Below are 144,179 nucleotides of genomic sequence, written 5' to 3' on the forward strand. Positions count from 1 at the left end.
GGGCACAGTCAAGTCACAGCTGATCTTCATGAACCCAATCAAATCACCACAGATCTACCAGAGTCTCGTCACATCTCAGCCGAACTCCCAGAGCCTCGTCACATCTCAGAGCTCTCGTCCTATCCTGTCACGGCCAGGGAGGCCGTCAATGAGCTCTCATTCATTCCGGTCTGGGCTATGGAGACCATCCACCAACTCTCTGTCTGTCCTGTCATGGCCACGGAGGTCCTCCATGAACTAACCGCCTGCCCTGTAATGGCCCCGGAGGCCAGCTACCATCTCATCACGGCCACTGAGGCCGCTATTAACCTGTCAATGTTCTCTGTTTCAGTCCCACCTGAGCAGACTTGCGGTCCGGTGCCATCGACTCCACTGTGGTGCTCCTCTGCTTCGCCCTGGTGGGCTTCTGTCCCATCTGCTTGGCTGTGGTGGTCCTCTGCTCCGCCCTGGTGGGCTCCTGTCCTGTCTGCTCGGCTGTGGTGGTCCTCTGCACCGCCCTGGTGGGCTTCTGTTCCGTCTGCTCGGCTGTGGTGGTCCTCTGCACCGCCCTGGTGGGCTTCTGTCCCGTCTTCTCAGCTGTGGTGGTCCTATGCTCCGCCCTGGTGGGCTTCTGTCCCATCTTCTCAGCTGTGGTGGTCCTCTACTCCTCCCTGGTGGGCTCCAGCTCCACCTGCTCCACTCTGGTGGGCTGCCACACCACCTGCTCTGCCTTGGTGGACCCTTGTTCCTGAGTTAGGCCCATGGCGGGCTCCCGTTCCCGAGTTAAGCCCATGGCGGGCCCCTGTTTCCTATGCCAGGCCCAGGAAGGGCTCCTGTTTTCCTGAGTTAGGCCCAGGAAGGGCTCCAGTTCCGCCTGCTCTGCCCCAGTCCACTGCACTTCCTCATGGACCTGGCCCTCCATCCCTCCCCCTGTTCCGCCTCCGCTCCACCGCCCTCCTAGATTGTTTTGAGCGTCTGGAAGCCACTCCTTTGGGGGTGGGCTATGTCACGATTATTAGATGGAGTGCCCATGAACTTCAGTAGAGGGCACTCCACTCAGGACCACTCCACCCATCAACCACCAGATGTCACTTGGATACTAGCACCTCTCATACTGTTGCACCACACCCGAACTACATTACCCATGAGTCACTGCATCACAATCACCCTGCCACACCTGCACCTCATTCATCAGCCAATTTCCTTGCCACACCTGCACCTCATTTACACACACACATAAAAGCAGCACACTCACTCTCACTCACTGCGAAGTCTTGTTTAGCCTGTCTAACATTTCCGAGCGTTTCTCCCTGTGTTTTGTCATTCACGTGTTTGATCTTTGGACTGATTACTCCGACTCTGATTCTCTGCTGCCTGCCCCGATCTCTGCTTGTTTCTGGTTTCGACTCTGGTTATCCCTGACACACCTGACGCCATTCCTGATTTCTGCCTGTTTGACCATTCTTTAATAAAGCGCTGCATTTGGATCCGAACGTCTCTGGCTCAGCATTACAACTACACTGGTCTAAGCAAAAGCTTAGTAAGATATTCCCAAATGTAGACCGTTCATGTGACCATGGTGGACTTGCACCGGCATCCCTTGCCCATATGTTTTGGAGCTGCCCAAAATTATCATCCTACTGGAAAAGTATTTTTCTGACATTATCAAGAATATTACAAAGGCCAATTGATTTATATCCCCTGATAGCGGTTTTAGGTATTGTTGAGATAGCTAAAAACAGGGCTGAAAAAAAATATGATTTTATTTGTTTGTCTACTAGCACAAAGATTAATATTGTTAAACTGGAAACTGAAAGCTGCCCCTACATATATACATTTGATGAGGGATATAATGAAACATTTGGATCTAGAGAAAATAAGATTTTCTCTAGAAAAATAAAGAGGAAAAGTTTTCTGAGATATGGCAACCTTTTATAAATTACTTTGGTGATATTGATCCTACAGAAATTGGTTGAATTGATCCACTGAGATACATGGTTAACTGAGCTAAGAAGAGGATTGAATTCATACCTGAGCTGGTTATTGGTCTAATACCTCCACTTTTGTTTGATACATATTGTATACTGTTGTTTTCTCTGCATGTTTTATTTTATTTTATTTTTTTCTCCTCTTATTTTGTTCTGTAATTATATGTCGGATAGTTATATGTGAGATGTTAGTGAATATGTGTTGTTTTATGTGCTGTATATGTATATTTGATATGTTTAAGAAAAAATCTAATAAATAAAGTATTTAAAAAAATTAAAGCAGCACTATATAACTTTCAGTGATCTTATGGTTAATAAACAGAACTGCACGCATCCCGTGGAAGAATATTCGAACTGGAGCTACTTCTCTAAGTTTATGTCTATTGCGATTCATGCAGGTATGTGTTACTCCGCAGCAGGTACGACCCGACCAGGCCATAATAGCCCAAATATAAGCACTTATTGTAAGTGTACCATAGTGATTCAGGATAAGACAAAAACACAGTTTTCCAAAAATTCCACAAAGATTCCCAAAAATCCTGTAAAGTTTCCAAAATTTCTGGAATGTTTCTGAACGTTCCACCTTTTTACTACCCTGTTTAATGACCATATCTTAAACCAGTTTTTCCATTTGACATGAAAATATTTGTTATTTGAACTGATTGTTTCCTTGTGTGTGACTACATTTAAATATACATCATTGTACTCTGTGCTCGAACAGATAAAAAATGTAGATGGAAGGATGACAAGTTTGATTTGTTCAGCAAAAAAAGTATAAAAGGATTTTTAGGCTGCATTAATTAGGTAAACCGGCACTGGGAACACTTTCCATAACACCTAATGTACTAAATACATCATTAGAAGAATGGCATCTACGCTAATATTAGTCTGTTTCTCTCTTATTCCGAGGTCACCGTAGCCACCAGATCCAGTCTGTATCCAGATCAGAGTGTCACTGCAGTCACCCGGATCCAGTACGTATCCAGACCAGATGGTGGATCAGCACCTAGAAAGGACCTCTACATCCCTGAAAGACAGCGGAGACCAGGACAACGAGAGCCCCAGATACAGATCCACTGTAAAGACCTTGTCTCAGACGACCACCAGGACAAGACCACAGGAAACAGATGATTCTTCTGCACAATCTGACTTTGCTGCAGCCTGGAATTGAACTACTGGTTTCGTCTGGTCAGAGGAGAACTGGCCCCCAACTGAGCCTGGTTTCTCCCAAGGTTTTTTCTCCATTCCACTGTCGCCTCTGGCTTCCTTAGTTGGGGTCACTTCATCTACAGCGATATCATTGACTTTGATTGCAGATGATTGCACAGACACTATTTAAACTGAACTGAGATGACATCACTGAATTCAATGATTAACTGCCTTTAACTGTCATTTTGCTAATTAATGTTGTTCAGTTGCTTTGACGCAATGTATTTTCTTTAAAGCACTATATAAATAAAGGTGACTATAATAAAAACCCCAATGAGTGAGCTAAAGGTGACAGAAAAGAATAATTCTAATTCATTTAATAATGTCCTAATTAATTCTGTTTGTAAATAATGTTAATCATGTTAATGATTCTCAATATTGTTTACATTTAATTAATTAAAGACCACTGTGGGGATGAAAGCAATGATTCAGATTTTTAGATGTGGAAAATATAACACAAAAATATTGGTACTCTACATTCCTAAGGTGGGAATGTTCCAAACAATCAAACAAAACAGATTGATCATTATATAATTTATTTTCAAGTAAAGAATCAAGTCTGTTCTTGGAGAATTCAAGGTAGTGAATATTATACTCACAGACTTATTGAAGATGCGGAATTACACTCTGGTGCAATGCATACCAGCTTTTTGCTTCAGAGCCGAACGTTAGTATCCGATGACCCTGTTTTGCGGGTAGAAAAAGGATGCGATAGAGCCAGTCCTTCCAGCCAATATGAGCACAGGGTATTACAGCACTTACTTCATTGTACCCAAGAAAAGCGGTGTGTTAGGACCAATCTTGGATCCGCAAGTTTTGAACCGGCCCTTCATCGGCTAACGTTCAAGAGGTTGATGCAAAAACGCATCTTTGGGTGCATCCGTCCCTGAGATTGGTTTGCAGCGATCGACCTGAAGGACGTGTACTTTCATGTATCGATCCTTCCGCGCCACAGACTTTTTCTGTGGTTTGCATTCAAAGGACAGGCATATCAGTACAAGGTCCTGCCCTTCTGGCTGTCCCTGCCTCCTCGTGTCTTAACGCAGCTCTTGTTCCCCTCGGAGAATAGGGTGTTCGCAACTATCTACACAATTGACTGATACTAGCATCTCTCGGGATCAGTTGTGCGAGCACAGGACCTGGTGCTCTGGCATCTCAGCCTGTTGGGCCTACGGGTCAACTGGGAAAAGAGCAAACTCTCAACGATGCAGAGGATCTCTTTTCTAGGTATGAAGTTGGAATATATATAAATATTACAAACGCTTTTGCAGCATTCTAATGAAACTTTCTGGGATGGATTTACAGGGGCTTTAGTAAGATGTAGGAATATTCAAGAAGAGTATCAGAGGACTGTTCAGACATGAACTTTTCTGAATATTTGTTTCACACTAAATGCACTTTGCCCTACCATCTCCTCATTTTCAGTTTCTCTTCACTTTCTTTTAGAACAAGAACAATACTTATGTTTGTTAATCTAACCTGTGACTGAAACTCACCCTATCTTATCTTCAAAGAAAACACAATTTAACCAGTGTGGAAAAATTCTTAAAAACCTTTAGAATGTTAAATAGAATTGCAAGACTCTTCTCATGCATTTTATCAAATAGCATCACTATGAACAATGAGCAAAATGACTGCAGAGAAAGAAAATGCTATTATCATTAATCTTTTTCTTAGTTTTACTGAAAGGAAATTAGTATAAAATGAAACAAGAAAACTCACTTTGCTTAACAATAATTATTACTAATTATTGATATTTATTTTATTTAACTTTTTTATTTACCTTGTGGGGCATTCACACTGAATTTTAATAATCCAATAATAAATGCCAGAATAAAACAAAATGCAAGAATATGAATATTATTAAACTTATAATTCTTAAAGAAAGAAATCATAATATTCTACTAACACAACATCACATATTTCAGTTCAGCTAGTTTGACAATCAGCCTTTTATAGAATAATTTCCATCGACTACTAAAAGTTTACATTTTGAAAAGGAATCGCAAAACAGAAGTTACCCTATTAATAATTTTTCATGATTTAAATGAATGCAAATCTGATTCTGTTTGCTACTGCAGAACATCCTTTCAAGTAAAACCGAATTAATGTAGTGTATAATAACTAATGTAAAGGGTTAAATCATCATTTATGACACCACATAAATAAAATTAAAAAATATTTAGAAACCCACCACAAATGTAACATCAGTTCCATATTAATAGACAATATACATTTTTTGTTGAAGTAAACTAAAAGAGGGTCAGGACACTCATCAGAAGAACGAGTAACAGCATCAGAGAAGCACACAGAGAAGAAGCCTCAGACACCTTCACTTGATCTGGGACCCACTTATCTGTGAACAAGGAATATAATGCAATGAAGTGAAATGTATTAAAGGAGGAAATCATTAAAAACCTTTATTTACAAATGAATAAAATTAATGAAATGTTCACCTGTGTTCCCTTCAGACAACGTCAGGGGACCCATGGATATAGAAGCACTGTCATGGAAGTCCAGAGACCTGCGCTCTCTCCACTGGTGTCCAGAGTTACAATCCTAAAAGAGAAAATCAGAAGAGAGGGGAAAAAAATTAAACAGGAGTAATAAGTAGTTTAGCAACTTTGGTCACTAAACCTCACCACCATAGACATCAAGGGGTGATATTTTCCTGCTGATATTTAATGTTTGATTAAAAATAATGTATCAATGGCACATTTGTAAACCATTATAACTTCTAAACTCACCAGTGAACAGCGATTGCTCGACATAAGGCACAGGTGAACAGCACAGTGCAGGTAAAGCTTAGTGGAGTTTGCAGTGAAGATGAACATCCTGAAGGAGAAATGGCTGGATGTCGAGACGCCGTTCTGCAGCAGCTCCACTGTGTCGTCATTTGGATTGGGACACCTGAGAATAGCAATCATGACAATCAACGAATCAAATTCTTTCATTTAGTTCAAAAGTGATTCTGTAAATCTTTACACACATATTTCAGGTATAAAACATGGGATATTGTACTTTAGTTTTAAAATACTGAAAGATACAATTCTGAGGCAATGCTAAAAGTTACAGGTACAGTTAAGCCTGAGCTTTAAGGATTAGAAACAGCTTTACTCTCTAACGATGAGATCCCAGCGGAGACTGTAATCAGGATCATTCACAGGTGTAGCCCAACACGTGTCCATCACCAGAGCAAACTGACGGCTGTCAACCCCCTCGACACGAACTTCCACATTCATCTTCTGGTCCAGCTCTGCATCCACTCTACCAGTGAAGGGCCGAGTAAACTCATCATCCTCATATGGAATCATCCGCACCTGATATCTGCCTTCACCAGCCGGGAGGGTCTTGTGCACAACACTGTTGAAATAATGAACAGATTGTTTTTAAAATTACTGTTTTACAATTTTAGCAGCATCTAGCGCTCAGGTTGCAAATTGCAACCAAAGTTTCAGTCCCCCTCTCACCCCTCCCTTTAGAGAAGCTACAGTGGCTGACACAGGACAAAAATGTCATCGTCTGAGACAGCAGAGAGTAGCCAGCATTGAGGTTTTTACACTGGTAAATCAAGGAATAATATTTACTTAATTGCTCAATATAACGATTTGTTATTGCAAATATTATTGTTACTTGTTCATCATTGTGTCAGTGTTTTATTCGCAAGAACATCATAGTGATGCAACATGCTCAGTTTGTCCTTCAAGGACTACTGTAAAAACATGGTGGCGACTTTCGTCTAAGGGGACCCACGGTGTATGTAGATATAAATGGCTCATTTTAAGTTAATAAAAACATAATGGTTCATTGTGCTAAGGTCTTTATGCATCTCTGAAAACATAGCTTAAACAACATGATGGGAAAAATGCAATTTAGGTGAAATTCTCCTTTAATAAATCAGTACAGTTGAAATCAGAATTTGTATATGACTCGCACCTCTCCAGTGGGTTGATTTCCACATTCATGGAAAGTGATTGTGTTTGAGGATAAACGCAGCTGAAAGAAAGCTTGAGGATTTTCTCTCTGCTGATGAGACCCTCTGACCTCGGTGTCCCCAGAATAAAGTTACTGTAGATGAAGTGGGTGCCGTTGGCCTGTGGACGACATATGTATCAAATATACTTTTTTTATTTAACACACACAAAAAACAGTAAAGTGAAATAATGGTAAATTAAATTATTGGTGGAGAATGTGGGCACAAGTTCACCAGTCTTTTTGTGGTGTGGTCTTGTGAACCCTTCCACTGAATATTTTTGAGATTTTGAGTTGTCTTAAGGGTGGTCTGTTTGGGCCCTCCAAAGAATCAATCTGTAACAAAAGTAAGGGCCCCAAAAATCCTCCCTAGATATCCTCAAAATCTCAGAAAGATCCTTCAATTGTTTAAATCCAACTCCAACCGCTGGTTTAATCAGGCACTACAAATATGTGGATGGTGTATTTGAATAGATTGTATATAGTTAATCATACCACAAGATTTGTGCCACAGATGTGTTCATCGTTATCAAAATGGAATTCCACTCTGCCATTCCGGACCGTTCCTCTGCAGCTGGGATCATTGAGGTGCAAGACATCAGCTGGAAAACCAGCCTCAAAGAGCTGACAGCGAGACACAGACATGGAGCCAGAGCTGCTTTCACAGCTTTCTGAGAAATCTGAGAGAAAAATTAAAAATATATGTTATTATTTTTATTTTTTATTTTATTTTTTTATTTCGATGTGGATTGTTACCAACCAAAAGAGTCATGATGCTCTTGTCTGTGATGATCATTTTCACATAAACAGCCGTATACGCCATTTTTCATTCCGCACCTTTCATCCTCAGAGCAGCTGAGTTCAGAACACGGGTTCCTATTAACTAGAAGGAGAAGTTGTTTTGTAAGACAGTGTCTGCTAAATTTAAAAATGTAAACATAATTGATTAGTAACCCACAGTCATAATTAACCAATTCTCAGTTTACTTGTTACCCCATCAACAGAAATAAATTGTATTATAACTGTGCAGATAAGTGTTGCCGATACAAGCTGTTACATTATATTATATCCTTATACTAAACATTCTGGACCCTTGACTGATTATTGGTCATGATCTCAAGTTAATGCATTTATTTTAAGTTTTTTTTTTCTAGTGAATTAAAATAATCTTTTAAGCATTTATAATCAATTCCCCCTTAATGTCCACTGATAATATTAGTCAAGGTGTTTGGCATGGTGATCTGTGTTCAATTCTTTACATATGTAATAAAACATAACATGGATCTGATTTGCTCACATAAAACAATAATCCTCAAGAATGTCATACAAACACATATTACCAATCATTGTGGTTTCAGATGTAGTTTCTGTGGTTGTCTCTGGTATTACAGTAGTAGAGGTAGTGTTCATGTTCCTTGCATCTGAAAAAAACAATATTACATGAAAACACTGATCTATTACAAAAACAGAGAGCACATGTAAATATATTTACCTGCACAGTATGCCAAACTGCAGCCAACTGGACTCACAAACTCATAGACATAATAATATCCTGGACAGGCTTTGACTTTAATGGGATTGGATTGGAAAGCACAGCAGTCATTGTTCCAGTGACCGCAGACATCTCGAGTGACCACTCCATCCTCAACTGTTGGATGTCCTCCGTTCAGCCAGAGTGGAGCATGAGTGCCACAACTATATTCCTCAACACATGTGTCTGGCATCTGAACGCTCTGACCCTGGATGTAGAGACGGTACCAGCCGTTCCAGCTGACCCCAGTGTCACACATTATTTGAGAGGAATGTTGATTGTTGGTGGCTCTCCATGGATCGTCCAGGACATAGTAGTTGTAGCAGGGGTCAACAGGGAGAGCTGTTATGATGGACATGTTTTTAAAAAATCATTATGTCGATTCATGCTACATACTGTACTTCTGTGTAGTTGTAGTAGGTATGGTATGGAATTGTTACCGCTAGAGCACTCTTTGCTTAAAATCCCAGTTACATTTGTGTTTTAAGTGCAACAATTTTTTTTTTTTTTTAGACAAATGATCAATGAAAGTACACTATAAAAGTTAGAAAACATTTGAAAGTTAATCAGATCTTCTCCAACTCTTTTACGTTTTTACCTTTGACCTTTCCTTCACATTTGGTATTACATACTCTGTGAGCTGTATTATCTTTGTCTAACTCAAATTTTACTTTTACTGGGAAATTAATTATAATATTATGAATTGTTCTACACTTATGTAATCAGTCAAACGGAAAAAAAAGTTTAGATGTTTTTAAGGGTGAAAGTCAAGACAATACTTTACCAGTGGTTGTGATTGGTGGAGTAATGTACTCTATGGATGGGATTGTCTCTGATGGCGTAGACACTGATGGGATGGACTGATTTGAGGCTTCTGGCATTAGCAACATATAAAATCAATTTCAGTATTTTTTTTTTATAACCTAGAAACATAAAAGGCTAAATTACGTAAGAGTATATACTCACCTACGCAGTAAGCTGAGCAAAACATTGGCTTGACAAACTCATAAACATAGTAATTTCCAGGACAGGCTTTGACTCGTATCGGGTGGGATGTGTAAGTACAGCAGCCACTCCATGAAGAAATACAGACATGACGAGTGACCACTCCATCTTCCAGCTGTGGATGAGATCCGTTGAGCCACATTGGTTCAGAAGTGCCACACATGCCTTGATTAACACATGAATCTGGCATCTCGGCATTTTCACCATTGTAGAACATTCTGTACCAGCCATTCCACTCCACATTATAATCACACATGCCATAGTAGTAATAGTTATTATAGTAATAGTTGTCAGTGGCTCTCCAAGTCTCATCCAGACTGGTGTAGTTGTAGCAGGGATCAACGCTTGGGGTGGGGGAAGGAACTATTATGAAATAATAAAGATTATTTATTGTACACTGAAGTTTAAATATGACCAAGTCCAAAGTAATATTTTAATAGGCTTGAATATGCAGTTGTCATTTGAAAATCTACATTCAATTCAAGGTAAGCATGTCAAGTATAAAGAATAGATTAATATACCTCCACAATACACAGGAGCTGGGATTGAGACTGTTGGTCTGGTAAATTTGTAGACATAATAATCTCCAGGACAAGCTTTGACTTGGATTGGTTCAGATCTGTAGCGACTGCACTGATCATCACGAGAACCAAAAACTTCACGAGTAACAACTCCATCTTCTAGCTGAGGATGAGAGCCACCAAGCCACAGAGAACTATAACCTCCACATGACATGTAAGTCGCACACCACTCAGGCATCTGAGCATTGGACTCATTGACGAAGAGTCGATACCAGCCATCCCATTCTACAAGAGTGTCATCGTGTCCATTTATATAGCCGTACCAATACCAGTAATTGCGTGTGCTTCTCCAGTAGTTGTCAAGTGTGTTGTAGTTATTGCACGGGTCATAATCTGTGTTAGTGTGAGATGATGAGATCAAACAAGGAACATAATAATAATTATGAGATACCACAAACATTTGTACGGTGCATGACAGGACATAGTGATGTTACAAGTGATTTTAAAGCATAGAATCACTAGGAGAAAAAATAACTAATTAATATTATTATTATTACTACTACTACTGCTATATTTATATACTGTATACAACTTACTAAATGTGATGCTGGATCCACTGATTATATTTGGACTCAAAGTGGAAACCACCTGTGAAATAGTGCTGACATCTTATATATAAAAAATATATATAAAATAAAAAATAAAACAAATTAGTCCATACTGAAATATGTTTTTAATGTTTAAAATAATTGTGAAGAAAAAAAAGAAAAGAAAAAAAAGCATGGTACCTGTACAGTATCCTGAACACCAGAATTGTGGATTCACAAGTTCATAGACATAGTAATTGCCTGGACATGCTTTCACTCTGATGGGTTTTGATTTGTATTCACAACAGCTGCCCCAATAAGACCCTCCACAGACCTCTCTGATCACCACTCCATCCTCTATCTGAGGATGAGGACCATTGAGCCACAGGTTATAGTATGTGTTACAGCTGAATGAACTAATACAGGTCTCTGACATCTGGATGTCCATTCCATAGTAGAAAAGCCGGTACCAGCCATTCCAGGAGAAACGTTCATCACAAATGTAATCTCCACTTTCATTGGTGGCTCTCCAGGGACGATCCAGAGACTCATAGTTGTAGCAGGGATCACTGCTGATGCTGCTGAAAGCAACTGACAAAGAGTTATAAAAGTACAGTTAAGATATTGTATGTACATGGAAGACAGTTTAGAGTATTACAACGTGAACACAATGATATGTAGTTTCAGGATTTTGAGCAATTATATTTGAACTAGTGGAGCACAGTCAGAGCCAAAATGGGGCATGCACATTCACAGGACTTGAAAATAAGGGGAAGGAATGAATGTATGAATTAAAACATATATGCATACATACACACATCAGTCAAAAAACAAGAATTATTTCAATAAAAAAAAATTGTAGCCCTGTTTGGCAATATTACAATGTGTTCACATGTGGAATGCATATTAAATATTAAACAGTTAGTTTAAAGTTGTGAAAACATAATTGTCTTAAAAATAAAAAGAGCATTTTGTGAGTGCTATATGGGTGTGTGGAGATTTACTGAATAGTTAATAGACTGCACATCTTTAAATCCAACTGATTAAAGCATAATTTAATTAATCAATTAATTTAGATCTAATCTATATTGTCTATTAAACAGAGCATTTACTCTGAAAACTGATGAAAAAGGGGGGGAAATCATCACAAAAAAATCCCAGAGAAAAGAAGTAAAAATTGCACCTGCACAGTATGAAGGCATGTAGATGGACACATCTGGCTTGACAAGTTTATAGACGTAATAAGCTCCTGGACAGGCTTTGACTTGGATGGATGTAGATCTGTAGTCTTCACACTGGCTAGACCAAATATAACTTCCCAAGACTTCACGGGTCACCACTCCATCCTCAACTCTTGGATGAGAGCCGTTGAGATACAGTGCAGTGTAACCACCACATCTCATATTACTCACACACCACTCAGACATCTGGGCATTTTCTCCATTCAGATACAGACGATACCAGCCACTCCATTCAACATGGCTGTCATCATGGTCATAGTTCTGATATGAGCTTTGCCGTATGTCTCTCCAGTATTCATCAAGAATGTTATAATCATAGCATGGATCAGAGCTGGACGTTGTAGTTTCTAAGAGAATAAAGACAAAAACATAATTGTTATATATGATACTATGGTGAGAACAATATATGATATACTCTGTACTGACTGATAACACTTTAGTAAAGGAACCAGTTCTCACTATGAACTATAGTAGTTGCTTATTTGGATGCATACAGTATATTTATCATAGTGGCTGTTTATTAGTACTTATAAAGCACATATTCGGCATGACCATATTCAACATCCTTAAACTCATCCAATACCTAAATTATTGTATTGTATAGTATTTGTTTTAGAAAAACAACAACAAAACATTACAGTATGTGATCTAACAACTGTCTGAAAGAGAAGAAAGTTGGACAGTTAACTGTAGATGGATGAGACTGACTTACAATGCATGCTTTGTACAGCTTTCTCAACAATAAAGAAAGAGTTACAACAGTGTTTTATAGAGACTGTATATATATCTGTTCCTAATCAGATTTGAATGATATGGGCATAGGTTAGGTCTCAGTTATTTCTATGAATATTGTTTGCATGATATAAACTTCTGAGTAAACCTATAAAACATGTAAGGAATGTAATTTCACACTTGGACAAAGAAGGTATGCATTTCCTTAAACATTTTTTGCTCTTTTTGGTTAATGCTACATGAGATTAAAACTCTAGAACTGAACACTGATTACTGTCAGACTTCTGAAATAGCTCATCACTTGAATTAAGATTATAATAATTTAAGTTTGAACCACAGCCACCTCAAAATCAGACCTTAGCACTTCTTTTTACTTTGAGATCTTTCTGAGGTTAAATACAGATTTAAAACCATAACAAGAAATAGTTTAGTAGCTATGATACTGTTTTTTGAAATCACATATTTCATAGTAATGGCAGGAAACACTGGCATCTAACAATGCCTCAGTGAAAAAAACAGTTAATCTTAAAAAAAATAAACCATATAAAAAACCCAAATAGTTATGGAACAAGTATGTCATAAACTCCTGAAACATTGGTGTCTCATATTTCAGAGAAGTCACTGCAATTCATGAAAGAAATCAATTAAATCTATATGTGGGTGTGTGAAAAAAATAATAAAATAAAATCAGACGTATCACCCTTTGTAATCGTTAACATTTTCATAATTAACTTTAATTTATTTATACATTTTTATCTCAGTAACTGTAACTGATTATAACTTTTTTTTTATTATTAAATTACGTAATTAAGTTACATGTCATTAGTTACTAACCAACACAGGTAAAGACAAGGAATCATTTCAACTCTCTTTTGAAACCACCTTCAGGACCCGCTGTTCCTGCTCTGTCCAGCAGGGGAAATCTGGTGTCACTGTTCTGCTGTCAATCATAGATCATCCCACCTGTTACTCCACCCACTTCACCTGTTCATCATTACCAGTTCATTATCTACCTTACATGCATATAACCAGTTTTCTTCAGTCTCTCTTGGCCAGATCCTTCTAGCCTTCTTAGGTTGTATGTTCCCGACATTAACATCAATGCATTTCTGTTATAGTTCTCAGTTCCACTTGAGATCTGCCTGATTTTTAACAGCATCTGTATTGACATTTAAGCCTGTTCAGCCTGTTTCGGCCTCTATTTTGAACCATTTTGAGATCTAATGTAAATTAAAAGAAATAAGATCACAGCTGTGAGAATTATTGAATTTTATTTTTATTTATTTATTACGGAAAAAGGCAGTTTGACGTTATTAAGTGGTTTATTTTTATACATTGACTGACTGACACTTACTGCTGTTATTGATGAGTCTTACATCAGGTCATTCTAATTGTTCCTCATTTATGTGGAAACTAATTAAATACTATACTTTATGCTCTGCACAGACCCAACACCGTGTAAACACTGGGAATTCTGAATAAATTGAGAATTACAGAATTTCAACCCAGTTTCTTTTGGAGTCTGCTGTCAATATAAGAATTATTTCTACACATCCTTCATTTCGACATTTGTAATGGAAAGCAAAGGATGGAAAGAGGAAGAAGTAAAGAAGTGAAAGAATGATCGTACTGTACCTGATGTTTGTCCACTGGTTATTTCACCTGTTGAATAAACAAAATAAACATTAAGATTTGATAATGGCAAAGGATTTTGTCATTTTAAATACAGATTGTAAATCACTCACCATTAATCAGCAGAAGAAGTGACACACACAGTAAGATCAGAAACCTCATTGTGATAAACGGCAACTCCTGCACCTGCACACACATATACAAATATACACTGTTTCCTATATTCACTATTTTAGTTTTTTTTCATGTTTTGTTCAAATCTGATGTATGTATGAAAGTATATATAAACCACTACAGATAAGCATATTAAATAAACCTTATATAGAATAAATAATTTATATCCATAAAAAGGCAATGATATAAACAGTATTTTGAGCTCAACAATGCAAAATGAAGAGAAATGAACTTTACCTGAAGTCAAATGCTGCTGCAGAGCAAACTCAGGGAGATTCTCTCTTCAGCAGCTGAACACAGTGATGATGAACTTTAGGTTTCAAACTCGTATTAATACCTTGGTTAATAGCTGTGGCTGTGGGTGTACCATTACTGGAACCAGAAAAAAAAAACATTCCAAGGATTCCAAACCAGTTTTTAATTTTTGAATATGTCTGTACTTTCTGTTTCTTTGTATGCACCTTTCATTCAGAAAGACATTCTTTTTACTCCATGCACAAATAGATGTGAATGTAAGCTGGAATGATGGTGAGTCAGTTTTCAAAAATACCTCCCTAAAAACTCCTGGGTAAGCCAAAGGTGACTTTAAATACATATGCTTATTAACTGAACAACATAACAATTTAAAACTTTCATAAAGTTTAAAAACTTTCACCCTTTTCACTCCATCATAAGAATACATCAATTGCATCTATTTTAGATGCAAACAATGGTCAGTAATATGGAGTTTATAATATGTCAAACCAACAAGATCATAACAGCAATGCAGAAATCTGAATCAATTGATATTTATTGCTCCTAAAAGGTCAAACCTTCACCCTTAAATAAATTGTTATGCCCTTTGAAGCAGCGGGGACAGTACAATACTCAGCGAGTTAACACTAAATGAATTGGTTTCTAATAATTTGCAACAATAAAGGGAAACAACAGAGAAACATCAGCAAATAATATTCATTAAACTTGATTTACAGCGATTGTATAGAATAAGGCTAATGTTTCATTGTTTGATAATTTAAACTAAAGTAAATAAATAATTTTAGCCTGAACACTTTGTATTTACCAGATGATTAGAGATTAGCAGGATCTCATTATTTATCAAAAACCCATGTGGTGCATATTTATGTGTCCTAGAAGAAAAGTCTCATATGGAACTGTACAGAATGATATAAATGTAAGAGGAGCCATTATAAGACATTTGTTGTAAATAGAGAAAGAAACTCTAAAATGTGCACGTTGCTCTATCTTTGATCTGGATGTGTCATTGTTGATGCAGCTTTCTAATTATTTTGTATTTACTAATACTGATCTTTTTTCAATGTGCTTTTCACATATGCAGAAAATACAACAACAACACATCCATTCTCTAAACTACAGCATAGTGTGACTTCATCACATGAGAAGTACTGTGTGTGTTTTGTTTTTTGTTTAGTCAAACTCGATAGTCAGGTTTTTTTATAAATTGCACAACAACATTCAAAATGATCAGATCAAATTTTATCAAAAGATTCTGCAGAATGGCACAAAAGCTGTTGTGTCTTCGGCAAATAGAAAAAAATATATATAATAAGGCCAAATCATCTTTCTTGCACTCGTCAGTAGTTTAACCCATTAAGTACCACTTGTAACAATCACTATATTTAGTGAAAAACTGGTTTACATTCTTAAATTGATCATATAGCAACAAATTTGGAAGGAACATATTCACAATCTACATTTAAATCTTTCAGCAACCCAGCAACACACAACATGTTCACTTTCTAATGACATCAACTGATGTTTTAGCCTCTGTCTCACTGGAAAAGTCAATGCAGCATCACTGCAGGTCTCTGAACATGCATTTTCAGGAACTTTACTTTGAATAAGGTGAGAAGTAGGAATACTTTATCATATCGGTATCAGATGACTTTTTCATGTCATCTGTATCAGAAGACATGATCTTATGCAAACATTTGTGTCACTCTGTTCTACTCAGCTCGTTCATTTCAGTTTCGCTTTATCTTCTTGAACTAAGAACAATACAAGATAAATTTTGTTTATTTGAGCACTGTCTGAACCTCGCCTCGTCTTACAAAAGAACAATTCAACCAGTGCTGCAACATTCTTCAAAACCTTTAGAAATTAAATTTGAAACACACTTCTCAAACTTTATTATATGGTACCAACATCATTGAAAAGAAATGACTAAAGATATTAAAAAGATATACTACCAATAATGGATGTATGTATTTAATAGATTACACTAGCTTACACTTGGTCCACATGTGTCTCCCCTGCTTTCTTTATCTTTCAGAATTGTCTGTCAGACTTTAAAACTCTTCAGATATCCCCAACAGCAAAAGTCACTCATGTCCAGATAGTTTTATTCATTTTGATGACATTTATGAACATATATGAGGGAGTTTTGCATGTAGAGTATTGATGCCGCTCAGGTCAAGGGCGGTGTGGGAGCAGCATTACTATAAAGCAAAGATCATATAGATTTAGAATAACTAATGGAGTGATAAATTGCTACTATGATAATTCAATAATCCAATAATTCCAAATGAATGCCCAAAAGATCAAATTAAATCTTTGTTGTCGCCCTGATTGAACTGCCGCTGTCCTGACATTTTTCATTTTAATTTTTTTTTTATATACAGCACAATAAAACAACAATGATTGACAATTGTGCTGAACTATATAGTTTAAAAACATAGAAATACATAAAACGGTAAGACAAGACAAACAAAGATATAATAAACTACTGTTTGTTCATACACTAAAAGCCATCTCAAAAAGACATTTTATCCTATCTGTCAGATTTACCTACCAGGGTTTACTGTGCATTCGCATACAATTTTGCATCCTTTTTCTCATACTGAACAACAATATTTAATGTATCTGCATTACTGTAAGGGTAGGTTTAGGGTTGGGGTAAGTATAGACTTTAATAGAACTCAATCTAATAGATAGAAAAAAATATTTATTGTTGGTTTCCTGTAGCTGTAACTCTTATAGGTACAACTGTGAATATATCACATGATTAATCATGTGATACAGTAATTACTGTATTTGCATTACTGTGAGGGTAGGTTTAGGATTGTGGTAGGTGTAGATGTTAACAAACCATAATTTTACAGTTTGCATTTTTAGCTACAGAGAAGAGGTGTAACAACTTGTTTTAAGAAAAACTTTGATAACATTCACTTTGTGCTACCCAGCCTCCCTGTCCTGTCCTGTCTGTCCCGATTGTCGACCCACAGCCTGGGATTTCCCAACATCTCTGCTGTTTCTCTGACATCTCACAGCAAGCGGTTGAGAACATTATTACCAAGATGAAACCATCCACTTGTGCCCTGGACCCCTTTCCCACATCCTTGGTAAAATTTAACCTCTGTGTTATAAGTCCCCTGATCACCAAGGTCATCAATAACTTCCTCCAGGCTGGTCATGTTCCATCTCCACTGAAAACTGCTGTCATCAGACAACTTCTCAAAAAACCCACCTTAGATCCAGAAGTCCTTGACAACTACAGGCCTATCTCCAACCTTCCATTCCTTTCCAAAGTGTTGGGAAAAGTAGTAGTTGTGCAGCTTCTGGTCCATTTAAAACAAAAGAAATTGTTTGAGAAATTCCAGTCTGGTTTTCGCTCTACCCCAGGGTACCAAATTACCTACTGATGACAGCAGACGCTGGCACCCCATCTCTCCTTATCCTACTGGATTTGAGCTCAGCATTTGACACTGTGAACCACAACATTCTCCTTCATCATCTGCACTTGACCATTGGTCTCTCTGATTCTGTGTACAACTGTTTCTCATCTTACCTCACTAGGAAAACTGGGCATCTTGCCTTTGGAGAGGCTAAATCCTTGGCACACAATGTCACCTGTGGTGTCCCTCAAGGCTCAGTGCTCGACCTCTTCCTGTTTATCTTTTACATGCTCCCCCTCGGTCATGTTATCAGCCGGCATTATAAATTAAATGTATTATTATTATTTGTGAAATGGGTATGAACCCTAGCTCTAATACAACAATTTATGGTTGCCATAATTTTGCCAAGACATGTTCCTGGATCAACATCTTTTTATGTTGCTGGCTCAACAATATTGTCCAAAAATATAGATTTAACCCGATCCCAACCCTAAACTAACCCTTCCCATGCTTTATTCCTAAAATCAGTGGGAAAATGATTAACAAGAGCATAGAAGCACCTAACCCTGATTGTAAGTTTGGATGGAACAAATCTTTCAGCATGCCAATATCACACAACAAGGTCACTGTCCATTAACATCACATACTGACTGTCCACTGACTGTTGATTAAATGTAGCCAAAGAAGTTAATTTCCATAATTATAAAATACATCAAGATGTATAAACTTGCAAAAGTCTGTATGTTAATAAAGGACTGTTAGGACATTATCTAATTCAAACATTTGTGTCACTCTGTCCTACCTGGCTCTTAAGTTTCAGTTTCTCTTCACCTTCTTGAACTGAGAACTAGAATAATACAAGAACAATTTGTCAATTTGAGCACTGTCTAAACCTCGCCTCGTCTTACAAAGAACAATTCAACCAGTGCTGCAACATTCTTCAAAACCTTTAGAAATTAAATTTGAAACACACTTCTCACACTGAAGTAACACTGAAGTGCCAACATCATGGAAAACAATCAAAACAATTGCAAATATAATATTAAAAAAGACACCAATCAATGATCTTTTATTCATACTATCACTGAAAGTGTTTGATTTCAAATACAGAATGAGAAGCCACCTTGCTTCAATTTACATCACACTTATTTCTCCTTTGTGTAACACTTTGCTATTAATATACTAGAAATATATATATATATATATATATATATATATATATATATATATATATATATATATATATATATATATATAATTGTTAGAAAGTCTGCTATAGAAGTACCTTCCAGAGTTGTAACATATGCATTGCATATGTGTATGCATTTCTTAAAAGTTACAAAACTGAAAGAAAGAATACAACAAGAATGGCATTTTAATGTTTTCTTCACATGATTTGAATAAACATGAATCTGATTGTCTTTCTTACTGTAACCAAGCATCAACCTCCTGCTCTCTCTGGTGAAGCCAACAAAGAAGTGACTTAAACTATAATTCGTCAACTGGCCGCTAGAGGCTGGCGGCAAAAGTGAGTCAATCCCATAGACATCCAATGTTAAAATGCACAACTTTACAGCAGAAAAAAACGTTTATAGCCTGGTTCAAAAAATCATTTTGGTAACCATATAGCTTATTTTGCCCTTCATGACAACTGTGAGGGGGGTAAATATTTGTATTACTCTTCCATTTCAATTATATTTAGCCTTAAAGTTCTGCATAATTAAGGGGGTGGCCACTTGAGTGACAGATGGATGTGACTTCAGCTACCAGCTCCAGCCTTTTTTCCCATTTTCGATTATCTGGGAGTGGTGTGCGGTGAAGCTCTGCCAATATGGCGAAGCCTTCTCCACCCACTTTGCGCTTCAAAAACACTCTTCAGGAATCCACGGGTGATGTCATGGACACTACGTCCATGTTTTTATACAGTCTATGACTGGAACACATCTGCTTTAGTAAAATAAGATAAATGTAGTAAATAATTCATGTAAATTGTTTGTTTTTATGCTTGTAGGAAAATAGACAAAGTCCATATGAAATAAGGAAATAAAACCCCAAAACCAGTGTGGCATCAGTGTCACATTCATTAAAATGCCACTAAAAGTGTGTGTGTGTGTGTGTGTGTGTGTGTGTGTGTGTGTGTGTGTGTGTGTGTGTGTGTGTGTGTGTGTGTTTTAATAAAAGAGGCTCAAGACACTCATAAGAGGAACGAGTAACAGCATCAGAGAAGCACACAGAGAAGAAGCCTCAGACACCTTCACTTGATCTGGAAGCCACTTATCTGTGAACAGAGAATATAATGCAATGAAGTTGACTGTAATGTTTTGACAGTGGAAATCTTCAGACACCATTATTTACAAATGATTAAAATAAATTAAATGTTCACCTGTAATCTCTTCAGACATCGTCAGAGGACCCATGGATATGGAAGCACTGTCATGGAAGTCCAGAGACCGGCCCTCTCTCCGCTGTTGCCCAGAGTAACAGCCCTAAAAGAGAAAAAGGCTAAATATATCTGTGTAAAAATCATTGAAAAAAATGAATGATAAAGGAGTGCACAAAATCTCCAGCAGAGGACAGCAAACCTAACCACTAGGGACACATTAAGGGCTTATATTATGTGTTTGATCTAAGATCAAAGAATTTATAAATGGCAGATTCGTAAACCTTCACATATTCAAAACTCACTGAGGAGCAGCGATTGCTCGACATAAGGCACAGGTGAACAGCACAGTGCAGGTAAAGCTTAGTGGAGTTTGCAGTGAAGATGAACATCCTGAAGGAGAAACGGCTGGATGTCGAGACGCCGTTCTGCAGCAGCTCCACTGTGTCATCATTTGGATTGGGACACCTGAGAATATCAGACAAAACGAAAATGAAAATCAACAAATCAAAATTTGATTTCAATAGACATTTAACCCGAAAGTGATTTCAAGTAATGAAATGAACTGTGAAAAATGAATCTGTGCTGTAAGGATTAGTAACAGCTTTACTCTCTAACGATGAGATCCCAGCGGAGACTGTAATCAGGATCATTCACAGGTGTAGCCCAACACGTGTCCATCACCAGAGCAAACTGACGGCTGTCAACCCCCTCGACACAAACTTCCACATTCATCTTCTGGTCCAGCTCTGCATCCACTCTACCAGTGAAGGGCCGAGTAAACTCATCATCCTCATATGGAATCATCCGCACCTGATATCTGCCTTCACCAGCCGGGAGGGTCTGTGCACAACACTGTTGAAATAATGAACATATCCATTTTACAATTACTTAGTTTTAAAAGTAAAATATATATTTTTGATTTAGAGAATATTCCCATAATTACTTTTTAAGACATTTAATTTTCTGCTTAAGAGATTAGTTCATTGAAAAACCTGTTCTTCATTATTCATAGAAAAGGTTGTCCTAGCTGTTTCTGGTGGTGTGTTCATGAGTGCTCATTGCAGAAGTAGTGATGTCTGAATTGTAAGCCATTTGTTTGTTTGAGTCTCATCTTATTGAATAATTATTTGGGTCATATATGCCATTTTTATAATACACTTGTGGAATTTTATTTTATTTTATTTATTTTTTTTGGAGCTTGGGAATCCTCAAGAGAATTAATAGAAAACAACCAGTAAAACTCCACAGAACAAATAAAGGCATGAGAATTTTAACAATATGATGGTGATGAAATGTTTTTTCCATTTCGTGAACTAATCAGAAATCATATATGACTCGCACCTCTCCAGTGGGTTGATTTACACATTCATGGAAAGTGATTGTGTTTGTGGATAAACACAGCTGAAAGAAAGCTTGAGGATTTTCTCTCTGCTGATGAGACCTTCTGACCTCGGTGCCCCCAGAATAAAGTTATCATAGATAAAGTGGGTGCCGTTGGCCTGTGAACAAAATGTATACATATTTTTGCAATTTAGCTAAAATTGAATAAGAAATGTCAAGTGAAAAACTAATGGGTTAAATATTTATGGTGGAGAATGCGGGCACAAGTCCCAGTCTTTTTTGTTGATAGTGTACCCTCCCATCTGTATCAAAACGATGGGCCCAAACAATCCTCCCTAGAGACTTCTCAAAGTCTCAAAGAGATTCCCCATGTGGGCAAATCAACATCTGCTGGTTCTATCAGGTAAAACACATGTTTGGATGTTGTATTTCAATAGATTTAATAGTTAGTCCTACCACAAGATTTGTGCCACAGATGTGTTCATCGTTATCAAAATGGAATTCCACTCTGCCATTCCGGACCGTTCCTCTGCAGCTGGGATCATTGAGGTGCAAGACATCAGCAGGAAAACCAGCCTCAAAGAGCTGACAGTGAGACACAGACATGGAGCCAGAACCGCTTTCACAGCTTTCTGAGAAATCTGAGAGAGAGAAAAAAGCCAATATAATTAATAACTGAAAAACAGTGTATTTTTTCAAATTTGGTTGTGGAATGATACCAACTGAAAGAGTCATGATGCTGTCGTTGTCTGTGATTTTTACATAAACAGCCATAAAAACCATTATTCATCCCGCACCTTTCATCCTCAGAGCAGCTGAGCTCAGAACAGCGATTTCTATTAACTAGGAGGAGAAGTTGTTTTGTAAAACAGTGTCTGCTAATACCAAAATCTAAACTTAATTCAATTCTATTCAATTCAAATTCATTTGTATAGCGCTTTTTACGATACAAATCATTGCAAAGCAACTTTACAGAAAATTACATTTCTACAATATTTAGTAGTAGCTTAGTAGTGGTGACTGTCAGTTTATGTGCATATGATTTAACAAACCACTAAATAAATGCATTTCCTATATTTCTCTTCTGTTCTTCCAGACACAAATCTACAGCACTGCTTAGCTACCCACAGTCATAATTATACAATTCTCAGCTTTATATGTTACCCTACAAAAATAAAGAAAATGTCCATGTTTTTTTCATATACAGTATAATCATTTCCTTCTTGAGGACTCCTGAGAAGTCTTCCATGCACCTGACCATTAGAAATTATTATTATTATTCTTTTTTTAACGGTACCTTTGCTACATTTATATAAAAGCATTCTAAGCTCCTTGGATATGAAATGATTAGCAAAAACAGTATTTTATATGTCCCGCTTGCTGTCAAACCCAACTCAATCTTGCAGACTCTACTAATGAGCTGATGAGTTGAATCAGTTGTGTTAAATGTTGTGTTAAATGAGGGAGACGTATCTGTTGGGTGTTTTAACAATTTTGGCCACCACTGTATGTTAAAGGGTTTTATTAAACACACACGCAGTGCTGCCTTGTTTTCAAATTAGTAACATAATCTTCAACACATCATTTGAATTAGCAAAAATTGAGTACACACAGTTATCTGCGAAGGAACTAGTTCTGCTAAAATTAAAATAATTAAAATATTATTTAATATGTTCTATTTCCCACATGTGTCAATGCATAAAATTGATCTGATTTATTCATATAAACCAATAATTCTGCAGACTGTACATTATATTACCAGTCATTGTGGTTTCGGCTACAGTTTCCGCGGTTGTGTTTTTCTCTGTCATAATGTACGTATTGTTTATGTTCCATGCATCTGAAAAAAAAAATGTTTCATAAAAAACAATGATCTCTTACATAAACAAAAGAGACATGTAAATATATTTACCTGCACAGTATGCCAAACTGCACGTAGTTGGACTCACAAACTCATAGACATAATAATCTCCTGGACAGGCTTTGACTTTAATGGGATTGGATTGGAAATGGCAGCAGTCATTGTTCCAGTGACCGCAGACATCTCGAGTGACCACTCCATCCTCAACTGTTGGATGTCCTCCATTCAGCCAGAGTGGAGCATTAGTGCCACAACTATACTCCTCAACACATGTGTCTGGCATCTGAACGCTCTGACCATGAATGAAGAGACGGTACCAGCCGTTCCAGCTGACCCAAAAGTCACACATTATTAGAGAGGAATGTTGATTGTTGGTGGCTCTCCATGGATTGTCCAGGACAGTATAGTTGTAGCAGGGGTCAACAGGAGCTGTTGTGGTGGACACATTAGAAAAATCACTCACTGAATGAATGTAACATTAATAATTAGTGAGTATTCTCTAGAACACTATAACTTAGGCTACCTATTACATTTGTGCTTTAAGTTATTCAAAGCTGAAAAGAGTTTGAACATCTCATTCACTGAACATCATTTACTCATTTCTTAAGTTCATTTACCTATGTATTTACTGCACGTGCATTGGGTGGGGGGGGCTCACATACACAAAGATATTCATGAGGGTTTAAAAGGGAACAAGATAATACTTTACCAGTGGTTGTAATTGGTGGAGCAATGGATTCTGTGCATAGAATTGTCTCTGTTGCTGTTGACACTGGTGTTATGGCCTGCCTTGAGGCTTCTGGTATTACGAACGTTTTTTTTTTTTATATCAACCAGTTATTATTAAGCAAAGCCCAGAAAAGACTAAATGACTTAATAACATATGAGCAAATACTCACCTACACAGTGATCTCCACAAATCATTGGTTTGACAAATTCATAAACATAGTAATTTCCAGGACAGGCTTTGACTCTTATAGGGTGGGATGTGTAAGCACAGCAGCCACTCCATGTGGAAGCACAGACCTGACGAGTGACCACTCCATCTTCCAGCTGTGGATGAGGGCCGTTGAGCCACAGTGGCTCATAAGTGCCACACATGTACTGATTAACACATGATTCTGGCATCTGAGCATTTTCACCATTGTAGAACAATCTGTACCAGCCATTCCACTCCACATTATAATCACACATGCCATAGGAGTAATAGTTGTCAGTGGCTCTCCAAGGCTCGGCCAGACTGGTGTAACTGTAGCAGGGATCAACGCTTGACAAATAATTTAACCTACTGTGCAGACACAATGATATTTACATTGTACTTCTATTTAACAATACATGCGGTCGCCGTGATTTTGCCAAGTAAGACATGTTCCTGAATCAACATCTTTTGATGATCCTAGATCAACATTATTGTCCAAAAAATTAGACTTAACACAGTCTCTACCCCTAAACTTAACCCTACCCATAATTTATTCCTAAAATCAGTGGGAAATGATAGCTGATTAACAAGGGTGAAGAAGCACCTAACACTGATTTTAAGCCTCCATCCATCCATCCTTATTGGTTGATTGGAATGTTGTTCCAGGATCGACAAGGATATTGATCCAGGAACATGTTGTACTTGTTGAAATCACGCTCACCACATGCAATCAGTTACATCTATAATTAATTTCTGCAAGTCCAGTACATATGATTTCTGGAAGAACACTGTTGACTCGTCCCTACTCCTTTACGCACCCGTAAACATAACCATACTGTACCGTAAAACCTGTCCCAACCCCAGGTTTGGGATAAATGGGGATGCAGAATATGCTGGGCATATGGGGCCAAGACTCTAGGGGGCCCCAAATCACCACTTTGGTTGATAATTTTTTATTAATAATTAAAAAATATTTTTTATATATACAATATACAAGAAGACGTCAATTAATAATATTGTAGTAAAATACAAGTAAAATCATAGAAAGTGAGAAGTGAACGTGACTTCAAAATAAAGAGCATGACATTAACCGCACAAAAAAAACCCACAAAGAAAGAAACATGGAAAGAAACACCTGTCAGGGGCACAAAAGTGAAAACATAAAAAAAAGAGATGAAGGACCCTATTTTAACAATCTAAACGCAAAGTGTAAAGCGCACGACGTAGGTGCACTCAGGGCGTGTTCAAATCCACTTTTGCTATTTTAACGACGGAAAAATGGTCCGTGCGCCAGGGCGCATTTTTGGAATGGGTTGTCCCTATTCTCTTCATAAGTAATGGGCGTAACATTCAATAAACCAATCAGAGTGTCATCTCCCCTTCCTTTTAAGAGCGAGATGCGCTCGCGCCATGGCGGATAGCTATTTACACGGCGGAATTTGTTGGCGGAAAAGCTGAACGCTTCTTCGCTTGAGAAACCGATCTTATCATCTACAGGCAGGGGCGTCGGACTGGGGGTAAAACCAGTACTGATTACCAGGGCCCCAAAGGAAGAGAGGGCCCTTGAAAAGTCTGGAATATATATTTTCAAGGGTGGGGGCCCATTAGGGCTGCCTATGCATAGGGCTCGGGATCTTGTGCAGCGCCACTGTCTACAGGACAGGCAGGAATCAACCAAAGCTCAGCATGATGAGTCAGTTAATATATATGTGTGTGTATTTGCAGGATTGTTCAATTAATTAGCCAATTTCATTCATCATTATAAATAGTAGCCTAATAGGCTGAATTGCAAATAGGTAGCCTCATTCTAATACACACAATGTCTATACATCATTAAATTTTTATATTTATGTAGCCTACACAATAATATTCTTTTACAACGTAATCCTTTGGTTTTTAATATTTGGCATGTTTGTGTGACGCGCATCCCTGTGTGTAATAAGCAAGTTAAAGTTGAGTTGGTCTATGGCGCAGTCTATTTTCAGCTCCTTAAAATAGCAATGCACCAGCAATGCGCCTGAACACACCTCTTTTTTTAGACCAGCACACACATGGGCACACAAATGAGCGCAAATGCATTTGCTAATTAAACAGCGTGCAGCTGGATGGGAAAATGCGAACGGCGCCGGACTTAAACTAGCAAACACACTTGCGCTGTGCCTTGCGTTGCATTGTGCTGGGTGTATGATAGGACCCGAAGACGTTAAAAGAATGAAAGCTTCCCTTACGAACTGAGTACTTACAAATCAGAATAAACAAAATATTGGGAATGATTGTAGTGACAGACTGAACAAGCTAACTGTTATGGCCTAATTGCAGACACTTGCAGCCAAAAGTAGAGCAGATGAGCAATAAACAAGCAACAATCTGCAGAGATGAAACAGTACGAAAGGACAAAATTCAAGTAAGCGGCAGCACCAAAGATGACGACCTCAGAGAGACAGGACTACAGGTTAGCCAAAGTAAATACCATTGAACACGGAGTCCGAAATTTTTGCATGTTTTGCTTTTTTTTTTTTAAGTGCAAAAATGTTAAGGCCAAAATATTTTACAGTGATGGCGCTAATAATCAAGCAACTGTCAGTGAGAGTGAAGTAGGATAGTCCGCCAGCATGCCCAGTGTCAGTGATGAAAGCGTGGACCAACTGAGTAAAACAGACCAATCAAACTGACATTGCCTAGATAAAGTCACTGATTAATTTCGTATGATGCTGACCGAGAATGGTCCTCCAAATTGTCCAGTCAGGATTCAGACTTCTGATTCCCTTTTTTGAATCAGACTAATTTTCTAAAACGTCTAAAGATGGCAAAATTTCTTCAGAGGCACATGCCCTGTCTAATGAAATTCAGACTATTGAATTTATGTATTGTTATTTGAAATGACATTGTTGACCGAAATCACACGTGCCAATAAAACCATACAATCTGCTGACATTTCGCTGGATACAGCAGTTTTGTTAATTGACAACCTGAGAAAGTAATTTTCCCAGTACAGAGAGGATGGGTTTGAAAAGGCTGTGACAGATGCTCGTCTTTTAGCGAATTATTGTAATGCCTCTACAGAGTTTGCACAGAAGTGCAACAGAAAGTGCAAAACATTTTAGGATGAAGTGAGCGCTGGTAAACCAGGGCACCAGGACGCACAACTTCATTTCAAACAAACTGTGTTTTATGTAATCATTGATAACATAAGCAGTTGGGGCAGATTTCAAAGAAATTTCATTTCATTTTTGCAAATGAGTAAAATGTCAAAGGAGGATTACGAAGAATCCTCAAGGTTCCATGCAGCAATGTAAGGCACCTTGAGTATGTGTCGAAAGACCTTATTTAAGAAGTCTGTCATATATGCAGCTTTTTGTGCATGCAAAACCACAATTAAAAAACGTACTCATTCTTCAGAGAAACCTTGAATCATTATTCCCGAATTTAGTGATTGCATTAAGAGTGTTCCTTACCATTCCTGTCACAGTGGCCTCTGCAGAGAGATCATTCAGTAAACTGTAAATTAAAATTATCTGCGATCTACAATGGACCAAGATCGATGAGTGCATCTGGCAGTCATATCAATACAGCACGCAGTTGCACGATCTATACCCTTTGATGAAATGTTAGAAAACTGGGCAAAACAAGACGTTCAAATTTAATTGTGTGTTACCTTTATGTCTGAAAAGTTTAGGACAAGAAACTCTTAATTTTTGCTGGCTACTGTGAAACTGTTTTGCTGACAATGAAAGCATGACAATTTATCAATGTGTAACCAGAATGAGTATGCTATGCCTTTAAGTGGGCAGGTGAGGTGATTGGGTCGGCCGCATTTAAAGTCTCGCGGGTGTCAATGAAAGAGCGTTGTTCTCATTCTCCGCTTAATGCACGAGTGTGTGTGGTCTCTCCTTTTACTGGCGCGTTGGAAGAACTGCTTGCGTGTTAATGCTGTACTTGAATTCAATGTGAGTAAACAAGTTTTTTTATGAGTTGATCTTAATAGGAGATATGTTAGTAGCTATAATGTGCCCGCAAATGTGTCTTAGGATTATTCCTGCGCTGAAGACCTGTTGTTCGGAGAATGCAGTGTGAGTGCCACTCTGTGTCTGGGCTTGGCTACCTGTGAATGTATTTTAGGATCATTCCTGTGCTGATGATTTGTTGATCTGAGAACACTCGACGTGAGTGCATGGTTAAGTTTATTAATGATTTATGTAAAGGGTGGTGCTACTGCTAAAGACCTAGAAGGTGTATTTTTAGGATCATTGGTGTCTATACTCGGCTGAGTTACGAATGCCAGCATTGACGGACGTTTGTAAGGAATAGACTGCGTTACAACTCACTTTTGCCTCTCATTGAGACTCTTACGTCTCAGCCAACCAAGTGCACTATAGTGTATTGAGTACGTGAGTATTTTACACGTTTGTTTTAAGGTAGAATATGTTGATTCTTATGGATAATAAAATGTGAATTGGTTTTAATTACAGGTTTCAAAACCTTCTTTGGGCGGTGGTCATCGTTTCTTTTCCCACTGAAATTGTTTTGATTTGATTTTATTTTGTTTCATTTCGTTAATTGGATGATCATGTCATCGTTGTAGCGTTTTTATGGTATTAATTTTTTGAAATATTTGTCTTATTTACTGGTGTACCACTGTATGGGAGGTCTTATTGGTTTGTGTGTTTGATATATGGTTTGATTGGTTTTGGTTTTTATTGGGTTTTGATTGGTTTCCTCCCATGTGGTGTGTTTTCCAGTTTATGATTTTAGTTTGATTTGTTTATTTTGAGTGCCATATCTCTCGTTGTCTTCTATTATATAATTTGATTTGCATTACCATTTTTCAGCTTAATTCAAAGGTTAGGTTCATCATTTGTTTTCTTAAATTTATCAATTTTCTTAATTTAATTCTGATTGTTTGGTGCATTGTTTTCATTCATTTTGCTTTTTGTTTAAGGTTTTCTTAAATTGAGTGGGGTTGTTGTGTTATCTGTTTTTGGTTCTTTTGAGGTTTTGGTTTGTTTTATTCTCGTAAGTTTGTGAAATATTTTCTGAACAACAGTGCCACCAATCAGGTTATTTCAACCACCATATCTGTGAAGGATTGTATCTGTCATTTTAATAAAGTATCAACTTTTTGCACTCTGACTTCTGGTACATTTATTTGAACTGCCTGTGTTAAAGTCATCAATGTTAGGGTCCCCCATCCCAGATAGTGGGGGTGGTGTAGTAAATTTGGTCGACATTTCTTACCAGCTATCTGGCTAAGGCCACACTTGGCGTAGTCGGCAGGGTCATATATTAAAGAAGGCTGAGTGCAAATGGTTGTGGTGTTTTAAAGTGTATTTTGTGGGGTGGGGAAAGAAACGGTGGTTGCAAAAGACCGAAAATTTTATTGTTACGAGCAGTGATCCTCATCCATCGTCAGTTGTTTTCTGGGTTGCTTTTGTGTGTATGTTACAGATCATTATGGAGGAACAACTTAAAGTCTTGACTGAATTGGTACAACAATTGCAGACAGATAACCAGCAACTTCGACAAGAACTCGTAAGGAGGCCCGTGGGGGTTGTTGATGAGGCTCAACCTGCTAGTCCTAGACGTGATGTTGGTGCCCGTCCATCTGCTAACATTCCGGTATCTGAACGTTATGTTTATGTTCCACGTGAAAGAAAGTGTCCCAGGTTTTCTGGGAGGAGGTCTATTGATCTATTGACGGTGGAAGATTAGGTTGAAGAAGTACGTCGGTCTTTGATAGTTCGTCCAGTCCCTGTGGCCGAGAAAGCTTTGTTCGTCTATGATCTTTTAGATGGAGAAGCTAAGGCTGAAGTAAAGTTTTACCCTTCTAGTGATAGGGATGATCCTGAAAAAATCTTTACAATCTTGCTTGATATGTATGGTTGTTCTCAGTCTTTGGTTGGTTTGCAGAAGCAGTTTTTTCAACGCCGCCAGCAGGAGGTAGAGTCGCTCCGTGAATACTCGCATGCCCTCATGGCTCTAATGAAGGCAATGAAACGTAAGAACTTGACAGGTATTTGTAACCCAGACCACACATTACGTGATCAGTTTATTGAACATATGGTTGAGGTTTTGGTTCGTTTTATTCTCGTAAGTTTGTGAAATATTTTCTGAACAACAGTGCCACCAATCAGGTTATTTCAACCATCCTATCTGTGAAGGAATGTATCTGTCATTTTAATAAAATATCAACTTTTTGCACTCTGACTTCTGGTTCATTTATTTGATTCTGTATTATCACCATTCACTTAAAAAAAAATCTGTAAAAAAAATAGGGCACAGTGTACTGTATTGATCTGAAGGTTAAAGAATGGCACACCATTGATTCTAACGGATTAAACCATATTAATTTCATTAAACAATCCATTAAAATAAGTTAACTAATTAACCTTGATCATTTACTCTTGATTGACTTTTAAACAAATTTTGGCAACATTTTACAGAGGGAAAAAAAAAACATTAAAAATGCACCTGCACAATATGACTGCCCGGGGGCTGATATGTTGGGTTTGACAAATTCATAGATGTAATAATCTCCTGGACAAGCTTTGACTTGGATAGACGTGGATGTGTGTTCGCCACACTGAGAGGAAGGCGCCCAAAAACTCCCACCACCACAACGAATTACTTCCCAAGACTTCACGGGTCACCACTCCATCCTCAACTCTTGGATGAGAGCCGTTGAGATACAGTCCAGTGTAACCACCACATCTCATATTACTCACACACCACTCAGACATCTGGGCACTTTCTCCATTCAGATACAGACGATACCAGCCACTCCGTTCAACAAGGGTGTCATCATTTTCAATATATTCATGTGGGCTTTTTTGCATGTCTCTCCAATATTCATCAAGAGTGGTGTAATCATAGCATGGATCAGAGCTGGAAGTTGTAGATTCTGTCAGAACAAAAAAAAAAACAGTCCTGTGATGATACATAGCCACTGATTAATGTCAAAAATTGGTACATTATAGATACAGTTGCATCTTTATAACAAAGAAAAAATATTTGGATAATAAGATGGATAATATGGTTCTCACTATTTAAAAAAGACATGCCACCTAGATCCCATTTTTTAGCAACTCTATCACTATTTGATTTCAAGTTTGAATCACAATGGCAATGTAAGACTGGCTTGATTTCCTGAAAAACCTGGACTCCGGAACTTTCACAGAAACCAAACACTATGCAATGATTCTTTTACACATTTGCAATTTTCTCAGAAGCTGGAATCTTTATAATTAGATAAACTTCTATAGTGGTATATAGGAGACTACATCAATATACTTTCTGCGTCCCATTTGCTCAGATAGCTAAATAAATACCCCGCTATGTGTTTTCAGGAGGTGTTTTTCATAACTTCCAAAAAGAGGGGGGGGGGAAGAGAACGGTAATGTCAGTCAGAAAAGTAAATTTTCCAGATTTTCCATATTTGCCCAGAACAGTTGTTTTAAAAACATCCTCGCGGCATCCTTTTTTTTTTTTTTTTTACCTGATGCAAAGGTAATATAATACAAAGTACAGTGTTATAATTGTACATTAAAAAAAACAAAAAACTGCTGAATTTACGATGCTAATGAACATTGAAAAGCATCACCGACTGAGAAAAGGGTCCATATGCTATGGCAAGCTGGTTTAACATGTAATCCTTAAATGCACTAGTATCTATTTTAACACAACTAGTATTTTTTAGCTACTAGTATCTATGCCACTGAGAACTAGTACTTATTAGTTGAAAGCACTAATGGATTAAGACAGTGATATTTAAAGTTCACAAGTTTTTCTGCACATATTACGCTTTAAGATGTGTACAGAATGTGGTATTTTAATATTATTAGTCTCGATGCATTAAGCATGTGCTTTATATAACAGGAAAATTGTGACTTTTTTCACAATCATCACAAAAAAAATTATATACTGCCTTAAACTCAATCAGTAGACAACCAAAACAGATGCCTTTTGCCTTCAGATAAAACAACACTTATTATGGAGAACAGGGAGGTAAACATTAACATACAGCAACTCCCACACAGAAACTGCTTTTTTCTTTCTTATTCCTATCAAATGGATCATTGTTAATTCCTTTGGACTCAAATGAAAAAAAGTTTTGCCGAGTGGTTGAATCTTCACATTACACAAAATGGAACAATTTCTCTCCATATCTTTTTACAGATCAGTATGGCGTATGCTTATTTAGCTGTTTGTGACACAACAGGGTATACATACTTAAATATTAAGGTATACAGGATAGCATTGGGGAATGTCAACTCTCACAGAAAACAAATGGGTGGCATCTGGACCGATTACATTTTTCAACTTTGAATCAGTTAACTTTTTTGAGGGGAAAAAAACATATCATTTCATAAGTCATATTTATCTAAAACACTTTTTAGTTGTTGAAAGACATTTACAGGTTTGTCTTTTTTCAGTAAGATAATGAAAAAAATGTGAAAAAAATTTTTTCCTCAAAATGTAGATAAATAGAAAATATTATTATTATTATCATTGAAAAAAAATTTATCTGAAGTTTGCCCATTTAATTTTTTCACTTGTTAAATACACAATAATAACATAATGAATTAACATGGAAGAAACTAAATATCATTCTAATGCACACGACAGACTGTAAATCACTCACCATTAATCAGCAGCAGAGACACACACAGAGAGATCAGAAACCTCATTGTGACCAAATGGCTCCTCCTGCATATACAATATATTATATATATGCACACATGAAATGTTTCTCATATGTTACACTTTATTTTGAGCATATTTGCACATAAATAACTTTACCTGAGGTCAAATGCTGCTGTAGATCAAACTCTTCAGCAGCTGAACACAGCGATGATGAACTGTGTCTCATCAGTGCCTTTAAAAACTGTGGGTGGGCCTGTACTGGATTTGTCTACAATAATTTAAATCATTTTCTCATGTGACATTAAGATATTTGGATTGCTTCCTTGTGTGCACCTGACTTGAGAAATTCTTTCACTCTACTCAAATAAATGTAGATTGGAATGAAGACGAACAAGTGCTTTTTCTAAAACAGCGTTACAAAAACAGTATAACAAACCATCCAGTGAGTGAGCTAAAGGAGACTGGAAGGATTTATTAGATTTGAGATTTAATGGTGAATAAATAATGTTTAACCAATAACATAATTCATACTAAGACCACTGAGGCACGCAGGTGATCAAGTAATATGAGGTTTTTGATATGAGCAAAATAACAAGATCATAACATAATGCAAATAACAACTAAATCTTAAACCAAAAAGTACATTGTAATGTCTTTAAAGCAGATGGGAAACAGCATGCTAGTTCCCAGGCTAACATTATAACATTAGGCAAATTCATGAGTATCTAATATTCAGTTACACAAAATGAAAGGGAGACAAAAGAAAGTAATAACATTAATGGAACTTAAATTTATAAAGAAAGCATAGAATAAAATAAGATTAAGCAAGCAAGTATTGCATATTTCCTTGAAGCAAGAATGTGTCACACACACAACTCATTTTCTCTTTAAATGTTGTGTAGAGCATAGGCTATGTCCCGAGGGCTGATCATTTTGTTGAAGCAAGAAAGCAACTCTGTCCTCGGAGAATTTAAGGAAGTGAACACTTTATTTAAGGTGCATTTTACACTCTTTAGAAATGTCCTATTCCTCGCTGCACATTTCTGTGTTCACAATGTCTCCTTTGGAAGTGTGCAGACTAATACAAACAGAGGGGGAAACTGTAAAGGGTTATTTAGCGGTGGAATTTGATGTGGATCTTGTCACTTTTACGAGTTTTGGAGATCACTTTACCAATAAGCTTTATAATTCTTCATCATTCAAAAAAATAATAATAATATTACTTTAACAGTAATATTTAATTTATAAATTTTTTTCTTTAATTTATAAATTTTGGTTATTAGTACTTTTTATATTGCATTTTAACAAGTTGAATACATTAACAGTAATATATCAAATAGCGTAACAAAAAATTAATTAGTTAATACATAAGGTATCATGAATTGAATGATAGCAAGACATTTACTGATAAATAGTGAATGTGATATTTCAAAGTGGACAGCCAGGTTTAATGACATTTTTATACATCATAGGACTTTCAGAAAACCACAAGATTGGATTCCAGACAAATGCTGCTAAGTTTCTAAATGAAGTTATCATTCTACAGCTGTCAATCACCTAAAGTGGATTTTTCCAGTTGATTGAGATTCACAAAGAACTACAGAGTGCATGACTGTCACCACTGCATTACATGTTTTTATTTCATTCTCCAAGAAATTGCTCAACAATAGTTAAGAAATAAATAAGAAATTGCTCAACAATAGTTTATGCAGTTTTTAATTTTCATGGATTATTTCCCTTGCATACATCAGCATTCAAAAAGAAATAAATAAAGAGTGAAGCATGAGTTGAAGCATTTAGTATATGAACAAACAAGCAACAATATTAAAACAGGTTTACAGGTTACAATTAGTTTTAGCATATACTTATACATTTGTCAATCAGTGTCTTATGAACAACCATGAAATAAAAATAAACAATAGACTATGAACCTAAATTATGTAAACTGAATTTAATTTATTATCGGCGTGTGCAGTAAACAGAGCTAAGTTTTTCCTCATCATCAAGCAGCATATAAAGAAAACCAATAAAGCACCTCTGTATTCAGAAGCATCTCATGAGAAGTAATGTTTAGTCAAACTCGATAGACAGGTTTACTTTTAGGTTTTTAAAAACTGCAGAGCAACAGTGGAAAAATTATAAATATGTTCTTTGGAGGACCATAAGATCATATTTAAGACAAAGATGTTGCAAAACAGCTTAAAAAAAAGTGCAGTTGTCAATCACTGAAAGCAGTTTATAGTCAACAGTTTGGAACAAGCTGATCAAGATTCCCCAAGACCATGATCATCACTGCATGAACAGTGTTAGTAATATCATTCTCCATGATCATGCAATGAAATGTTTGTTGTTTGCAGATTAAGCATATTTGCATTCAATGTATACATTACCCAGCAAACATCATCATAACATTTAAACAATTTGGTTATTTGAGGAAAGACTTAACCTCAACCCCATGAGAAAGAAAGATGCAGGCACTGTGGCGACATTCTTTAGATCCTTTATAGTTAAAAATAGAAATCACATTTCTCGTGCATATTACACAACCTTTGGAAAATGAGCAAAACAATCACTTTACTATTTACTATTCCTGAAGGTAACTGATTACAAAATGTAGACTATGAAACCTTGCTTAATCATTAAAATGAGTCTTTTATCATGTGCATTGTTATACTGGATAAAATATTAAGATGCACTTTTAAATTGAAAAATGCACAACCTATTCAGAAATATTCTTTTAAGTCTCCAACTAAAATGTTTAAAGCCTAACACTTTTTCTTAGGAATATTGTTTAAACTGAACATTAATTTCAATGAGTTCCTGTCTAAATGTAGCAAGATGGAACGTTTAGAGTGACACAAATCAGTTTCGCAAATCAACTAGATATCATCATCACTGATTCAAAAGATTAAAGATGGTCGGATGAAATACTTCCTTGATTTATTTTTTTAAACAAGTTACAGAACTGAAAGGAATTGTAGAACAGGAATGACACATTTAATCATTTTGCATGATTGAAATAAACCGAATTGTCTTTACTAATGCAAATCATCAATTTGTTGAATCATTTATTTTTGGTGATTGTAAATAAACAAATACAACATAACAGCTATAACTTTAGGAAATATTAAGAAACCCACAACCAGTGTGGCATCAGAACCACATTCATTAAAATGGAAGAAGACAATATGCATGTAAAATGCTACATGTTTTAATGAAAATATACTAAAAGAGGGTCAGGACACTCATCAGAGGAATAAATAAAAGCATCAGAGAAGCGCACAGAGAAGAAGCCTCAGACACCTTCACTTGATTTGGGACCCACTTATCTGTGAACAAGGAATATAATGCAATGGAATGTAATGTATTCAAAGCAGAAATCATTATAAACCTTTAATTAGTGACTAAAATAAATGAAATATTCACCTGTGTTCCCTTCAGACAACGTCAGAGGACCCATGGATATAGAAGCGCTGTCATGGAAGTCCAGAGACCTGCGCTCTCTCCGCTGGTACCCAGAGTTACAGTCCTAAAAGAGAAAAGTAAAAATCCTACTGTGTGAATCCCTGATATATATCACTGAAAAAAATAATGATAGAAAGGAGTACACAAATTCTTCAGAACAGCTTAGCCAAAACAAGTCTTTGAGCAGCCTTGAACATTAAACATCCACGCAAACCATTTTAACAAGGGGTTTATAAACTGCAGATTCGCAAAACTACACATTTACCTAAAGCTACTTTCTAAAATGTAACATTACTGTTGTATAAAAGAGATATTATAAACTCACCGTTGAACAGCGATTGCTCGACATAAGGCACAGGTGAACAGCACAGTGCAGGTAAAGCTTAGTGGAGTTTGCAGTGAAGATGAACATCCTGAAGGAGAAACGGCTGGATGTCGAGACGCCGTTCTGCAGCAGCTCCACTGTGTCATCATTTGGATTGGGACACCTGAGAATAGCAATTATTACAATTGTTATTATTTTTTTTTTATCATTCAATACACAAATGCATTGTATTTACCAAAATATGTAACTTTTGAATTTGTTCTGAAAGACAAAGTAAAATCTAATGCAATCCTAAAAGTTATATATATTGAATTATTTAATCTGTGTGCAAATGAAAATGCTTTTCAAAATGTTACAGTGAGTTAAGCAAAAAGCAGAGCTTTACTCTGTGACGATGAGATCCCAGCGGAGACTGTAATCAGGATCATTCACAGGTGTAGCCCAACACATGTCCATAATTGAGGCAAACTGCCGGCTGTCAACCCCCTCGACACGAACTTCCACATTCATCTTCTGGTCCAGCTCTGCATCCACTCTACCAGTGAAGGGCCGAGTAAACTCATCATCCTCATATGGAATCATCCGCACCTGATATCTGCCTTCACCAGCCGGGAGGGTCTTGTGCACAACACTGTTGAAATGTTCAAGATGTATCATTTTCACACTGTTAATTTTTATACTGCTTAACTACTGTTGCTTAAAAGATTCCAACCTCTCCAGTGGGTTGACTTCCACGTTCATGGAAAGTGTTTGTGTTTGAGGATAAACACAGCTGAAAGAAAGCTTGAGGATTTTCTCTCTGCTGATGAGACCCTCTGACCCAGGTGCCCCCAGAATAAAGTTACCGTAGATTAAGTGGGTGCCGTTGGCCTGTGAACATGTCAATCATTTTATTTCACTCAATTAAGGAAAAGTTCACAGATTTTCAAGTCAGTATAAAAAAATGGATAGTGTCTACTCTTTTAATTTTTGTCAGCAAAAGCAGCATCTTTTGACAGCTCCAGAGAGATTCTTAAAACTACAGGTTTTCTGCTTATTTGTAGACATTCAGATCCCAATCCCAAAACATTGTGATGTGTCCATACCTTAGTGGCAAAAATTAATTCCACAACCTTTTAAATCTGTTTTCTTTTGTCAAGGAGCACAGACCTTTTTAAATATGCCTTTATACTGCATAAACATGCAAGTTTCCTTCTTTGTACAATAGAATAGCTTTGTGAATGAGTCTCTTGTGAACATTATATTTAAATTTGTCAAAAGCTCTTTACATGATAGAGATTTGCTTTATTCTTTTTCTAACAAGGTTGAGATCATATGGATTTTGTTAGCATGTACTGTATGTAATACATCCTACCACAAGATTTGTGCCACAGATGTGTTCATCGTTATCAAAATGGAATTCCACTCTGCCATTCCGGACCGTTCCTCTGCAGCTGGGATCATTGAGGTGCAAGACATCAGCTGGAAAACCAGCCTCAAAGAGCTGACAGCGAGACACGGACATGGAGCCAGAGCTGCTTTCACAGCTTTCTGAGAAATCTGAGAGAATTAAAAACATCCAAAACATTGTCAGAAGTATTAATGATTACTGAATAAATACAGAAAATCCTATATTATTATTATTGTAGAATAAGTTTCACCTAAAGAATCTGGTCTGGTCTGATTCTTGCTACACAAACAGCCATAGACGCTGTTTTTCTCTCCACACCATTCATCCTCTGTGCAGTTGAGTTCAGCACAGGGATCTGAAAGTGAGAACCAAAGATGAATGAATGAAATGAAAAAAATGTATTAGGGGCATAAATTGTGTTTCGGTGTAACTTGTGTATAAATAAATGGCAAACACATCTGTCAGAGTGTGTTTAATGTGATTCTTACTAATATTTTATTAATTTAGTACACCCTTGTGTCATAAATTGTACTGTATACTGGTACTTTACCGGTGGTTGATGTCTCATTAAGGCCTCCAATATCTGATTTAAAAAAAGAAATAAAATAAAACATTCCTGTTAATGACACTAATTTTAGTTAATGACCAAATTGTATGTGGTTAAAGTATATATACCTGCACAGTAAACTGTACAAAATGGTGTCTTGACAAATTCATAAACATAGTAATTTCCAGGACAGGCTTTGACTCGTATCGGGTGGGATTTGTAACCACAGCAGCCACTCCATGTGGAAGCACAGACCTGACGAGTGACCACTCCATCTTCCAGATGTGGATGAGATCCGTTGAGCCACAGTGGCTCATAAGTGCCACACATGCCGTGACTCACACATGATTCTGCAATCTGAGTATTTTGACCATTGTAGAACATTCTGTACCAGCCATTCCACTCCACATTATAATCACACATGCCATAGGAGTAATAGTTACTATCGTAAGGGTTATTTGTGGCTCTCCAAGGGTCATCAAGAATGGTGTAGTTGTTGCAGGGATCAACGCTTGGGATGGTGAATAATACTATCATGAAAAAGAAGAGAGAGAGCATTACATATTGCAGACTAAATAGATTAATATGAAAACCATCAGATATAAAAATAAATGAATATACCTGCACAATACACAGGAGCTGGGATTGAGACCGCTGGTCTGGTAAATTTGTAGACATAATAATCTCCAAGACAAGCTTTGACTTGGATTGGTTCAGATCTGTAATAACTGCACTGATCATAGCGAGAACCAAAAACTTCACGAGTAACAACTCCATCTTCTAGCCGAGGATGAGAGCCACCAAGCCACAGAGAACTATAACCTCCACATGACATGAAGGATATACACCATTCAGGCATCTGAGCATTTGATCCATTAATGAAGAGCCGATACCAGCCATCCCAATCTAAACGAGTGTCATCAAGTCCATTTATATTGCCATACCAATACCAGTAATTGAGTGTGCTTCTCCAGTGGTTGTCGAGTGTGTGGTAGTTATTGCATGGGTCATAATCTGTGTTAGTGAGATCAGAACAAATCAATAATATTTCAGTGAAGAACTTCACAAGAGCAAATATGAAAAGATCATACACAGCAACAATCATGAGACTGAGATTCTAAAAGCAGTGCTGAAAGTATGTCTGTTTCGTCATATGTACCTCATATGAAAGTACATGCATAGAAATAGCAATTTCTTTAGCTAAAGTGAATGTGATTAGCTTTAATAACCCTTATATATCCATTCATATACTTGTGTTACAACTTACTTAAAGTGATGTTGGATCCAGTGATATTATCTGAACTTACATAGGACACCACCTGTGAAATGTTGTTGACATCTAAAAAAAAAAAAGAAATTATGAGTGAAATCATCTCAAAATTGTGTAAGATTTTTTTAAAAGTGGGAAAAGCACTGTACCTGTACAGTATCCTGAACACCAGAATTGTGGATTCACAAGTTCATAGACATAGTAATTGCCTGGACATGCTTTCACTCTGATGGGTTTTGATTTGTATTCACAACAGCTGCTCCAATAAGACCCTGCACAGACCTCTCTAGTAACCACTCCATCCTCTATCTGAGGATGAGGACCATTGAGCCACAGGTTATAGTATGTGTTACAGCTGAATGAACTAATACAGGTCTCTGACATCTGGATGTCCATTCCATAGTAGAAAAGCCGGTACCAGCCATTCCAGGAGAAACGTTCATCACAAATGTAATCTCCACTTTCATTGTTGGCTCTCCAGGGACGATCCAGAGACTCATAGTTGTAGCAGGGATCACTGCTGATGCTGCTGAAAGCAACTGTCGTGGACCAGTATATATATTTAGTAAAAGACCAAGGCTATTTAAAAAATAATAATAATGATGGTGTGTTGAGAAATGCCTTCAAACACTTTTTGTGTAATTGATAACAACAAACACATATGACGATATTACAATTGAATTAAAGCTAAATTAAATACTTTTTCCTAATTTAGGTCACATTAAAGGGCCAAAAATAACTCAAAAATAACATCTACTGCTCTTGTATGTTTGTTTAAGGAGCCCAACATAAGAACTTCTGAAAACTCAACATAATATTATTTTTTTAATATTAGCTGTAATAGTCTGTTTAACACAGACCTGATTGATTTGTCTGATCAACCATTGTACTGATTCTGTTTTAAATAGACATTTTGTTAAATAAATTGAATAGTATTAAGCGTATAGCATAACTGTAAATATATAATTTACATTTTTTTACAATCTTTTGTAAAGAGATCCTAGAACTGCACCTGCACAGTATGTTGGTTTGTGGATCGACACATCTGGCTCGACAAATTTGTAGATGTAATAATCTCCTGGACAGGCTTTGACTTGGATGGATGTGGATGTGTTGAAGCCACACTGGTACCCATTAGTTCCCAAGACTTCACGGGTCACCACTCCATCTTCAACTCTTGGATGAGAGCCGTTGAGATACAGTCCAGTTTCACCACCACATCTCATATAACTCACACACCACTCAGACATCTGGGCACTTTCTCCATTCAGATACAGACGATACCAGCCACTCCATTCAACATGGGTGTCATCATAGCCAGTGTCCAGATATTGCCGTATGTCTCTCCAATAGTCATTGAGAGTGTTATAATTATAGCATGGATCAGAGCTGGAAGTTGTAAGTTCTATTAGAATGTGAAGACAATCACATAATCAAATTCTCTCTTACTACCTCTTGTTAAACATCAAATAAACTAAGAGAAACCAACAGAATGTAATAAAAAGAAAGGTCAATTTGTTGGTTGACAAATAGTAGGTGGCTCAGACAAACTGTATCCAGTATATTTCTACATCTCTGTGCATTTAAACTTTAAAAATGGCATTACACAGTAAACTATTTTGTGCATAAGCTATGTTGGGAAATGTTACTTTTAAAAGCAATGTGTAACAATACTTATGATCCTGGTGGTCAATGAACTTCCGTTTATTCACCACCAGAGGTCATCATCCACAACACAGACACACTACACAGTACATCCTGGACTACATTTCCCATGCTCCATTTCACCAATCACATTCACCTGATAACAATCACACCATGCACCTGAGACCAATCACACACATACAGTACAATCATCAGACAAGCTTTATAAGCATTGGACTTCCCCTCACACACTGCTGAGTATTGTTCTGCATATATCCCTTTCCTTGTGATAGCAAGCCATTCCATGTTTGTTTTCATAGTCTTGTCTTAGTTTCTTGTTTTCATAGTCTTGTGTCAGTTTATTGTTTTCATAGTCTAGTCTTTTCCTTGCCCTCCTTCTCGTGTTTTAACAGGGATTACCCCTCTTGTCTACCCCTCTGGATATTGTTCACTCTTCGAAGACCCATGCTTGCCCTAGAATTATTCTTGTGTCTTTTAATCTATATACCTGTTTGCCAGTGTTTAACCCATGCCTGTTATCACCACGCCTCTGTCCGATAAAAGCTTGCACTTGGATCCTCATGTCTCGTCAGCCCTGTGACAACTCAGTTAAATGTTAAGTAACATTATGGAATATAAGTCTTCATGAGACTCTCCTCCAGAGTTCAGGTATCACACATGCGGGAAACCATCTAACCCAAATGCTACATTTTCTTTTACAAAGGTGCTTAATAGTTGCTTTGATTCAAAGCTTTATAAAAGTCATAAATCTTGGAATAGATGTGCATTTGTTGTTTTTATGTAGGGGACAAAATGCAACACAGATTGGGCTGAATTTCACAGACAGAACTGTTAAAAAAATAATAATAATAAAAAAATGGAAAAACAACAAACTTGATTGAAGTAACAATGTTTACATTATTAAATGGAACACATGGGATTAAATAGGAATAAAGTTAAAGATTGTAATTCATTATAAAGTCGACTATAAATTGAAAGATTATTGTACCTGTATGTGGAATGATGATTGCACCATTTATTATTTCACCTGTTAATTAAAATTCAAGCATAACAACTTAATTTTTTGTTAGGACACATTTAAAATTGTCGTTCTAATACGAGACATATTTGGTCACAGTTATACATGACACGCAAAAAACTCACCATTAACCAGCAGCAGCAACACAAACCGTGAGATCAGATACCTCATTGTGACAACCCGATCTGTAACAACATTATCATGATGATTATACACATGCAAAAGGCATAAAAATCGTCTTTTTTCCCCTATGGCATTAGGTGTATAAGACCTGACAGTAATTTATCTGTGTGAATAATAATATTTGCTTACAAAAATACTGTTTGTTGTGCACTATGCAAAACCAAGCATTATAATCAAAACATGTGATGAAATGAGGAGAAATAACTTTACCTGAGGTCAAATGCTACTGCAGAACAAACTCAGGGAGATTCTCTCTTGAGCAGCTGAACACAGTGATGATGAACCGCAGATCTCATGATCTTATCAGTGCCTTTATTAATAATGGTGGGTGGATCATTACGGGAACCAGGAGTTTTCTCTAAACAATACCCTGAAGAAGTCTTACATTTCTTTTTATTTTGTGAGAGATTGTATCGATGCTTGCCATTAAATCGTTTGACTTCATTGTGCAGCTGTATTGTGTACTGCCTGCTCTGATATCACAGTCAAAACAATAGTTCATATATGTTGACCTAGAATCAGATCATGTTCCTGTTTATCTGGATCAGTAAGATTCCCAGCAACAAGATATAAACAATGCAATAGTTAAAATGAAGGACACAACACCTCTAGAGAGGTCTGAAAATTTCAAGGAAAACAAAAACAAAAAGGTGACCATCAGACAATTGAGTTGCAAGCAAACAAACAAAAAAAATGGTTGAGAGGTTGTCTTTTGTCTCCAGTCACACCATTTTCTAGAACTGCAGCCAACCTGGAGTCTCAATGAAGGACAAGTGTCAGGTAATAATTATACATCTAAATAGAAGGCATTTTCACCCATCATCAACAACTGAATATCACCTATAAATTATTATATAAAATCATAATAGTAACTTTTAAGTTTGATCAGCAATTGCATAAGAGGGCTGGTTTGACATGAATGGATGTCAGCGTCTCTCTAAAAAAAAGTCAATGCTTCTAAACATGCATTTAAGGGTACTTTAAAAGAGTTTTAGTAAGATGCAGGAATACTGAATGTTTGTCAGAAGAGTGCTTGTCTGACACCTTCCCAGCCTTTCAATATCAGTTTATCAATATCAATTCTTTTCACCTTCTTAAATTAAAACCCAAAAAAAAACAAAAAAGTGTAACAGATGGAAGACTGTCGCCTGATGGATTTTCTCTTTTGGACATTTAAAGTGTCCTTTAATATTGTTTTTTAGGTTTTATTCATCATTTAATGTCAAAGCATTCAGATAATTGGCAAAAACAGTAGAGAGAATCAAAACTTTCTGACAGCTTTGCAGTCATGCTGTTTTTGTTTTGATTACATCCAGTCTGCTTTTAGTAGTTTCTTACTGTTTAACAGGGGATGAGAATTTAAGTTTTAATTCTCAATAATCACCATAATTGTGTCAAGGATAAAAATCCAGGAAAAATATTACATGTTGTATTTTATTAGAAAATTTGGCAGTTAGGGCCATTAACATGTTTTACAGTTTTCCTAAATTTGTGAATTAGATGACAAGATGCACTTAATGTAATGGAAAGAAGATATAGGGGAAATGTATATGGACCGAAGATGTCACTATCTCATCTCAGTTCATTTATTCGGAAATGTTATGCTTTTAAATTTTGAGTAATGGACCCTTGTGTGATTTTCCAGGCTGTCGAGGTCTCTGAGGATGTGTTTTGGGACCAGTTCTGGACTGACGTCAACATGACGGTGCAGGATATTTTTGCTCTGGTTTCCTGCTGCTGAGATCCGTGCTGTGAGAAAGGAATCTCCGTCCAATCTGGCAACCCTCTGTTACAAGGTCCAGTCTGTGTCCCATAGTAAAGAAAGATCAATAATGAGAACAAAAAGTGATCTCAACATGGTGGCCACAATGAGAGGGGACCATAAAATCATTTTAAAATTTAATTTAGACCAATATTATGACTCTAATGTGAGCATGCTGTTTCCTCTTCAGGAACTCGAGCTGCGTCGAGAACGTTTGGGGAAATGTGTCCAGCGTAACGTCTCTGAATAATGTGTATAATCAGTCCAAAGGAAGGGCGAGATGTCATAGGCGGGTGACGTCAGAGACCAGGAAGCATAAAGCATGAGCGGCGAAGCCGGAAATCAGCCTTGTGTCTTCAGCAAGCGCTCTGTGTGTGTGTGTCAGTCACTATCTGTTTGTGAGTCTTATTTAGTGTTGTTTGTCCACTGATAAACTCCATTGTCAAAGCTTCAGTCAAGAGAAGTTTTGTGCGAGAGCAGGCAGCGTTCAGGCTGTGTGTTTTCCCTGCCAAAAAGAAAAAGAAAAGGTAGGGACACACGCAGCTCGTGTGTTGTCTGCTTGAGAGTGAAGCGCGCAGTGTCAGCTCTCGAGGGAGTTGACGGCTGCGATGCGAGCCTTTGCTTCACTCTCAGAAGGCTCTCTTTGAGGAGAGAGCTTTCACTGGCATTTCTCGCGGTGCCAGCCCCGCTTTTGTCGAGGAAAAAACGGAGCGGTGGTTGTGCTCGCGGGATTCACTTTCAGATCTGCTGGAAGGAATGTAAGACGGGCAGCAAGTCCCTGTCTTCTTTCTTAGCCACCAGATCCGGTGCCCGCTCTCGCCCGCTCTCGGAAGCCCGCGTTTGCAGTACTTTCCCCCCCGATGAGAGGGCGTGACGCACTGCCTGTCTTTCTCAGAGGAGATTGATATGGAAAGGCGTCAATGAGCTCGCCAGTTGTTCAAGCACCAGTCACACAAGCACCAGTTACACACGCATATTATGCCTAATATTATAATAAGCAGCATTAATGAGGAGTGGAGCTCGCGCAGTCGGCTCTCGGGGGGCTGATTGTGCTTTTCTCGCTGTTAAGCACTCCGGTCTCGCCGGGCACGCTCCGAGGAGTGTGTCCGTGCATGCGATCTTGCGGTCGCGGTCGCACTGGGGCTGATGCACGGCGGCGACCGCGATAGCGGGAATCGCACATGATCTGGTGAAACGGGTTGGAAACGGCTCGTCCTATCTCCACCCGTGTTTACTAGATCTAGAGCTCGTTCTCGAGGCTTGGAAACCAGCGCTGCGTTTTTTTCGCCCTCTGAGACAGCTCGCTGCTGCTGCTGCTGCATGCTCTCTCGTCGGGCACGCTATGAGGAGTGTATCCGTGCATGCGATCTTGCGGTTGCGGTCGCGCTGGGGCTGATGCACGGCGGCGACCGCAATAGCGGGAATCGCACATGATCTGGCAAACAGTTTGGAGACGGCTCGTCCTATCTCCACCCGTGTTCACTAGATCTAGAGCTCTGTCTCGAGGCTTAAAAACCCGTGCTGTGGTTTCTTCGTCCTCGGAGGCAGAGCTCACTGCAGCATTCATCTTTCTCTGAGGAGATTGATGTTGTCTGTGTGACTGAGTAGCATATATAAAAAATTAAAAAAATAGACATGCACGCTGCCGAGCAACGTGTGTATTACATTGTTTCATCTTTATGTGAGTTTTTTTTCTACACCAGACCGTGTTGACTCGTCTGGTTGTTGACTACTATATATTAATATTTATCTGACTATGTGAAGTTAGATGTGCAGGGGCTCTAGGGATGTCATTTCTTATGTGAGAACACGTGTGTACCGCTCTTCCTCTGAGGAGGTTGAGGCAGTCAGGGGCTGCTGGGCGGAGCAGTCCCAACCATGTTCCAGCCCCTCGTGCCGGGGGTGTCACTTTTGTACTCCGCAGACGCTATAGTCAGAGTGGCGCTCCCAGGCCGAAGGCTTCTAGTGGAAAGCAGTTCTACGGACCGTTGTTTTCGCTGGATAGCCTTCATCATAACGTCCTGACGCGTAAGGCCTAGGACGTTTTGAGGGCAGGCCCCTCTGGGGAAGAGCGGTATACACAGCATTACACGGTGCCCGTCTCTCCTCAGTGCCCTCAGGAGATCGATCTGCCAACCCTGCCAGTGTTTCAGGGCGCAGCGGTCTCCAGCGAGCGCTTCTCTCAGTTACTGCCCGGAAACGTAGCGGTGCTGAGAGGCTCGCTACCTCTACGGAGGTCTCTAGAGCAGCTAGTATGGTCGTCCCCTGCCGGTCCGCCGCTTCATGACACCGTGCTAGTCACTCTAGGCACACCAGAGGCCAGTCTCGCGAGACTGGTTCCCTTAGGAGGTCACATGGCAGTGTGGGAGCCCCTGCCAAGTGTACTTTACGGGGTCCTGCCCCGAGCAGGCTCTGGTCTAGTCTTCCTAGCAGACGACGTGGGTCTGAGGACCGTCGTTTTTAGGAGACTTCAGCTACGAGAGTCCTGATGCTGCGGCTCAGGACCTCGGAGGGCAGGCCCTTCTGGGGAAGAGTGGTATACACCGCATTACATGGTGCCCGTCTCTCCTCAGTGCCCTCAGGAGATCGATCTGCCAACCCTGCCGGTGTTCCAGGGCACAGCGGTCTCCAGTGAGCCGGGGAATGGCGGCTTCACACTGAGGTGATGAAGCAGAGTTAGAGATGTTGGCCAGACTCGGGTGGATCTGTTTGCGACTTGAGAGACATCGCACTGTCCCCTCTGGCTTCCTCTGACTCATCCAGCTCCACTGGAGCTGGACGCCATGGTACAGACATGGCCGAGGCTTCATCTGTAAATTTTTCCCCCGATTGCTCTGCTCTCGGGAGTTCTGGAGAGAGTGCGCCGGGACGGAGTCCGGCAGCTGTTAGTAGCCCCGTTCTGGACGGGCCGGGTATGGTTCTTGGGCCTGATTTCTCTTTTTGACGGCACTCCATGGGAGGTTCCCGTCAGGAGAGATCTCCTCTCGCAGGCGGAGGGTGCGCCCCCGCATGGAGCTTAGAGGCTGTAGGTGCTGTCTCTGAGGAGGCACAACTCTTAGCTTCTGGTCTCTCAACCAAGGTTGTAAAACCGTTCTCCAATCCAGAGCTCCCTCAATGAGGAAACTGTATGCCTTGAAGTGGAAGCTTTTCACTTCTTGGTGCAGAGACCGCCAGCTCGACCCAGTTAACTGCCCGTATGGTACAGTGCTGGAGTTCCTGCAGGCTCTCCGCAGGGTTGACCCACTCCACCCTGAAGGTCTACGTGGCGGCCATGGTGGCCTACCGCGCCCCTCTCAGTGGCCAGTCAGTGGGCAGAAACCCTCTGGTTACATGTTTCCTCCATGGTGCACTGAGGCTGAGGCCTCCGGCCAGAAGAAGCTTATGCTAAGCGGTGATCAGGATGTTATCCTAAGCCTCGAGTCCTTTGATCTCCCCTCTCCTGGGGGTCAAGACTCACTCCTTCTGAAGCTTGGCCATTGGACGGGTTGTCCCCGAATTCTGTCAGGCTCCTTCTCTTGCTTTAGCTGTGCTCTTCCACACTAGGCAGAGATTTGAAAGTCTGGCGGCGTGGGCATTCTCGTTCCCCAAACGTTCTCGACGCAGCTAGAGTTCCTGAAGAGGAACGTCTAAGGTTACGTATGTAACCCTGGTTCCTCGAAGGAACAAGACGCTGCGTCGCAGTGCCACACTTCCGGCATCTCTGGCTGGCGCTTGCTTCATCCTTTAAGGCTGATTTCCGGCTTCGCCACTCATGCTTTATGCTTCCTGGTCTCTGACGTCACCCGCCTATGATGTCTCGCCCTTCCTTTGGACTAATTATACACATTATTCAGAGACGTTACGCTGGACGCGTTTCCCCAAACATTCTCGACGCATCATTCAGCATCATTCCTCCAATCTTGTGTCACATGATCTTCAGAAATCATTCTAATATGATGATTTGCTGCTCAAGAAACATTTCTGATTATTATCAGTATTGAAAACAGTTGTGCTGCTTCATACTTTTGCGAAGACCATGATACTTTTTTTTTCGGATTCGTTTATGAATGTCTTTGTTCTCATTTTTGACCCGTTTATTGCATCCTCCTTGATGATTACACATATTAAGTATTTTCTCTATCTCTCTCTTTCTCTCTCTCTCTCTCTCTCTCTCTCTCTCTCTCACTCACTCTCAGGGCAGAGTTGTTGAAGCTTTTATTGATATGTTTCTCAGAAGAAATGTACCAGTCTCCATCTAACACACTCACACTCAACCCCTGGGTCTCGTTCTTTTGCTCAAGAGAAAACAGGAGACATATTTACGCTCATTTGTTATCAGTTGTTGTTGATGCAGCCATTAAAGTCATCTCTTTGTCTGTCAGAAATGCCCTGCTGTTCTTCACCTCTCTTCTTAACTTGGTATGTCGTATGATCCTGTCGGGTCCCGTACAATCACCTGATGTTCTCTGACCAGCGTGGGGTTCTAGCAGAGCTGGTACTTCAAACTCTGATGGTTTCACTGGAGCAAGAGCTCTGGAACCTGAGCTCCAACACAGACACCTGGGGCCTCATGTATCAACACTGCGTACGCACAAAAACACGGCGTACGCCAGCTTTCACGTTCACGGTCAGATGTACTAACAGTGAAATTAACGTAAGAATGTGCGTTCCTCCACGTAAACTTCATGCCTGGCGTACGTACATTTGTCGTGATTTTTGTCCGTTGGCAACTCATAGAGGCAATAAAGTGAAGTGGCAAACATTACACTACGAATTGTTCTATCGCACCACCAGCTGTCAGATTGCTTATAATTTGTAATTGATAAATTATTTGACATATTATTGTCACACGAGTCTTATTAAAATATTCTATTAATTATGCAATTAAGTAACATATATAAAGCATGTGCAAATTGATAGCCTACAACCCGTCTAGCAACGGCAGTGTTGGCTTTATTAGAGGACATTTTCAATGGACGAATCCGGAGAGAACGAGTTTTTAGGGACCACAATGATTTTCTGGCCCACGATGATGACTGGCTTATCGGCCGTTTCAGATTTCCAAGGGCTATACTCTTGGAGCTCTGCGCTGAGTTGGGTCCGAATTTGGAAAGAGAGACAGTGAGGAGCCACACATTACCCGTTCCTTTACAGGTGCTTACTATACTTGGTTTCCTGGCAACTGGTTCTTTCCAAAGAGAACTAGCAGACCGCTCAGGTATAAGCCAGTCGTGTTTGAGCCGTGCAATGCCAGCTGTATGGGACGGGATCATCCGCTTGTCTACCCGGTACATAACGTTCCCATACGATGCAGGTGACCAGCCAAACATTAAAGCGCAATTTGCAGCGATAGCCGGTTTTCATAATGTAATCGGAGCGATCGACTGCACACATATTGCTATAAAGGCGCCATCTGAAGAATTTGCATATGTGAATCGGAAACATTTTCATTCAATAAATGTGCAGATTATATGTGATGCAAAAATGCGCCTAACAAATATTGTGGCAAGGTGGCCTGGGTCAACCCATGATTAATTTATCCTCACAAACAGCATGGTTGGGATGAGACTCCAAGCTGGCAGGGTGCGCGATGGGTGGCTACTTGGTAAGTTATGCATTTAAATGTATGGTTCTATCTAAAAGTTTAATGTTTGTGTGTGTAATTATTCAACTGCCCATCAGGAGACAGTGGTTATCCACTAAAGACGTGGCTGTTAACCCCCCTCACCAACCCACAAACTGACCGAGAGCGCAGATACAATGATGCCCATTCTCGCACTCGGTCAGTTGTGGAGCGGGCGATTGGGCAGCTGAAAAGTCGGTGGCGATGCCTTGACAGGACCGGGGGGATGCTGTTAAACCGCCCTGACAAGGTTTGCCGCATCATACTGGCCTGTGGAGTGCTGCACAATGTTGCGCACAGGCATGGCATACACCTTGGTGAGGTGGGGGCACCGCTAGATGACCCTGACCCAGGACCAGTATATGTGCAGCACAATCAACAAGCCATTCAGGCCCGTCAATGTGTAATTGCGACAATATAAATGGTACTCAGACAAAAAGTTTATTTTTTGACCAATTCTTTTAATGAATGGCTTATTTCTGTAATTAGGTCAGTGACATTTTTTAAGTGACTGTTCATTTCTTCAATGGCCCTAACAATTTGTTGCTGTGACTCCAGAACAGCATGAGTCAAGACGCGACCAGATGGACGGGGTTCAGCACTGGGGGGAGCACTAGAGACACCGGAGACGCTGGACTGAATGGGCTCTGGCTGCTCGGGTGGTGCGGACTCTGAGTGCGTGCCAGTGGACCTTTCTGCTGTTGTGGGGAAGTCGTGGGGAAGTCGTGGCCTAATGGTTAGAGAGTCGGACTCCCAATCGAAAGGTTGTGGGTTTGAGTCCCGGGCCGGCAGGAATTGTGGGTGGGGGGAGTGCATGTACAGTTCTCTCTCCACCTTCAATACCACGACTTAGGTGCCCTTGAGCAAGGCATCGAACCGGTGCGCAGCAGTTCTCCGCTTAACTTCCACCTTTATGTCAGACCATTTCTTCTTCAGTTCATTTACGGTGCGACTCTCAGATCCCACCACGTTGACGGCATCAGACAAACTCTCCCACTCTTTTTTCTTTCTTTTATTATTAATTCCAGAGGACAAAGTTCCAAATAAAATATTTTTTCTTGTTTCTACCTCTGTTAGTAGGACCTCTAATTCATTTTCAGTGAAATTTCGTTTCTTGCTTGCTTTAGCCATGTTATAGCAGGTTTCTTTTGCCAAATTAGACTAATTACCATATTTAAATTAATTTAATTGAGGTAGGAGACAGGGTGTGGGGTTGTGCTCGTGCATGTGCGCTCAATTTCGCGTTAACTGGGATGTACAAAGAAAATGTATGTGGAATGCTTCGTACGCAGAGATTAATACATCTGATTTTTTTTGTGCGTACGCACATTTACAGCTTTGACCGTAAGCAATGTTTTAGTATGAATTCAACGCAAGTCTTTGTACATGAGGCCCCTGCTCTGCTGACTACAACAAGAACACAACTGCAGGACACGCAACGCTAACAAAAATACATGATGTTTTTCTTGTATTAAGTTATGAAAACGTTATTTCTGAATGTTCTCTGAAACTGTAAAAAAAAAAAAAGTATTACTAATGTTTCAAAAATGTTATTCAAACGTTGTTTCCATTAAATTATAAAAATGTATAATAATATAAATGTTGATAATATAATATAAATGTTGAAAAAAAAAACGGAATGTTTTGAATTTAAAAAATGTTATTTGGACATTTTTATTCCATTTCCATTAAGTTATAAAAAATATAAATTTCTTAAAATGGTTTAAAAATGTGAGGCAATTTTTTTGCTGATGTTTTGTGAACATTATAAAGGCCATATGACATTGAACTTATGTTCTATTAACGTTACTGTAAGAACTTTGATAGCACCTTACCTAGGCCGAGTTCTTTGAGGATTTCCAATCAGATGGGATACTAGCATGTGTATGAAATTTGTATGTTATGTATAGTATGTGAATTTTCTGTATGTGTGGAATACGTTAGTAGGAACACTGTCATTGTCCCACAATGCAAAGTGGTCTCAACTCACCTTGTGTTGTTTTATTTGGTTGGATTTATTGTTGATTTTTGTTTTAATCTGAAATAAAATCATTGTATACCATCCTTATGTAATTGGTTGGAAAAAAATGTGCATGCCATGATGTTTCTTCATCTCTGAATTTGAGAAGTTCCTGTTCTACGTGTTGAAGAGCATTGATGTGCTGGATATTCTGGTCCCAATTCTATTCTATCTCAGTGACGTTTGTGCCAATCAGTGTGAGTATCTGATGCATTCCCTATTACACATACAAAAGAGATTCCACCATATATTTTACTGTACTTTGAGATACCTTTTTCATATTTTCAAATTATTTTTCTGTACTTTTCTCATCTTAATTCAGTTTATTGTCCAATGGTGTTTTATTATGAAGTGGATGTGGTGTGCAAGTGCCAATGGATATTTCCGTGTTTGCTGGGACTCATTCTGACCGGCTGATACTGGTGAGATGAACACGGATACATTCATGTGACTTTTTTCACATATTATTGAAGATGTTGGAGATTTTAAAAGCCAAGAACAAAATGAAATAAAATTGCAGTAAATGTAGTCCATATGACTTGAGTGCAATATTGCATGTCTTTTTTGTATTTTGTAAAGAACAGAACCAAAATATTAAGTATTCCAATTTTCCAAAGCTCTCCAATCATACTCACAAAGCTGCATATTAAAACTTTGTGCACCACAGTTTGGTTAAACATGCATCCTTAATGCTTATTTGGATTTATGCACTTAGCAGATGCTTTTATCCAAAGCAACTTACATTGCATCTTTTCAGTTCATGCATTCCCGGAAATATAAGCTAATAACATTTGCATGAGCATTAAAATGTTTTTGTTTTTTTTGATTGACAGGTTTTCCATAAAATCATCACCAGTGGACATCAGCAACTGCAGCCCCTATATGACTGTCTGCTTACTATTATAGTCAATGGTTAGCAAGGTTAAAAAGTAAATATGTTTTGAGAGATTGTTTTCACTTACTGATGAATTAGTTCTGTTTTTTCAGTGTCTCCTTACCTGAAAAGTCTGTCTATGGTAGCAGCTGACAAACTACTACACCTGCTGGAAGTTTTCTCAACCGCGTGGTTCCTGTTCTTCTCACTTGTTGACCATCACCTGGTTTTCTTTTTGCTTGACGTTTTTAACAACATCATCCAGTACCAGTTGAATGGTAAGTTGCTTTGGAAGCTTCATCACTTCTGTAAATACAGTCACCACTGACAGTTTTTCATTTAAATTACTAATAAAATATGTCGCAGCAAAAGTCTGTTTATTTGAACACAAATCATTTTACCCTAAAACATGATTTCTGTGGCGAACCTTGGTATACAATCCTACAACTTTGGTCTTTGCAACTCAGTTGTTTATTGTCATTTTTATAAGCATTTGCATTCACCTGTCTCTGAAAATCAGGTAACTTAAACCTGGTGTACAGCATCATTCGCAAATACAACCTCTTTCACCAGCTGGCCAACCTGCCTACAGACGTCAGCTTCTCACTAGAAAGCCCTGCAGAAGAAAAGCACGTACGTAACCCACTTCAGCATACACACTTGCACTATTCCACCTCAGTATGTTGACTATTATACAGTCCAGTAGCTGTTTGCATCTACATGTTAATGCAAGTTTTGAGACATGTGCTAAAAAGCTGGATGGAAATGTATCCAGTGCATAAAATCATTAAATGTGCATTAAAAAAAAACGTATGCATGCAATTGAGGCAGATGATTTCTTTATCCAAAAGAAAATATGTGCATAAACTACAGTGAAAATGCATTTACTGAATAAATTATTTGAGGTGCAACAAAAAAACTTGTGACTTTAACAGATCATACCTGAACTAAACATCTCTAATATTGTTTTAGTCATTCTTAAATGTTTGTCATGAAAATTATTTGCTATAATTACCTTCCCAGAACTGTCACATGATTGCTTTTCCAAACACAAGACAGCATTACAGTGTTTGTTACAGTATTCCATCTGCACATTTTGAGGAACAGTGTTTTTTTAGAAAAACAGTCACAGTGGCTTCCCCAGTTTTAGTCATTACGAACGTAGTAGTTTTCCAGGAAGTCGTGATTTTATGCTCTTGAACACATGGGCTGGAAATGGTTTTATTTGGAAATACGCAATATTCTGATTTTTAATTTCCAACTTTGCATGCAAACAAATTGTTGCGGTATTGGAAATGTAATACTCAGTTTGTCGGCTTATTAAAATTCTCTATAAATGTTTTTATTCTGAGATGCTTAACTGATGTATTATTTGAAAGTATCACCTAAATGGATTTTAGATTTTGTCAATGTTTAATTTTTTTATTGTATGGCCTTTATTATTCACAGTGTTCTCTCCATAAAAATGGCCTTGCTGCTGACGTTAAAAACATATTGCATTAAAAATATATAAATTGTTGGTTTATGTTGTAGGCATTGATAAACTAACAGAAACATCACAAGTTTCTGAGGATGGAGCAACACTGTTACTGCAGCAAAGTGACTCAACCCACAGCCAATCAGATCACAGCTCTGAGACACGAGTCACAGGTGAGGATGGGCAGGTACTGCAGCACTGATGACCCTGACATTTAATCTGTCTTACTTTGTTCTGTCCATATCAGTTAAAAAAAAAAATCTTTTTTTAATTCCTTAGAAGTCTGAAATAGAGGATTGTGATGGAAGTCCGAAACACGTGTCGTCTTCATCGGACTGGGCTCGTACTCCAGACTGGGTCAGTCATGAAACCCTTCAATTTCAAACTAAAGTTTGTGAGGACCTCATAAACACTACAATATTTGTGAGGATTTATTTATTTTTTATTTTTTTATTTTTTTCAGAAAAAAAGGCATCTAATCTTTGCATGCTCTCTTTCAGGTCCTCTCCTGGAAGAGTAAACTCCCTCTGCAGACTATAATGAGACTCCTGCAGGTTCTGGTGCCTCAGGTGGAGAAAATCTGCATTGACAAGTGAGACACACACATACAACATCATTCACACACTGAAAGAGTTCATCAGGAACACTTTACATAAACATCCCATTTGTTAACATTAGTTTCATTAACTGTGTTAACTAACATAAACAAAGTCTTATTATACTTCTGAAGCATTTATTACTCTTAGTTGATGCTAATTTCACCATTTACAAATACAGTAAGTCAATCAGAAAACATTATATCTGGTAAGATAATTTAGTGGACCTTAGCTAACAATTAATAATTGCTTTTATTTACTGATGTTAACAAAGATTAATAAATACTATAACAAATGTATTGCCCATTGTTACAGTGGTTGATTTTAATTTTCTTTTTCATTAAATATCCAGTTTCTTTCAGAGATGTTGCATTATTAGAAATCATGCAACATTCTGTCATGTTGGTTTTAACAGATTTCAGGTTTACAGGTTTTAATTTAATTTTAATCTCTGATTTTTGGTGTGGTTTTGAACCTTAAAGCATGTGTATTACACTTTTGAGCTGACCGAGTGTGGATGCTCTTGTGGTTCTTGTAGAGGTTTGACCGATGAGTCTGAGATCCTGACGTTTCTGCAGCACGGGACTCTGGTTGGTTTGCTGCCGGTTCCTCGTCCCATCCTCATCCCCAAGTGCCAGGCCAGTGAGGGCACGGCTCTGTGGTTCCACACATACATGTGGGGGGGTTCATCTACATGCGGTGAGTCCTGCACTCACTCACAATGTGGGAACTACACTCACCGTAAGTCACCGACACGTTCACAAAGATTTTATTAAAATTTAAGCTTTCTCTCTAAAAAGTAAATTCGGTGAAGTCTAAGGTTGTTTTTCTGACCTTCTTTTTTGTTGTAAATATATTAATGAATTAATTTAAAATGCTCAGTGAAATACTTGTTATTTCTGATACATTATGCTTCATTTTCTTTTGAGTTAATCCAAATCCGTGAGGATGGAAACATGACCCTCAGGTCTCTGACCTCGTGAGCACTGAGCAGTGAGATGTGTGTGTGTGTGTGTGTGTGTGTGTATTATATATATATTATATAAAGTTATTTTTACTTTAGTAGTGTTCTGTGTGGTGGGTGTATAGATAATAAAAAACTCTTGAAAGCCAATTTGTCTACTTTTTGTATCCAAGATAATGACAATATGTCAGAAACCTGTTAAAATCAACATGAAATGCTGCATAACCTGAATAGGCAATATTTTGTCTCTGAATAAAACCGGATATTTAATTTGTTTAATGTATCATACATTGATTGATACATTAAACGATGATTTAAAAAAATGTTTCTAGTTATGTTTGCACTTAGAACAGAGGAAATGGAGAAATAAGTGATTTGCAACAGTCATCCTCAATTTACAACAATTATAACATTTTGATTAAAGTTAATGAAGTTAAAATAGCATGCACTTTCAATAGACCTTTAATAGTCTTAGAAGTGAGAATGACATGTCCAGGCTTCCCATGACTAACAGCATGACCGAGTATTTGATCAGATGTGCTGGGATGAGGTTATGCTGAGGTCACAGAAGGGTTTGGCTCTGTTTAGACTGGATTAGTTTAATGTTTGTGCATTCAGTTTCTTAGCTACAGGGAGAAGAATGTAAAACGCCTCAAATGAGAATAATAGAAGTTTAAAGGCTGGATAAAATATAAATTATCTATTTTATATTTATCTAAATATAATTGCCATTCGCGTCAAATCGTTGCATCAAACCCTGCATCAATCTTTATCATTATAATAATGTACTTGTATCAGAGTGTGATTATACCTGCATGTGTCACAGAGTTCTCATCTGTCAGATGTGCGCTGACCGAAAATGGGCGTGGTCAGTCTGGGGCTCCTCCCATAGCAACCGCGTGAGCGTGCTTGCAGTCCCTCGAGTGGAGACGCCAGGAGCGCACGTGAAATCACTCCAAATGAGCGTACGTGAGCCGGGATAAGAGGGCTCAGCCGCCACCGCCGCCATGAACGACAAATACCACCGGGCGGCTCGAGACGGTCACCTGCACCTGCTGAAAGACGCGACGCGCAAAGATCTGAACGCGCCGGATGAGGATGGGATGACGCCGACGCTCTGGGCCGCGCACCACGGCAACCTGGACGCGCTCAGACTGCTGGTGGCGCGAGGGTGAGTGATTCATTCATTATTCATGAGCAATATATATTTAAAATAATTATTCATGCATATATTTTCTTTTTATTGCGTTTTTCATCATAAGGGTCAGGTTTTTTAATTAATACATCATATGAAAGCTGAATAAATAAGATTTCCATTGATTTATGGTTTGTTAGGATAGGACGATATGTGTCTGAGATGCAACTATTTAAAAATCTGGAATCTGAGGGTACAAAAAAAATATTGAGAAAATCGTCTTTAAAATTGTTCAAATGAAGTTCTTAGCAATGCATATTACTAATAAAAAAATAAGTTCTGATATATTTACAGGGGGGGGGGTCAAAAGAAATAAAACAAAGATCGATAGTTTTGACCCAGACAGTGGGTGCAGGCTGTCCCAGTGGGCCCTGTTTGAAATTGTTTCATTTATATGTTCATTCTATTTATTTATTTGTGCTAATTGCTCAATGTTTAAGTTGTTTCATGTTTGTAGGTGTCCAGGTACAGAAAACAAATAATTAAATATAAAATAGCACTGCATAGTCTTCACTGTAAAAATTAAATTAAATGTATTCAGACACCTTCAACATATCATTATCACAGTTTATTTGCTCTAGTTTATAAAATGGTAATAAAATATGACAAGAACTCAGAGTTGAACTGTCAGAACAAATTCATCTTGATAATGTCAGATAACTTTGATAGAAAGATATGTAATGGATTAAAATCAACCAAAACTTCAGACAACTGTTAGTATGACAATATTTGCACAATCAATACTTTGTTGAACAATTACCAAGCAATGCTTAATTTTATCAGTCTGTGGTGTGAAAAGGTTGCATTAGCAATTCAAGAAAAAAAAACACGTAAGCAAAACATGGTGAGGTCAAAGTGTCTGAATAATTTTTGGTCCCATTTTTTTTTTCTATCAATTTCACTAGTACTCCAATGTATGAAGATTTTTTTGGGTATAATATGTCACAGCTCGCTTTATTTTGCTATACTCTCTTACCTAAATTAATTATAGTCTCCTGCACCTACTATTAAAACTTAAAATATATATATATATATTTTCTTGGATTAATATTACAGCAGCTAGTAGCTAAATTAGGCGCGGTCACTTTAAGAGACGATGAAGCATCCAATATAATACACATCCGATATTTTTCTTAACTGTTTACTTTCACTTAAGACATAACCGACAGTTTTTTCGAACATACTTTCCAAGACGGGTATTTTGGCAAATTCTGTATGTTTTTGTCGGTACAAGAGCAAAAAAAATTCAGTGTTAAAAAAGTGTTTTGAGACGCCTCTCTCTGCGTGAGCCCTGAACACCAGAACACCTGGTGCTGAAATGGGCTTTTTCACATCCTTTTCTGTTTGTTTAAACTGCGATTTGTATTTGTTTGTTTAATGCATGGGGTCTCTGAGACCCTCAGCATTGCAGTATTTTTCAGAGAAGATTTGTGATGCATATATTGCACACTTCATATGTCCATATGTACTTCTTTATTGCATTAGTCTGTAAAACACCTTTTCTATTTTGTTCTACTTGAAGCATGTCAGAGTTTCTACATTTTTAAAACAATTAATATAATATATAATGCTCTCAGGTCTGGTTATGTTTTGGCATATGCAGTTTCATTAACAGGATGGCAGTTCTGTGTTCTCCTGTATCAGATCACATCTCCACTGAGATAATTCAGCCCTCCACCCAGTCGCTCTCACTGATGGATATCTGGACTGTTTTATTTGCATATTTACTGTCCTGGGCTAATTAAAATAAAGGTCACATGAGAGAACGATGATAGTTTTCTTTCCAGTGTCACTACTGTTATGCTTAAAAGTACTAGGTCTATATTCAATTATAAATTAAGAACTCTGCATGCAGAAGGGTTGCAGATAAAAGCATGCTGTAATAATCTGTTATGCCACAAATATCTAAAGCATTCAGCTCAATCTAGTTAACCAAATGTTGTAAATGTTCACGTTTTTCAAAAATCATATGCTGCTGTTTTAATTTTACATATAGAACAAGTTCCTTCAAAAACATACCCTTCTGTATTTCATTGGAAATATCATCTTGTGTATTTGAAACATGATGGAAAGTGAATAATTGTCACAGTTTTCTATTCTTTTTTTTATAGCTGGCTTTAGGAGAGAGCAGTGGTGTTTAATTGTCATTAGGTAATTAGATCTAAATAACTTGGCTCTTATCTCATGACCAGGTTAATAACAGAAGCTAATTGTTCTGCTCTGTGGACACCCTCACTGTTCTCTAATTAGTGTTCTGCATCAGTTACTCCAGACCTCCAAATGATCCAGATCTGTTACTGAAAACTCATTCACAAAGAGAAACGACTGCGGTTTGCGTCATAACAACTCAGCATTTCACAAAGTATGTGTCTAGGACAGAGGATCACTTTGATTTTTATTTTATTTAGATGTCATGGGTTGATCCCATGGAATTGACAATGTTTTTGCCTTTCCATATACTTTCACATCATTCTATGGAACTGATTTTTACTTTGATAAATCATGTTTAACTTGACACATTTTATTTTTTTCATCCATTTTCTGAGTAAAACAAAACATTTAGCAAGAAAAATGTATGGCAGCTGCTTGATTTTATCCATCAGGAGTTGGTTATGGATTATGAAACATGGGCATTAGATTTATTAATGGAGTCAGATGGCTGGAGAGGAGAGGCATGTAGTGCCATCCAAGAATGAAAATTGCTCAAACAATGCTTTTTAAATACAGTTCAGGGCCACATGCACGTTCATGGAGAGGGATTTTACACATGGCCAGACGGACAGAATGATGTTAATGTTGACAGTGAAAGGTCAACATAATGAATTAGGGCTATTCCTCTTCCGCCTGCCGGTTTCCTTGGCTGTTGGCATTTTGGTAACATGAATGTCAGCACCATTATAAACCTCAGGCTTTCACGTTTTGCTTACTGTAGTATTTTAATCTTGTTATCCAACATTGTCCCATAAAACTTCACATCATTTCTGCTGGTCCTTGCTAATGGGTGGTTGCCATTCATACCTCAGCAGCAGCAGATGATGAATACATTACTTGGTTTTTAATGACTCTGAGAGGTGAGTCACAAAGGCAGTGTGTGCATAGTGTGTGTACATGTGTGTTACAGTGAGTAAGTGGAGCTCATGCATCCATGCTCATGCATCCAAGCATCATGTTACGTTTTCAGATCAACACCTTGTCACACAACAGAATGTGAAGACATCCACTCATGCACCGACATGCACATGTGCACATACACATGTATTCACACCCCCTATGTTTTCCCTGGGAACTGATTAGTGTATTGGCTTGGCCAATTAATAAAGCAATATTTGGCCATCTTGAGAGAATCAGACAACCATTGTGCATAAATATTTTGTACTTATCATTAAATTGTATTATATATTGGCCATCAGCCACCCTGCTTTCTAAGTATCATTACTGTATCAGTATCAGTCACTCACAAACCCATATCCATCGACCAACTATGTAAACTATAGAGTTAAATGTAAAGATCTGCTGTTCTTTTGTTGGTCCACAGAGGAGATCCAGATAAATGTGATATTTGGGGAAACACTCCTCTTCACCTGGCAGCAGCTAATGGCCATCTCAACTGTCTGTCCTTTCTGGTGTCATTTGGTGCCAATGTGTGGTGCTTGGACAATGACTACCACACGCCACTGGACATGGCGGCCTCTAGGAGCCGGATGGACTGTGTGCGATATCTGGACACTATCAACGCAAAGCAGACTACCATCAACCCCAAACTGGTGAGCAAACTGAAGGAACGCGCCTTCCGTAATGCAGAGAAACGCATTAAGAACTGTGAAAAGCTTCAACGCAAGCATCACGAACGCATGGCGAAGCATTTCTTGAGAGAGAGTGCTGCAATGGACATGTCAGATACAATGAGTTACAGCAGTTTCAGCAGCACCCTGAGTCGAAGGATCCCTCAGTTCAACACCCTCGACTCCAACATGACATACTCACAGGTACTGTACCTGAACAACATATAGTGTACTAAAAAGTCATAGAACCAGAAAAACTCATCATAAAACCTTTAATTCTTGGACTTAATCATTAGGTCAATATAGATGAGCAAGTTATAAAGCCTTGTTACAAAACCTTTTCCTGGAGGGCCTCAAGTCTTAATCAAACACTTGAAACCGGCTAATCAAGTTCTAGAAATTCAAGATCACTAGAAACTTCTAGGCTAGTGTGTTTGGGTAGGTTGAAGGACATTGGCCCTCCAGGACTGGAGAACCCCGAATAAGAGTGTAGCATGTTTCCAATAAGACACTAGCCTGGCTCACAGTCTGCATTTTCAATATATATCCCAAAGGTTCAGTCCCCACATGATTTATCACCATTATTCTCTTGTTTAAAGCCTGGGATATTGCTTTAGAAAGCATTTGCTAAATGAAGACCATACTTCTTAATTAGAGTAGCATAATGCATCTGTGGACATCAGTGCATGCTAGTTCACTAAGAGTAGTCAGTCTTCAAATCGCGTGCCTAAATGTTTATTAGGCAAAGTTAGTATACAGTGTGAAATATTACAAAGAATATGACCATTATGAACTTCCTTTTAAAGGTAACGCTTCAGTCCACAACAAGAGGCAGGACCAAGATTCAGCAGCGACTTGAGAAGAAAAAGCAAGGCGACGGAACTTTCAAGATTTCCGAAGACGGGCGAAGGAGCATTCGCTCGCTCTCTGGTCTTCAGCTGGGCAATGACGTCATGTTCTTGAAGCAGGGAACATATGTCGACCGACACCAGCAGTCCAGCCCTCGGCTTAACATCCGCAACATGTTTTCTGGTAAACAGGACATCAGGCTAGACGATGATGATGATGAGGTAGACACTGTGTCAAGGGCACTCAGTGACCCGGGTCTGTATGAGGCTGCATACTCAGAAATAAGTACAGACTCGGGTAGAGACTCTTTGTTCAACCGCCCAGGACTCGGTACTATGGTATTCCGTCGAAATTATGTGACTGATGGGCTGTTCCGAATGGGACAGAATGAGGGCAGTGTAGTAGGGAGTGAACCAGTGGGACAGGTCCCAAATGTCCGCTTACGGGGAAGATTGCATATCCAATCACCTAGTCTTGATGAAGTCAGCATTGGCAGCTCATTGAGTCTTCATGAGAAGAACTTGCAGGTACAAACAAGAATCACCAGATACCATACAAATTTGCTCCAGTTAATCCCTACAGCAACACTTATTATCACTCATAACTCATCCGGAAAACCTTGATTAGCCCGTTCAGGTGTGTTTAATTCGAGTTGGGGCTACAATCTCCAGGATGGCAATCAAGGAGAAGGGTTGGCTACCCCTGAAGTAGATTCTTGTCTTGAACTTGCAACACACAAAGGATAGGCAACTCTGGTCCCGGAGGATAACTGACCTGCTGAGTTTAGCTTCATCCCCAATTTAACAAAGAAAAGTCTTCAGGATTACTGGAAATTTATAGGCAGTTGTGTTTAATTTGGGATAGAGCTGAACTCTACAGGACAATGGTGGTTATCTAGGACTGTAGTTGCCCATCCCTGCACTACACTGCTTTATATTTAAATGGCTGATTAGCATTTACTTGAGCATTTTGCAGTGCACTTTCAGAGTTCCTCTGAAACCCTCCACCTTCCCCAGCTCCACCTGTACAGATCTGCTACAGGATATTTTATGTGCTATTTGTGCACAGCACCGTAGTGATGTATGCATCGGCAGTAGCAATTTCCTGGAGCACCAGTAATCTACAACTACTGTAATAACCAACAGCAGCAGCAATTCAGCTGCAGCAGTGTAGCAGATCTGCCAAGACCGAATACATTAACAATTTCATATCCATTACCATGCTAAAATCTTCGGAGAGTTGTCATGATAGAAATGTGGTAATCTGAATCAGTAAGTGTCAATCTGTTGATCTAATCAGTTTATGAGAAGGCACTGCATCTACATCTGGAAGAGGGGCTTTGTGATAATTATATTGATTGTTCTTATGTGGCAACATCCTGTAGGATTTGCCTTGGGAGGAAGGAGAACTGGGCTTGGAGGAGGAGGATGACGAGCTTCAGCCATCTTCGGCTCCTTTAGAAGTGTTCCTGGCATCTCAGGGCCTAAGTGACTTCCTCTCCATCTTTCATCGAGAGCAGATGGACCTGGAATCGTTGCTGTTGTGCTCTGAACAGGACCTTATTAGCATCCACATTCCACTTGGCCCTCGTAAAAAACTACTTGATGCATGCAGCAGACGCAACAATGTTCTGGACGAAGCTGATGGCATGCAGGACACTGTACTGTAAAGTGTGTATGTCTGTTATTAACTCTGCTCCAAAATCTAGTGTACTTTCTTGTTGCCTGCATGAGCAGTTTTTTTTAAGTAGCATCCTTAAACTAGTTGAACTGTATCCTCTTAAGTGTCTACATAGGCAGCAACTCAACACGCTACAAAATACATAAAAATACAAAAAAAAAATATATCTGAGATTTGGCATGAACAAGTCTCCCATGCATTTCTCCCCCATGTTAATTCTCTCATCTTGACTACCATCTTTGAACTATTTGTTTACTTTGAGATTGTTGCATTCTTAGATTGCTTTCTCTGTGAATATTTTGCAAAACAATGTAGTATTTGCTACAAGATAATTATGCTGCCTACTGTTTAAAGTCACTTACCCAAATCTACAAAGCCTCAGTTGACCTGGATTTGTAAATGTTCATCACCAGTTTTGAGGTACATTCACATTATAACAATTTCATCTACATTTAATGGGCAAGTTATGTTTTTGTTATTCCAAAGAGAAAAAAATATATATTTGGCTTTGTGTTTTTTAAGCAAAATATGGTAACACTTTAGATTAGGAAACACTATTCACTAGTTTTGACACTATTTACTAATAACTAGTTGCTTATTAACATATTGGCTATTAAATAGCACTTATAAAGCACATACTGATGCATGACCATATTCTAAATCACTTAATCCACCCAACCCAATAGCTAAAGATAACGACTACAACAACAACTACTTTACTATAAAAAATAAGCAGCAAATTAGGGATTTATTGAGGAAAACACTTAGATAGAGACAATGTGTTCGCTAATCTACCATACAGTAACTTGCTTTTCCTGTGGAATGACTTTGCTTTTCTGCTGCAGGCGATTGAATAATGTTAATCATAGCCAAATAGCTTCATAAAACACTCATTCATTTTGACTGCACTCTGGAATGCAACACTCATCTCATCAATACCAGATTGACAAAATTAAGTCCCAGCCTGTTTGTTTTGCTAATAAAATATCCTGGTTCGCTTTGAAATGCATGAAATTGTGGTAGAAAAACAGGATTCACAGTGCAGTTCACATTTTTTAAATGCTTCCTATACCTGCATCTGGAGCAGAGCCATTGTGTGTCTGTGCATAAGTGAGTGAAATGCCTGCCTCCTTGTGGTTGGGAGGGAAAATACAGCTCTTCTATGGTACACCTCACTCTCTAGCCAGCCTTTAAGTTCTACTTGGAAAATAAAGTCTATATGCTGATTATGAATGCACATGCAGTTTGGAGGTAAAATTTTCACACATTTTAACCTGCTATTTACCATATAGAGGTTCATTAAAGATATTGTGGTTCCTGCTACACCCTGTGAATTATTGCCTCGCATATTGATGCAGTCTTTTAGGGCTAAAATTTGCAGTGATAATTAGCATTTTCAGTTTTGCAATGATTTTCAACTCTAACAATTCAGACTAAGAGACAAAGCCTTTGTTATTACATCTTGATAATTGAAATATTTATAATTGGAGCAAAAATCGATGTATCAGCGCTTTAGTATCCCAGATTGCTCTAATTCTCTTTTTTATTAATTTTATGTAGAGTGGTGGAGAATTAACATGGTCAATAAATTCACAATTTGTATGACTGTAATTTCAAGCATTTAAGTGGAATCGTTTAGATCAAAAAGTCTGTAAGATCATACATTAAGGACAGATGTGTCCAAACTTAGCCCATCGCTTACTGTAAGTGCAAGCATTGTCTAATTTTTGTGTTTAGTTGTACATATGCTTTGGACAGCATCAATGTCCAGCCAAAAGTCATTTCAATTGTATAAAAAGTTATGTAGGTGATTAGCAGTTTTCATCTTTGGAATTCTGATGATTGTATGCTGTAATAACGGACTCCAGCTGAGAGGTGGTTGGAGTTTGGGTGTGTGAAATCCCTTTATTGGCCACCTGATGTTTGTACAGTTTTACTGATGTATGATTCTGTTGATCGACTGCGGTCAAAGCTTCTCACTCAGTGGGTGAGATGTTTGTTCTGGAGCCGTGTTCCTCTGCTGTCTGCTCATTTATGGGTGTGCTGCAGGTTTTAGAGGCTGACATGCTGAAAGCTGATATAACGCTTGTTATTTAATCTGTCCATCCATCACACTCCATCTCCACACAGTTCAACTACACACGGCTAGCCCTTCTTACATGACACATATGTGTGTTCAGTACCTGTCTGGATACAAGTTTATATGCTTCTGTGTCTTTAACTGGCTCTTAGCTCAGATTGGTCCTCATTTGTTCAGAAATTTTTCTGTAAATATTTTGTAAAACCATTCTTGTGTAAGTCATTGTCAAACATGAAACTTAAAATTTTCTTTTGTAAATTGTATAATTTTTTTTTTAAATCCAGACATTTCTTTGTAAATCATTCATAAATCCACTCTTAATTATTCATAAGAAATGTATTCTGCTTATGTGTTTTTTTTGTTTTGTATTATGTTTCATAAAGCACATTGTTTTGTTTTCCATTCTGTGCTCTTTCCTCTCTTCTTTTGTAGTCTTGCATGAAACTCTAAATATTGTCTTTATATTTGACGAATGTCCCTGACTATGTCATGTCATATTTCACACAAAAATCAAATGAGAAAAAAAAAACGATTCGATTTTTAAAAATGGATATTTACTTTTGATTTGAAGGTAAAATATGACCCAAGACTCATTTTCAGGGTAGCCAAATGCCAATGTTTTCAGTGACAAACTGTGGATAGTTTTTTTAAAAAGTTGATTAAATAAACTGGTCATTATTACTGGCCTTTATTTGATGTTTCTTTTATTTGAAATAGTCTGCATTCTGTGTATTATATAGTATTGGAATGTACTTCCTGCCTTTTTTTCTTTTGCTGCGACTTTTCTTTTGTCTTCTGCCAAGTAGATTAAAAGAGACAGAATGAATACATGGGCGAGACAGTAGATTAGAGAGAGTAAATATATTCTGTAGCTGTGTGTGTGTGTGTGTGTGTGTGTGTGTGTGTGTGTGTGTGTGTGTGTGTGTGTGTGTGTGTGTGTGTGAGAGAGAGAGATAGAGAGAGAGATTTACTGTGTTGTTCTTGTGATACAAGACTCCTCATGTGACCTGCATGTGGATCAAAAGGATAATTTTAGGAACAAGAAAGATCAAAATGTACAGATTTTTGCGTAAATAACCTCTACACAATTTGTTGCATGATTTTGTTTTGATAGTTTTTGTTGGTTTGTTTCTTCAACAAAATGCATGTGCAAATTGTATCCTAAACCCTTGAATAATTTATATAGGTAATAGTACAGTGTTTAGATTTTTGTTAAATGATTTTATGAATTTTGCAACTTTTTTCTGCTGAATTGAACTATTCTTGCATAAATTGTTGATTTTGTGGTTTGACGTTTTTTTATTATTACTTGTCTACAGAAATTGCTGAATTCCTGTGTAAATTGTGCAATTATTATGTCATTTTATTTATTTATTTTATAAAGGCTATATATTTATGGTCTTATACAGAAATGTGTTCGATTTATGTATTTTTGTGTAAAATTGTTCAGTTGGATGCAAAATTAATTTTTGTGGAATTAATTCACAAAAATTTGTTGTTAATGTAAAACGGTTTTACATTTTAGTGGTTTTGAAATTCATTTGTGTGTGTGTGTGTGTGTGTGTGTGTGTGTGTGTGTGTGTGTGTGTGTGTGTGCGTGTGTGTGTGTGTGTGTGACATTTTTCGGTCCCCTTGAGGAAACAAGCTTATAAATAATACAAAATTACGTTTTTTGAAAATCTAAAATTCAGAAATTTCTCTTGTGACTGTAGGTTCAGGTTTTGGACGATAGAATAAACCGTTTGTACAGCATGGAGAGTCCACATCAAACGTGTGTGTAAGTGTGTGTGTGTGTTCTTGTGATAGGAGATGACGCAGGACTCTTACAGCATTGAGGACACTCCTGCCAACAGCATCGCCGTGGGAACGAGAAAGAAACAGAGAGAGAGATCCGTTTCTAGCACAGTCAGCACTAAAGTCTCTCTCTGTCTTGTTTCGCTTGCGGGACGATGGTTTGCGCGTGAGCCATGTGCGCTAACATGCAGAGCAATCCAGAGAAGAGGAGAGACACCGCGTCCCGGGATGGAGAAGGACCCCGGGACGAAGCGCAGGCGGACGCCGAGCGCGAGACGCTGATGATGGAGCTCACGCGCCTGGTGCAGAAGAGTGTGAGAGAGAGCAGCTGGTGGGAGAGGAGAGGAATAGACTGCAGCATCCTCACCGCAGCCTTCATCAGTTTACCGGCAGGTACAAACTTTCACAACTTTATATTTTAGACACACATGCTCTGTGGGAGAATCTCCAAACAAACAAAAGAAATCAAAATAACTATTTAGAGTCCATATAACGTCCATGAAAATTAGCCACATTTCCACTTTAAATTCTCATTACTGTAAAGCAAAAAATAAAACTAAAAAATAAATTCCATTATTCCGATTAATGAACAATTTATGTATTAATAAAATAGTATAGTAATTATATATATTTACTGATTTAATGAGAATAATTAAAGGAATTACAAAAACATTTAAAAAGTAAATTAGAATAGTGAGAATTTTACTGAATTAAAATGTAACAATCATGCATGCATGTATGGCAAGGCATACTTTTCTTTATGCAAAATATAATTTCCTTTTTTATTGAAGATTCACCCATTCATATCTGGAAATACGCTTTACTTTTAAACAGTTTCCACTCATAATTTGTAGAAATTTACAAATTATTACAAAGAAATGTGAAGTACAGTATTTTAAGTATCCATTGTTTCAGTAGCCTAAAAATACTTGCATTTTGATTTAAGTTGCTCAGAGTCTAGGAAACATTCAGAGTGTGTTTTTATGCTGTGGTTGTTTTCATTTCAACATGTCATTGTGTTTACAACGGCCTGTAGGAGTTGTATGAAGGTGTGTGATGTCATCAGTTGGGAGTATTAAGGATTCTGTGCGTTAAAAACAAATTGTTGACTAGTTTAGACGTGCCGTCCCAGCTGGTTATTGGATTAAACTTCCCTTTAACACTGACAAAGAAACCAAAACTTCTGTTTCCTGCCAAACGTTCTTTGACTTTCAATCCGAACAACTTCTTTATATAGTAAGCTTTTAAGCTTTCAGACATTGGTGATGGTTAAAGGGATAGTTCAGGTTCAGGTAGTCTTCATTTACTCACTTGTTCCAAACCTGTATGAATTTCTTTCTTCTGCTGAACGCGAAAGAATGAAGACCATCAGTTGCTGGTCCCCATTGACTTCCATAATAAGAAAAAAGGGGGTAGAAACTGTTTGCTTACCATCTTTCTTAAAAATGTCTTCCTTTACCATTCAACAGAAGAAAGAAACTCGTACAGGTGAGTAAATGATGACAGGATTTTCACTTTTGGGTGAACGATCCCTTTAATATCTAAATTGGGCAGATCCAGTTTCCTGCAGCAGTGGGAGAAACCAACAGCGATGGGGGTCAAAACTGCAAATTATGAGAAAAAAATATATATTTTAACACTCAATCTCAATGCAATCTCCTGTTGTTTTGGCTTGTATAATAATTTAATTAACAGCATCATATTTTTTTTATTTAGTGGCAGTCTTTGGATTTTGCAAAAACAAATATAAATTATGACACCAAAAAGTAAAAAAAAAAAAAAAAAAAATGCATGATCTACATGATACTTTTTTAAATAATACATAATAATAAATAATGCCCAGAAACATAAAAATAAATATAACCATTGCTTGATTAAATAATTAAAAGCAGATATTTCTTCAAACATACCAATCATAATACATAATTTAATATAAAAAGATACCAAATGAAATGTGAATTCAAAATTATTTACGAGTATTCACTGCCAGAGATTATATGTTCAGTGTATTCACCTTATTCCTATAATAAGCCTACTGCAATTAAAATTATGGGAGACACTTCCGGTTTTGGGGAAGTTCTGCTCAAAAAGACTGCAACAAATCATTTTAAATCATGATTGCGCTACCAATAATCCTTATTTTAAATGAATGTGCTGGACATTTTTATGCATTTTCTATTATCAGAAATCAGGCGAATAACGTTAATAGCTCTTTTCAGCTCGCTGCATTATTTTCCTCCTGATTGTTTTAATATTTCCTTTGTGTTCCACTCTAAGTAAATGAAAAAAGTCAACATATATTGTGCATTTGTGGTCTGCTCTCCCGATTTAATTTACGATAGAGGATAAGAAACTTTCAGTTTTCCTTCCAAATCCTCACGTCTCTTTCCAGGTTTGTCTTCACACAGATGCTGTAAAATGTAATTGTTACGAAATATAGACATACATAATGATATTTAACATGCACATAATATTGCTAAAGATTGAAGGAGGCTCTTCAGGATTTATTAATGGTATGTTGAAAGTAATTTGTTAATGCTTTTACACTTTTGAATTTCCTTTTAATGATCGATGGTTAAAGGGTGAGTAAAATGATGTCACCTCATTGTGCTCAGTTTTTGAAACTGAATTTTATTGCGCTCATAGAGCAAACCTTTTGCTGATTGTTTACAGTGTACAAAGGTTACAGTGTGAAGTTACTCCCATAGTTTGTGCAAAGCATCATGGGGCTTAAGAAAACAGTACAGTAGATTAAAAATGCATATTACATGTTTGCATAATGTTTTTTTACAAAGTGAGATCGCCATCTACTGGCCTGGCATTCTTAATACAGTGTTTTTAGTTGTGTTTGTTTTGACAACGTTGTTTTGACAACGTTGTTGAATTACAACGTTTTTATTACAATTGTTATGTAAATGCAACCTTAACCAACGATTATAGCATGTTTTACAAGAGAAAAAAAAAACTTCTGGTTCAAAATTCTGTGTTACTCATTGAGAAATTTACTAGAAACTTTAGATTGAAAATCGTCTGTACTTCGGTGTTTTCTCAATAACTCATTTCTAAACCTGTTAGAAGTTACATAATGCAAGCTTTTTGTGTCAAAGCTTTGATTATCTAGATGTCTCCGTGATCTGTTTGTGCTCATACGTTTGTGTTGATTCGCTCTCCACGCAGCTGCAGTGATGTTGTTCTTGTGTCTGCAGGGTTCCTGTTGCTGGGTTCATGTCAGACACTGTACTTCCTGTCAGGTGTTCTGATGATGGGCGTGGCTCACGCTGTCATCACTGTTAAAGGCACACACCTGGCCAGTCACGGCGCACTCAGCGAGTCTCCGGCCTGGGCACACTTCTGGGCCGTCTTCTTCATCGAAGTGAGACTTGCTGCCCATGTGAAATTATTAAACATTGTTAATATAGGGAAATCTATCATTACAAAGAAAAAGCACCAAGAGAAGCATGGTTTTCCATTTTCACCTTAATTCCATGTGTTTTGGGACATCTGTGTGATGTGTAAGTGAAGTGTGTTGCACATGGAGCTAATTCTCTGCAACACAAAAATGCAAAAGTATGGAAAGAATTTCTCCGATTAATTCTTCATGAATTTACTTCATAGACTAAGAGGATTTAGATTAATCAAGAATGTAAAAGAGTTATAATTTTGGTCATATTCCATGGAAGCAGTCTGTGCTCATGTATAAACAGTGGGGCCGAAAAGTTATTCGATTTTATAGTTTTATATGCAGTATGAACAACAATATGAATGTAATCAGATTTCCGAATCAAATGTTCAGTTTTTAATGACAGGAGCACTGGAGAATGTTCCAAAAAAGTATCTTGAGCTTCATTTGAACCAAGAACAACTGACCTATATTTAGTTTAAAATGTAAATTATTATTATTTTTTTTATTATTTAATATATTAAATATTTACATCTAGATTTTTAAATGTTTGCTAATTATTTAATTAAAACAGTAAATTAAAGTATTAAAATATTTAACTATTAATTATTTAAAATATTTTATTATTTTAATGAAATTAAATTGTTAATTTGCAAGTTAGATTATTTAATCAGTTAAAATGCCACTTAATAATACAGCAAAAAAAACTGATGAAGTAACTTTTGAAGTAATATATAAATTACTGATGTCAAATGATTCATCGGGAATCGCATCCAAAATAAAAAAGTTTTTGTTTGCATAATATATGTGTGTGTTCTGTGTATATTTATTATGTATGTATAAATACACATTTTGCAAATATATGTAAAAATTGTATCAATTTAATTTAATTATACATTTACAATTTAAATATGTCGTAATCTAAATATATTTAATTATTAAATCATCACATTAAATTAAAATCTCGAATGATTTGAGATGTTCCAACAAGCATCTTGAGCTTCAGTAAAAGCAAGTACATTTGACCATCTGTACAAAGAGTTACTTGATCAGTGACACTTATTTACTTACATTTGGTAGAATCGTCACCTAGAAATGGTGCACAATTCTTCATTTACATATCTTTTCTGTTTTAAATGCTGCAAAAACTCTTAAATGAGAAGAGATTTTGATGAGCTGTGGTCTCTTCTGTACTCTTCTGCATGTATCATGTGAATCTCTGCGGTCTCTCAGGTGTGCGGCTCGTTCTCAGCGCGGGCCGGCGTTCAGGCTCACGTTAAGATGCATCACGCTCACACTAATGTGATCACTCTGGGAGACTCCAGCACCTGGAAAATGCCCTTCCTGCCTCGATCCGTCTATCTGTTCATCGCGCCGCTGGCCGTCCCCATCATCACGCCCATCGTCGCCATCAGTGAGGCCTTTCAGTCCTCACAGACACAGCTTTTCAATGCACCCTAACCAGTTAATATGTGATAAAGAGATGATAAACCATGTGTGATCATTTTGTGGCAAACTTTTCATTTAGACATAAGAAATGTTCTGAGGATATAAATTACTTTTTGAAACCTCCAGCATATTCTGTCATGTGTTTCAGGTCAGCTGAAGGGTCAGTCTCCGCTCCTGATCCTGCGCACCGTCCTGTGTGTGTGTCTGGGCTTTTTTTCTCAGTATTATCTGCTCAGGTGTGTGTCGGGTCTGTCGTGCAGCTCCGCTCTGCTGGTCATGCTTCTGTGCAGAGCCATGTTCTCCCTGCCGTACATACACGTCAACATATTTCAGGTGAGATCAAATGCAAAAAGACAGCAAGCTGCATTTTTATATGACTGATATATTTGGTGGTGCATCAATATTATTGATTTCCATGCTTCTACAGCTGTTTGAGATACAACCAGAGTATCAATTATTTACACCAATTATCTTCAATAAAATATGAAAAATAGTTGTTTTTGCATGCTCAGAAAATCCTAATTAAATTATTTACCCTACTTATCTTCGGAAAATTTGCATGCTGCAGTTGTTTTGACATGCTCAGTAAATATATCAAACTATTTATATCACTTCTCTTTAGAAAAAATTTGTTGCTATTAAATAATATATAATAATATGTTTTTGCATGTTTAGTGAATAATAGTTACATTATTTACACTTCTTCAGAAAATATAAAATATAGCAGTTTGTGCATGCTCGGAAAATATAAATTATAAGCATTTATACCATTTATTTAAAAAAAAAACAGTTGTTTTGCATGCTCAGAAAATATAAATGTACACTATTTATCTTCAGAACATATGGAAATATAGTTGTTTTTGCATGCTAGTGATGTATAGCTTGCAACTAATAAGCTATAGATTTGAAGCATTAATGAATGCGGGTGAGTAATCCCTAAATGTGATTAAAGATGGATCGTATCAGACAGCAGCTAACACTGCTAACAAGCGCTCAAGGACAAGAAGACAGCGGCTTTCAGCTCAGAGCGCAGCCGAGCCCAGGACTCTGATAGTGCGTGACTGTTATCAGAAACATTAGTAGCAGGACTACAACAACAGACTGCCTTCCTCAAGCAATGGTCTCTGATGTGAACAAGGAACTTCAGAACATTCTGATGAAGCACAAGACTGCAAATCATGTGGGGAAGAATGATATTCGGAAAGAGCAGTCAGAACTCCTTAAGAAGGACTTCAGTGAACTCTTTGAAACACTTTGAAGACTCAAAGTTCAGTCGTTCATCAGTGGACCACTCCCAGCATGGGGAACAAATATGTTTTCACAGTTGCTTGGGCTGAACACATGGCTACAAAGATCTTGTAATATAAAAGGAGTGAATTTCATCGACAATTTCAATCTTTTCTGGGGCCATAGACAATTGTTTAAACCGGATGGCCTCCACCCAAACAAACTTGGTGCTTGAGTGCTCAAGGATAATATCTACTTCTCCCTCTGTCATCCTTCAGCAGAGTGTGTCAATCCATTCAGCACACACACACCGGGTCCGAGTCATCATGTGGTTGACATATCCCACAAGGACACTGATAACACCACGCAGCCAAAACAAGCACTGCTCAGGGACATCTAAGCATATCACACCAGTCCTCAGGTCCTTACACTGGCTTCCAGTTACATTTAGGATTGATTTTAAAGTACTTTACTCATTTATAAATCACTCAATGACCTAGGACAGAAATATATTGCAGATATGCTCACTGAATATAAACCTAACAGAGCACTCAGATCATTAGGATCGAGTCAGTTAGAAATACCAAGGGTTCACACAAAACAAGGGGAGTACGACTTTAGTTACTATGCCACCCGCAGTTGGAATCAGCTTCCAGAAGAGATCAGATGTGCTAAAACACTAGTCACATTTAAATCTAGACTCAAAACTCATCTGTTTAGCTGTGCATTTATTGAATGAGCACTGTGCAATGTCCGAACTGATTCCACTGTATTTTTTTAAATCATTTTAAATAAGTTAATTTTTAAACCATTTTCAAAGTTTTTAAATTGCTTGATTTATTTTTGATATTATTTTCCTTCATGATTATTTTCCTTTTTTTGTGTAAAGCACTTTGAATTACCATTGTGTACAAAATGTGCTATATAAATAAACGTGCCTTGCCTTGCTTAGTATAATTGTGGGCTTGAGCTTAATCCAGACAGCACACAACCCACTATCATCATAACTCTCTGGTCGTACAGTAACACTTCAGCACTACACTATTCTGTCGTCTCTCTCAGGCTCATAAGAGTAATCCTTCTGAGTGTGAACTTTCCATGCTATTCAGCTGAAGTCTGCTTCAATCCATCCCTGCCTTTGTGTGCCTCTCTGCAGAACCTGATTTTACCAAGTGAGACATGTTCCTGGGACAACATCTTTGTTGTCCCTGGAACAACATTGTGATTAACCAATCAGATTTGAAGAACCAGTTTATAGATTTTGTGAAGTTTACGCTTAAAATCACTGTTTGGTGCTTGTACATCAGTGTCATTCATCTATCATTTCCTCTGATTTTAGGGATTACTCATGGTTAAGGTTAAGTTTAGGTGAAGAAGTCTGCTTCAATCCTTCCCTGCCTTTGTGTGCCTCTCTATCCTTTCCCGCGAGACCCGCTCAATATGGCTTTGTTCTCCTGCTCACGAGGTTCACAGGGTTCAACTACAGAAAAAAGTAAAACGGCAGAGAACAATTCACGCATGATTTTCCCAGGCACAGCAAAGGGAGATACTTTTGTATCTTTGTACTTTTGTATTGTGCGGATCCTTTGAGGTATTTTTGCTGGTTTAAAGCTGAGACGCACAACAATGTTTGAGATCTTTGTTTAGGGGTGAATGCTGTGCGGCTGGTTCATATCAGCAGTGTTTTACAGTGTGTGTGTGTGTGTGTGTGTGTGATAAACAGTAGGGTAACGTGAGTTTTCAAGTAACTAGTAAAGTAACGCATTACTTTTTAATTTACAAGAAAATATAAGTGAGTTACTTTTTCAAAAAAGAAGTTACTTTGTTTTCTCGTTTATTGACTGACGAGTCTCCTGTCCCCTTATTGGGAGAAATCGGAAGAACAGAGGCATTGTGTGCACTGTGTGAACATGATGTAGTTCTAGACTAAATGTGAATGTGCATTAATTTATACCAATCGCAAAAAAAAAAACATTTAGTATTCACCAAAATGAATTAAACTCAGAATGTGACGCAAACCTGCAATAATTAAATGTTAAAGAAAACAAATGTATCCAATCCTATTTTATTAACTAATGTCTTTGCTGCTGACCTTTGATGATCCAGTTCAACCGTACTAATAAGCAAACATGACTTTAGATAAACTAACAATTGTGCTTCATTGTTTTTTTTTTTAATTGCTGAAGAGTGTTGAACCTTCTTCTCCTGTGTTTAAAGACGTGAATTTACTTTTCCTTCAGCCTGAGGTTTATTCATTACACTTTTTGGTGTCAAAGGGCTTTTACATTTACTATAAATAGAACTTCTCACATTAAAAATGATCAAGCCCTGCTCATACTTAAAAAGTAATGAGCAAATAATGCAAAACTAACGTAACGCATTACTTTCCATAAAAAGTAACAATGTAGTTAATTTTTAAGAGAGTAACGCAATATTGTAATGCATTACTTTTAAAAGTAACTTTTCCCAACAATGGTGTGCTATTCTCATGTGTTTAAGCCCCCACTTAAAGATCAAACACGCTGTTTTCTTTTTTTGAGTTGGTTTTTGTGTCTCTGCTTTCGCAGCACATCGGCCTGCCAATGTTTTCTGCCACTAACCGGCCCAAGCGCATCTACCAGATGACACACGGAGTCCTCAATCTTCCCCGAAACCTGCTGCTGGACTGGACCTTCGGCCATTCCCTCATCAGCTGCCACGTGGAGCATCACCTCTTCCCATTCCTGTCTGACAACATGTGCCTGAAGGTGTGCGCTCCGACCACACACCCCTCCAAATATATGATTGTTAAATAACATAAATAATGCTACCATTTTTATATAACTTTTTAGTAATAACTTTTAAATTAAATCATTACATGTATTTATTTTAAGTATTAAAATAAATTTATAATTTTATGTATTGTTTTTCTAAATTTTATAATGTATAATAAATTGAATTTGTAATTGTAATTTAATTTAAATGAATTTAAAATATTTTGTAATATATATTTATCATAATTTGTAATTATTCATGTTTATTCATTATATTTCTATTATTACTTATTCACATAATTTAAAGAAATAAATATTACAAATAAACATTACATTCTTTAGTATAGTAAATTAAATTCAAAAATAAAAAACTAATTAATATGATAAACAGGATATGTAAAAAAATTACCTTAATATTTAAATCAATTAAAATGCAGCCTTATCAGAAAAAAAAACATTAATAAAATTCCCAAAGAGCAATAATTTAATTCATAATTAATAATAATTCTATTTAATTAATCTCAGTCAAACAAGATTAATTAAATAGGAAATATTCATGGGTAAGGATGATATGCCAACTAAATGTACACAATACAAATAAACAATTCAATAGATTAAATTGTAACAAAGTAAAAATCTAATATGTAATATATAAGTAATTTATTCAATTAAAATTAAGCACAAATAAATTTACAGTAATTAAAAGAAACAATACATTTCACAAAACGGAATAAAGTAATGAACTAAAATTATCCAAGATTCATTTTAAAAATGAAATAGTAATAGATAAGGTTAATATGGCAATTGTTAAACAGTAACAATACTTTCACTGAAATGATTAAACTAATCAAGCAACATTATTTAAACTAGACCAAAACGGATAAATTAAGCAATAAAGACAATATGCTAGATTAAAAAAGACCTATGTTGATTGTGTCAGGTGAAGCCGCTCGTGTCTCAGTATCTGAAGGAGAAGAAGCTGCCGTATCAAGAGGACGCTTACGTCTCTCGTCTGAGTCTGTTCTTCCACAGATATCAGGAGCTGATGGTGTTCACTCCGCCCATCACTGAACTGGTGGGAATCCAGTGATGACTGGATGAAGAGCAGAAGAAGGACACTGACATGACCACCGTCCAGATTTTATACATTTTCAATTGGTTCATAAAGCCATTAGAATTAAAGTTAACAGCTCACAACCTGCTTTACTTGCAGAACGTGATATATTTATGAAAAGAAACAGGGTATTTGACAAAAAAAACACGCTAGATGAGATTTAAATGATTGCATGAGCTGGAAAAGAAAGTGCATTTAGAGATGGATGACAGTTTGATGAAGGATTATGGAGATAAATATTTGTTTGTTTAGAATAATTTGCACTGATGAATCGTGAATAGACCAGGATAATGCAATAAGAAAGTACAAAGGATGGTGTTGACTTTATAAAAAGCAACGCTGTGCAAAGAGGGCCTCTTTTCATTTATGACTGTGCTTTCTGTTCGCTTCGCTAAATGACATTATTGAATGAAAGGATCGTTGTTTTATGTGCTGATGTCAGATCAGTGGTAATAAATCACTGCTGTTTTTATCATACATGACCTCTGACCATAGACCATCTCTCAGAAAAGATGCATAAAACTTCACCCGATCTGTGCAGGACACACTTTAGCTTTGTTCAAAGGTTTAGTGAGCTGCCTTTGCTGTCTCTTAAAGGGAAAGTTCACCTAAAAATTACAATTCTGTCATTTACTCACCCTCAGGTTGATCCAAACTTGTAAGAAATGTCTTTCAGCTGTTGAACACAAAAGAAAATATTTTAAAGAATGTTGTTAACCAAACAACTGACGGTAGCCATTGACTTCCATTGTATTTTTTTTTTATTTTTATGTAAGTCAATGGCTACCGTCAACTGTTTGGTTACCAACATTCTTTAAAATAGTTTATTTGTGTTCAGCAGAAAAAAAGAAACTCATTCAGGTCTGGAACACGACAACATTTTTGGGTTACTATCCCTTTAAGAAACTATTTTCATTTTTAATTAGACTGTTGATTCCAATATAGTTTGCAATGCATCATGAGATTGTTTTCTCAGCCATGGTTAGGTGTGATGCTGCTTTTAAAATGTTGGCCAAATGAAGGTGTCTTGATGGTAGTGATGTCATCAAATGCTGTCTAGATAGGCTGCTCGCTAGGATTTGAAACACAGTTTTTGTGTAGATTAAAGCAAATGTAGGAGACAGAAATTAAGACTTTCTCTTTTTATTACAGTTGTAGATAACATTTGAATTTGCCAACAACAATACCACTGTATAATCTCTAGCGCACAGTAGATTTGAGTACTTTTAACTGGAATGAATGTGTGGGAAATGCAGTTTTATGACCTAAACACATAATAATCATATTCACAGTTGTACTTATGCACTGATAAATGGGGTGCGTTTTGTTTATAATTCAGTGATTTTAATCAAAATCCTTCACCTTTGACTTGCTTCCACTGAATGCTCGTGAATGTAAGTGTGTGATACTGACATGTGTGTATGAGAGAATGTTGCTCTCCTCTTTAATTTGAAAATAAAGTTTATACATTTATGTTACTGGTCAAATAAACTGAAATAGATATTCAACTGTTTTGATGTAGCCCTATATTGATTCTGCAAGATTTTCTGACAATACAAGGCTATTTTTATGACTTCAGAAGACTTGGAATGTGGCACACAATTCATATAGATGACTTTCATCTTGCTTTTATTGTTTTTTTATCATCTTTCCCATTTTAACTTGCATTGTATGTACATGGCAGCATGTTTTCCTGTCAACCATGGAAGACAGAAAGTCAGAAGGGATTGGAAAAACGTGAGTAAAAATAGTATTATTATAATGAAATCATATTTCAAGTAAATAATCAAATTAAATGTTTTAATTATTTTTTACATTATTTTCAATATGATATTGAAACTGTTTGTTCATGCATTTACTAATATATATATATATATATATATATATATATATATATATATATATATATATATATATATACAAACATACACACACACACATAATATTAATATATACTTTTAATATAAAAAAAACCTTGCTAGGTGTGCTGTGTTAGACTAAACTGCTAAATCTGCTAAATGACTAAATGTAAATGTAAATAAAAATAAATGAATATGTATAGAAATTTTAAAAATAATTATTTAAAACAGCATTTAATTGTTTTTAATTAATATGCATCATAAACAAATATATACATATATATACATATATACAATATATATATATATATATATATATATATATATATATATATATATATATATATATATATATATATATATATATATATATTACACACACACACACACACATTCCCATTATATTTACATTTTTATTTACTGTTTATTTATTTAAGCTTGACATCACTATAGAGACTGCTAATGTCTAGAAAAACACGTTTTTTATGTTCTTTTTAAGAAAAGAAATGGCTCTGAGGCTCTGGATCATGTGTCAGTTGTCTTTGTCCAGCAGGTGGCAGCACTGACCTTTATCTCGGAGAGGTTTCCTAAAAACCTTATTCTGCTGTTAGACTGAAGTAGCCTGGTTCTACCAGACTCTCGTACATTTCATTTGTACTGAGTACTGAAGGGAAATGAAACTGAGCGGAAGTACGTAGGAGGCCGGAGCCAGGCTAAGACTGAAGAGCCACAACACGAATCTTTACAAGCGACTCATTTACAGAGTCACCAGTGTACTTAATACCAAAATGAACACCTATTTTGAATATAGGCCTATAGAAGCATGCATGAGTTTAAAAGCTATAGGCCAAGATTTTCATTGTATAAAGCTATTAATTGACTCGTTTTAACACAGCATCTTAAAAACACAACTCCTACCCTGAAAAAATAAATAAATAAAAAGACCGCAAGAACAGTTGAAGTTTCTAGGTCTGACTCGTTTGTACATTGTAAACTGGTTTGCGGATGAGTAATGAACTATAACCAGCAAACCACAGAAAATTCTGTCAGTCTGTAACAAAAGTTACAGACTGACTGACTGACATTTAATTACTAAAGTAATTAAATAATTACTTTACATGAAGCCATGCCTTTCTGATCTGCATACGAGCCCCGCCCACATTTCAGTGTAGCCCCGCCCTCCGCCTCTAACTGTATCAGTTTGAGAAGAATATGAGGAAATAGTTGCGTTTCAGGGGGCGTGGCTTAGATTCAACTCACTTCTCATAAGTTAGGGCTTGGCTTCAACTTTAAACTTAAGTCAAAGCTCAAGACTGAAGGAGAGAAACCATGTGCGACGTGGTGCTGCCAGCAGATCTGCCCGCTAGCAGCTTGAGTTCAGAAAAACTCCAGAAGAACCCAGAGCAGAACAATCTGAAGTCCACAGAGGAGAAGACCAATGGATCTCCAGAGACAGAAATCCACACCAATGGAGAGAAAGACACCAAGACTATTGAAGAAAGCAAGATTCAGGAGGATCTGAAGGAGTCAGAGGACCCTCAGAAGCCTCAGGATGAAGAGGAGGTTCTGGGGCCGAACGATGTCACCTGTGACTCCTGCATCGACCGGCCGTGCCGCGCCACGAAGTCGTGCTTGACCTGCCTGGTGTCGTACTGCGAGGCTCACCTGAGGCCACACCTGGAGAACGTCAAGTTCCAGAGCCACCGGCTGGTGGAGCCGCTGCGGGACATCGAGAGACGCACCTGTGAGACGCACCGCTGCGCGCTGGAGCTGTTCTGCTGCGCCGACGCGTGCTGCGTGTGTCAGGAGTGCGTGACGGAGGACCACCGCGGACACAGCGCCGTGCCCATCACCGAGGCGCGCACGAGGATAGAGGTACGCCTTTCAGTATCCCCAAATGGTGCGTAATATTTACGTACTGTAGCTGAAATGAGAATCTACGCTCTAAAGTTTGTGGTTTTTGTTTCTTATGCTCGCCAGAGCTGCATTTAATCAATCAAAAATACTGTAACATTGTGAAATATTATTATAATTTATAATATATGTTTTCTATTGTAATGTGTTTTAAAATATAATTTATTTCTGAGATGCAAAGCTGAATTTTCCGCAACATTGCTCAGTGTCACATGATCCTTCAGAAAGCGTTCCAAGATGCTGTTTTACTGTTCGAGAAACATTTTTTTCTTATTTTAAGTATTGATATATTTATTTTCAGGATTCTTTGATGATTTGAGGGTGAAAAGAGCAACGTTTAGTTTAAATTAGATATCTTTTGTAATATATAAATGTGACTTTTGATCAATTTAATGCATCCTCGCTGATTGAAGTATTTAAAAAAAATGTAATTGACTACAAACTTTTGAACAGTAGTGTATGACAAAAGATCCGTTTTAATTTAAGTGATTAAAATGCAAACGTTTCTATGTAATAATCTGTTGCTGAGAAATGAGAGTGAAAATTATTTGGGGAAATGTATATATTTGGGGCAAAAGGCTCCATGTTGCACAGCCGTTTTGATCGTCAGTGAAAGATGCAATTTTTGCATGAGATGCAAAAAAAAAAAAAGAAATTCCCAAACACTTCTCTGTCTGCCACTGGTCAGTCAAACAGATAGTCCAGCTCCAAAATCATACCACTGGGCCAATGTTGCTGTTTCAAGATGCTCAGACTAGCATGCATAAGATACCTTATATAAATACAAGGCAGAAATAATAAGAGTAGGATGCTGCTCCGAATTCAGCCACATTTGCACTCAACTTACTAATGTAGACTTTAACAACTTACACTTTACCTTAAAAGGGTGATGATTTTAGCCTCAAACATGCAAACTGCTCCCTAAATCTAATGAATCCTTTCAGTGAAATAAGGAACAGAATGTTCATGCTCTGACTATTGTTAGATCATACAGCACAAAACTATATCCGGATGCATGTCTCTGTGTTTGATGCAGATCAGATCTCATTCATCTCATCAGATGAAGTCATTCATCTTGCTATCAGGTCACACATACTGTAACAGAGACCTGTGCTCATGATTAATGTGGTCATCAAGGCTGTTCGTGATGATGTGATCAACCTCACACAATGAACATCATAAATCATAAATGATGTTCAGATTATGTGTCTTTTTGAGGAGAGTTGAGTTTTTATTCTTTGGTTAAGCTTGGTTAGTGATGTATTTACGGCGTACAGTAGTTAAGTGTGAGTTTAACTCATTTGCTCTTGAATCTCAAGTGTGACTATCAGGATTTAAAGGATCTCTTTTAATTTCTCCTTTCCTGACAGAAACCTCACTGTGTAAAATTTGAATGCATCTCTAATGAACATACACTGCTCTTCAATCTGCAACTGGTTCTACATCCAGTTGTGAAAGTCAATTCGTGACGTCTGTGTGTAATCATCTCCTCGAGAATATGAAGCATGTAGTGAGGACCGACATGACCACACTTATCAATAAATAAACTACAAACAGAGCATTAGAAAGCAGAAAAATCTTCATGGTATTTTTTAAAGAGAGGTTACTCAGTGCGACCAGAACCAGATCGTTAACACTCTTTCTGTAACATGACGTTTTCAAGATGATGCAGCACTTCAACAGGTGGTTTAATGTTTGTAACATGCCAAAAACATTCCTTGATATCTTTTCTTGATGGTTTTTGGCTGTGGCCGCATGTGAAAACTGGGTTTTTTACGGTCAAATTCTCTGGCAAATTTGCATGCTACACAAATAAAGATGGTTACATCCGGCTGTGCATGAGCATTCACGTCACAGGCAACTAGGAAAACAAGATTTACTCCAGAATGAACATATTTTTCATGATTTGCTCACCTTTATACAATTCTGTATGACTTTCTTTCCTCAGAAAAGAAATTTCATGATTAACTTTTTCAAGTCAAAAATACTGTAATGCACAAAATATTATTACAGTTTAAAATGACTGTAATATATGAAACATTACAATTTATTTCTGATCAAAGCAGTATTTTCAGCATCAGTCTTCAGCGTCACATAATCTTCAGAAGTCCTTCTAATATGCTGAATCGCTGCTAAATAAACATTTCTGGTTATTATCAGTGTTGAGCAGCTTCATATTTTTGTTAAAACTTGCATTTTTTTCATTTATTTGAAAGAGAAATGTTTTGTAGCATTATTTAAGGCTCAAAATATGGCAAAAGCACCATAAAAATAAAATTTGGCCATGCATATGATTGTATTTCAAGTCTTCTGAAGGCGTGCAGTTTGGTTTAATAATACATTAACAGTCCATCCAATGTGCATTTTTTGGAACTTGACAAATTACTGTATGCTTCCAAATAAAAAACGGGGGTTAATATCCTGCAAAATGTCACTGTTTTGTGAACTAGGTTGAAGACCTAAACTATTCAGGACATCAGAACTGTTAGGAAAACTGTTTTACTAAAATGCAACGGTTTAAAACAATCCACCTTGCTTGTTAGGGTGTTCCCTGTCAAGTGAATGAGTCTGATGTATTGTCCTCTAGCACAGAGCAGGGAGTGTCCAGGTCTTTTCGAGGATCTGGGGCATTCCTAGTGATGTTTTGACACGAGCATTAGATTACACAACATACAGAACACAAATCCTGCCTGACTGTGTTGTTAGACGGAGCTAACCATTCAGTCCAGATACATTGAGAGAAACTTCCTCTACGCTGATTAACAGAGAAGCTATGACACATGCATATCTCTTTTACATATCCAGTTTAACCACTACACTGAGCTCATGACATTATTGACTAGTGTGGATACGCACAAGAAGTCTAGCCCTTAATTTGCATTGTCAGTGAAGTTAAATACTTGAGTGACAGTAGCATTCATAACATCAAATTGCTTTAATGTTAATGCACCCCTTTTATTTCAAATGCTGAGCTTGCTAACTCAGGATGAGTAATCAAACTTTCATGTGTGTGTATCTGAGCATGTTTTAACTGGAGACCGTGCAGGGAGGGGTTCTCATTGACATCAGTGACACACGTCCGCTTCAGGGATCACTGCACCTATTGTGGGGGTATCGGGTGGTCAGGGTGGAGAGAAAACGTACTCTTTTTGCTTTAATGTAAGAGTCAATGCACTATTGTTTGAGATGAATAACAGTGACTACTGCTGAACATGAGCTGTGTGCTTGCTGGAGGAAGTTTTTGTCTGAACTTGTCTGGGGAATGCAAAGCAAAAGCTGAACAAAGAGACTTACATGCAAAAGCATGTTGGTTTTGGTTACATTTACTTTTATAATGTATAATATTAATCAGAATTTGTATCTGAAAACCATTTAAAATAATATTTTTTTCAGTGATAACTATCTTTTTTTTAAGTATTTAATTACATTATTGCATATTTTACCAGTGACTATATCCTATATATATATATATATATATATATATATATATTATACACAGTATTGTATGTGTTAACAGAGAGAGCTCCAGGACAAACAGACAGACATGGTGAAGACGGTCACAGCAGCAGAAAACGCCATTAACAAGTTACAGGCCAACACAGTGAATATAGAGGTAAAACACCACATTCAAAGACTTGAACTTCACTTTACTCTCTTAGAATCAATATGAAACCCTCTTTAAACCCCATTTTACTTCTGTTACCAGTGTGTTTTGTGTATAGTCAGTCACTTTGGCTATTCAAGATCATAAACTTGAGTGTTTAATAGTTCACATATTAACTAGAAACTGGTAATGAAGGTCATTCCTTCTTTGAATTCAGGTTCAGGTACACTTTTAAAAATGCTGGGTTTTATCAACCCAACTTTGTGTCAAAGATGGAGTAATCCAGCTGTTGGGTTACATTTATTAATTTAATATTTTAACCCAAAGGTTGGGTTAGTCCATATCTGATCCAAAGTTGGGTTAAAACAACCCAGCAAGAGTTATCTGACTAACTTTTCTGGGAATATTTTATGTTTTATTAATGTCAGTTTTAATATAAGATGATATTTGATAGGTCATCACTGAAATCTTAAGAGGAGATATGAAAGAAATACTAATCATTCTAGAAATGACTAAATGTTTGGACCTACAAATGAAGATGATGGATGTCATTTAAGACATTTCCCTCCAGTTTTGCTCTGGCAGTGACTTTTTTAGTTGTCTCTTTGACTTTGAAGTGTCTCAGTCTGTCTGTTTGGCCACAGGCGTCTGTGAAGGAGGTGCGTGGAGTGATCGAGGAGCAGTTTAACATACTTCAGGCGGCCGTGGAGCAGGCGGAGAAAGAAGTGAGCGAGATCTTAGAGGTGGAGGAGCGACAGGCGCTGCACCAGGCCGAAGGAATCCGGGTTCATCTGGAACAACGCTGCACTGAACTCAAGAAAACCCAGAGTCAGGTCGAGAAAATCACCAAGAACAAAAATGACATTGACTTCCTGCAGGTAAGGAGGTTACTTCCTGTTTCCTGATGGGTTGATCATGACATTAAAGCATCTGTGAAGCTGTCAGTTAAAGTTAAAAAGTTGCAATGCATTGGCCACAAGGATATTACTGTGAACTAAAACTATTAAAAATACTTTTGTAAACTGAAACGGAAAAATAAGCTTAATTAGAAGCACTAAATTTACTCAAATGAAACTTGAATAAATATCAAATCTGAATAGCAACATTAAAACACTAATAAAGTAACAAAACATAACATAACATGGTTACTAAAAATTCAACTAAAATGAAAACTGAAATGATAAAAATAAACACCAAATTTAATAGTGTATAAATCTACAAATAAATTATCTCTCTGTAAATATTAGTATATAAATAAAAAAGGCAACATTTATAATTTTCATTTAGTATAGTTTGATGCTAAAATAACTAAAAGTAAAACTGAAATAAAAATGAATGAACACAATATAGACATATTTTAAAACAAAGATCGAAACACACATTTAATAAAACCTAAACTAAAATGAATGATACTCAATGATACTAAGATTTTATACATTTTTAAATTTTATACACGGATAGAAATAATACTAAAATAACACTGGTTGGCCAAGCATTTGCATATGCAAAATGTGTTTCTGAACTTTAATTGTTTTTCTAATTGTTTCCGGTATTAATTATATGAGTATTGTTTTCCAGGAGTATTCACAGTGGAAAAAGGAAGCTGTTGATGTGTCTTTACCTGGCATTTATATCGGCCTCATGGATCGACTGCAGTCATTCAGTCGCATTATCACACAGTCCACAAAAGAGATGTGCGAAAACCTGCTGACCTCCTACTCCAACAAACTCAAAGAAACCTGTAAAAACGGTCAGTGTGCACAACAATAAACATCTCCACACACAAGTGACACATCTTGCTATGAATTTGAGCAATTCAGAAAAATCAAACATTTGTGTTCTATGACGTTTGCTATCTTACTCAAATATATTGTTTCAATTCACAGATAATGTAGGCATAAAGACGACGGTTTATGCCGTGATGGCTGCAAAAAAGAACATGTCAATTCCAAACCCAGAGACCAGAGACGACTTTCTTAAATGTGAGTGTTTGTGGTGACATCACCATACTTCCCTAGTTAATTGATTGCATTTATATTTAAGCACTTACAAATGAGGATAATCAAATCAGCAAAAGAGCAACAATTATGAATTCCCCAAAAAAAGCACTCATTTGCATACATTTCCAGAACAAATATACTGTATAAACACTGGTTAAAACCAGGTTCAAATTTTTTGTTGACATATTAGAGGTTTTTCACAAAATGGGATTTTGTTTTTATCTCTCCATAAATCATAAAATACAGTCAACAGCCAGAAAAAATACACTTTCGCCATTTTTCAAGAATTAAACTTTAAATTATAAATCGGGTGAATTATATATGAACAAACCCTTCTGTAAAAACATATAGTGAGGAAGAAAACTTTTACATTTGGTGTATGTTAGTGCAGCTGAAGTGGAGAGAAAACTTTTAAAGATTTGTATTGTAATTGAAATATACAGATGTAAAAAGATAAAGTGCAATAATAAAATCAAGCAAAGACATATGGATAAACCCCTCAGTAAAATCCTTCAGAATATAGCCAGGAATAAAACTGCTACGTTTAGCGTTTGTAAGTGCTGCTGAAGTGGAGGAAAAACTTTTAGAGATATGTATTGTAATTGAAATATACATATGTAAAAAGATAAAGTGCAGTAATAAATCCAGGTGGATTGATATACTGTATTAACAAAACCCTCAGTAAAAACCTTCAGGATATAGATTGGAATACAACTGTTAAGTTTGGTGTATGTAAGTGTTGCTGAAGTGGGGAAAAAGTTATTTTGAGGAAACAGCACTTAAAAAATGTATTGTAATTGAAATCTGCAAATGCAAAAACTGTACGTGTAATAAAATAAACACTTAAATGTTGGAAGTTTTCTTTCAACTAGTCTGAAACAACACATTTTATAGCCCACAATCTCAAATTTATTTCATTGCCTTAAAATGAAAAATGTAAAATATAAACAATAAAAGTAAAATAGTACATTATGATATTGAAATGACAGTGACGCTTATAATACACGAACAGCATTACATTGCATTATATTACTGTAGACTTGACTTTTCGCTCATTTTCTCCCACAGATGTCACGCCTCTGACCTTTGATGCAGATACGGCCCACCAGTATCTGCGTCTGACAGAAGAACGGAAGAAGGTGACAAACACCACGCCGTGGCAGCAGAGCTATCCCGAGCTCCCCGAGCGCTTCCAGCACTTCAAGCAGGTGATGACAGTCGAGAGCTTCTACATGGGCCGCCACTATTTCGAGGTGGACATGAGAGGAGAAGGCACTCACATCGGCCTGACGTACAAGAGCATCGACCGCAAGGGATCGGAGAGCAACAGCTGCATCACGGGAAACAGCTTCTCCTGGTGTGTGCAGTGGGACGGACGCAGCTTCTCTGCGTGGCACAGCGATGTGGAGACGCCGCTCAGTGTCCCCAAAGCCACGCGGATCGGAGTCTACGTGGATTATTCTGCCGGCGTGCTGGCTTTCTACGACGTGGAGAATAGCATGGTGCTCATCCACAAGTACCAGGCTGAGTTTCTGGAGCCGCTTTACCCGGCCTTCTGGCTTCCCAAGAAGGAGTGTGTCGTGCTTTTGGAGCCAGGAGCTTCCCTGACAACCCCTTCTCCTGTTACCTCTCCTAAATAAAGTGTTTCTGCTTCTCGTATCCACATCATTTCCTTCTTATAGGGCCCTGTTTACACCTGGTTTTGTTCACCTTACACAGATACAGATGCAATGGTGTAAACAGGGCTTTAAGAGATCTACTGTAACCTCTGACTGATATTACATTTTGTGACTACAACAGTGTATTTATACAAGATGCCTATTAAAATACCTACAAACACGTTTTGTGCATTGATCACATATCACAAAAAATATCTTTAAGTATAATTTTTCAAACATGCATGAATCTATATATATATATATATATATATATAAATTAATAAAAGTAAATATATTTTATTCTTATATTTATATATATTAAGTATATGTGGGGATTATTTAATATTGTTTCATTCATGTTGCAATAATAATATTGCACACGTGACCGAACCCATTTGACGTAGTTGGATATTGCTGTACATTTCACTTGGTTTGGGTTAACGGGACAGATATGGCTATTTAATGACTTTGTAGTCTGTACACTGTATGCTGCTTTTTTCCCTTATATTTCACATTTTATGTTACATTCTGTGCCTAGGATCAAATGTGACAACAATAAAACATTGTCTGTCTATGCAAATAAAAAATTGCTACAGTAAAGTGCTGATATTTGTCCACGTGTTTAATTGCAGTGAGACATAACCGGTTGCACCATTCTAGGATGTCACAAAGCCTAAAGGAGTACAGGGATCATGTTTGACTGAGGATAATTATTACATAACTGCTTTTTATTTGACCTAAGTTCTATATTCAGAATTAATGTGGAAAAAAAAGCAAGAAAGTCAAATATTAAAAAGCAAGAAAGAAAGTCAAATATTACTGAATGAGGAAAATGGCACATAGTGGCTAATGTAAGAGCCACTTTTATCCAAGCAATCAATCATATACATTTTAAATTTAACATACTTTAGTGACATAAATATCATTACATAATTTTTTTTTTTTTATCATTGTGTAGAATAATCCTCACATCAGAGTTTTAATTTAAAAAATAACCACAATGAACCAGTGTATAAAAACATTAAAATATCGAATCATATGTATATATGAATATATCAAATATAGAAATTATTAATAATCATATGTATTTTATAACTTTTATTTTTATATATAATATTATATATTAAATATTATCATATCATATATATCTATACACATATGCTATTTACAAAAATAAATGGAATGAAGAGAGTATACAAAAAAAAAACAATATAAATTGCGAATTGGATATTGCACCTGATAAAAATAAAAAATATTTTTTACTAATTAATTAATAAATAAAATTCATTAAATTAAAAAAAAATGTATTTCTCTGTTTCTGTTGTTTTGGGGGAAAAAAGTTTTCTGTTCAGGCGCGCTGTAGTGAGTCCTCACAGACCCGGAAGTGACGTGTCGTGTAACGTCAGTAGGACCAGGAACAACAGCAGTCGAAATGAAGCTGGTAAGTAAAAATATTCTATTTTATTCCATTATCAATTCTTCTCAAACACTGTAGACATGATTTACGTTCCTCTAAAATGACGTTGAAGATAAGGAATAACGCGGGTTTAGCTTAGCCAGTCCTCTGATAGTAAACAGCTCACTGCCTCAGATCGAGTTTTCCTAGGTTTAGGTTTAATTAAATGTTTAATTAGTCGTTATAAATCGTGTTTCTGAGCCTGACTGCTGTCATCTTGTTTCGCTTCCAGGACTCAAACGATGATGAAGATGTGGCTTTATTTGATGCTGAGGAAGATTCAGCCGCGAGAAAGAACAAGATCAAGTGTGTTTGTTGTCATCGTTAGCTTTAACTAGTTTTGTGATATGATTCTGTTTAAATCATGGTTTAGTACATTTTAGTGACGTCCTCATGTGAAGAATGAGAAAAAAAGACGAATTCTTAATTAAAATATATTATTTATTAATAATATAGGATTTGAGTAAATTAATGCATTATTATAAAAAAGTAAATGCATTATTGATATTTTAAAAGTATGTTGACCTTTTAGTAGGATTTTATTAAATGTATTGTAAAATATTATTATATTATAACTACATTTTTTTAATAATGAAATATTCAAATACATTATTGTTATTAATTAAATTTGTTAATAATAATGCAATATGTTTAGGGTTAGTTTATAGTAATTGTATAATATTGAGATAATTATACCTTTTTTTAATTAGTACAAATATAAAATGTATTATTATTAATAATTACTATTATTATTATTTAAATAAATGTTTGTTATTAATTAAATATATTATATTATTATTATTATAAATAAGTAAATGCATTATTATGATAAAGTCAAGTTAAGTTAGTTATTTATATTTTAATAGTATTTAGGCCTTTAAGTACGTTTATTAAATGTGTTAAAATATCTTAATATTATTATAATATCACTACATTTTTTAATAATGAAATATTTAAGTCCATTATTGGTATTAATTAAATTGGTCAATTAATATGTTAAGGGTTAGTTTATAGTAATTATATAATATTGTGATAATTATACCTTTTTTTTAATTATTACAAATATAAAATGTATTATTATTAATAATAATAATATTATTTAAATATTTTTTTATTAATTAAATATTATTATTATTATTATAAATAAGTAAATGCATTATTACATTAAAGTTAAGTTAGTTATTGATATTTTAAAAGTATGTAGGCCTTTAAGTACTTTAAATACATTATTGTTACTTATTAAATTTGTGAATAAAAATGTTATATGTTAAGGGTTAGTTTTATAGTAATTATATAATATTGTGATAATATTTATACCTTTTTTTAATTAGTACAAATATAAAATGTATAATTATTAATAACTACTATTATTATTATTATTATTATAAAACACATTTTTCTTATTAATTAAATCTATTTGTAATCGATTATTTTTCACTCTAATAATGCTGTGTGTTTAGAGTAGGGCTTTGGGTTTGTTTATAGTAATTATTGCACATGAGGTGTGTGGATGTCCTCATGTAGACGAATGAGCTAAATAAACGAGTGTGTGATTCCAGGCATCCGGTGGCATCATTCTTCCACCTGTTCTTCCGGGTCACTGCTATCCTGGTTTACCTGCTGTGTGGTTCAGTCGGTGGATCCTTCATCGCCTGCATGGTCACCATCATCCTCCTCCTGTCATGTGACTTCTGGACGGTGAAGGTTTGTGTTTAGAATAACTGATCAGGTGTTCATAAATCATTACAGTTGCTGGAGTTAAATCGAGCATTGTTATAACTCCTATTTAAAGATTCAAACAAACCTCTAACCCTTCATATTAAACCTCAGCATGTAAGCTGTCTGGTTTGTTTTGTTGTAGAATATAACAGGCCGACTGATGGTGGGTTTGCGCTGGTGGAATCAAGTGGATGATGATGGAAAAAACCATTGGGTGTTTGAATCCAGAAAGGTACACACACACACACACACACACACACACACACACAGTCCTCCGTAGAGTGGCATAAAAATATATTGAATATTTTTGTTGTTATTTACAGAAAAACAAACGAAAAATGTGCTCACCAAGGCACATTGTTTATTAAATTAATAAAATATCTTAATATTATTATAATATCACAAAATTTATTTTACATTATTGTTATTAATTAAATTGGTTAATAAAATGTATTATGTTAACATTTAGTTTATAGAAATTATATAATACTGTGATAATTATTTATTTTAAAAATTAATTAGTTCAAAAATTAAATGTATTATTATTAATAATAATTATTATTATTTAAATACATTTTAGTTAATTAAATATATTATTATATATAAGTAAATGCATTATTACAATAAAGTTAAAGTTAAGTTATTATTGATATTTTAAAAGTATGTAGTGTAGGCCTCTAAGATTTTATTAAATTGATTAAAATATTTTAATATTACTGCATATTTTAATAATGAAATATTTAAATAAATGATTGTTATCAATTCAATTTGTTAATAAAATTGTAATATGTTTATGGTTAGTTTATATTAATTATATAATATTGTGATTTGTGATAAATATCTAATTATAATTATTATTACAGATAATTATAATTATTAATTATCTGCATTTATTAAAAAATATTATTACAATTCAAAATAAGTGTTTTCTATGTGAATATATTATAAAATGTAATTTATTCCTCTAATATAACGCAGAATTTTCATCCTTATTTCTCCAGTCTATCTTCACAAATCATGTGATGCTCAAGTGTTTATTTGAAATGGAAAACGTTTGTGTATTATAAATCTCTTTCCTGTCACATTTAATCAATTGAATGTATCCTTGATGAATAATTCTATTAATTAAACACCCATCTTTAGAATGAGAGTGCATGTATATGACATACAGTGAATGTGAATTTGCATTTCTCCATTTGTTGTGTTACATTGACATCCTGTCTCTGTGCTTGCAGGCCGGAGGGAATCAGTCTTCAGCGTCGCGTTCCTCAAACGCAGAGTCTCGTATCTTCTGGCTGGGTCTGATCATCTGTCCCGTCGTCTGGGTCATCTTTGCTTTCTTTACGCTCGTCTCCTTTAAGATCAAATGGCTGGTGAGTTGTGAGCAGCTCTTCGTCTGTCGGTCTTTATTTGAAAGACGATGGTGATCTGTGAGTGATGTTGTCTTGTCTCTCAGGCCGTGGTGATTTTGGGAGTGGTGTTACAAGGAGCCAATCTCTACGGATATGTGCGCTGTAAAGTAGGAGCCAGAACAAACCTGAAGAACATGGCCACAAATTATTTCGGACGGCAGTTTCTCAAACAGGTGTGTTATTGTAATTCAAGAACATCTTCTTAATCGTATCCTAATTTCATTAGCATCGTGTGATGGTACAGTATCTAACTCCATTTGATTCTCTTCTAGGCTTTCACGAAACAAGAGGAGTCTTAGGAAGGAGCGTCTGCATCTGTTTTCATTGATGAACTTTTAATGTTATGCTTTTTTAAAGATGAAAATGAAGCAAAGGTTGCTTAAGAAGTTGTTACTAATTTGTTTTTGCTTTGTCAACCACGAGCTGTTTAATAATGTGCTTGACATTTAAAATACCTTTAACTTCTTTATAGTTTTTGTTTAATATCTAAGTATTCAGGGTATGTTTTATTATAATATTGCATGACATCATGCATTATGCTTCTGTTTTGCAGACAGTGAAAAAAAAAGATGTATATATTTATATTCTGCTGTAAATTGCTGTATACTCTCTGTAGTGAATTGAATGAAAGTTTGATTGATTGGATCTCATGTTCAGTGAATTTAGGAAATAAATGGAGTTTTGCCCAGTGAAGTCAGCCACCAACACCACATAATTAAAACTTGTCAAAATCAAAGTGGCTTCTAATACCATTAAAAATTCCTTTTAACTTTAAATTTTAAATCCGTTTCTTTCTTTTTTTTCTTGCCAGACATGTTAATGTCCCCTATAAATATTAATACAATTAAAGTTAATGATAAATTAATATCATTATTCTCACATATATTGCAAGTTACCTGCACTCTTAAAGAGCTTACATATGCGATTTAAGAAAAATTAACAATTGTGTCGTTGAACCTGCAAACAAAATAGTGAGAGAGAGAATTGACTATCTGTAATCCCAGCACTCACACTCATGGAAACTCTTCAAGATTTTATTTACAATGTAAAGTCTTTGTACAGCATTAAAGGGTAAGGGGAAATTAGAGGTTTAACAATATGGATAATTCAAAAAGAAAGAATAAGACGCTTGTAGCTTCAGGAGGGGGTTAAGGCCAAAATAACAAACAAAAAAGGGGATGCTAACTGAAACAAAGTAATCTAACTTACCTAGCAATCGAAAGGTTGTGAGTTCGAGCCCCGGGCCGGCAGGAATTGTGGGTGGGGGGAGTGCATGTACAGTTCTCTCTCCACCTTCAATACCACGACTTAGGTGCCCTTGAGCAAGGCATCGAACCCCCAACTGCTCCCCGGGCGCCGCAGCATAAATGGCTGCCCACTGCTCCGGGTGTGTGCTCACAGTGTGTGTGTGTGTGTTCACTGCTCTGTGTGTGTGCATTTCGGATGGGTTAAATGCAGAGCACAAATTCTGAGTATGAGTCACCATACTTGGCTGAATGTCACTTCACTTTCACTTTCACTTTCAAAGAAAACATCAAAATCAACAACATGTCTCTTCCCTGACTTCCTCACTGTTCCACAAAACCAGGAGGAAAGCATACGTTGATAAAATAAAAGTGGCACCCACCTCCTTACTGCCTCTGCAGGCAGAAGAAGAAAACAAATTTCTAATCACTACAGCCAGTACAACAGGCTGTCTTGAAGATACACTACAGGCCCTGATCACACAATAGCAATCAAATACAACAGGCTTTCTTAAAGCAGCACCACTGCTTAAACCACCAACTGGGAAAACAGACCAGCCAAACTCTCTCTGGTGTTTTGTCCGTTCCCTCGGTTTAAATACAAGCTCCTCTCCACAGCTCTGACGAGGAACAGGTGACATCAATTAGGTCTTCTGTGAGAGGACAGGGAGGAACAGAGGAAAACCAGCAAAAACTACAACTCCCAACAGGATGTCAGGCATCAATGAAGCACAGTTACATATGGAGTTAACACACAGTATTACCAGCAACAATGACATACGTCTTAGGATGTAACATAGTGCTGTCAAACGATTAATCGCATCCAAAATAAAAGTTTTTGTTTACATAATATATGTGTGTGCTGTATTTATTATGTATATATAAATACACAAACGGTATATATTTTGGAAATATTTACACGCATATACATTTCTATATATTATATTTTATATTATAAATGTAATACATACAAATATTTTTTTTCTTAAATATGTACACGCATGTGTGTGTATATATGTATTTATATATGCATAATAAATCTACACAGCACAATTATGTAAACAAAAACGTATTTTGGATCAGATTAATCGCGATTAATCTTTTGACAGCACTAATATATATATATATATATATATATATATATATATATATATATATATATATACTTTTTTATTGGTACATATTTGGATTTTCGAAAAAGAAAGAACTAAGAACTTTTATTTTGTACATGCAATCGACTTCACTGCCGTTTTGTGTTGTATAGTTTCCGCTGTCTTCACGTCAAACGCTGTAATATTATTGTGTATTTTGCACTGATCCCGACGGTGCCAGCTGTCATTTCTGTCACATTTCTGCCTCTCAGGATGATCCCAACCGAAGACGCGTCCGCTCGTAAGCGGGAGATCGAGGACAAACTCCAGCAGGTTCGTTAAAAAGAGACATAACAGGAAGAATGAAGAATAACCCGAGAGTCCCGTGATCAGGCGGCGGATGTTATTAATAGTATTTATGTCACTCGCGATCAACTAGAATCAGAATCTGAGTATTGTCATTAAAAATAATGTCACGGAGCATTTTAGAAGCTTAATGATAGACAACAAATAATAAAAAATAACAATGCTGTTGATGGGGTGTGTTCACTTGAGAGGTCATCATGATAATTTACAGAATTCGTATAAAGTTACGTCACCTGTATTTAATCTACAGGAGCAAGAAACTCTGTCTTTTATTCGTGAAAGCCTGGAGAAGAGTGATCAGCTCACTAAAGGAATGGTGAGAGATGAGCAATTCATAATATAGTTGGAAGTGTGTGTGTGCTTTATGAGGTGTGTATAATAACATATCACTACAACATGAACATGGTTAATGAGGTCACTTCCTGTGTCCCTGTAAAACAAAAGGCTTTAAAAACATACAAAACGGTGATTTAAGAAATCTTAATTGCCAGTAGTTTTCTGTGAGGGTTAGGTTTAGGTCAAGGGGGATAGAAAATACACAGTTTGTACAGTATAAAAAACATTATGAAGACCACAAGTGCAAGTGTGTGTGTCTGTGTGTGTGTGATCCTAGTTTTAAGTTCAGACTAAAATAACAGCAGTGTTGTACAATGATATCTGGTGTTCATATGCCATTGTCTGTTGTTACTTTATTATTTTGTAGTTTATTTTCTGAATGAAAGCATGTTTTGTCTCCTGTGAGGTGTCCATCCTGTCCTCGTTCGAGAGCCGTCTGATGCAGCTGGAGAACTCCATCATCCCGGTCCATAAGCAGACGGAGAACCTGCAGCGACTGCAGGAGAACGTGGATAAAACCCTCTCCTGCATGGATCACGTCATCAGTTATTATCACGTGGCCAAAGACACCGACAAGATCATCCGGGAAGGGTGAGAGTGACCTGAGACTGTTCTTCAGTGATCGACCGATATATCGGCTGAGACGTTTCGGTTTTATATTTCAGCTATTTTTAGGACATTTCTAATTAATTCATTATATAATTTTATTTAAAAATTAATCATTTTAATAGTTATAATTATTTAATTATTTTATTTTATTATTTATTAATTATTGAATTATTATACTCACCAAGGCTGCATAATACACTATAATTATAATATAGTATATTGTATATAAAATGGATTTTATAATTTATAATACTAATGTATAACTTAATAGCAGATAGATAGATAGAGAGAGATGTGTGTATATATACGGTATTCAAAAATATATATATATATATATATATATATATATAAAATAGAGTTTAATTTTATATACATAGTTTTTATTTTATTAAATAATAATTGATACATAATATTAAATTAACATTATATAAAAAAATTTAAAATAGTTTAAGTAAATTAAATATAATTATTTTGAAGTCTCTTAGACTCATGAAGACTGCATATAATTGATCAAAAATACAGTGAAAACTAATTTTGTGAAATATTATTAGTTTTAAATAACAGATCAAATATAGACAGATGGATGGATGGATGGACAGATAGATAGGTTATAGGTTTATGTATGTTAAAGGGTAACTCCACCCATTTGCATTAAGAGGTCCATTGTTAGAAAACCAGTCATACTATTGAATGGTTGTGCAACATTCTCTCATTTTCCCCTGAGACGAGAGAAATCCACTATTTACCTTTTTCACTTCCTCCTACAATGACGCAAAAATCGTCATTTGACGTCATTGTAGGAGGAAGTGTAAAAAGGGTGGATTTCTGTAAAGACTACAAGCACAAGTAGTCTGCCCATAGGGGGTTGTGCCTAATGCGCTAACAGACCTATCACAGATCAGTGCCCGTGCGTTTGATTTCACCGGGAGAAACTTGGAGGAAAATACTGATTTTTCAGACGGAAGCATTGGGGAGGATTTTGATTTAGACGAAGTTATGTTAGAAACGGATGTTCGTGGCTACCTTTATGAGCCACAGTACAGCGACGAGCAGCTAAAAAAACATGAAAAGCGTCAAACTAACACAGTAAAACATGGTTGATTTACATCGATAATAGCAAACTTATATATAACTTTTAGCTAAGTGTCTAACGTTACATTATTACGTTACATACTAACTTTACTTACTCATTTCTTGACAAGTGTAACGTTAGTTACTGAGGCAGACACACTAAAACAACAAGCGAGCAAAACATACAAGATATTTAGTTCGTAAACAGAAAAATCATAGGAGATGTGTTTCTTTACAGCAGACGACTATGTCAGTGTGTGTTCTCAGTAGCCACTAGCTGCTAATAGAGTCTAGTCAGAAATAACATTACCTCCAGGCAAATGCGTTTAGTGCTGCTAGTGCTGGTGGTTCCCGACGTTCCTGGCTTTTCGTCGTCGTCGTCTGGCAAGGAAAATACTGAAGGAATTGCGTTTTTCAAAAGCGCGGGTCTCTTCAATCCTAGGGGGTTAGGCGCATAATCTTCGTGCTTGAAATGTAAACTGCACACCGTCTGATGTTTTAGTGCTTCAAGTGTTGTGTCCTCACCGAACTTAGGGTTATTGATAATGTTAGCCCGTAGCCACTTTTTGCACAAGTCCGTATCTTTCGGGAATCTGTGAATACTTTTCCTTGTTCTTGAACAACATCCCGGTACTATGCAAGTGCACACCATTTTGTCACAAAAACATTAATTTGGTCGCAAAATAACTCTTCACAACAAATTGTGCCAAATAATTTACAATCGGTAGCGTAGACAGAGGAGAGCTCAACTAATCCACATTGATGGGCGGAGTAGTGGGAGTGGCCTGCGGAGCTGAGCATTGCAATGCACTATGGGGATTGTTGTCTACAGTCCACAAGCTCTAAAAAGTTATTTTCTGCCTTTTATAGGCCCAGAAGGACCAAAAAAAAAAAAAATGATACTATTCTACTACATATATGACCCACTTTCAATACACATTCATGTCTCCACGGGTGGAATGACCCTTTAATAGATTATAAACTAACAATAGCCATGTTTCCATCCAAAAAAATATTTGCAAGCACATTTTTAATTTAACTTCTACATTTAATTGCATAAATTCCATGAGGCATACAATATTGCAAAAACTAGTTTGGAAACGCTTTATGTCAAGACAATGGGTTTTAAAGGGATAGTTCACCCAATAACTACAGATTTACAGATAAAATATAGACCGACAGACAGACTGACAGATAGATAGAGAGGTATGTGGATAGACTCTGATTGGTCATTCACTGATGTTGCAGGCCTGCAGGTCGTCTGGATGAGTATCTGGCCTGCATCGCAAAGATCCAGAAAGCCGTGGAGTATTTTCAGGACAACAATCCCGACAGTCCCGAGCTCAACACAGTGGTACGTACAGTTTGTCACGCTCTCAAGCTTCTTCAGTCCGTATGTAGCTCCTCAGCGAGGCTGTCCTGTTGCAGAAAGCGCGCTTCGAGAAGGGGAAGGAGCTGCTGGAAGCGGAGTTTCGCAGCCTGCTGACCCGCTACAGCAAGCCAGTGCCGCCCGTCCTCATCCTGGACGCCATCGGAGGAGACGAGGACATGGAGGTGCAGGAGGACGTGACGCTGGAGCACCTGCCCGAAGCCGTCCTGCAGGACATCATCTGCATCTCTGCCTGGCTGCTGGAGTACGGACGCAACCAAGGTGTGCACACACACAAATGTGCCATTATCAGTGCCATTAATGTCAGGTGTCATTAGTGTTGGTTCTCAAAGGATTTTTTCCATTCATTTTTCCCAACGGGTTTTAAAATACTGGACCAAACCAACCAGTTACGAGCAGAAGCACAACGCTACAAACTAAGACTGCAAAACAATGAATCGTGATTAATCACATTCAAAATAAAAGTCTGTGTTAACACACTATATGTGTGTGTACTCTGTATACATTTATTATGTATATATAAATACACACACACACACACTCACACATATGTATATATTAAAACATATATATTTGTATGAATATATATTTATACTTGTATATGTGCATGTATCTGGTGTATTTATATAAACATAATAAATATACACAGTACACACACATATGTAAACATACTTTTATTTTGAATGCGATTAATCATTTTGCAGCCCTGCTACAAACATTTATTTAAAGTATTTGAAGATCACAACTACAATCCCATGAGGCATTGCAAATGACATAATCGAATTTAAAATGAGCGTGAAATATAAAACTATTCATGTTTTTTAAATAAATAAATGCTGCCTTGGTGAGCGGAAAAGAGAGAAATTTAATTTAAATGTAATTATTTAATCAATTTAATTATTTAATTGTTAATTTAAAACACCTAATTAAATAACATAAAATAATTAATTAGTTGAATATATGTTATATGTTATATTATATGAATATATTGAATATATGAGTCAAAGATAAAAGTATTTTGATGTCCGGATGAAATTAAATTTTTTAAAGTTATTTTATATGCATATAAAGCATATTAAATTCAAGTAAACTGTCTATTTTAATGTTTTAAATTAATTTTGTGGGAGAAAAAAGTTTTTCCATCATCATTCAGAAAAACATATATTTGATTAATAAAAATTAATACAATAAAATTTGTGTAAAAAATAAATGACTCTTATTCTGACCTTTACTTAAAATATCTAAAAAAAAAATTTAACTTATAGAAAATTTGAAACTTCTTAAAATAGTCTTTTAATGAAATCTATTAATCTATCAAATCTTGTATCTCTGACATGTTTTCTGTAAATTGAGGTAAAAAAGTTAAGTATAGTCATTAATTCAGAAAAAAAAATTATGTAAAAAAGTTAACTTATAATGTACCAAAAAGTGAAATGTATTATATAAATATATATTATTTGTTGATTGTATCTGTGGATGCAATGTTTATTTAAAATTTATACACACAATTATTGTTGTATGAAAACTGTTCTGCACAGCATCATGGGTAATGCAGTTTTCCACCACGAGTTCTGCTATTAATTCACTTGATTATATAAAAATAACGTGAACAGATGGCTTTACCAAAAGCATCTATCCTTGATAAACAACCTCACAACAGCTCATCGGTTAAAAATCGGTTTCCCTGTGGAGAAAATGAATGGTTTTACTTCCAGAACCTGACTGTTGCTCTCTAAGGGTGTTTGAAATCTCATGTCGTGTGTTTGTTTTCCTGCAGACTTCATGAACGTGTATTTCCAGGTCCGGTCCAGTCAGCTGGATCGCTCCATTAAGGGTCTAAAGGAGCATTTCCGTAAGAACAGCGCCAGCTCTGCCATCCACTCGCCCGCCGTTCAGACCAAACGCAAGGAGACGCCCACCAAGAAGCCTCCCAAAAGACCAGGTCAGTGACCTTTAACCCTTCACCCCACTAGAGCGGGTCTCTTTGGGTTTCTGCTGGTGCTGATGGATCACGATCAGCTGTATCTGACCTCCATGACCTCGTTTCCTGTCGAAGTTCTCCTCTTTTCCCGTTGTGTGTTCATACTAACCGTCTCCTCTCCCCATTTCTCTTCTCTATCTCACTGGTTTCTGATGATGTCAGTCTACATCCCAGGTAAAGTCACAGCTGTGTTTGTGACGCGTCCATCGCTTGCTTCTGTTTGCAGAGCCAGAGCCTCACACACATATATGTAATAGAACATGCTATGATAGGACTATTCACATGCAACCCAAACATGTATCACTTGTAAAATTTGCTGGTGAAACACACAAAAGATTATTCATACAGAACGTGAGACAAATGTGTACTTTTGAGGAAGAAATTGACCAAAAAAAACATACAACTACCACTCAAAGGTCTAGGGTCATTAAGATTTTTATTAATAATAAAAATAAATGATAATAATAATAAAAAAATAATAATAATAATTATGTTTTTAAAAAAATAATGTAAATAATTTTAATTAGTTAATAATTAAATTCATTTGAGTTAAGTATTTTAAATTAACAGTTAAAATTGTTTAACCCTATTGAATAATTACATTTATATTTAAATTGAATTATTATTTTTTTGATCACCAGGGCAGCATTTATTTTATTTAAAAAAACAGCAACATTGTGAAATATATTGTTAAAAACTGTAAAATTGTGAAATATTATTACAATTTTAAATAACTGTGTGAATCTGTGTTAAAGTGTAATTTATTTCTGTGATGCTCCGCTGTATTTTCAGCATCATTCCTCCAGTCTTCAGTGTCACATGATCTTCAGAAATCATGATAATATGATGATTCACTGTCAAGAAACATTTCTGATTATCATCAATGCTGAAAACTTTAGTGCTGCGCTATATTTTTGTGGAAACTGTGATGCATTTAATTTTTCAGGATTCGCAGATGAACAGAAAGTACAGAATTTATTTGAAACAGAAATCCTTTCTAACATTATAAATGTTCACTGTCACTTTTGATCAATTGAATGCATCCTTGCAGAATAAAAGCATTCATTTCTTCAAAAATAAATTACCAACCCCAGACATTTGAATGGTAGTGTTTTATGAACCATTTGTCTTTCTATAATGTGAGAAGGCCTTAATACACACAGATATACACCAAAGCAGATGCATCCATCCAGACACACACACACACAACTTATATCTCAGCCAGACCAATTAATTGTTATTAATCAGGGTAACTATTATATTGAGCTAGTTTCTTAAGACATTCTCCTGTTACTGTATTTTTTTTTATCAGCGTGGAGGGCACATTTTGTTGGCTAACAGCTCTGTATTGTGTACGGAGAGTATAATATTGAAAAAGATAGTTCTTTGTTTTCTACTAACACTATTAACACTGACTGCATGCTCACTCCTCACCACACGGGGCGCTGTGACTGATCTGCCCTCACTAACACACTGACTCTGTCTTGGTCATGTGATGCTTATATTGCCTACAAAACATTTACTGCATATTAACTGCTTAATAAAGGGGTCATGTCACGATAAATTAAAAACAAAGCAACTTTTTTTTTGTTTGATCATTGCACTATTTATTGCTATTTGTACGATTTAGTTAATTGTACTATGAAAAGATTGTAATGTTTGCTACCCAAAAGATGAATTTAAACTACAGTTTTTATTTTTATTTTTATTAATTCACATACATAAGTCTAGAGTAACAACCTGTTCCAGGGCCACAGAGAATTAAAAATACACTAGAAAAACTCAGTGATTACAGAAAATGTCTTAAATGGAAAACTGATCTGATATAAAATGATGATATGATCCCTTTAAGACACGTGCCTTTAGTTTTAGTGGCACAATGACTGTCTGATGTGTTTGTGATGTGAAACATGTTTTAGATGAATAGTGTGGCTAATGCATTGGAACAGCACTTTTCTTAATGACTGTATTAACATCACTGTTTGTGACACAGTGCTGTGGTTTAATAGCTGTGATAGATTAACCGGTTGTATTTTCTCCTCAGTGTGTGTTTGTGTGACGTGTTCTTCAGTCTGTTTAGCTGTAGATATTGTGATGTGATGATGTGATGTTTGTGCACCGCATGTGTGTGTGTGTATGCAAGGTCCAAAATGAACTTTCTGCCACCGATGAGTCAACTGTGAAAATGTACTGGCAATCAAACATTATATATATATATATTCATAGACACCAAACTCTGTACATAAATTGTTCTTATCAAGATGGACAACTTTCTAATTAAATAGCTAAATAGCTACGACCAGCAGGAAGTCGGATATTTTGATTTGAATATGGATTTTGGAAACAATATAGCTGTGAATTAATGCATACTCCTCAGAGGAGAATTATACTATACACACCAAACTCTGTCTACATGATGCCAAAACATTGAGGAACTTAATTATATATATATATATATATATATATATATATATATATATATATATATATATATATATATATATATATATATTACATTATATAAAATTATATAATTGTTGTTTTTTTTTACTGGCCAATTACATTTAATTCATAAATATACTTATATCATAAAGTGTGATATAATTATTTGCCATTCTACATTTATTCTTCCAAAATTAACAAATACTAACTAAATTGAAAGTAGATTATATCCACTAGTAATCTCAGAGTAAAGTCACTTTGATGCATTCAGATTCTTAAAAAAAAAAAAACTGTAAATAACAAATAATTTATTTTACAGAAGAAAGAAAACATTTAATTCATCAAAAAAGCTTACTAATTTCATCCATTTATTTAAAACAAATAGAAATGTTTCAGATACGCTTTGAATGCAAGTAAATTCAAATCTTTGTTTATATTTAATTTAATTTTTAAAAGGAATTTTTAGTTTAAAGATTTTAGGGTTCCAAGATCAATGTTTGATGGTGAATTTTAAAAGATTCAAAATGTTACAAATTGACAAGCAAGTCACAAAAATATTATTTTGGGGTGTTTATGTTATATATAATAAATATATATAAACTGTATATAATTTTTTACTGCATCACAATCTTAATTCACTAAAATCAGTTCTTTCAGTTTGACCTTATAATGTTGGTAATGTTGCGCTTCCTAATATCCTAAGCCAGTTTATTGACTTTTATCAGTGTAACTGATTGGATGATTGTCAGAGGTTCATGTTGGACCGTGTGTGTGTGTGGGTGTGTGTGTGTGTGTGTGTGTGTGTGTGTGTGTGATAGCTGTGGTGTCGGCTGTAGTCTCGGAGGGATCTGGATTTCTCTCAGTTGTTGCTCTGGTGTCGGTGGACAGGGTTTGAGAAGCCCTTCCTCTTCCTCTTCCTCACGGTGTCTTCCTCTGTTTTCCTCCTGCATCCCTGCGTCTCTCCCCTTCTCTCTCTCTCTCTCTCTCTGTTCCTCTCTGTTTCTCTGTTTGGGTGTTGATGGGCGCAGGCACGATCCGTAAGGCTCAGAATCTGCTCAAACAGTACTCTCAGCATGGCCTGGATGGAAAAAAGGGTTCTAACCTCACTCCTCTAGAAGGTAAAGCACGCTGTCTTTCTGGTTTCCTTCCTCTTCTCAAGCTCTGTCTCTGGGTTTTTTTCTCACTTTTGCTGTTTTTGAACTGTTGCGTTTCCGAAAGCAGCAGTCGGACAACACAGAAACCTATGGGTCACAGCAGTTTCATCCTCAGCGAGGGTAAAAAATAAATAATAATTGTGTAATTAATAGTATTAATAGTATTAATAATTGTTATTTAATAATAAAAAACAATGAGGATTTGAAATGTGACATTGTGAAAACACTTAATTTACACACTAATTTACAGTTTAAGTTAGAGGCAATGAACAGCAGCATTTAACTAAATATTTTGCCACATACATTTCCAAAATATTTAGTAGACGATGTAATGTATTATGCAAAAGCTAAGTTTGCTATGCATGACATCATACTATCAGTATAGGTATTGTTAACTAAAAATGTCATAATGTGAAATAAAGCTGAAATATAATGTAAACATTAGTTCTGTCAAGCAAATGATGGCGATTAATTGCATCTAAAATAAAAGTTTTTGTTTACAGAATATATGTGTGTACTGTGTATATTTATTAAGTATATATAAATACATACACATACATGTATATATTTAGCTAATTTTTACATCTATCTACATGTATTTCTATGATTTATATTATATATGAATATTTTTAATACATAAACAAAGTTTTTCTGAAATATATGCTGTCGTATATAAATGTAAACAAAACAATATTTTGGATACGATTAACCGTGATTAATTTAGTTTGACCGCACTAGTAAATATTATTGAAAAACGTAAACATAAAAATCTTACTATGTCAACTCATTGAAATAAAATAAGTGCTAAAATGACTAAAACTAAATTAAAAAACAAATTAAAATGAAAAACAATGCAGTTAAAACAAAAATGTAATATACTGTATAAATATTACTAAAGAATTTAAATGAAGACTGGAACTATACAAATCTAAATAAAAAAGCATATTATAATGGTGTATAATAATAACACTCCATCCAAATTTTAAGTCCGGCTTCATTCTGTTGACGATTTCAAGTAGAAAGTAGATTTGTTTGAGTTGAGCGTGACAGCAGGAAGATCGTGGTCATTGTTTTCTCTCTCAAACTGAGGACAAACTGTGGTGACGTCAGTGTTTCCCATAAGTCCATCGGTGCACTTAGAAGCCCACTAACACCCAGCAGTCGGTCGAGCCGCGTCAGTGTTTGCTTTGTGGGTGGGTGAGCTTGTTCAGCACTCCCTCTGTAGCCCAGGGTGAGTGACCCGGGTCATGTGACTATATCCTAACCAATCAGGTTTCGATCATGACCTGCGAGGGGTTAAGCACCTGTCTGACGACAAGCATGGGGCGGCTGCAGGTGAGTCTGAGCTCAAAGATTATGAAAAAACACATTCATTCTGACTCATTCCTCAGTTTATAGAGAACAAATGATGCAATGTGTTACATTAGCCTCAAGTGAACACACATTTTGTGTAAATCGTATTGTTGTGTGTTAAAGATAAAGTGAATTTTAATGTTAATACTGTTACAGTGGCCCAGCTAAAGATCACCTGAAACATGTGTTTTGAGTTCAAGCTGTTATCAGTATTTCAAAGATGCTTTTGTTTTAATTAAAAAAATCACATTCTAGATTTAATTGTGTTAATTTTAAATTAAACATGATTTTATATATATATATATATATAATATTATTATTATTATGATTTAATATGTTATAGCTTTATTTTAATTTATTATTAAATTAATTAACATTTTAAATTAATATTACTTTTATTATTAACCTTTAACAATCGAGAGGATGTCCTACATTGTATATATATATATATAATTTTAAAATGACTAATTTCTTTTTTTCAAAGAATTATTATTGTCGTTATTGTTATTATGATTAAATCTAATTAGTAATTAATTGTTATATAATTAATTATTTACAAATATTTATCTCTGTTCGAAGAGTCTGTAAAATTGTGATTCTGTCTGTTCATTCGAGTCTTTTGATTAAAATTTTCATATTCAACATCCACTTTGAAAGTCCAGTAACATGGATAATATTTATATGCATAGAGACTCATTATTGCTGGACTTTGGGGTGATTCAATATAAAGGGATATTGTTCTGTTTGTCATTCATTTGTAATTAATTTAATTTTTATTTATTACTAGTTCTACAATACATTTTGAAAAAGTACAAATGAAATTTTGGTAGCACACATATGATTGAGACCTTACATCTTTATAGCTGTTTGCTTTAATCATGTTAAGATATAATATATCACCCTTGGTCCACACTGGTCATATCTGAATGTAGTTTTCTTGAGCTCTGACAGGTGTGTGTGTGTGTGTGTCTCAGGGAAGGATGACGTGTTGGACATCGAGATCGATTCGTACATCCACTGCATCAGTGCGTTTGTGAAGCTGGCTCAGAGCGAATACGCTTTACTGACTGAGATCATCCCAGAACATCACCAGAAGAAGACCTTCGACTCGCTCATCCAGGTGAGAGCCGTGTGTGTGTGTGTGTGTGTGTGTTCAGTGTGTGTGATCACAGTGTTTGTCTCTGCAGGAAGCGCTGGATAATCTGATGCTGGAGGGTGATAACATCGTCTCTGCTGCGCGGCGAGCCATCATGAGACACGATTACTCCGCTGTGCTGACCATCTTCCCCATCCTGCGCCATCTCAAGCAGACCAAGCCAGACTTTGACGCCACGCTACAGGTAGAGACAGAGCCAATGATAAACAGCCATGTGTGCACACTGGAGTGTGGTAGCCGATGATGTCATATCCTGTGTTGTGGTGCAGGGAACGGCTGCCAGCACCAAGAACAAGCTCCCAGCTCTCATTACTTCTATGGAGAGCATCGGAGCCAAAGCGCTGGAGGAGTTTGCTGACAGCATTAAGGTAATCACACACTAATGGACCTCTCATGACATCAGCTACAGAACTGTATTCTTTTATTAGAATTGTTATTATTTAATTGATTGTTTTATTTCATTTTAAATAATTATATTTAATATATGTAATAAAAAATCACAATAAATGTTATTAATTATTTAAAATAATTATTTACTATTTATACTATTTTACTTTATACTAAAATTACTATATATATATATAATTTTATATTAAATTAATAAAAAATGAAAGCAGATTTAATTATTTGTAATATTTAAAAGTTATAGTTAATAAAATTAATTATATGTTATTAATAATAATATATAATTATATACTTAATTATGTATTTATTAAGAAAGTATTTAGATAATTATGAAATAATATAATTTATTAAATATTATTAATAAAATAATAATATACAGTCATTTTTAATCATTTTATTTATTTAGATTAAATTGTAAGCAACATTTTTAGATAATTTATTTTTAAATAATTTGCTTTTTAAAATCATATGTATATATATCCTTTAATTGAATTATTTTTAATAAATGTTAATATTTTATAATATTGTTATTACTTATTTATTTTAATAATAATAACTGAAAATGAAATATGTTTTATATATGCATTTTTGTTATATTTCAAATACAACACATTTATTATATTATAAAATATCAATTGCATTCCTTGTTACGCTTGGTGATATAAATGATTATGTGATGTTCCCTGCTCCAACAGAACGATCCAGATAAAGAGTACAACATGCCGAAAGACGGAACCGTCCATGAGCTCACCAGCAATGTAAGATGGCATCACTGTCGTAGTTTAGTAGTGATGTGTTATAAAAGCAGACTAAGAGGCTCTCTTCCTCAGGCCATCCTGTTCCTGCAGCAGCTGCTGGACTTCCAGGAAACAGCCGGAGCGATGCTGGCCTCTCAGGGTAAAGCAAATGAGAAACAGACACGAACAGACTGATCCAATAGATGTACCACCTCTATAGCATTTATACATCTCTCATTCTGCAGTGAACTGAAGATTTCAGAAGTATTTCAGCGCAGACATAAGCTCTGTTTTTATCAAATTCATGTTCATGACGCACAGATCGCTGTCCTCACCCTCCTGTCTCCTTATTTGTCACCTGTACATATTTCCTTTGTTGTCTGCACTTCCTTTTCCTTTGGTTTTCCTAAAGTCTCTCGAGAATGAGAGCAAATTCACCTGTTTTCTGTTTCTCTGCTGTTGTTGTTTCTTCCTCCTTCCTGCAGAGGGGGCTCTAAATAACAATATACTGCTCAAAGTATCATGTCTGGGATTATTTGTTGATCAGATGTTATTTTTATAGGTTCCATATTTTCCATATTATTATTATTTTTTTTATCTATTTTTTCATTTTTAAGCAATATTATTATTATTTAATATAATTAATAAAAATGTAAATATTATTAAATAATAATAAATTAGAATGTAAACTTATATTTTGCAAATTCATTAATTTATGTAGTTTTGTTATATTTAATATTTAATTTATTATTTTGAATTTTAAAAACATTATTAATGTTATTATTATTATTATTACTTAAAATAATGAAGAATTAATTCAAAATATTATTTATTAAAATATTGTTTGTTCGTTACGTTCTGTATATTTAAAAATGCATATACATTTATTCTAATTCATATTTTATTTATTATTTTATTTTAAAGCATTATTTTTGTTGCTGTTGTTGTTAAAATGGTCAGTGAAAACGATCAGAAAGTAATTTTATATATTCTCTGTTCATTGATATAATTTAATTATAATTAATATTATATAATTTATTTCGTTTTAAGTTTTTATTAATTAAAATGATTACTAATTAATTGTGCTATCATTAATTCAAATATTTAATCAGAAAGTAATGTTATGTATGGTTATTCATTTATAAAGCATTGTTATTATTCTTATTATGTTGTGTATACTCAGCAGTGCATGACACACTGAAGCTCCTCCCACTGTGTTCTCAGCCCCGCCCACTCATCGCTGCTTCTCTGTCATTGGCTGGCTCTTAGTGGTGAAGCTCTTCACTAACAGAACTGTTTTAACTTCTCGCCCTCTGCTTCTCTCTCTTGTTCTCTCTCTCTCTCTCTGTTCTGCTTTGCTTCTGTCCTGTAGTACTCGGGGACACTTACAATATTCCTTTAGACCCCCGAGGTAAGCGCTCGAGCGGACGAGTAGAGCACATGAAACCACAGCCGACTCCGTTTACTGTCTTCATACGTGTCGTGAATGACTCCTCGATGCACATTATACTAAGAATAACGTTTACAAACATGTTTCAATGTTATTATTTGATTCATTTATAACATTGAATTATAGTTCATATTTAATTTGTAATTTTTTTTTGTTTTATGCTTAACTGTATAATAATAATAATTATTATTATTGTTATAGAATATTATTTTAAAAATCCTCACGTAATATCAATGTAAATATATAATGTATTTTGATATTACATAATTTTAAAAAAATAATAATATTCTCATATATATATATATATATATATATATATATATATATCTCAGAGAATATTATTAAAAACATCAAATTAAATAATATTCATTAAAATAAAATTATTTAAATTAGTCAAATTATATATATATATATATATATATATATATATATATATATATAGGATATTATAAAAAAAATTAATGTAACATGTGAATTTTAAAAATTTGACATTTTAAATTATTTTATTAGAATTAATATTATTTAATTTGATGTTTTATGTATTACTACTAAATTATTTTTACAATATTCATTTTTTCCAATGAATAAAACTTAAATAATTGTATCATTTAATATATTGTCTAATATATATAAATATATATAAATTAAATTTAACGTACATTTTTTGAGTGAAACTGGATATACAGTGGAAAAGTGTAGGCTATAATATTATTGGTCAATTTTTTCCTTAACACTATCATTTAGTAATATTGAAGAATATTAAAATGTAGATGTAGTGAAATCAACCGAACATAAACAATGTAAAATGGATAAAAGAGATGCACTCAATCATTCACAGTAAGATTTATTATGAAAGTGAACGAGGTTAGTTTGATTTGGTGTTGACTTCAGCCCTTGAGCCGTCTCTCTGAATCTCTCATGTTCTTGCTTGATGTACAGCTTTAAATACGATGTTTCCAGGACCCTTTTCTTGTGCTGATTCAAATATTCAGTCATGTTATTGGCTGCAGACTGCAGGATATGAAACGATCCTCTCTAAGATCTGTAGAATATTGTAGCTCCGTACAGGAGCCGTGATTTAATCTGGGCTAAAGCAGAATGAAAGCGTCTAGTTTATGAGTTTATTATATTCAGAGGCTGTCAGCACGGCTCCGGCAGAAGGAAGTGAAGTGAAGAATGCATGTATTTGTGTGTTGAAACGTGTCTCTTCTGGTTTCAGAGAGCAGCTCGTCCGCCAGCAGCTACAGTTCAGAGTTCAGCCGGAGACTCCTGAGCACATACATCTGTAAGACACACACACACACACACACACACTAAAGAGTGCCACATAACATGCATGTTATATAAGCTTTTTTCCTTCTCTCCTATTATTTTTTCTGGGTTAAATCAGTGTTATTTTCCGTACCTCTTTAATATTGTGTTTGCAGATAAAGTCCTGGGTAACCTGCAGCTGAATCTGTCAAACAAAGCTAAAGTGTATGAAGATCCGGCCCTGCGCGCCGTCTTCCTTCACAACAACTACAACTACATCCTCAAATCCCTGGAGAAGTGAGTGCATTCACATTCTTTATACCGATTCACTGACCAATCAGAGACCAGAGCACACCTACACACTCAGTGCTGGCCAATCAGAAGACAGCATGGATAAAATTACTCTTTTTCCTTATTGGTTATTTAGATTTTGTTAAAATAAGTCGTAAAGGTTAAATGCTGCCTGTGTGTTGTTGAGGTCGGAGCTGATTCAGCTGGTAGCTGTGACACATAAGAAGGTGGAGAGTTCGTACAGAGAGCTGATCGAGCAGGAGATCCAGAATTACCAGCGCAGGTAAGAGCACATGATCCAAACACAAGAACTGTCCTGTGATCAATCAGTGAATGACCTTCTGACCTCCACTGACCTACAGCTGGCTGAGGGTCACAGAGCATCTGACAGAGAGAAACATCCCGGCATTCCAGCCTGGAACCAAAGTGAGATCGTCACACACACACACACACACAGAGACACACACACACACACACAGACACATGCACAAACATTAACACACGGACACATGCACACACATACACACACATGCACGCACACACATAACTAGACCAGAAACATAATTTTCACAAATGCAGTTTTATTGTAGTGTCATTGATTTGCTTTTTTTCCTGTTTTTTGATGATACAGTTTATTATTTTTGATAATATTTTAAATTAGATTTTATTTTCTATTTTCACTGTAGTGTAGTTTTTGTATTTTATTTTTTTTAATATCTAAATATTTCTTATTCATTTTTATTTTTTCATTTATTTTTTTATTTTTTACATTTTAAATTATTGATTAAGATTTAATTTGTACTTCTTCATTTTAACTTTAAAGCTTTAGTAATTTTGTTGTGTTTTTGTCCGTTTTATTTGTTTTTTGTATCTAAATAGTTTTTGTTAGTTTTTAATGATTTCTTTTCAGTTAAGTAAAATGTTTAATTCATTTTTTCTGTTTTCATTTTATAATTTATATATTTTTTTTACTTTAATTTTAATTAAGACATAAGTTTGAGTAAATCTCTTGGGTGTGTGTTTTGTCATTTTTATTATTTATTTTTATTTTTTTCATTTTGTCTAAATAGTTTTTATAATATAATTTTAGTGTGTGTTTTATTTTATTTCAGTTAACATTTTATTTCAAGAGGCTTTTTTTTTAGTTAAATAATAATCTTGCACATGCAGATGTAAATCCTTGGCCCCAATGCATTACAAGCATCTAGTATTTATGAAGTCAGTGCTTTATAATGTTTTGTTGAAAAGGATCTCAGTTTAATCCTGCTCTCTGAATGTTTTCACATGAGCAGCTCAAAGACAAGGAGCGTCAGATCATCAAGGACAAGTTCAAGGTGAGAAGAGCCTCTCCTGCTCTAGTCTTGCTCAGCAGTCTTTCCTCTAAATGAGACGAGTCCTAAATCCTGATGCACATGATGCTCAGTGTAAGCACATGCATGTGTGTGTGTGTGTTTGCAGGGTTTTAATGACGGTCTGGAGGAGCTGTGTAAGATCCAGCAGGGCTGGGCGGTTCCTGATAAAGAGCAGCGGGACGCCATCCGTCAGGCTGAGAAGAGAGTGGTTTCAGAGGCGTACAGAGCCTTCCTTCAGCGGTGAGGCCTTCACACACACTTACCAGCCAATCAGAACACAGCTGAACACTGAGCTCATGATTACATGCTTTTACAGATGCGCGAACATCTCCTTCACCAAGAACCCAGAGAAGTACCACCGCTACTCTCCGGAGCAGGTGGAGGACATGATTGACAGGCTCTTTGACACCTCCGCTTAGGCCACGCCCACTCCGTCACCATATCTATGGAGTCTCTGCTTCCCCTGGCCACAGACATGCTGCGTTCTGCTTCATAACACACTACACAACTGGAACGGCTTTGTTCAGTTTTTTGCTTGCTTTTTGTATAAATGTCTTTATGTATATGTTTTGTGGAGGTTAACTGTAGTAAATAAAGATAATTCACTCCTGGAACCTCTGCTGCAGATTTCTTCAGTTTCATCAATTATATTTTGAACACAAAAACAAACACACACTACATACACAGGTGTAATGTGCAGTAAAAACATCATAAACTGCACAATGATAATGAATAATAATGCATTTATAACGATTCAGTTATTCGTTTTAATTCATGTTTATTTGTAATAATTAGAAATATTTTAATTCTTATTTAATTTTAGATCATATATTTTATGTGTTTGTTTTTATGATTTCTGTAATTACGTTTGAATTCTTTACATTTTTTGTTCTATTTTAGTTTAATAAAATATTTTGTTTTATTGTATATAAATTTATAAAGAGAAAGAGATCATTATTTTCATTCTTTTTTTTTTTTTACCTTTATTTATATAGAGCTTTAAGCAACAAAAGATTGTGTCAAAAGCAACTGAACAACATTCATTAGGAAAACAGTGTGTCAATAATGCAAAATGAGGATTCCTATACATCGATTATTGTATAAAATGTATATTACACATTTTATTTTTTGTTTTAAAGTATTTAATCATATTTTGTAATTTAGATAGATTCCATTAAAATAAATTACCATATATTATAATAACTTTAATTGAATATATATTTTTTAATATATATTTTTTATTTTAAAAAATACAGAGTCTAATATATGTTGTCTTTGCATCGGTTATGGTCACCATTTATGACATCGGAGCTTCTTTTGGTGTAGAAATAACTTTTCTCTTTGTGTTTTGGTTTTAGAAATTGGTTTTCCTCAAAGTCGTCTGTGAGCGCAAGCTAGATTCAGTGATTAAGTTTTTAATATGGATCTTTTTCTTACAAAAACGCATTGATTCGCTGCAGGGGGCCTTTGTTCACCCTGAGCCGCGTGAGACACTTTTTATATGGAAGGGCACTTTTTATTTCACGTCTTTTGGACTGATGCATGACTGCAACAATAGAGCTTGAAAGATCAAAGACATTTTTTTATATAACTCCGACTGCATTTGTCTGAAAGAAGAAGGTCATATACATCTAGGATGCCTCCAGGGTGAGTTAAACGCAGCGTAATTTTTATTTTTGGGTAAACTAACCCTTTAAAGTAGGCCTGGTTGTTTTTCTGGGAGTGTATCTTTAGCCGCTAGTTTCTTATTCAGCCACTAGATGGCAGACTAAAGACACTGAAGTACATGCACGTGCGATACTGACATCAACACTTTCTGTGAAAAGCTAAACGAAACACTGGTGCATTTATTTTGGTCTTGCCCACATACCAAGCAAAGTGTCTCTATTTATTGTTGTCCATATTCACCTTTTGCATTGCGGTGGGAAACTCTTTTGTTTGGTTTCACTCAACATGACAAACGTTTATGTTCAGAGTTTTAGTGATAAATGTAATTATTATTTGAACCAAATTGTATTTGCACAAGTCAAAATTCTTAAAAAAGAAACCAAGCTTTCTGGAGATTCCTGCTAATATTAAGCACTATGTTCTCTCAATATCTGAGTGTACAAATAAAAAAGCTGTAACATCATATGACCTCTGTAAGCTTTACAAGATATTTATTTATTTGTTTTTTTCCTTCTTTTGCCTTTGTTCTCGTTATACTTTGTTTTTGATAACCCTTTGACCTCCCTTGCTTATTTGTAATTTGTCCATAGACTTTATTGATGTACAGAAGATGTTGTTTTCCTGCTGTATGTCCTATTTTTGAATATAATAATAAAATAAAAAAATTGTGTGCTCAAGGTAACTGTATCTGCTGGATTGTGGTACGTGACATTACTGACAAATGATAAAAATATTAAGTAATACAGAAATAATAGAATGTGTGATCTAAACTCTATAAGTAAAGATCTGTTTCATGGAATAATCCATCATATGACAACCCAAGCTTTTATTGGCAAAGTTACACTTTGGAATGTAACTGCTTGGGTTACTGCAAAAAGAAGTCAACATCATGCCACATCAATGACTTCGGGTCTAATATAAGAAATAACAAATCAAATAAATTTGATTTTTTTTTTTTTAAGCAATAGTTAACCCAATTCCATATGGGAATTATAATATTTATTCTCTTTATAATTAGGGTGCATTAATTACTCTATTTAATGAAAGACCAATTTTCATAAGGGGCTTAAAATGTAAAAAAATAAAAATAATAATCTTATCATATAATCAGTCATATAATCTTAACAAACAATAGTGCGTCATGTAGTAATAAAATATAAGTAAACTGGTTCAAATATATTATGTAATATTGCTGAAACAAGACTGCATTCGTGTGTGTCATTTTATAGATGAGATCAAAGCAGAATCTGCTGTTTGATATTGATATTGAGTTGATCTGCATAAACACACACACACACACACACACACACACACACACACGTGTGTTTACTCTGTGCTCCCTAAACGGACTTCCTTAATTCTTTCCTTTTGGACTCTTCCATATTGGGTCATGCTGCGTGTTGAGGGTCTCTGGGCACATTCTTGGGCTGTTTGAGGCGTCTGCAGGGTGGGAACAGCTGGAGATCCTGTTATTGTTATTTCCGTGATCAGAGGAAGGCTCAAACCTGCTCGGATCTGTAATGTGCAACAAGAACAAGATAAACAACAATTATATAATGACATAACATTCGTTTTCAACCGACTAACTTCATATGCATCATTTGAGTTTTTCAAGAGTTTCAACAAAACACAAGTTTGTGCATCAGTAAATAATAATGTGTAAATTCATGTTAAAACTTTAAAGCAGTAGCTGTCCCAGTACAATGCCATGACTAACAAAAATATAAAGAATAGGCCTATAGCAAAAAGTGTACATAATTTTATAAGTATAGTTATATTTTACATAGTTTTTATCAGATTCATCAGTAAATAGATAGGCCTATGTATTTTCTGTCTTAACTAAAAACCATATATTGTAAAATTAGATGAATTATATTCTATTGTTTCATTATTGTATGCAGAAATATTCATACCCAGCTGGCCGCTTTGGTGGACCATGGCACTCAGAATTCCTCTTCCAGAACAGTAGAATCAAGTTCCCTTTTTAGGCCATGGGAATGTATTACGTCATTTGGGAAGAACTCGCGTCTCTAGCAAACGCTAAAAAAGGTTATGGGCGGAGCCAACCAGGAAGAATGACGTTTGCGCGAACCTATCGCTTTCATGGCCGCGCCGGCTTTTGCTCTCTGATTGGTGGATGGAGAGTTTGCGTAATCGGGGAGGTTTAAGTTGAGTGTAACGTGGGAAGCCGCGAATCGATTCTTTTGAACGGTTCATTTCAACGAGTCAGTTCAAAGAAAGAATTCGTCATACAGTACTCCAAAAGGTTTTAACAGGTTTTAATTAAATAAATGTGTATGTAGATAAACAGAGTTCATTGACATTTTTTTTTACAGTAGAATAGCTGCCATACCGATTAATAGCAATGGATTGAATAGCCTATGTAATGAATCAAATTCTAGACAATTAAATAGGCTAGCCTACAATTTACATTTTGTTATATGTCGAGCCTGAACCACAAAACCAGTCATAAGGGTCATTTTTATTATTATTGAAATGTATACATTATCTGAGACCTGAAAAAAAGCTTTCCATTGATGTAGGCTATGGACTGTTAGGAGATACAACTGTTTGAAAATCAAAATACTGAGAAAATCATCTTTAACGTTGTCCAAATGAAGTTTTTAGCAATGCATATTAGCTACTAATTAAAAAATTAAGTTGTTATACAGTAGGACATTTACAAAATATCTTCATGAGACATGATCTTTACTAGATAGCAAAAAAGAAAATTTTAAGAATTAAGAAAAATTGTAATTTGACCCATACAATGCATTTTTGGCTATTGCTAAAAATATACCCCAGAGACTTAAGACTGGTTTTGTGCTCCAGAGTCACATATATAAATACATAGGCCTGTATATATATATATATATATATATATATATATATAAATAATATACTGTATATGACAACCGATTCTTGTCATAGCACTTGCATATTATGCTCTTTTGTTGGTTTTGATTGCTTCTATTGGCATCAATCATAAGGGCTTTGGATAGAAACGTCTGCTAAATGACTAAAATGTAAAAAAATTTAATCTATTAGAATGTTATGAATAAGTAGGCCTTTAGCCTTATATAGTAAACCTAATACTTTAACTACTGTGCTTTTGGATTATAGTGAATGTTGACAAATTTTGTCTGACTCTAGAATCGAATGAATATGAGATTATTGCGGTTGGATTATTTGCTATTATTTAAAATAACTGGTAATAAAACACACACACACACACACACACACACACAAACACAGTAGTCTAGTTTTACGAATCGAATCGTTTTGCGAACTGGAAAGAACCGACTCCAACGAGCGATTCATTCTCTAGACGAGTCGCTTCCAAAGAGAGTTAGTTTAGTTGCATGAAGAAGAGTCAGTGTGTTCTTGAGCGCTCGTTTACTGAGAGGGGAGTCTGGATACACACTTGGACACAGAGTTTGCGTTCTTTTAAGTGCTCATCATGCCGGTTTTTCACACGAAGACGATCGAGAGTATCCTGGAGCCGGTGGCCCAGCAGATCTCTCATCTGGTCATCATGCACGAGGAGGGAGAGGTGGACGGGAAAGCCATCCCGGATCTCACCGCTCCGGTGGCCGCTGTGCAGGCAGCTGTCAGTAACCTGGTCCGGGTAAGAGCTCGGGGTTTCTCTCTTTATAAGCGCGAATGCACGTGTTAAACTCTCAGGTGGATGTGAAGTATCGTTGTTTGGTGTTCATGTATCCGCGAAAGTTTCCTTCAGTTCTCTCTCTGGCTTTGATCCAAGCCGAGTTCCGCCTTTTCCTCTTGGATGTCGCCCTTCCCACTGAAACACCGCTGCGCCACGACATGCACTTCAGTGCATCTGATATCTGACCAAAAAATGAAACTAGTCTTTTAGCTGACGATTTATGCCAACATTACATGTTCACTCCCCTTCAGAAACATGAGGTGAGCTGCTCAAGGTTACACACGAATCAGTGCTCCACTCTTAAATATAAAGGTTTTTATTGGCATCATATTCTATCTATAGTCTGAAATCTTCATAAAAATGTTTGATGCATCAAGAAAAATGGTTCACTTGAAGGTTCTTTGGGAGTCTTGTATGGCATTGTTTGGAAACTTTGAGTGTTGTGTGATTTTAACCCACATTCTTTCATGTAGGGTCTTTCATTTTAGATGCAGAGCGTTCATTTGACTGATTCTTCTCATGAGCATCTGACTAACCTCAGAGAACCTCAGAGTCTACAGCGGTTCAGAGAGATCTAGATATAAGGCATCCACATCAAACCATGATTCTTTAACCTCTGTAGACCAAACCAGAGTCAGAACACTTTAGAAAGGACAACATTTACCCCTGGAATTGGTTTCGGGTACTTTTTACAATAGCACATGTTTTTCAGATCATAGAAAAGACTCACGTTTTGTCATTAAATCTGTTAAGTAACATCCTGCAAATTTAAGTACAATACACATAATGCATATGATATCCCTCCCAACACAATAAACACTCTACTAGAATAGAAAAAAATTAAATCATTTTGTTTAGTTATATAATTCTATACTGTATACAGCCACTGATGTCTGTTTTTCTTTTTCTGACTTCTTTCAGTTTTTATATTTACACATGAATAGAATCATTAATTTCATTTTATATATATATATATATATATATATATAATATATATATATATATATATATAAGTAATTATAATCATAAGGATATGATACAAATAAAAACGTTATTTTGAAATATTATATATATATATATATATATATATATATATATATATAATTAAAATTAAAATTATTTAAAAATAAAAATATTTTTACAAATAAAATATAGAATATGAATCATTTAAATATTACAATTTTAATTAATTAATGTGCAATTATTTTTACAAATAGTACATTCATTTTACAATAATTAAATAAAAATGTATGCATAAAATGTAATTGTTTAAAAACATTATTTTAAAATGATGATAATAATAATAATAATAATTAAAAATTATTTAAAGAAATTGTGATATAATTTTTTTTGTATTTATAGTATTTATATAAAATAATAAATTTAAATAAGAATAAATTACACATCTGTAATTAAATATATAAATCATTGAAATCATTTTTGTTGTGACCTCAAGCTCTAGTTAATTTTTGGCGCTGGATCTCACATTACGACAGATCTGATCTGCTGTCAGTCTCACGTGTTTAAACAGAGGAAGGGAAGTCTGTCCTGGAGAGATTCTGGAGCTGTCTGCTGTATGAGTGTGTGTGCGTGCATGTGCGTGCGTGTGTGTGTGTGTGTGTGCGTGTGTGTTCGTGCGCGCGCATGTGTGTGTGTGGTTACCTAAAACAGAAACAAAGCCTTCAGAAGCCTTTAAATTCATCAACACACTTCTGCTCTTCAGTTATTCTTAGCCACTGTCCAGAGTTAACTTCAGACTCCTGAAATAACACGGACAGTGGTTTTTCCTCCTTTGAATCTGACTTGAGTCTGTCTCACAGTAACTCAATATCTGCTAAAGCTGAGAAGCTGAGGTTTGAGTTAGATGAGGTCATGAGTTGTTTAGGCGTCTAAAGGTGTTTTAGTCTGAATGCATGTGTAAGTGTGACCCCACCCACTTAAACACTTCCTGTCTGTGCAGCTTTAGAGGATGTTGTTTTCTCAAATATTTCACGCCGTTGCGGTTTCCAAATATCACTTCAACTTCAGTTAATCTGAGATTTTCTGAGCACTTTACAGCACGAGGCTCAGTATAGTACAATATAGGGCTGTAGCTATCGAATATTTTAGTAATCGAGTATTCTACCAAAAATTCCATCGATTAATTGAGTAATCGGATAAAATGTGTTTTTGCTAAAAAAAGTGCAATATTAATTATGCAAGAGAAAATAAGACTCCTGGGTCTCTTAAAATGAACAACTAAGTTTCCTTTTTTTAGAAAAAAAATACTTTTTAAATGCATAAAATGCAATGCATACATCAAAAATAAACATTTAATTATTACCCATTGTTTCTCTGTCTGCACTTGTACTGTGAACAATGACAATAAAGTTGACAGATAAGTGCCATTCATCTTTTCAAATAGCTGCCTTAACACCTGTTCTTAAGAAACTTGGCCCAGACCCAAACAATTTAGATAATTACCATCCTATCTCAAATCTTCCATTTATTTCAAAAATTCTTGAAAACGCAGTGGCAGCACAGGTTCATGCTCATCTTAGTAATAATAACTTGATTGAGTGTTTTCAGTCAGGGTTTCGTCCTAAGCATAGCACTGAAACTGCACTAGTGAGAGTAACGAATGACCTGTTAATGGCTGCTGATGGCGGGTTATTATCTATTCTTGTTCTAATTGACTTGAGTGCAGCTTCTGACACAATTTCACACAGTATTCTCTTTCATCGACTATCTGGTTCACTTCATACCTTTCAAACCGCACACAGTTTGTACAACTAAAGAAATTTAATTCCCAACCTTCTCCTGTTAGCTGTGGTGTCCCCCAAGGCTCTGTCCTAGGCCCCCTATTGTTCCTAATTTACCTTCTCCCACTCGGCAATATCTTTTCAAAATTCTGTATTAAATTTCACTGTTACACCGATGATACTCAGCTTTACATTTCTACAATCTCTGATTCCATTCTCCCTCCCGCCTGTCTTACCAACTGCCTTCATGAAATAAATGTTTGGTTTTCTGCCAATTTCTGCCAACTTAATGCCAGTAAGACTGAAGTACTCCTCATTTGTACTAATTCTACTCTCTCTATGTCATGCAATTTTTCATTATCCCCTGATGGTTCTTCCATTTCTCCCTCCTGCCAGGCTAGGAACTTGGGGGTCATCTTTGACAGTACCCTATCATTTGATGCTCACATTAATAACATAACCAGGTCTTATTTTCATCTCCGCAATATTGCTCGCCTCTGTCTATTTCTCACTCCGCATAGTTCCTCTATTCTTGTTCATTCGCTTGTCACCTCCCGCATCGATTATTGTAACTCTCTATTATCTGGTCTACCACACAAATCTCTTTATAAACTCCAGCTGATTCAGAATTCTGCAGCTCGTATCATAACCCGGACTTCACCTATTGAACACATCACCCCATCACTTCAACAAATACATTGGCTTCCTATCAACTTTCGGATTGAATTTAAAATTCTCCTCCTCACATACAAATCTCTTCATAACCTTGCTCCACCTTACCTTTCAGACCTCTTACATCCCTACACCCCTTCTCGAACTCTCCGTTCCTCTTCACTGGGTCTCCTCCATACAGCTTCAGCTTGCCTAACCACCATGGGCCATAGGGCCTTTAGTCGTGTTTCTCCTCGTCTTTGGAATTCTCTCCCACTCAACATCCGTAATTCAGACTCTTTAGCTCAATTTAAAGTCAAACTTAAAACGAATTTATTCAGAACTGCTTACCTTCTATGATTACTTTGTGCACTCAAGTCCAGTATTTTTATTCTTTCTTATTTATTTATTTATTATTATTGCTTTTTTTATTGACATTGTTATTTGCTGTTATTTTCTGTTTTAATATTTTTACTGTTGTTACTTGTTGTACGGTGACCTTGAGTGGTTTGAGAGGCACCTTAAATAAAATGCATTATTATTATTATTATTATTCAGTTGGGGTTTAAAATAAAGCATTTTCTGAGATGCACATTAAACACATAATACATTCATTTAATTTATCTTTTAATTATTAAAAATTAAGCAAACTTAACTTTTTGGTAAACAAAGGGGATTTACTATTAAAAATAAAACATGGAAGAAATGTTGTGATTAAATCTTAAAAAAACAGACTTTTGTTTTGACGGGTTGACTTGCCTTTACAGTTCTGTGTATGTGATACTACAGTCTATGATGTGATATATGACGCTAGTTTTACTCAAATCAAACGGTCATATGCTCATGAAGTGACTGTCAGAGCAGTTCTGGAGATGTTGTTCATGTGTTCACGTCCTTATTTATTGAGACAGCAGACGCTGAAATCACCGGAGCGTCACGCGCGCTTCCGTGTGTTTAATGAATGAAGACGCGCTTCTGCTCCATTCATTAACACAGACACTGCTGACTCCTTGCAGTATGCGACTTCGGACGCAGCGCTTGTGTCTACTTCCGCTTTGTGGGTGAAGTAAACGCGTAGTGTCACATTTTAAAAAATCATTGCGAAAGAACCTGACGTGAGATTTCAAATAAATTAAAAGAGGCTTCGAGGCAGAGGAATTTGCCTCGATCAATTTTTGTAATCGAGTTACTCGAGGAATCGTTTCAGCCCTAGTACAATATTAAAGCTTTATTTGTGTAATTTGGTTTGTTAGTGGTGTTTAGTGTAGTTTGCTTTAGTTGAAGTTGAAATAAAAATTATATCTAGTGATATAATTATATCTAGCGCGCAGTTGAATATTCTGGGACTATGTATCGATAAGAAGTTGCTATGGACTAATCACCTGTCAAACACCGACAGTGTCTTGGAGCTCTGCGTAGGTTGGCCAACAAGCAATCCAGAAAAAGGCACTGAAAATCATTGGGGAGGATGAGGACACTGCCCTAAGGAAATATGCAATCACCCAGCTCAGCCAACGTAGAATTGTTGCAGCAACAACTGTGCTTTTTAAAAACTGTCCAGAGGATCTCAAATCTCTGCTACCCCCACCTGATCTCCTTTGCCGAAACCACTCGGAGAGCACGACCAAGTCACGCCCTAAAACTCCCCAAGTCCAACACCAAATGCTTGGGTAGGAGTTTTCTTCATTCGGCTGTAACAACTTGGAAATGCCTCCCCTGTCCTGTAGTAGGTGAAATCACCTCAAAGAATGTTCAGGCCTTCAAGAAGAGACTAAACAAACACCTACTCAGCTAAAAAACTGTAATCTCCTGATGCTTAATGTCACTGATCCTATATATCTAGTCCTGAGCAGCTGCAGATCACGATAGGCTCTCGGAACATGAACTGTTAATGCCTGTATCTGCTTAAGCTTAAAAAAAAAAAAAAGAATATCTATATCCAGTGAATAATTATATTATAATTATATATATTATATATAATATATATATATATATATATATAATATATTATATATATATATATATAATAATTATAATTGTTTAAAAACATTTATTTAAAATATTAATTATATTATTTCAAATGATTTTAATGTAAAAATATATTTTAAAAAGTAAATATATAATACTTATAATTCTAAATATTAAAATATGAATTAATATGCAATTCAAATCTGCTATTATAGAAGTAAAATAATAAATATGTAAACATAATAAAACAATTTTTTAAAAACTTTATTTTAAAATAAAAAATAATCGTTTTAAAAATCTAAATAAACTATGCAAAATGTAATCATGTGATATAAACATTTTATATTTATATAATATATTTATGCTTATATAAAATATATATTTTATAAAATAAATTGCAATTACATTTACAAATATTACATAATAAATTCAATAAAACAATAATGAATAAAAATGTATTCATTTCAAATATTTTGTATATTTTTTAAGTAATGATACAATATTATTATTAAATTAAAATATTAATATTTGCACCTATCCGAGAAGAATAATCAAATGTATTTGTTTAAAAACATGAATTTAAAAAAGATTGTTATGTAAAACAACTTAAAATAAAAAAGTTAGGGTTTATATTAAATAAAAACATTAAAATTTTATTTACATTATATTTAACAATTATATTTGCATTAATAGTGAATGCATTTCTCTTGCGTTGCCATCTCTAGATTCATAGATTTTTTTTATCTTGTAGTCAGAAGTCAGTGAGTTTGGATGCCTCCCATGATTTTTCACCGATCTAAACATGATATTTTCACGCCGTTGCTCAGTGTTTTGTGTAGCAGCACATATTTTGTGGTCAGTGCTGGGAATGTGCTCCGTGTCTTCTTTAGGATCTGTGTTGAGTTGTTCACATTTCTCAAGACCACACGGATGAAAACCTCCTCCCTGCACTGCAAGACAAGCGTTTGTCATCTGAAGTGAGAGAAATACGGCTGGATTAGAACTCCTTCACTTCTGATTTTAGGAGATTTCTTTGAGAAGAAAAGCACCGAAGGAGAAGGGAGTTGCAACCTTAAACAGAAGCTGCATTCATCACGCACAAATCAGTTTTTCAATTATTACAATTTGATTGAATCATTAAAGAGAATACAGAAAAATTTAAAGCTGGAAACAACAATTTTGGGAAAGAAATTACATTGATTTCATAGGTCCCTAAAAATGTCATTTTTGTTGAATTTTTTTAATCAGTTGCTGTTAAATCGGATACATTTCATGACTTTGGTTAATTAAACAGGTGTTTTGATTAATAAAATGTATTTTCAGACCCTAAAATTAAAAAAATAAAATAAAATGTAAAATAAAAAACAATTCAGAATATTTACAATTCTAGATAAATAAATAAACCTCAAAACAAATAGAATTTTTGGGAAAAAGTAAATCAAATTTGATTAAAAAAAAAAAAAATATATATATATATATATATAAATACAGTATTTACATTTCATAGGGCTCTAAAAAAAATATTGAACTTTATAAATTGTAAGTAAAAGTTTAAATTATTAGTTTTTATTTAATTAGATATGGCTTTTGATTTCTAAAACTTAATTTAATTTAAAAATTCAAATGGAACTTTTTTTTTAATTAACAGAATTTGTTACAAAAAAAATTACTTTTAATAAATTGTTGTCATATTGTATAAACTTAAATTAGACGTGCTTTTTTTATAAAAAAAAAAATAAAAATTCGGAAAATAAAAGAGAATTTAGGGAAAATAAAACAAATTTAAATTAATTACACGTGTCTTTTGATGAATATTATTTAGTTTAACTATTAAAACAGAATCCAGAAATGAAAATAAATGAATAAAACAGAAATTGTAAAAACTAAAATAATAATATTAATAATACTTTTTATAAGGCCTTTATTTCTAAGTGGTCTAGTTTCAAGAGGGTCCATTACTGTGTGTTCATATTTGAGGAATGCTTAAAATATTCCTGCAGATGTTCCAGAGCTAAGAGAGAAGAGAGGAGAGGGCTTTAGTCACTAAACTGGGAGTCTGTTGTTGGGACCGACCGGACAGATATACAGTCTCTCTCTCCATTCATCCAGAGCATTTATCATCAGCCAATTACACGCTGAGATGATGTGTCCTCGGTCGGGTTTGGAAACGAGAGCAGAGCTTCATTCATGCAGTTGTTTGGGTGCCAGCTATTTATTGCTTTCATATGTGGAAAGGAATGGATTATGTTCTGGTTAGTGAGGTTTATTAAAAGGGTTTAAAAACCTGTCGAGATCTGGAGAAGACACTTGTGGATTATTGTGATTTTTTTAACTCCCATTCTGACGGCACCCATTCACTGCAGAGGACAAGAAAGAGAAACTCTAATCTAATCAAAGTGACGTTTCTGCAATTTTCCACCTTTGGAGTCTCTTTTTACTCCAAATGCAAGTATTTTTATGGTATTAGGTGCTATAACTCAATTTTAAACTATGAAAATGATTGTCTTATTCAATAGAGTCGAGCACAGGAGCTGTGTGTGTGTGTGTTTGTGTGTGTGTTTGCTCTTCAGCTCTGAGGGCTCTTCTCAGCGTGTGTGTAGAGCATTGTGAAGCGTGTACAAAGAGCCGTCTGTTAGCCGGACGCGAGCAGACTGTTCTTGACTCTGCGTGAAGCACTTCATCAGCTGCTGAGAGAGTATAATGATGGTTACAGGAAGTGACTTCATCATTAGGTGATGTTTCAGCCTGAACTGTCCTTCATGTCCATCCAAACCCGTGTGACTATCTTTCTTCAGTGGAAATCAAAAGGTGATGTTTTACTGTCGTAGTGAGGCTGTTGAGTTCCAAACGTGAAGTAAACAGCAACATGAAAGTAGTTCACATTACTCATGCACTGTATTTTGAGTCTCCTGAAGTCATGGGATTGCTATGTATAAGAAACCAAGTAAAATTGAAGTGCTATTCACTGAAAATGATTCACTTTTGTTGTTGGATTTGAGTAACGAAAAAAAGGATAAATAATATCTGCATTTGTATTTATTTTAATTATTAAATTTTGAATTAATTTAATTATTTTGAATTTATTTTTGTTTTATTTTAAGTTGAATAATAATATCTAAATAACTTTTATTCGAATTAGATTTAATTAATTAATTGTAGGGAATTTGAGTCCTTTAGAATTATGTTTGATGTATTTCAATTAATGTCAGTTATTTCAAATACATTTTATTTTAATTAATTACTCATTATTTATAATACATTTTTAATGATTTGGAGGAAAAAATAGTTAAAATATTACACATGTTTGTTTACTGGTATTTTAAATATTTTTGTACACTTATTTTAATAAATGTTTACAAATATGAATGAATTATTTAAAATGATTTTAGATTTAGTTTATTTTTACAATAATTTTAGAATTCATTTTTATTAATAAGTTTATTTTAATTATTTAGAATAACTACTTTCATTTATTTCAGTGAATGGATGTATTTACTTTATGACCACAGTCTGTAATATGAAGAACATTTCTATAATTTATGCAATAAATCTCTTTTTGTGTTCTACACAAAATAGTGAAAGATTGAAAGGCAACACTTTGATTTTTGGGGTGGACTATCCCTTTAAAGCAGTGTAGGCTTTGACTAAACCTGTTCTTACCTGTCTGACAGGAACACTGTAACCTGACAGCTGTGTGTGTGTGTGTGTGTGTGTGTGTGTGTGTGTGTGTGTGTGTGTGTGTGTGTCTGTGTCTGTGTGTGTGTGTGTGTGTGTGTGTGTGTGTGTGTGTTAAACACAAACAGCTGGTATGTGAGTGGTGTGAACTGCCAGACACCCATCATCGTTTCTATTTTAGCTGAGCAGCTCATAAAGAAGAACATGCTGCTCTTTTCTGTGAGGAAAAGCAGTGAAAAATAGAGAAATGAACCAATGTCATGCATCATACGAGTTTAAGGGACCTGAGTCTTTTCTAGAGACCAGAATAACTCAGAGATGTGAAACCGGACTTATTTCTCATCACATTGCAGAAATAAACTAGACTTGAGTATATACTGAGAACGACAGACTTGGGTTTTTGCATCGTGTTAAAATCCCATCAGTGAGCTAATTTTGGAAGAAACCGGTTAAACGTGGCCTTGAGTTTCCTAAGCGAGACCATATTATCAAGCTATTTTGTACTTGGCTTGAGAGACTTAAATCAGCGTAATTACTCACTGGTTACAAGATGACGTGAAGCTAAAAATACTGATTCACAACCCTTTAGTTGCAATCGATGTTAATTTTATCAAAATATCATTGCAAACGTGTGCAGTGTGGACAATATAAAGAAAAAATAAATGCAAAAGTGGAGTAAGTTACTCTTCAGCTACTCTCATGACGGAAACGAATCATTGAATCTGAGCTGAATTGATTCGCTTAAACGATTTTATTGAAAGAAATTGGTTATTTATTTATTTGCTTTATTTCCATGATTATTCTTTTGGTTTGCACTGAAGAAATAAAGTCACACATTCTGGAAATGAAACTTACATTCTTGTGCATTCAAATATTTTAATATATGAAGAAGCAATGCGTCAGCTGCTTACATGAACACCTCTGACACTGAGTGTTTTATTGAAATGAATTAAATTTATATGATTGTGTGATTTTTTTACGTTTACTGTGTGTTTTGTGTGTGTGTGTGTGTGTGCAGGTGGGCAAAGAGACTGTTCAGACCACCGAGGATGCCATCATGAGGAGAGACATGACGCCTGCCTTTATAAAGTAAGACAGACACACACACACACACCTTCTGTTGAAGGTAAAGGTCATGGAAGGCATGTTAAGTGTGTGTGTTCCTATGTGAATAATGACACTCTGCAGCATCAGCATTTAGTTTGAAATGAAAATCTGTGTGCAACAGCAACCTCACAACTCTTTAACTCTTCTTCCTTCATCTTTTTCTGTATTTGTAAAAGCCACGGCTTTGATTGGCATGGAATGCATGAACTTATAAAATCGTGAATGCACTGTAAATCACTTTTGGATAAATGCGTTAATGTACATTTAAATACTAACTCTGTTGTCTGTGTGTGTGTGTGTGTGTGTGTGTGTGTGTGTGTGTGTGTGTGTGTGTGTGTGTGTGTGTGTGTGTGTGTGTGTTGAGGGAGGAAGTGCTCTAAAGCAGCTGTGTTGACTAATAAATCAGGTGTTGACATGCTGGAGCAAACACAGCTACACCTCCCGAGAGGAGCACTAGAAATCATACAGAATCTCTGCTTTACTCGTGAATTCTGAATTATGCTTTTCAGATCATTCAGATTTATCTGTTTTGTTGAGTATTATATGGGTTGTGCACAATGAAGTTGATATGCATTTGGAGATTTGAGGCCACATTATGGACATGTAACAATGTATCAAATGTCTGCATTGCATCACTACTCATTTGCATAAAAATTGAGCTCAACTTAAAGGGACAGTTCACCCATATATGCCACATCGACTCGTCCTAAACCCGTATGACACAAAAAAGACATTTTAAATAATGCATTAGTCTTTTGCACTCTTACAATGGAGACAGGGCACTTTTAAGGTTCAGGTGTTGTTCTTCCTTGTTTGTCTACAATTAAAAAGACACGCTTTAAAAATACTGGAGCCAAATAATATTCGTCTCATTGAATCATTGAATCTTTTGTCATATTCATTATATTATTTGTGATTTTGACTTGAGAGACTAGAGCTTGCATGCTTCAAAACCTACAAAAACACCATAAAATACTGATAATCTTCATCTTGTGTGGGATATTAAGTGCTGCGAACAAATAGAGTCAGTGAGTTGAACTGAATCAGTCTCATTGAAAATGAATGGCTTCAGTTGATGTAAGTCTGCAGATGTCTGTCAGTGTGAACGTCCCTCAGGATCACAGTGCTGTTTAGGGAATAACTAATCAAAATAAAACAGGAACTAGCTGAAAATCTCCTGAACCATACACCATCTCTGCTGATCTCAGAGCCCACAGACGTGCTGTCTTTGTGGATGTTTTCAGCCGTTCACTCAGACGTTGTGTTATTCTTATGGTTGAGGTGTGCTCAAACATGATTAATGTACAATAACCACATGTTAGAGGAGTCTGAAGCTTTACATTTACATTTATCCATTTAGCTGACGCTTTTATCCAAAGCGACTTACAATTGCTATATATATGTCAGAGGTCGCACGCCTCTGGAGCAACTAGGGGTTAAGTGTCTTGCTCAGGGACACATTGGTGTCACACAGTGGATTCGAACCCGGGTCTCTCACACCAAAGATGTGTGTCTTATCCACTGCGCCAACACCACCACCACCACAAGCTGAAGCTGCTTGGAGTCATTCATGAGTTTATTCTGCTGCGCTCAGATCCTGACTCCGGAGGAATGGATGGATTACTGATAATACACAACCTCTGTCTCCCTCTAAATATAGTCTGTGTTCCTGTGTGGCCTGGAGCAGTGATGCTGATTTAAACTCATATGCATTACTGTTGCCTACACACACACACACACACACACACACACACACACACTGTCGTGACCTTGCTCTCCTGTCTCTCTCTCTCACACACACACACACACACACTGTCATGACCTTGCTCTCCTGTCTCTCTCTCTCTCACACACACACACACACACAAACACACACTGTCGTGACCTTGCTCTCCTGTCTCTCTCTCTCTCTCACACACACACACACACACACACACACTGTCGTGACCTTGCTCTCCTGTCTCTCTCTCTCTCACACACACACACACACACACACACTGTCGTGACCTTGCTCTCCTGTCTCTCTCACACACACACACACACACACACACACATATCTGTGTGGGGGCTGGCCGTTAGCAACCAGTGTATCACCCATTCACTGGAAGCATGGCAGCCCAGAACACAAACACTAGTTTAGATTCTCTCACGCGGCGCCACGGAGTGAAAGTGGTGTCCGCAGTGAATGTGGAAGAATGCATATTAGCCGTCGGAAATATTGTTGGTCATGACTGTATTTTAGCGGCATCTAGGATGAATAATGCAATTGTGTTGTTTTTAAATTCTGTTGAGAAAGCAAACGAAGTAGTGGAGAGAGGTATAGTTATTAGCGGTTTGTTCACCCCGGTGATTCCCCTCTCTACCCCCGCTAAAAAAGTCACTTCGTCTAACGTCCCGCCGTTCATAAAAGACGAAATGCTGACAAAATAACTTTCGCGTTTCGGAAAGATAGTCAGCCCAGTGAAAAAGATGTTTCTTGGCAGTAAATCAGACTTGATCAAACATGTGGTATCTTTCAGGAGGTTCACTTACATGATCTTGAAAGATAACCGAGACGAACTCAACCTGAATTTGAAACTCAGAGTCGATGACTTTGATTATACTGTTTTCGTAAGTACGGATGTGATGAGGTGTTTTGGCTGTGGGAAAACGGGGCACATATTACGAGTTTGCCCAGATAACAACTGTACAAATAAACAAGACGTTTCAGGTGAAGCCTGTGACCAGTTCAGCACGGGTAATGTTTCTGATCCAGGGCCATCCACTAGCGAACAAACTGAAACACTTCCTCACTCACAGACTGAGGTGAATCAGGACAAGGCTGGGAATAATCAGGAGAATGATTTATCTATCCCTGTGCTTGAAAAAGGTGAGCCTAAGGCTGGCGACATGGATGTTTCACATGATAACATAGTGTCTGATTCACAGTCTCCTTCAGAGAGAGTCAACTTAAGTGATGATTTAATGATGTTTAGGGACATAGATCAGGCAGTTTTCAAACCCCGTTTAAAGAGGAAAAAGATTGATGAGGTCTCTGAATCAAAGCAAACTAGAAAAAAAGAAAATGAAAATGAGTTTGAAGTTGATAGAGATGATGGTAATGAGAGCGATGTCTCAGATTCTGGTGCTTCTAGTTGTTCTCAGACTGAATGGACATGTCTAGAGTATGATGCTGGTGAAATCAAGAAGTTTTTAAAGGTGTCAAAAAACGTGAGGGGAGTACAGGTTGCTGACTATTTTCCAGACATAAAACGTTTTGTGGAAAATACGAGGGCTTTCATGACTGAGGGATGTTTCACAAATAAGGAAGTCTATAGGTTGAAAAAGTTTGTGACCAAACTAAAAATTTAATGGTTAATGGCAGTACAAATGATTCTTTTTTTGGCTCTTTATGGCTGTTTTTTTCTTTATGGTTTTAGTCTATTTCTTCATACTTTTCAAATGGGTGACATTCGCATTGCATCCCTAAATGTGAATGGAGCAAGGGAATGTATAAAACGCACATTAATATATAACACTATGAATCAGAAACAACTTGATGTTTTACTTTTACAAGAAACACATAGCGACACAGCAAATGTGGATGAATGGACGAAAGAATTTAAAGGTCTCTCTTTTTTTAGTCACAAATCCTCACTTAGCGATGGTGTTGCTATTTTATTTTCCGATAGTTTTACTCCCTGCTCTACTGAGATGGAAGAGGTTGTGAAAGGAAGATTGTTAAAGGTTCGAGCCAAGGTTGAGAATCACACTTTTATTTTTATATGTGCATATGCTCCAACTTTACCAACAGAAAGAATGAGCTTTTTATACACCCTTTGTGAGACGCTGAACAAATGCAATGGTGAAGAGCAGTTATTTTTAGGTGGAGACTTTAATTGTGCAGAAAGTAGTTTGGATAGAAATCATGTAGAGCCACATTTACTTTCTCGCAAGCGACTTATTCAGATGATTGAAACAAATGACTTATGTGACGTATGGAGGAGTCTAAATGGGAATCTAAAGCAGTATACATGGGCACATGCTCGTGATAACAGGTTGTCTTTAGCACGTCTGGATAGATTCTACTGTTTTAAACACCATCTTAGTACTTTTAAAAATTGTTTCATAATTCCAGTTGGTTTTTCCGATCATAGTCTTGTTATATGTACAGTTACTTTACACTCTGTTAAGCCGAAAAGTGCATATTGGCACTTTAACAATAATTAATTAAGTGATGCAAATTTTAGATAAACCTTCAATTGTTTCTGGAAGAATTTTAGGAAAGAAAAAGATGATTTTCAGTCTTTACAAAAGTGGTGGGAGTTTGGCAAAATACAAACCAAACAATTATGTCAACAGTATACTCACAATGTCACAAAAGATATAATAAGATCCATGAAAGAATTAGAAGAGGAAATTCTTAAATTTCAAGAAACAGCACAGTTAAGTGGAAATCAGACACATATTGAATCCCTTTTTTTAAAGAAATCTGCTTTGTCTGACATACAAAGAATAAAGGCACAGGGGGCGCTAGTGCGATCACGTTTTAATGATATAGACCAGATGGACGTACCCTCAAAATTCTTCTTTAGTCTAGAAAAAAAGAACGGTCAGAAACGCTTTATACATTCTTTGTTTTCTGAGACCGGTTCTCTTGAATCAGACCCTATTGAAATTCGGAAAAGAGCAAACAGATTTTATGAAAAAATTTATAGTTGTGAGCACAGAGAAGATCAGGTTGTTGAACAGTGTTTTTATGAGGAGCTACCAAAGGTCTCTGAGGACTCTAATGCAGAACTCAAGAGAGCTATAAGCCTGGAAGAACTGCACGAAGCCCTCCAGAGTATGGAGAATGGCAAGGCCGAATCCCAGTTGAGTTCTGTAAAGCCTTTTGGCCTGTGATAGGGGAGGATCTGCTGGCGGTTCTCAGCGACAGTCTAGTCGGAGGACTTCTGCCACTGAGCTGTAGAAGGGCGGTCCTTACCCTGTTGCCAAAAAAAGGTGATGTGAGAGACATAAAAAACTGGCGACCTGTATCATTATTGTGCTATGACTATAAATTGCTCTCAAAAGTTCTAGCTACTAGACTAGGAAGGGTTTTGGAAGAGGTAATCCATTCTGGTCAGTCGTACTGCGTACCGGGAAGATCAATCTTTGATAATATTTATTTTATAAGAGACTTATTTGATGTGTCAAAAATATTGGGAATCGACATGGGTTTGATTTCTTTGGATCAAGAGAAAGCGTTTGATCGTGTAGAACACGATTACCTTTGGAAAACTTTGCAAGCATTTGGTTTTAGTTCTGATTTTATAGGTTATATTAAAATTCCTTATAATGACATTGAGAGTCTACTGAAAGTTAACGGTGGCTTATGTGCTCCTTTTAAAGTGTGTCGTGGTGTACGACAGGGGTGTTCTCTGTCAGGAATACTTTACACTTTGGCAATAGAACCACTTTTAAATAAGTTGAGAAGAGTTTTAGAAGGGGTATCTTTACAAGCCCGTAACAGCACTTTGTGTTTGTCAGCATACGCTGATGATGTGGTTATTATACTTAGTAAGCAAAGTGACGTGGATCTATTTTTAAAAACATTAAGAGAGTTTGAAACCATATCTTCAGCAAGAATTAATTGGGGTAAAAGCGAAGCAGTACTAATAGGAAAGTGGGAAAGAGGGGTACCAGTACTCCCAAGTGGATTAAGTTGGAGAAAAGATGGCTTAAGATATTTAGGAGTGTTTTTAGGAGATGAAACAACTGTTCAAAAAAATTGGGAGGAAACAGTTGAAAAAATTAAAGGTCGCCTATTGAAATGGAAATGGATTGTAAAGAGTTTATCATATAGAGGACGTACTCTGATTATTAATAATTTAGTGGCCTCTTCTCTTTGGCACCGACTGGCATGCATTGATCCACCTGTATCGATAATTGTTAAAATTCAGTCCCTTTTAGTAGACTTTTTTTGGGAAAAGATGCATTGGATACCTCATAATGTATTGTATTGACCAAAAGAAGACGGAGGACAAGGGCTTGTTCATCTGCAGAGCAGGACTGCAGCTTTCCGGCTACAGTTCATACAGCGTTTCCTCACTGGTCCAGAGACTTTAAGCTGGAGGCCGGTGGCCAGGACGATTCTAAAGACTGCTGAAGGACTATGTTTGGACAAGTCATTGTTCTTGTTAGATCCCGGAAAAATTAACACCTCCAGATTGCCACAGTTTTACAAGAATCTTTTTAAAGTCTGGGACCACTTTCAAATCAAAAGAACTGATTCTCCGTCATCATTGTTTTGGCTGTTGAAGGAACCTCTGATTTATGGATCACGGTTGGACATTCTAGGAGCGTGTGGGACAATATCAGCAGACTTTATTAAAGCTAAGATCACAACACTTGGGTGTTTAATTAAAGTGTCTGGTCCAAGCTTTGAAAAAGCTGAAGAGGTAGCTGTTTTATTGGGTGTTAAATCCACTAGAATTGTGGCACAAGTGTTAAAAAAACTGTACTCTGCCTTTACAACGGAAGAGAAAACAATGCTTCAAGTTTACTGTGAAGGGGAAGTTATCCCTAACGAGAGGGATCCGTTTCCGAACCTGTCTCTTTCACCAAATTTAGGTGAATATGCAGGGATTTTTCTAAAATCTGAAAAGTTGACAGATTTGTGTTAAAGCAATGGAAAAATGTTTTACAAAGATTGTGTAAAATCTTTTAACAAAAAAGAGTTACACGAAAGAGTTGACACACCATGGCGTACTGTTCTTAAGATGAGTGACAATGTCAGACCAGAGTGGAGAGCATTGTACAAGCCACCGTTAGCTAAAAGAGATGGAGATTTACAATGGCGAATTTTACACGGCATTATTGCCGTTAATGCTTTTATTTCTGTTTTAAATCCGGATGTTGGCAAAGAATGTCCTTTTTGTTTCCAGAGAGAAACAGTTTTTCACACCTTTCTGTACTGTTCAAGACTAAAACCTTTATTTGATAGTTTGCAGAATCTTTTTAGTTGTTTTAATGAGAAGTTTTCTGTACAAACTTTTATTTTAGGTTTTAAAATATGTTCAAAGGCGAAAGCATGAGTGTCATTTGTTGAATTTTATTTTGGGTAAAGCCAAAATGGCGATTTATATCAGTAGAAGAGATAAAATTGAGCAAAAAAGTTAATACAATGTTGAAAGGGTATTTGCAGCAATGATCAAATCAAGGATTGTAATTGATTTTCGTTTTTACAAAGCAATGGATTCTTTAAATGTTTTTGAAGGAATATGGTGTCACAGAGGAGCATTGTGTTCTGTCATTGAGAATCAACTTCATTTTGCACTCCACTAAAAAAAAAAAAAAAAAAATTGTAACAGGATTTACATTGTTTTTATTTGAATATTTTTGATAAATAAAGATGATTGAAAAATCAAAATCTCTCTCTCTCTCTGTCTCTCTCTCTCTCTCTCTCTCTCTCTCTCTATCTGTGTCTCTCTGTGTCTCTCTCTCTCTCTCTCTCTCTCTCTCTGTGTCTCTCTCTGTCTCTCTCTGTGTCTCTCTCTCTCTCTCTCTCTCTCTCTCTCTCTCTCTCTCTCTCTCTCTCTCTCTCTCTCTCTCTGTGTCTCTCTGTGTCTCTCTCTGTCTCTCTCTGTCTCTCTCTCTTTCTCTCTCTCTCTCTCTCTCTCTCTCTCTCTCTCTCTCTCTGTGTGTCTCTCTCTGTCTCTCTCTCTCTCTCTCTCTCTCTCTCGCTCTCTCTCTCTCTCTCTCTCTCTCTCTCTCTCTCTGTGTCTCTCTGTGTCTCTCTCTCTCTCTCTCTCTCTCTCTCTCTGTGTCTCTCTCTGTCTCTCTCTCTCTCTCTCTCTCTCGGTCTTGTTCTCTGTAGGGTTGAGACAGCGTGCACTAAACTGGTTCAGGCGGCTCAGATGCTGAAGGCCGACCCGTATTCAGTCCAAGCCAGAGATTATCTGATCGACGGTTCGCGAGGGATCCTATCAGGAACCTCTGACCTGCTTCTGACCTTCGACGAGGCCGAGGTGTGATGTGTTTAAAACGATTTAATGCCTTCATCGCTGTGCGTCTGAGCTCGTGCTGACAGAACATCTGCTCTTCTCGCTGATCTCAGGTTCGTAAGATCATCCGCGTGTGTAAAGGGATTCTGGAGTATCTGACCGTGGCTGAGGTGGTGGAGTCCATGGAGGACCTGGTCACTTACACCAAGAACCTGGGACCAGGTATCTTAATCCTGAAACAACATGAGTCGTGTTTTATATGCAGTTATGTGGAGCAGGATTTGGACCAATAAGATTTCCCTGTGGGCGGGGCTTCACACTGTGATGATTATGTGGCTGATTAGGACAAAACAGATCAATTTGGACGTTTTGAGTTATCGCCTTATGCATGTTATGTTGCTTTTTGATCATTTTTTTTGTACTTCTGTAATTGTTACTTCTTACGTTATTTCCTGTTTGTTTGTTATCTGTTTCTGATTTGTGAAGTGCATTATAGATGAATACTTTCCAGATTGTAAAGATAAAAAATTATAAAACAAGTTAATAATCGTAACAATATTTACAATAAATTATTTAAATACTTCTAGGAAATATAAATAAGCTACTGTTAAAATATTGAGCGCTTTTAAAATGTGCTTTAATTTTTTAAAGTGCATTATAGATTAATACTTTCCAGATTGTTATGTTATTTTATTTGGGCAAAAAACTAATAAAAATAAATGGTAAATAATATTTAAAATATTTGAAATAAAATAATAAAATATTTCTAGGAAATATAAATAAGCTACTGTTAAAATGTTGAGTGCTGTTAAAATGTGCTTTAATTTTTAAATTGCTTAAATTCATATTTATTTATTTATTTTTTATTTATTAATACTTTCCAGAATTTATTTATATATATATATATATATATATATATATATATATATATATTTATATTTAAAAGGTAAGTGATATTTAAAATATTTGCAATAAATATTAAAATATTTCTTGGAAATATAAATATACCATTTAAAGTGTTTTTTTTTAAAAGAAATTAATACTTTTATTAATCAAGGATACATTAAATTGATGAAAAGTGACAGTAAAGACATTTATAATGTTACAAAGGCTTCCTGTTACTTTTTAAACTTTCTATTTAACAAATTATCTCCAATTATTGCTTAACACTTCGTGTTGCATTTGATTTTTTGGGGTGTTTTGCTTCTATAAATGTCTGTAATTTTGCTGCTTATATTTTTTACTAGATTTGCTCATCATCTCTTATTCTGTTGCTCATTTATTTTGTGTTCACGTTTATTTTGGGCTTTTTAAAAGTGATCTTGAGTGGTGCTTCATTTGGACTAGACGGGTCAGTCAGTCCCTGTTTAGCAGATAAAGCATCACACATCTGACCGTGTTTGTGTTCACAGGCATGACGAAGATGGCCAAGATGATTGACGAGCGGCAGCAGGAATTAACTCATCAGGAGCACAGAGTCATGCTGGTCAACTCCATGAACACCGTCAAAGAGCTGCTGCCCGTCCTCATCTCAGGTCTGATCTGACCCCTGACCTCTGACCTCTTACATCCAGAGATATTCATACGTTTATTCATCAATGATGCATTAAATTGCTCTAGATGTTTTCTATTTGAAACCAATTCTGCTCTTTTGAGCTGTGAATCCTGAAAAATAAAATGCATCCGCAAAAATATGAAGCAGCACGAAATGTTTCTAAATCATCATATTTTCATGATTTCTGAAGATCATGTGACACTGAAGACTGGAGGAAAGATGATGAAAATACAGCGGAGCATCACAGAAATAAATTACACTTTAACACAGATTCACACAGAAAACAGCTGTTTTACATTGTAATAATATTTCACAATTTTTACTGTATTTGTGATCAAATAAATGCATCCTTGATGAGCAGAACATATCTGTTGGTGTCTCACGCAGGCATCAAGATCTTCGTGACGACCCGGACGTCTCAGGGGAAAGGTGTGGAGGAGGCCCTGAAGAACAGGAACTTCACCGTGGAGAAGATGAGCAGAGAAATCAATGAAATCATCCGCGTGCTGCAGCTCACGTCCTGGGACGAGGACGCCTGGGCCAGTAAGGTGTGTGAGAGGGCAAAGGTCACGTGTCTTCATGTGCATGCAGGATAAACCCACCTCACAAACACACAAGACGCAGTTTACTGTCCGCTCACACGCATGCACGAGGCTGTGACCTTATATTCTTTATCACACATATTATACATCATGCATGCATATGCATTCTAGTGTTGGTTTGAACATGAAAAATATATTGCAAAAGTGTGTTTAAATCTAGATTTGAAGGGTGGTGTTTGCAAATACAGGTGTTTGTGTGTTGAGTTGGTTTGAGGTTTTTAGGTTGTGAAGTAAATCCTGAGGTTTGGCTGGGATAGACATGAGCACACTGACAAGTTCTTCCAGATCACTTTTGGACTAAAGATACATTAGAGCTGAAGATTGTTGCCTCAAACGTTTCTTGCTTTGTTAACTTGTACGAGTAAAAATGATGCGGTTGAAGGAACCTGGTTTCTCTAGAGCTGCATGCTATTCATTAATGCATGCATGGAAACATCAGCATATCAAACATCACAAATGCATTCCACGAAAAAATAAAATTCGAAGAAAGAATATATGTCTTAAAGAAATGGAAGAATTTTTTCGGACTGTTAAGATTTTATGCATTGTGACAGTAATCACTATGACAATTATGCAGATTTTCATTACTGTTATGAGGTAAAAAAATATGATTCAGTTATTTAAATTGAATTGGAGAGTATTTTTTTACTATAATTAGTGTGGACATTTTACTATTTTTTTGAGTATTTGTAAAATATATTTATTTTTATATAGTTTTATAGTAAAGTGATTTTTTTATTATTAAAATAAAATGTTTTATTCTCATTACACAAAATGCAGGGGGAAATAATGTAAATGTGAGTATATTAAATATATTTTATATAAAAAAATTACAAATTAATAAAAAGATGTTATGCATTGTAACAATTAATCATGACAATTACGCAGTTTTACCCCCATTTTTCATTACTCTTATGTGGGGAAAAAAAAAAATTTTAGTTTTCGTTTTTTGTAATTATGATATATTATCATTTTTATATAATCATTTACGGTAAAGGGATTTTTTTTACATTAAAATAAAGGGTCATTTATATTTTCATTACACAATATGCACATGTGAATATAATAATTATATTTTATATAAATATTTAAATTGTCAAGCCTAAAATCTTAACAGTTTCTTGATAAAAATATTCTAATATTTTCAGATATTTTTTGCTCCTAATTTTGGGGATGAAATCTGGAGGTTTTGGGAGATGAGGTCATGTGCTCGAGGTCGAAGGTTAAATCTGTCAGATGTGGCTTTAGTGAGAACGGAGCTTGTGTTTGTGTATCATCAGTGTTTCTCTCCGTGCATCTTTTCACTGGTTCTTGTTCACATGTGTGCTCTGTTTCTCCTCTCTGGGTTTGTGTTCCTTGCTGTAGAAGGTAAGGATCTGTGCGCATGCGCGCTCTCTCTCTCTCTCTCTCTCTCTCTCTCTCTCTCTCTCTCTCTCTCTGTCTCTCTCTCTCTCTCTGTCTCTCTCTCTCTCTGTCTCTCTCTCTGTCTCTCTCTCTCTCTCTCTCTCTCTCTGTCTCTCTCTCTGTCTCTGTCTCTGTCTCTCTCTCTCTCTCTCTCTCTGTCTCTCTCTCTCTCTGTCTCTCTCTCTCTCTGTCTCTCTCTCTCTCTGTCTCTCTCTCTCTCTGTCTCTCTCTCTCTCTCTCTCTCTCTGTCTCTGTCTCTGTCTCTCTCTCTCTCTCTCTGTCTCTCTCTCTGTCTCTCTCTCTGTCTCTCTCTCTCTCTCTCTCTCTCTCTCTCTCTCTCTCTCTCTCTCTCTCTCTCTCGAGGTTTGGAGTGAAGTGTGTGATGCTAACAGTTTGATTGGACCATTTAAATCAGTTCAAGTCAAGTTTATTTGTTTAGCTCTCTTCACCATACAAGGCAGCTTTACAGATAAGTTTCTGCCAGAGGTGGAAACTAACGAATTACATTTACTCGCGTTACTGTAATTGAGTAGCTTTTTTGTGTACTAATACTTTTTAAAGTAATTTTTAAAATCTGTAATTTTACTTTTACTTAAGTATATTTTGTTTAAAGTATTGTACTTCGCTACATTTTAAAACACATTAATTACTGAGTAAAAAAAAAATAAATAAAAAAAATAAATCGCTCCCTGGAAACTACGTCAGTAAATAATGGGCAGGAGGGCAAACTGGCGCTAAAATCACAAGAAAGATGCAGACGGTCAAAACAGGCGTTAGTGGTGCAGACACCGCTGAAAACGAAACCCCGTCATATTCTGAAGTTGAACTCGAAGGAAATGAAGTGAACCCCTGGCCATATGTATGCTCTATTATGCAGTGTAAGCTGTACTTGCCTAGGAAGACCAAACTAGCAGCTTATAAAATCTCGACAAGACATCAACCCTTCGCAAGAAGAGGTAAGCTAAATAATTGCATCGTTGCATTGGTGGTTAAAATGAAGCTTTGACATTTTAGCAAGAGTTTTGCACAAATTAGCCAAAAAGACAGTGGTGAGGAGTGTGCTATATATATCATCTGCGATACTATCATGTTTTTTGTTTTAATGATGTGCGCGCGCATTTATAGTGCGTTCTTTCACTGTGTGATTCAGTCTCCTAAAATGCATTTAGAATGATCACAAAGTTTAAGATATAGGGGCAGAAAATTCACATATTTATATAATTTCATATATTAAATCAAAATCACACAAAGAATGCCGTCTTTTCCACCAAAAATCATCATGAATATATACATACATATATATATAACAGTTCAGTAAACAAGTTAAATAAGAGACTTGCGTTCAGACACCATATTGCCTTTTTTTTTTAGCTCTATTTCTACAACAGAAAATAATTCCAAACACAGCCACCCCTTATGAAAGGAAAATATATTTACCAATATAATATATCTTAAAATATATTGTAATATATTAATTTCCCTTTTTATTTTCTAAAATATTATATATTTGAATACATTTAATAATATATTGATGATACATATATTACATAATATATTGCAAAATATACAAATGATTGCCGCTTTCAATATATTGCAATATATTGGAAAAAATAAATATATATAAGAATATATGCCTAATATATTACATGATATTTTCCAATATACTGCAATATATTTTTGTTTCATAAGGGACCAAAGCACAGTTTTGCGTCTCTGAGCAACGTGACAGTGTTTCGTTCCTGAATGAATCAACCGTTTAAATGATTCGGTTCAATCGCAATGACTCACTTATTAACAGTGACTTGCTGACACATACTGGCCATTTTAATTTTACATTAAAAGTATCTTTTGATTTTTTTTTAATTAATTTCTTATCATTTCAAATGAGTATTCAACATTTTATGTCTTGTATATCAAAACATTATTCATGCATTTGTAACTGCAGGTTAAATTATTTCTTGTCCTGCACTAAACAGTGTAATACATCTAAATGCCACTTCCAATGAATCTTCTGCATTTCCTCTGCATTAAAAGATGAGTTTGTTGATACTGATTTGCCTGGTAACAGCCCAAATTTTTTATTATTCTAAATAACTGATTCCTTTAATTAAAAACAACTAGTTTGAGATTAATAGGCCTATCCCAGGGGTGTCAGACTCAGTTCCTGGAGGGCCATAGCCCTGCAGAGTTTAGTTCTAACCCTGCTCCAGCACACATATTATGCGCTGAGTCCCAATTCTACTAGAATTAGAAACTAGAATTAGTACGTCCCAAATCGTAGTATGTTGAAAAGAGTATTCCAAAGATACCCGGATGGTCTACTATTTCCGGTTAGAATTCGATGTGCAGATCAATGCACACTCTAAGGGCTAATATTGCCCACAACCCATTGCGTGCGGGAGGGAGGAACTTTGCGATGGCTTTGTTACACACACTGCACATGAACGTCAGAATCAGCTGCCTCACAAACGACCTGCGTTTGGTTCTACGACGACGACGCCCTGCTTCTTCACCCCTCAACTTGGTAGAGGAACACATTATAAAATGTATTGTGAAAAAAAACGATGAGAAAAAAAGATGGGAATAGTAAATAAAATTTTATTGGACATACAAGAATGAATGAAACAACAGTTGTGGTGTGCGTAACTAGGCAACCATGTTGTCGTTCACGTTGCATGACGTCATCGAAGTATGTCCCAGAACGTGCATACTCTTTTGCTACACACTCAAAAGTATGTACTTTTTCCTCACAAAAAAAGTACATACTTTTAGGTCTTAGTATAAGTAGGCGAATTGGGACTCAGCAATGTAGTTTTCAAATAAACCTAAATGATTAGATTAGCTGGATCAGGTGTGTTTAATTAGGGTTAAAGGTTAAATCTAAACTGTGCAGGACTGTGGCCCTCCAGGAACTGAGTTTGACACCCCTTGGCCTGTCCCATTTTTGACTCCCTCCCACTGTTAAAATGTAACTAAGTAATTTTTACTCTGAGTAAATTTTAAATGAGCTACTTTTTACTTTTACTTGAGTTGATTTTTAGACTGGTACTTTTACTTGTACTTAAGTAAAATTTCATTAATGTAATGGTACTTTTACTTGAGTAGAATATTTTTGTACTCTTTCCACCTCTGGTTTCTGCATTATATTTAGCTTGACTCTGTCACGATCTCGCGTGTTTTGCTTTTTATTTAATAATCGCCATCACAGAAATGTAAAAGTTTCCTTTTCCAGCATCAAGCCATCTAAAAAAAAATGAAAAGAACTAATAAAATAATGAGTATTTAGGAATGCAGTTACTTAGAAATTATTTTTTTGTTCAATATAGTAGTTAAATTATTTTGTTATAGGTGATAACCAATATGGAGGTTGTTTATGCTCACCGAGAAAAACTGTAAAATAGTGAAATATTATTACAATGTGTTAAAGTGTAATTTATTTCTGTGATGCTCCGCTGTATTTTCAGCATCATTCCTCCAGTCTTCAGTGTCACATGATCTTCAGAAATCATGAAGATATGATGATTTATAAAAATAATTATATATAATTAAAAATATATATAATTTATTAACAAAATTATATGCTTTTTAATAAACATTTAAATATATAAGATGCAGCAAAAATAATAACTTTTAAATGCGCATTTAAGAAAAAAATCATATAAATTGAGGATTTAATGCTGGAGAAGGAAGCAGAGGTTTGTCACGGCTCACGGATGGCTTCATGTTTAACATGTGTCTCCCGCTGGAATGTGTGTGTGTGCGTGTTTAATCTGGTATTGCTCTGAGATCGTGTGTGTGTGTGTGTGTGTGTGTGAATGCAGGCTCTCATCACTGAACTGTAATATATATAATATGTGTGAATAACCTGAGCTGGTCATTTCCTGTCTTCACTCCTCCTCCTCCACATCATTTCCTGTCTTCTCTTTGCACCTGTTTAAAAGCTTCTTGAACCAGTCTAAGCTGGCCCTCTCAGCCCACAACCCCTTTAAAAGGCCAGAAAACCACCTTAGACTGGCTTAAGACTGGCTTCCAAACTAATAAATGA

At 36.1% G+C, this 144,179-nt stretch overlaps 9 protein-coding genes and 1 pseudogene across 21 annotated transcripts in view; 7 read left to right on the forward strand and 3 right to left on the reverse strand.

The window, feature by feature from the left end:
* Nucleotides 1-5,096: 5,096 nt before the first annotated feature.
* LOC132122496 (uncharacterized) lies at nucleotides 5,097-14,888 on the reverse strand. Its single transcript, XM_059532838.1, has 18 exons — nucleotides 14,809-14,888; nucleotides 14,511-14,583; nucleotides 14,401-14,427; nucleotides 11,976-12,380; nucleotides 10,994-11,383; nucleotides 10,802-10,873; nucleotides 10,206-10,598; nucleotides 9,646-10,047; nucleotides 9,464-9,553; nucleotides 8,641-9,021; nucleotides 8,489-8,569; nucleotides 7,909-8,031; nucleotides 7,644-7,828; nucleotides 7,113-7,270; nucleotides 6,294-6,539; nucleotides 5,924-6,086; nucleotides 5,633-5,735; nucleotides 5,097-5,532 (listed from the first exon to the last, which is right to left on the reverse strand). The coding sequence occupies exons 2-18, from the start codon at nucleotides 14,557-14,559 to the stop codon at nucleotides 5,429-5,431; spliced, it is 3,372 nt and encodes a 1,123-aa protein (XP_059388821.1). The 5' UTR covers nucleotides 14,560-14,583; nucleotides 14,809-14,888; the 3' UTR covers nucleotides 5,097-5,428.
* A 5,486-nt stretch (nucleotides 14,889-20,374) lies between these two features.
* On the reverse strand, nucleotides 20,375-30,111 carry LOC132122548 (pancreatic secretory granule membrane major glycoprotein GP2-like). Its single transcript, XM_059532928.1, is given in 12 exon segments — nucleotides 20,375-20,481; nucleotides 20,587-20,689; nucleotides 20,889-21,051; nucleotides 21,194-21,425; nucleotides 21,428-21,438; nucleotides 21,928-22,085; nucleotides 22,384-22,568; nucleotides 22,651-22,770; nucleotides 23,840-24,217; nucleotides 24,498-24,587; nucleotides 24,688-25,073; nucleotides 30,092-30,111. Coding segments are annotated over 12 exon segments (1,953 nt in total).
* A 6,461-nt stretch (nucleotides 30,112-36,572) lies between these two features.
* Nucleotides 36,573-41,594, reverse strand: LOC132122549 (pancreatic secretory granule membrane major glycoprotein GP2-like). Its single transcript, XM_059532929.1, has 13 exons — nucleotides 41,357-41,594; nucleotides 40,494-40,883; nucleotides 40,342-40,413; nucleotides 39,696-40,088; nucleotides 39,203-39,604; nucleotides 39,078-39,110; nucleotides 38,778-38,882; nucleotides 38,492-38,676; nucleotides 37,850-38,007; nucleotides 37,523-37,768; nucleotides 37,138-37,300; nucleotides 36,774-36,876; nucleotides 36,573-36,676 (listed from the first exon to the last, which is right to left on the reverse strand). Exons 1-13 carry the CDS (start codon nucleotides 41,592-41,594, stop codon nucleotides 36,573-36,575), a joined length of 2,592 nt encoding a protein of 863 aa, XP_059388912.1.
* An 8,947-nt stretch (nucleotides 41,595-50,541) lies between these two features.
* On the forward strand, nucleotides 50,542-57,408 carry LOC132122550 (protein HID1-like; annotated as a pseudogene).
* LOC132121820 (pre-mRNA splicing regulator USH1G-like) lies at nucleotides 57,347-64,109 on the forward strand. The gene is made up of 4 exons (XM_059531574.1): nucleotides 57,347-57,676; nucleotides 61,236-61,686; nucleotides 62,289-62,858; nucleotides 63,716-64,109. The coding sequence occupies exons 1-4, from the start codon at nucleotides 57,513-57,515 to the stop codon at nucleotides 63,998-64,000; spliced, it is 1,470 nt and encodes a 489-aa protein (XP_059387557.1). The 5' UTR covers nucleotides 57,347-57,512; the 3' UTR covers nucleotides 64,001-64,109.
* Nucleotides 64,110-67,991: 3,882 nt separating this feature from the next.
* LOC132121821 (fatty acid desaturase 6-like) lies at nucleotides 67,992-77,896 on the forward strand. The gene is made up of 6 exons (XM_059531575.1): nucleotides 67,992-68,278; nucleotides 71,092-71,258; nucleotides 72,519-72,699; nucleotides 72,883-73,067; nucleotides 76,529-76,708; nucleotides 77,655-77,896. Exons 1-6 carry the CDS (start codon nucleotides 68,059-68,061, stop codon nucleotides 77,802-77,804), a joined length of 1,083 nt encoding a protein of 360 aa, XP_059387558.1. The 5' UTR covers nucleotides 67,992-68,058; the 3' UTR covers nucleotides 77,805-77,896.
* A 3,044-nt stretch (nucleotides 77,897-80,940) lies between these two features.
* On the forward strand, nucleotides 80,941-89,127 carry LOC132122497 (tripartite motif-containing protein 16-like protein). Its single transcript, XM_059532839.1, has 6 exons — nucleotides 80,941-81,562; nucleotides 85,119-85,214; nucleotides 85,850-86,083; nucleotides 86,784-86,955; nucleotides 87,092-87,187; nucleotides 88,274-89,127. The coding sequence occupies exons 1-6, from the start codon at nucleotides 81,017-81,019 to the stop codon at nucleotides 88,843-88,845; spliced, it is 1,716 nt and encodes a 571-aa protein (XP_059388822.1). The 5' UTR covers nucleotides 80,941-81,016; the 3' UTR covers nucleotides 88,846-89,127.
* A 1,078-nt stretch (nucleotides 89,128-90,205) lies between these two features.
* tvp23b (trans-golgi network vesicle protein 23 homolog B (S. cerevisiae)) lies at nucleotides 90,206-94,250 on the forward strand. The gene is made up of 7 exons (XM_059531576.1): nucleotides 90,206-90,304; nucleotides 90,552-90,625; nucleotides 91,879-92,023; nucleotides 92,181-92,270; nucleotides 93,274-93,411; nucleotides 93,495-93,623; nucleotides 93,723-94,250. Exons 1-7 carry the CDS (start codon nucleotides 90,296-90,298, stop codon nucleotides 93,747-93,749), a joined length of 612 nt encoding a protein of 203 aa, XP_059387559.1. The 5' UTR covers nucleotides 90,206-90,295; the 3' UTR covers nucleotides 93,750-94,250.
* Nucleotides 94,251-95,952: 1,702 nt separating this feature from the next.
* On the forward strand, nucleotides 95,953-113,746 carry exoc7 (exocyst complex component 7). 13 transcript variants are annotated; one of them, XM_059532840.1, is made up of 22 exons: nucleotides 95,953-96,118; nucleotides 96,402-96,467; nucleotides 96,894-97,078; nucleotides 99,416-99,521; nucleotides 99,596-99,818; nucleotides 101,335-101,499; nucleotides 101,701-101,712; nucleotides 105,009-105,098; nucleotides 106,407-106,469; nucleotides 107,462-107,607; nucleotides 107,675-107,827; nucleotides 107,913-108,011; nucleotides 108,744-108,806; nucleotides 108,879-108,945; nucleotides 110,158-110,196; nucleotides 111,455-111,520; nucleotides 111,663-111,783; nucleotides 111,965-112,060; nucleotides 112,140-112,203; nucleotides 113,070-113,111; nucleotides 113,236-113,369; nucleotides 113,446-113,746. In XM_059532840.1, exons 1-22 carry the CDS (start codon nucleotides 96,059-96,061, stop codon nucleotides 113,546-113,548), a joined length of 2,163 nt encoding a protein of 720 aa, XP_059388823.1. In that variant the 5' UTR covers nucleotides 95,953-96,058; the 3' UTR covers nucleotides 113,549-113,746. The 13 variants fall into 13 exon arrangements, with proteins under 13 accessions (XP_059388823.1, XP_059388824.1, XP_059388825.1 ...); XM_059532841.1 differs by lacking the exon at nucleotides 101,701-101,712; XM_059532842.1 differs by lacking the exon at nucleotides 110,158-110,196 and having other exon boundaries at nucleotides 95,954-96,118.
* A 4,387-nt stretch (nucleotides 113,747-118,133) lies between these two features.
* LOC132122500 (vinculin-like) overlaps nucleotides 118,134-144,179 on the forward strand; it is a 44,930-nt gene continuing 18,884 nt past the window's right edge. Inside the window, exons 1-6 of the mRNA XM_059532854.1 lie at nucleotides 118,134-118,425; nucleotides 128,518-128,588; nucleotides 136,447-136,597; nucleotides 136,687-136,795; nucleotides 137,986-138,108; nucleotides 138,516-138,676. Coding sequence (XP_059388837.1) covers nucleotides 118,258-118,425; nucleotides 128,518-128,588; nucleotides 136,447-136,597; nucleotides 136,687-136,795; nucleotides 137,986-138,108; nucleotides 138,516-138,676 — 783 coding nt within the window. The 5' untranslated portion in view covers nucleotides 118,134-118,257. The remainder of the gene's footprint in view (nucleotides 118,426-128,517; nucleotides 128,589-136,446; nucleotides 136,598-136,686; nucleotides 136,796-137,985; nucleotides 138,109-138,515; nucleotides 138,677-144,179) is intronic.

Source organism: Carassius carassius, chromosome 40 (assembly GCF_963082965.1).
Source record: "Carassius carassius chromosome 40, fCarCar2.1, whole genome shotgun sequence".
NCBI lineage: Eukaryota > Metazoa > Chordata > Actinopteri > Cypriniformes > Cyprinidae > Carassius > Carassius carassius.

Coding starts and splice junctions, on each gene's coding strand:
- exoc7 (XM_059532840.1), top strand. CDS start 96,059: ATGATCCCAACCGAAGACGCGTCCGCTCGTAAGCGGGAGATCGAGGAC. Junction 107,828..107,912: donor ACTTTGACGCCACGCTACAG/GTAGAGACAGAG, acceptor GTTGTGGTGCAG/GGAACGGCTGCCAGCACCAA. Junction 113,112..113,235: donor TCATCAAGGACAAGTTCAAG/GTGAGAAGAGCC, acceptor GTGTGTTTGCAG/GGTTTTAATGACGGTCTGGA.
- LOC132122549 (XM_059532929.1), bottom strand. CDS start 41,594: ATGTCTGAGTGGTGTGTGAGTTATATGAGATGTGGTGGTGAAACTGGA. Junction 40,884..41,356: donor CAAACCAACATACTGTGCAG/GTGCAGTTCTAG, acceptor GGTCCACGACAG/TTGCTTTCAGCAGCATCAGC. Junction 38,008..38,491: donor TCTGTGGCACAAATCTTGTG/GTAGGATGTATT, acceptor ACATGTTCACAG/GCCAACGGCACCCACTTAAT.
- LOC132121821 (XM_059531575.1), top strand. CDS start 68,059: ATGTGCGCTAACATGCAGAGCAATCCAGAGAAGAGGAGAGACACCGCG. Junction 68,279..71,091: donor CTTCATCAGTTTACCGGCAG/GTACAAACTTTC, acceptor TTGTGTCTGCAG/GGTTCCTGTTGCTGGGTTCA. Junction 71,259..72,518: donor GGGCCGTCTTCTTCATCGAA/GTGAGACTTGCT, acceptor GCGGTCTCTCAG/GTGTGCGGCTCGTTCTCAGC.
- LOC132121820 (XM_059531574.1), top strand. CDS start 57,513: ATGAACGACAAATACCACCGGGCGGCTCGAGACGGTCACCTGCACCTG. Junction 57,677..61,235: donor AGACTGCTGGTGGCGCGAGG/GTGAGTGATTCA, acceptor GTTGGTCCACAG/AGGAGATCCAGATAAATGTG. Junction 62,859..63,715: donor TTCATGAGAAGAACTTGCAG/GTACAAACAAGA, acceptor AACATCCTGTAG/GATTTGCCTTGGGAGGAAGG.
- LOC132122497 (XM_059532839.1), top strand. CDS start 81,017: ATGTGCGACGTGGTGCTGCCAGCAGATCTGCCCGCTAGCAGCTTGAGT. Junction 81,563..85,118: donor AGGCGCGCACGAGGATAGAG/GTACGCCTTTCA, acceptor ATGTGTTAACAG/AGAGAGCTCCAGGACAAACA. Junction 85,215..85,849: donor CCAACACAGTGAATATAGAG/GTAAAACACCAC, acceptor GTTTGGCCACAG/GCGTCTGTGAAGGAGGTGCG.
- tvp23b (XM_059531576.1), top strand. Junction 92,271..93,273: donor GGGTGTTTGAATCCAGAAAG/GTACACACACAC, acceptor CTGTGCTTGCAG/GCCGGAGGGAATCAGTCTTC. Junction 93,412..93,494: donor CCTTTAAGATCAAATGGCTG/GTGAGTTGTGAG, acceptor CTTGTCTCTCAG/GCCGTGGTGATTTTGGGAGT.
- LOC132122496 (XM_059532838.1), bottom strand. CDS start 14,559: ATGAGGTTTCTGATCTTACTGTGTGTGTCACTTCTTCTGCTGATTAAT. Junction 8,570..8,640: donor CAGTTTGGCATACTGTGCAG/GTAAATATATTT, acceptor TGTTTTTTTCAG/ATGCAAGGAACATGAACACT. Junction 7,271..7,643: donor TCTGTGGCACAAATCTTGTG/GTATGATTAACT, acceptor TGTCGTCCACAG/GCCAACGGCACCCACTTCAT.